This window comes from Talpa europaea (assembly GCF_964194135.1).
Source record: "Talpa europaea genome assembly, chromosome: 7".
Classification (NCBI taxonomy): domain Eukaryota; kingdom Metazoa; phylum Chordata; class Mammalia; order Eulipotyphla; family Talpidae; genus Talpa; species Talpa europaea.
The window spans coordinates 100445375-100587965 of NC_140074.1; the positions used below are offsets into that span (position 1 = coordinate 100445375).

The window sequence follows — 142591 nt, forward strand, 5'->3', positions numbered from 1 at the left end:
TCTAATTTCCAAACATTGTGAAAATTTTCAATTATCCTCTTGTTTTCTAGTTAATTCCACCGTGTTGAGGAGAATAAACTATATGATCTCAATCCTTTGAAACCTGTTGAAATTTGCTTTATGCAACAGCCTATGGTCGGTTTTGGCAAATGTTCTGTGTGACTTTGAAAAGAATGGATGTTCTGCATTTGTAGGGAGCAGAGTTCTGTAAAGATCAATGAGCTAGAGGCTGGTTTATCATGTTCAAATCTATAGCCCTGGGGGGGATTTCCTGCCTTTTCTCTCAGTTACCAAGATAAATATTTTACCCCCTCCCAAAATATTTTTATTGTTCCCAATATCTAATATCCACTTAGATTTACCTACACCTGTATCTTTTTTGGTGCCCTTTATTTCCTCCGGAGTTTCTGGACTTTTAACTGTTGTCCTCCTGTCTGCTGCTGGTGAATTCTCTTAGCTTCTCTGCAAATATTTGCAAATATCTTTACTAGATCTCTATTTTTTTTTTAAGGTTAATTTATTTATGCATATAAGAACCGCAGTACAGGCCAGAGGTACGTATGGGGTAGGGGGGCAGGGTGGGAGTGAGATTGTAACGGGGTGGTCCCCAGGAAAGGGGGAGGTTCCCTGCCCCACACACAAGGGAGGGTGGAGCTGAGCAGGAAGAGGAGAAGCTGAAGAAGAGACTAAGGAAGGAAGGAAGCAGGATGAAGCCAGGAGACCTGGAGGAGACACATGGAGCCTAGAGACACGTGAAGAAACTGCACTTGTCTTTTGGTCGTGGACTGGGTGACACAGATGTGGGTGAGACCCGTGGGGAGGTGACAATGGCAGCTTTTATCTTGATGTTGATTTTGCTCTTTTCCTTCCTGGCTTGTCCGGTTGTTTGTGACCCTTTTCTGTGGGTCCCCACTGGAAGATGCTTTAGACTTGTAGCAGGCTTTGGGGCCTTGCTCTGGGCCAATCCCATTTGGATGGACTTTTACCCACGAGGGGACGGGTAACTTTGGGTGCTTCATTTAGAAACTGGACTCTGCCTTACCTGTATTGTTTCCTAGTTTTATTAAAGTTCCTTCCCCTTAAAGTCTCCTATGTTTTCTGTTGATGCAGCGGATGGCAGAACCCATTTAGAATAGGCAGGTTTGCGGGGTTTGGGCTGACCCTCTCCCTGTCCTATAACAAGAGGATTCAACAGAGACAGAGTGGGAAGCAGAACAGGCAGACTGACTGAAATATGCTGCTGAGGGGAGCAGCGGGCCACACAGGAGAGGTCTGCTGCACCATGTGGGTAGCTCCCTAGCCAGGGATCAAACTTGTGCTGCAGTGGCTACCCATAGCTTCTTGGTGCTGAGACTTAACCCCTTGCACCACCAGAGAGGCCCCTCCATTTTTGATGGCTATTTTCTTTTTTTTTTTTTTTTTTTAAAGATTTTATTATTTATTTATACAAGCACTGGGTACAGTCAGAAGCGCGGGAGGGTGAGAGAATTCACCAGAGCCAGAGTGGGGAGCAGAGCAGGCAGAAGGACCAAAGTACACTGCTGAGGGGAGCAGCGGGCGGCAGGAGAGGTCTGCGCGCCATGTGGGACCCTCCTCCGGTGACCGGGAAGCAGCCGGGGATCGAACCGGCGCTGCAGAGGTGCGGGCAGCTTCGCAACCCAGTGTTCAACCGCTGCGCCACCGGGGAAGCCCTTTGATGGCTATTTTCACTGGACTAAAAATTCCATTTTGGCTTTCATTCATTCATTTACTCAGTGAATATTCAATGAGTGCCTGATAAGTGTGGAGTATGTACCAGGCAGAAGGTAAGGTGGTGGTTGCCAAAATAGAATGTCCTTGCTTTCCAGGAAAAGAGAAGCTTGTGCTCCACAGAGGGAATGGAGATGTAAATAAAGCTCTGAGGCTGGAAGCAACAGAGAAGACGCCCTGGAGTGCAGAGATCAAGAACTGGAAAGGCCAGTTTTCCCTGGACTAAAAGACCCTAGCAGCCTTGGGTGAGGAATAGTGCTTTCCCTGCCTCCTTATTGGAACAATCAGGCTTTAAGTGGACCTGGAAGGGTGGATGTGATGCAGAGTCAGAGAAGGGGCTGAAGCATGATGGGTTTTGAGCACTGAATTTATGAATAAGTGCCAGATCCTCACTGGATCCTATGCTAGTTTTCTTACATCATGTCTTCCATGCTGGGGAGGCAGGATTGAGTAGTGGTGAGAGACCAGGCTTAATTTGGGGCCAGCAGGCTTCAAGCCCGTCACTTACTCAGTGACGTGACTGTTGGGCCAGTCCCATTCACACAAGTCGGTTTCCTCGACTGGAAAGTCAGAATAGTATTCCCTAACACAGAACTGTTACAGGCACTGGGTCTGCAGCGCTGCAAATCTCCAGCAGCTGCTAGTTTTATGGTTAAGTTTTTGTCTTGAGAGAGTCAGAGAGGGTAAGTCACTTGCCCAAGACCACACAGCCAGGAGGAGGTGAGGAGGAACTTCAGGTCTCACATGATCTGTTTGATTTCCTATTCACAGATCCCATGTGGAACCTTCCCATTTCATAGATGGGGCACCAGGCCCAGAGAAGTGATTTGCGCAATATCTCCCATTTTGGGAGTTGCAGCACTATTCGGTCACTCATCATTTATTGAGTGCCTGCTTTGTGCCAGGGAGATTTGTGGATCCCTCACCAGACCCACATTCAATGGGGGAGACTGACACTACACATGATAAACAGGTAGATGCAATAATTTTGTTAGGGGGAAAAGGATGTCCTAAAGCTAATCCCATACAGGCTTTGTGAACTCCACCCCCCACTCCAGACCAAAGCCAAAAGATGCTGGGAACTCCAAATCGCTCCATGCGCCTCCTCCAGGTCTCCTTCTGGCTCCATCCTGCTCCTTCCTTCCTTAGTCTCTTCTGCAGCTTCTCCTCTCCCTGCTCAGCTCCACCCTCCCTTGGGTGGGGCAGGGAACCTCCCCCTTTCCTGGGGACCACCCTGTTGCACCATCACCACCAAAGGGACGGTGGCTGGGACCTGAGGGTGGGGTTAAGCAGCCCGGTTGGGATAAAACCAGACACTTCCAAACCAGACACGTGAGCTTTGGGGGGGCAGGGATCCCCCATTTTGGCTCTCCGCCAGCTCGCAGCATCTGGCCAGCTCTGAGAGTGCCTTTGGGTTTCCAGGTCGGCGGATCGGGTAGGACGCATTAAAGACTTTATTTCCCTATTTTCTCCCTGAGTTGTACATTTCCTTAATTCCCTTTCCCTTGTAAATAAACCTTTTATTAACCTTTTGTGTGTGCCTGTAGTGGAGTATTAATAAGTCCCTTTTAAGCGCGCGGGTGAGGACCCACAGCCAGGCAACCCGTTTTATATTGGGGTTGCCCCATAACAATTTGTTAGATGGTGCTGAGAACTGGAAGGAAAAAACGTTGGGAAGGAGATGGAGAATGTAAGGGAGAGGACACCTTGTTCAGCAGAGAAGCAAGCTGATACTCGATTTGAAGGAAATGAGGGTGGTTTTGTTGTAGGGCAGCCCCGATACAAAACGGGGTGCCTGACTGTGGTCCTCACCTGCGCGCTTAAAAGGATTTATCAATACTCTTCTGCAGGCACACACGAAAGGTTAGTAAAAGGTTTATTTACAAGGGAAGGGGAAATGAGGAAATGTACAGCTCAGGGAGCAAAGTGGGAGACAAAAGTTTTAAATGAGTCCTACCCGATCCGCTGATCAGGAATCCCAAATGGCACTCTGAGAGCTGGCTGCGAGCCAGGAGCAGTGAAGCCAGGAGGCGAGCAACAGAGTGAGAGACCCCAAGGCCCACATGTTTGGTTTTTATACCCAACCTGGCTGCTTAACTCCACCCTCATGTCCCAGCCACCTTCCCTTTGGTGGTGACGGGATTTGTCTTTCCCAATGTCTTGATGACTTTGGTCTGGAGTGGGGGTGGAGTCCACAAAGCCTGTATGGGATTAGCTCAGAACATCCTTTCCCCCTAACAGTTTCTGGGAGGACATCTGAGGGAACAGCATTCCAGGCAGAGAGGACACAGCCTGTTGCAAAGGCCCTGAGGTGAAGGTGTGCCTGGAGTGTTCCAGAACAGCAAGGCAGCTACCAGGAAGGTAGGGTTGTCCACACTGTGGACATCCAGGGGGACCCGGGGGGCCACTAGTACTAGTGTCCTTGCTGGTGTTTCTGGGGCTACCTGAGACTGGACAACCGGATTCACACCAGCCCACTGCTGAGTCCTTTTCCTAGTAACGAGATGTTACTGGGGAAAGAGCTCTTTCCTAAGGCCAGGGTGGAAGGGAGCACTGCTAGAGCCACTGCCCCAGCTGAACCTGCTTCTCCTGAACCTGCTGCTCTCTGGTTCCACAGGCCAGATGGGGGCTGTAATCTAGGAGGGGTGCACAGGCCACAGTGGTCTTTCCTCTCTTCCCTAGTTTAAAAGAATTGCCCATGCGCTTCAGTGCATTCTGCCCAGCATCAGCTGCTCCCTACCCCCTGGGGAGGCTGGAGAACCTCCAGCTGCCAATCCAGGCTCCTCACCCCATTCTCCCCCACCCCCAAAATGAACTTGGCAGGTCCCTAAGCTGTCACTCACAATCCTGAACCCTCGTGCTGGGCTGGGCCTAAACCCCACTGGTGTGGCTGTTATAGGGCAGCCCCGATATTGAACGGGTTGCCTGGCTGTGGGTCCTCACCCGCGCGCTTATAAGGGACTTATTAATACTCCACTACAGGTACACACAAAAGGTTAATAAAAGGTTTATTTACAAGGGAAAAGGAAATAAGGAAAATGTACAACTCAGGGAGAAAATAGGGAAATAAAGTCTTTAATGCGTCCTACCCGATCTGCCGACCTAGAAACCCAAAGTCACTCTCAGAGTTGGCGGGATGCTGCGAGCTGGCGGAGAGCCAAAATGGGGGATTTCCCCCCCAAAGCCCACGTGTCTGGCTTTTTTTATCCCAACCTGGCTGCTTAACCCCACCCTCAGGTCCCAGCCACCTTCCCTTTGGTGGTGATGGGATTTGGAATTCCCAGCGTCTTTGGCTTTGGCCTGGGGTGGGGGTGGAGTCCACAAAGCCTGTATGGAATTAGCTTTAGGACATCCAATTCCCCCTAACATGTCCATGATTGTAATCTTAGCAGTCGAGTCTCAGTGTGCATCATTGCCTCTACTTCTCACTATAGCCTCATTCAAGAGATATTATTAAGCCAATTTTATGAACAGGAAATAAATTCAGAGTAGGGAAGGTTTAGGTTTTACTTAAGTTACCCAATAAGCAAATGTCAATTATAGTAATAGAAGTCTCTTTTGAAGATTGCTGAGAGCCAGGCAGCCAGGTCCAGTGATATGGGGAGGGGGGCGGGGAGGAAAAAGAAGGCAAAGGAGAGATGAAGAAAAGACTTTTTAGCTTTGATCTCCTATAGTAAAGTTCAAACTCCAAATCAGAGGGGTCATTTGGAGATGTTTGCCTTGGAGCCTGCTGGGAGATGTTCCATTAAGAAAAGGCTTCCCATATCTGAGGAGCCATCAAAGGGCAAAGAGAGATAACCCTGAGGGTAGCTAGGAGCTCAATCTGTTAAAGTTTCTGGAAGGGTTACTTTGGGTGGGTATCATGAATAAACACCCCTGGTCTAACACTGGAGCAGGCTTTTTTTTTTTTTTTTTAAGATTTATTTATGCATACAAGAGCTGGGGCCAGGCCAGAGTAGGGGTAGGGGGGGGAGATGGGGTGGCGGTGAGAGGATCCACCAGAGACAGAGTGGGAAGAGAACAGGCAGACTGACTGAAATACACTGCTGAGGGGAGCAGCGGGTGAGACAGGAGAGGTGTGCCTGGCCATGTGGGTTGCTCCCTGGCCAGCCGGGGATCAAACTTGTGCTGCAGAGGCTGTGAATTGCTTCATAGTGTGGTGCTTAACCCCTTGTGCCACCAGGGAGGCCCTGGAGCAGGCTATCTTTATGGGTAGTGAATTTCCCATCATTTAAGGCATGTAAGCAGAAATGACTTTTCCATTTGCCAGGGATGCCAAAAAAGGGAATATTTCAGTGTGAAAAGTTGGCCTGTAGGATTTTTCCAGCAAGCTTTCGGATTTGGGAGTTTTCATAGGGCCAGGCAAAGGATTTCTGCCCCCAAATTTCTTCTGCAGAAGTTTTCGATCTCAACAACCCCATTCACAGTTGAAGCTGCAGTCTGGCTTCTATATGGCTAAGTGGTTTCTTTTCACAGAGGGAGATGGGCAGGGGGTGGATTAAGGGTGGAGGAATGGATTCTTCTATTTGCTTCACTTCTGCTGTGACCTCTGTTGTTTACCTTTCTTTGTTTCCAGATAAAGCAAAAACACAAAAATGCATTTTCTTGGTTCAATAAGACAACAGGATAGGGAAGTAGAGTGCCCAGTAGATTAGTAGAAAACTGGGGCTTCAGTGAAGTATACCTACTTCACCCGCGGGAGGGGGTTGCTCGCTAGAAGGCTTCCCCAGAAATAGCTTTGTGTGCAGCAGACCCTGCCTGAACACGCTGAGCAGGGGAGTTCTCTTGATCCAAGTGGTAATAGTGGTCATTGGACAACAGGCACCTATTGCATGCCCAGCCTCATTGGAGGCCAATGATTATTAAGCACTTTCCATGGGTTGGGTCCTGTGTGGTGACATCTGCCTGAATATATCTATTTCCCACCACCACCACCCCCTTTTCCTTTTTGAGGAAACTGAAAGTTACCTACAGTCCCAGAGCTAATGCATTGCTGCAAAACTCTCATTGGCCCTTCCTGTCTGGTTGGGCCTCTCGGTAATGCAGTCAGCTGGGGGTAGGCATGCATGCGCAGCTCAGTAAATGCTCAAGCCTGATAGGTGCTGAGGTCTGAGGGGGAGAAAAGTGGGTCACCTGGATCAGGAAGCAGCAGGAATTACAGCTCACCAGGTGATGGAGCAAATCTTGGAAACTCTGAGTCTGTTTCCCCACAGGAACCCAACCATCTAAAATTCCTTCTTTCCTCCGACTCTGTCCCCTTCACCACTACACTGTAGTTCACCAATCTTTGTTGAAGTACCCCTAACTCAGTCTCCTGGCCTTTGCACATGCCACTTTTTTTTTTTTTTTAAGATTTATTTATTTATGCATACAAGAACTGGGGTGTAAGCCAGAGGTGTTGGGGGTGAGAGGATTCACTAGAGTGAGGAGCAGAACAGGCAGATGTGCTGAAATAGACTGCCGAGGGGAGCAGCGGGTGAGGCAGGAGAGGTCTGCAGTGCCATGTGGGTCAGCTCCCTGGCCAGGCTGAGGATCAAACTCATGTTATAGTGGCTGGCAATAGCTTGATAGCACTGTCTTTAAGCCCTGCGCCACCAGGGAGGCCCGCCACTCTATTTCTTAGTCTGCCCCACCCCCACATTTTGCATGTCTGGCACCTTCTCACCAGCTTAGGCCTCCTTCAGGGGGTTTCCTTGAGCATTCCAAGGCAGTATCCTTTGTTATCATCTGACCTAGCCCCAGTTTTTCCTTCTTAGTACTCATACAAGTTATAAACCTTTGTCTCTTTTCTATTAGAAAACAGTGAGGGCAGGGACCCTTTATTGCTCAAAACAGCACACAGAAGAAATCTCCAAATAGTGAGTGAATGAGAATGAATGAAAGAGTGGAGGAGGTGTCTCCGGCTGAGCCAAAGAAGCTGTGGGGGCGGGGGCCCAGAGTCTGGAGGAGTAGCTTCGGCTGCAGACTACAGGTTGATTTCGGCCTGTACCGCCTCTGGGCAAAAGCAAATCTCAAAAAGGGGCGGAGGGCGGGGGATGTCCCGAGCCTAGGCCAAAGTCTAAGTCCGCAGGGGGCTGCGCGGGAAGCTACTTATACCTACGACCCGCGGCCGCCGACCTCTAGCCCCACACCGCCAGCCGTGACCGTCACGCCAGGTCAGTGGAGGGTTCTGTGCGGGAGCCCGGGTCCAAAGCTACCGGTCGGAGGGCTAAACTAAAGCGGCACTGCCGCGTGGCCGCCTCGGAACTGGCAGGCGCTGCCGCATACTACTCTGGGACTTGTAGTCCTGGACGCCTCGAGATGCAGTCTCGAGCTCCAAGGAAGAGGCGCTCCGCGGGCAGGGAAACTACATTTCCCAGAAGGCCAGGAGAAACTGGGGTCACCGGGAAAGCGCCCCGGCTGGTGGCGCTTCCCCAGAGCGATGGGGCCGGGCTGGGGGCTAGTAGCTGCCAGGAGCCCCCCGCGTGGTCCCTCTAGAAGCGGCCCCCCAGTTGCGAGGATCTGGGGCCCCAGGAGCAGAACCAATGAGCAGCTCGGTGACGGGGCCAGACTGCTGCGGAGGCCTCGGCAATATTGACTTTAGGAAGGTACTGACCGGCGCTGGGCTGCCAGGGTACCAGTAGAGGGAAGGGACCAGGGCAGCAAGCGCGCTCCCGGGCTCACAGGCGCCGCCTCCAACGCCTGGTGGGCGGGGCCATCCCGTTACCAGGCTACAGGGGCGGGGCGTGTGAGCCTCTGGGATGGTGTGAGTCCCAGATTGTGCTTGTGAGTATCAGAGGTTGTGTGGTCAGAGTTGCTCTGAGAGTCTGTGTCCGGAAGTCAGGGTGAATATGACCGGGCCGCGTGTGGCTGGGCGTGTGCGAGTGTGAAGGAGACTGAGCATGCGTGTTTGAGAGCGTGTGGGTGGCTGGAGCGCGTGCAAGTGTGGGAGCTGTGAGGGCCCTTGTGGTAGGTCCATGCCCACCAGGGAACGGTTTAAATCCTGAGCAAACTGCAGAACCTGGCCTCCTTCCTGGGTCAGATGGGTAGAAACAGTCCTATAAAGCACTGTACTCAGACGAATGGAATGGGGTGGATAGGATGGGCTCTGGTGGTGGGAGTCTGCCTTGCTGGTTGAGGCTGCTGCGGGTCTGCAAAGTCGAAGGCCAGACTGTTTTCCTTTTAGTGGCATTTCTCCACAGACTCCCAGTTCCATGATATTTTTCTCTCCTGCATTCATTCTTCTCTCAAAACTTCCTCTTAGAGTCTTCATTTACTTTTTTCCTCAGTTACACTTAATGGAACATTCTAGATCTTGTTCCACTTGAAGCAGCCTTTAATTCATCCGTTCCTTTCCTTTATTTCATCCATCAACACTGTTGATCTCTGTTGACATCCTGGTTATGGGGGACAGTTCAGGGGCGGTTCTCATTGAGCTTTCATTCTGGTGAGATAAATGATAAGCCTGGAACATTCTCTGAAGAAAATAAAGCCAGCAAGAGAGAAGTTGGTGGGGAGGTTGGGTTAAACTCCCTACAGCGAGTTCCCTATCTCTGCGGAGGTGACCTATGATCTGAGACCTGAATGATAGGCCAGGGGGCCAGTTGCTCTGGGTAGAGGAAGAGCAGGCTGAGGCCTTGAGCAAGGGAGTGTTTATTCAAATAACAAAGAGAAGGGAGATATCTGGCCCAGAGGGATTGCAGTACAGTTAAAGTGGGTGAGTGGGTTGCAGAAAGACTATTTCAGTTAACTTTTCCTCACAGTAAACAGTCAGATGGAGTGGTCGGTCATCAGAGTACAGCTCCTGCCTTTTCACTAAGGGACCACATCCTTGTTACCAGATCAGGGTAGAGCATCACCAGCCCCCAAGAGGGGACTCAGGAGGATAGTGTGCTTGGTGCAGTCCTTAGAATCCTAAACTCAGTGGCCACTAGAGAGTCTCTGGGACCATGTGGTCTGTGGAGGACCAGCAATTCACATTTTCTACAACAGGACACAGATGCAAAGGGCACTTGCCAAAGTAGGACTGTCGTCGCCATGGCCTGGCTTAGAGAGTAGGTGCTCCATGGAAGAGCACATGAACTTCACGTGGAAGGTGGGTTGCCAATAACTAGATATTGGGAAACCTTTTAAGCCAGAGGGCAGAATGCAAGGGAGCAGTGGGCCCAGCACCCCCCGCCCCCCAGCTGAAGGGTTAGGGCTCTGGCCTAAGGTGTCTGAAGCAAGGTGGAGACCTACAGGCCAAAGGTGAGAGGATCAGCCATGGGAAGGGGAAGCTTAGGGGAGTATGTTGGAAGCCCTTTTCTGCTCGCTCTTCCTTCCCTCCAGAGCCTGGTGGGGCTGTGCAGTTGGAGAGACCTGTGAGTGTTTCGGGGTCAGTATGACCTACTAGACCAACATTCAGTTTTTCCACTGCTGCCCTTGTGGGTACAGATAAGCTTCCTGATGTCAAGGGATTTCTCTTCAAGCAAAACAAAACAACATACAGCATTCTATATTTATCATAGGCAGTAGTTCTCCCTCCCTTAATCAGAATCTCTGGTTTGAAAGTCAGTCACCTGGTTGGAGTTTCCATGTTTCTCCCCGCCCCTTGGGCATCTGAGCTGCAGGTTTTGTGCTAACCTGGTGTCTCCCAGAGGGAGAGAATGTGTCCTATTCATAATTTTTAAATTTATTTTGATTTTTATGTTTGTTTATTTATCTTTAATTGAAATAATATTGGTTTACATTGTTTGTATTTTGGGAGTAGACCCCCCCCCATGTGTAATTACCATATGAGAGAGCAAGATAGGAACTGTCCTCTGCCTCTGTCACCTTGGGCAGTTACTTAAACTCCCCATCCCCGGTGTCTTCTGTCTCTACTGAGTGATTACATGGTGTTGTCCAACTTGTCTGTTAATAAGGTGAATTACCTAAGTGATTTGCTTGTCAGACCAGCCCTGCATTCCTGGATTCGATTTCCAATTATTTGTTTGAGAATTTTGGCAGCTCTGTTCTTGAGGAATATTGGTGTATAGTTTTTTTTTCTTGTAGTGTCCTCATCTGGTTTGGGTATACCGATGCTGCTGGTCACTTAATATGAGCTGGGAAGCAGCCCCTCCACTTGCGTATTCTGGAAGAGATTGTGTGGAATTGGTGGTATATTTTTCCCTTAAATATTTATTATTATTCACCTTTAGGGCCTGGCTGGAGCTTTCTTGTTTGGAAAGTGTTTAACTATGAGTTTAATTCTTTTGATAGATACAGGGCTATCTTGTCTTGCATGAATTTTGGTAACTTGTGTCTTTCCTGTTTCATCCGGTTGGAGTGTGTCCATAAGCTTGTTCTTTGTATTCTTTTATTAACCCCAAAATGTTGGTGAGGGGGGCCTCCCTGGTGGCGCAGGCGGTTGAGTGCAGCACTGTGAAGCTGTCCGCAGCCTCTGCAGTGCCGGTTCGATCCCCGCCGGCCTCAGAGCAACCCACATGGTGAGCACACCTCTCCTGCCTAGCCCGCTGCTCCCCTCAGCAGTGTGTTTCGTCGGGCTGCCTGCTCTGTTCCCCACTCTGTCTCTGGTGGATTCTCTCATCCCCCGCATCTCTGGCCTGTACCCCTGCTCTTGTATAAAAAAAAAAAATGTTGGTGAGGGCAGTGGGGAGACCCTCATGTATTCCTGGTGATGGTAATTTGTGGCTCTTCTCTTTTTCCTTTGGTCAATCTGTGCAGAAGTCTGTCAATTTTATTTTACTTTTTCCCAAAGAATGAGCTTTGAGTTTATTTTTTTCCCCCTTCTATTTTTCTGTTTTCAATTTGATAGACTTTTGCACTTGTATTTTTTTTCCTGCAGCTTGCTTTGGGTTGATTTTACTCCTTTTCCTCTAATTTCTAAAGGGCAAAGTTTATAGTACTGATTTGAGCCTTTTCTTCTTCACCAATAGAAGCTATGAATTCTCCTCTTAGCCCTGTAACCCACTGCATTTGCTGTAGTTTCATTGACATTCAGTTAAAAATATTTTAAGATTTTCCTTCAAACTTCCTCTTTGATCTTTGGACTATGTGCAAGTGTGTTCTTTAACATCTTTCAATTACTGATTTCTAGTTGTGTTCTGTTGTAGTTCAAGAACATACCTTCTGTGCTTTCTGACTTTTAAATTTAAGTTTTGTTTTACACTCAGGATGTGTTCTACCTTGGTGAATATTCCACATGCCCTTGAGAAGAACATGCCTCAGCTGTTATTTGCGTGGTGTTCAGGCAACCCTCCCCTGATTGATTTTCTCCCTACCTGCTCTGTCAGTTGTTGGGAGGGGAGTGAGGCGGTCTCCAACTATAACTGTGGATTTGTCAATTTTGCCTTTCAGTGCTGTCGGTTTGTGCTCCTGTTAGCCTCAATTTTTGAATCTGAAAAATGGGCTTGCCTCCCAGGGTTTGCTACATGGTAATAATAACTAGAATTTATCAAGCTTCCATAGGCGCAGGACACTGTGCTAAGGCCTGTTCTCTAATTATCTCACGCTCCGCCTGATCCTAAAGGAGGCGCCACTATCTCTCACGCCTCAGGGAGGGCTGGTCACTTGCTGGAGCTTCCTGAGGCATCAAGCTGCCAGCCTGTGACAGACCCTGTCCCAGCACTGTTCTCCTCCCTGCATCATTCAAACACTTTGCCAGGACTTTAAGCCCTGTAACTTCCCAGGGAAGGTTGGCTGGCTAATTGTCAATATTGCCTTCAACATGTAATGAATATTTAAATAAACATGCTCAGTAGCACCAATCTAGAGGGATCTGTCCTGGGCTTTTGATGGTAAATGTAAAGAAAAGGCTGAGGCTCGGTCATGCAAAGTGATGAGAGGAACCCAGCTAGGGTGTCTGTCCGCGAACCCTACTCCCAGGGAGGGAACCCACTAGCCCCATTATTAGGGAGCACAGAACCATAGAGCTTCTTTGCACATGACCCCGGAATACTTGTTGAATGAAGACTGAATGAATGAATATCTTCCCCCTTGCTGAACAGAGTTAATGGCTTTGAGTACTTGGAGCAACTGCTGGCCATTTCTTTTTATTGGGTTTAGAAACAAGTCAGTATTGTTCCAAGAGTCATTGCTGATCACTGTCTCATTGTGACATCCTAACAAACCACCTGCTTAAGATGGTTTCTGGGACTTGCTTGCCCTCAGATTCCAGTATCGGGACTACATTTCTTGGACCAGTGCCCTCTCTGGCTTTTCCTTTGGATGCTTGAGTTCCCAGTGGACCCTCCAGAAAGTGAGAGAGATGAGGTGGGTGGTCTGTGCGCACTAGTTATCATTAAGCAGAGGAAAGGGACAGAGCAACCTCACCCTCGAAGGGCCCTCTCGCCTTGTATTTTCACACCTGTTCTCTCCTCTGTTTGAAGTGTGATCCCCACTTCCCCAAAGGGAAACCCTTGGCTGAGGTAGGCCATGGGAGTTTCCTCACCTAGCCCAGATCAGGGCTTCGAAGCCCAGGGAATGTCTGATCTGGGTGTCCTTTGGCATAGATTATCAAAGAAGGTCTTCCACACTCCTAAGAGAGCATACACTTCTTCAGGAAGAAGACCGGCACATTCATTCCTGTGTCTTCCAGGTGTGGGACTCTAAACAAAAGTCACCCAGTAATGTCTGAATCAGCTGAATCTGGGTGCTTTCGGGCCTTCCAGGAGAGGCAGAGGGATTATGGTTCCCAGGCATATTTTGCAGTGATGGGGTCCGATGGAAGATCCTGTGCTCTCCGACCCCTCCCCGTCCTTTGCCCTCTGCCCTGTGTGTTGTGTGGAGCCCACTTGCAGTCCACGTGCCTTTGACTCCCTGGGCCCCTGCTGTTTATTTGGATGTCACAATGTGACCCTGGGTGCTGTTGACCTGACACATATCATCCTCCGAAATGCCCGCAAATCCCTCAGTGAAATTGCTATGAGCCTTTTTCTTACCAACCTTGGGGTTTCAGCAGCTGAGCCCATTCCTGGGTGCCCTGAGCAGAGTTACTCCTGGTCGAGGTAGGTAGAACCTTTCCTGTGTCAAATACCCAGAATTCTGTGGTCTGTGACTTTGAAGGGAGATTCTATTCTTTTTTTTTTTTTTTTTTAAGATTTATTTTATTAATTTATGTTTACAAGAACCAGGATGTAAGGACAGAGGTGGGGGGGGGGGCGGTGAGAGGGTTCACCAGAGACAGAGCGGGGAACAGAACAGGCAGATCTACTGCAATACACTGCTGAGGGGAGCAGCGGGCAAGTCAGGAGAGGTCTGCTGCGCCATGTGAGTAGCTCCCTGGCTGCAGTGGCTGCGGATGGCTTGATAGTGCTGAGACTTTAGCCTTGCACCACCAGGGAGGCCCAGAAGATTCCGTTCTTAGAATGACTGAAAGGCAGGACTCTGCTGCTTTAATCAGACTGGGGAGGAAAGGGGAGGAGTGAGGGTTGGGGGACTTACCTCTTAGTCCGAGTGGCCCACTGGTGTGCAGAGTGTCTGAGGGACCCCAGACCCTCCTGTACTGCTCATGTCTGACCCTTGTTTTTGGTTATTTTCTGCCAGTGCAGTGTCAGGCAGACCCATCCTTTCACACTGATTTTAGGAAGTGACAGCAATCAGGAAGGAACCTTTGTGTTTCTAGAGCTGGAAGCCAGGAGGGGCTCCCTTCTGCTGTCTGAAATGCCTCTGTGAGCCATTAGTCATTCTTCCCTGCTGAGTGGGGCCTTCTCCAAGCAACACAAATCCTCTGGAGAAGATGTTCACTCTCACTCTCAAGGTGACTGGATACTCCCCTCCTACCAGGACAGACTGACCCGAGGGCACAAGGACCTGGGGACTGTGAGGTTCTAGTACTGACCCATTCAGCCCTAATTGGGGGTCCAGGTAGCTGCCACTGCCTGCCAGCCTCAGCTTGTGTCTTTTCCACCTTAGCTGCCACAAAGATGAAAGAAGCATATTTCTTCTCATTTTTTGTCCCCGTCTCCTTGGGACGTTATCTTTGTCCCACTGGAGGCAGTGGTGGGGCTTCCAGGTGCTGACAGAAAGCTTCACATCTGTGGCTTTGTCTGGAATCCAGGCTTTGCTCTCAGCCAGTGATCTGGGGGTTTCTCCAGGCCTCAGACTTTTTCTCCTCTGCAAAGCAGAACAAAAGTGGTGAAAGGATGGCTTGAGACGAGGGATGTAAGTTTTAAATAAAAGCTCATTGCTCAGGTGCACTGACATTATGGCCATTCCTGCAGGGGTCTCAGCCCTGAGTCCTACTTCTGTGAATCTCAGACCCCCAGGGGTAGGGCCTCGTGGGTGGATGTTTAGTATCTGTTGAATGACACTGAGGTGAATCCTTAAAAATATCTTAATCATTTTCAGGGTAGTGTTCTCCCAAAGGCCTGGTGGGAAAATAGTAGGGGAGGCCTCTGCTAACTTTTCTTCCCTTAGCACCCAGTTGGAGTATTCTGACTTGTGCTCCTGGGTATCCAGGCTCCAACTGGGATGGGGAATATGTCCATCATCCTGGAAGATTCCTTGTTGTGCCCACAGCCGTTATCTGGGTGGTTGCACCTTCTCAGGCCTCCCCTCAACTATTTTCCAGACTCTTTCTTGCTCTGTGACCTATTTCTTGGTCTATTCTAGACCCTGCTTGTTGGGGTGTTTTTATCAGCAGGAGCAAGGCTTGCTGCCTTACTTACTGCACTGAAGGGCAGGAGGACAGGGAATAAAGAATAATGGCTTAGAAGAATGGTGACCTTGAACGAACTCTCCTTAAAAGGGAAAAGTTTGCCTAACAATAATATCCTCATCTGCAGAATTGCCATATAAACTCTCCAGGGAATTGCTGTACAAGTAAGCAAATCCATTGTACAAGTGAGCAAATAGTAAAAAATACATTTCAAGCTCTAGGCTTGCTGGCCCTAAGCTTCTCTATCTGATGACTCAGGCCCAGGGCTTGTAGGACCTTTTAGAGGTTGCTGCATGAGGCAGCTGGGTGGTGGGCATGCCTGGTTTATGGAGTAGGTGAATGGAGAGTGGTACCTGGGGGAGAGGTATGTGATGGAATTCAGGGGGCATCAGTACTTCTGGTACCTGCACGCCCTAGGGGCAGGGAGGCCTTGATCCTGGAGACTGACTAGCCTTGAATGGAGTCTATCCAGGGTTCTGAGAACCTTTCCGCCCAACCCCCTTCCTGGTCTGGCCATTGCCACCTCTTGCCAATACGTGTAAATGTTGCTTGATTTTTTTTCAGCCTAAATGGTGCCATTAAAGTAAATATTTGTGGGCTGTAAAGCTCAAAAGAGAACATGCCTGGTGTACAGAGGGAACTGCTGGCAGCTCCTGGCTACCTACCTGTAGAGTCCCCTGAGTGGCCACCTGGGGACTCCTGCCTCCAGTCCCAAGCTAAATTGGAGGGGTTTTGAGTTCTGGGAGCACAGGTTGCTCAGCTGGAGGGCCCCACAGAGATGTACCACTATCCCCTGCCTTTTACTGATGATGAAACAGGGATACTATTGACTCAGCAAATATTTACTCTTTCTACCTGGCAGGTGATACAAAGATGGAGAAAAAAAAAAAAAGGCCCCTACTTTGGAGGAATGGCTACAAGATAGGGACAAATAACTCAATAATTTTAGATCCTCTAACTGGGTCTTGAGGGTTGAGTAGGAGTTTGTGGGGATCAGGGTGGTACAAACGGATAAGAGGATATTTCAGAAATGTGCAGAAGCCATCATGAAAGGGTATAGTGTGTGGTGTTTGGTGTGGGTGATGAGGTGGGACAGGAAGGGTAGGTAGAGATAGCTAGCACTAAGAAGGTGTGAATCCATTCACCTGTCAGTGAGTGCAGATGGATGAGCCCTGTGTGGGTGAGGAAACCTAGGGTGCAGGAGGCAGCAGGAAGTAAAGTTCAGTAAGCAGGCTGGGGTTGGCTGGGGTCTGAGTATGCCATTCTGAAGGCAGTGGGGCATCTTGGGAGTTTTGAGCAGGGGAACAGATTGGACTTGATGTAGGGGTGGGGAGCAGTGGCCAGGCAAGAGGATCATAGGGTGTTGAATGGGGAGCAAGGAGAAGGGCAGGGATAAGTGAGGCCTTATAACTGGTGAAGGGTATGCCTTTTCCAGGGAGGAAGACACCCTACTTGTACTCACTGTGTGAGTGGCCCAGCGGGACCAGGCCTCTGGGTGATCTCAAACTAGCTTCCCTCCCTCCTACCTCTTCCCCCATTGTCAATGCCAATGGTTGCAGGAAGAGCTACTTAGTAAATGTTTCTGATCAAACAGAAGCTAGAATCATCCTCTGATTCAGTTCTAGGTTCTAGATTCAGCGGCAGAGCCCCGCGAGAATCCGGGTGCAGCTCACTCAGACTCCGTAGCTAAGGCCGTGGAGCCAACAATTACAAGCACTCACACATACACACGTACACACTTACATAAGTATTATTTTCCTGGCCATTCTTTACTGATCACCCTTTATCAGCGAGCCCGCGGCGCTCCGGCGAGGATCCGATACTTGATTTTTTTAATAAGTAAATTGAAGGAAACAAAAAGGAGAGAGATAGCTTATCCAAACAGTTTCTTCTTTACTCACCTTCTCTCAGGCGCAATTTTCTCTTCTTAAATTCTTAACTAAGCTCAAGCCCCACGTTGGGCGCCACCTGCCGCGGACCAGCACAGCGGTAGACTTGCAGGACTGTCTCAGGATTGAGAAACTGTGAGGATGCTCAAGGAATCGGCGCATAAATGACAGACAGACACACAAATGACAAACAGACACACTTCAAGAGTGAAGATCTGAATGTAATTTGCTCAAAATCATCATACACTTTTATACCTTTTTTAACAATAGATGATTTCATACAATTTAATTCTTTCTCAGCATAAAATACTTTGTAAGGCATAAGACATCTACTTCATTATTCATGTGCATGTGATCGCTGTTCCATGACATGGCACAGTAAACAATCTCCAGGTACTGAATCTACACAATCATTTTTGCCTACACCGAACAGCATTCTTTAAGCTAGCTTTTCTTGATTCGTATCCCAAAACCACAATGATCAAAAAGCATTAATATTTACCTACTGGCACCTCCTACTTTTAGTAATCACGAGCAATATGTTCTCTACGTAAGCATTTTGATTTTTATGGTGTTGTCTCATGTGAGAAGTATTATGATTATTATAAAACTACCATTGCCACACACTATTTTCTTTATCATGCATTTCCTGAAACTGATTGTACACATATAAGGAAAAAGCAAAGTAAGTGAAAAAGTAGTATGATTATAGACAGGTTGCTAGGTTGCTACTTATTCTGAAACAATGGCTATCTGACTAATGGTAAAACTGCTTTGTAGGTAATTCCACCAGGCTTGTTTGCAGGTGACGCTCTTAGCAGCCTTGTTTCCATCAAAGGAGGGGTTAATTACTGCAGGCTTGTTGCCTAAATTAGGCTTATAGGCATGTGGACCTTGTTTGATCTGAACGCCAAAGTTTATCATAATGAAGCCCCTCGGGGACTGCGCCTGTCTTAGGTCGTCAGGAGTCACAGACATGAGGCTGGCCAGTGCCTTCTTTAGTCTGCCCCCGATCTTACCCGTCATTGACTGTCCAGTCCAGCGCACAAGGGAAGGGGGTCTTACTCACTCTGATGTGTCTGAGTGAAAGCCTCCCTCTTTCCAGTAAGTTCACTGGCGTTCAGCGGCAGAGGCTGCCGCAAGATTCTAGAAGCTTTGGGGCTGAGGAACAGGTGTTTTCTCTAGGGTGGACAGCTTATTTGGAGGCCTGTTCTAGCTGTTTCCTCCTCCTGGTGTGCTCCCCAGGGAATGGCAACTTTTTGTCACAGCCCAAGGCTTTGTGAGATGCCTGCTGTGACTGAGACTGGGGTCTCCAGGGATACAATTTGGGAGGTGAAGGAAGCTGGAAGGCAGGGCGTGGGTTTGCATGCCTGCCAGGTGGCATTGCAGCACCCATGTGGTACCCAGAGACTGTGGCCAACCTGGGGCAGGGCCGTGTCTGGCTCTGCTCTTCCCACTGTCTGCTGATCAGTCTTTTGTCATTCATTTATTAACTCATTTGTGCGGTCACTCTTGCCCTCAGTCATTTCATTCATCTTGTTCACATGAGTTCACCTTTGCTTGCGTTGATGGTTCATTCATTCCTTTACTCAACTCAGTAAGTTTGGGCAGGGCTGGATTCCATTCCTTGCTATCTGCTTAGCTCTGCCTTGATCCCACAAGGGTGAAGATTTGCCCTTGAGAAGTATGGATTGACTGAGAGAGGAGGCCCATACATTTGAAGGACATGCCAGGCTACATCCTCTGTGCAATTGACTTTCCAGAATCCTCCATGCTTTTACTCAGCAGGGCTGTCTACGTGGCAGGCTAAGTTATGCCAGGAGAAGGTAGCCCGGTGAAGCAAGAGTTGCTTGCCTTCCAGGGTGGGTGACCTGTGGGGCAGGCCAGAACAGGGGCCTCTCCTCCCCAAACCCAAACATGGGAGACAGTCACTATTTTACAGTTTTACTATAAAATTGTTTATTTTTACAATTACTATTTTATAGTTGAGACTAATTTTTTAAATTTTGAATTGCATGTGGAGAGACACTGTAACATTTTCAATGCTTTAAGCCTCTAAAATTCTTTCTAAAAAGAAAAATAAGATACAAAGAATAATGCAGGGACTCAGTAAATACCACACAATATGTCAGTGATCTCTTATCTTTATTAAGGAAATCAATGTTGGAGTCTCTCATCCTGAGAAGGGGTCTCAATCACTATAGTTCTTTTTTTTTTAAATTTATTTATTTATGCATACAAGAGCTGGGGCACAGGCCAGAGACGTGGCAGGGGCGTGGGGGGTGAGAGGATTCACCAGATAGAGTGGGGAACAGAAAAGGCAGACTGACTGAAACACTGCTGAGGGGAGCAGTGGGTAAGACAGGAGAGGTCTGCTTCGTCATGTGGGTTGCTCCCTGGCTAGCCGGGGATCGAACTCGTGCTGCAGAGGCTGTGGTTTGCTCCATAATGCGGCGCCCAATCCCTTGCGCCACCAGGGAGGCCCTCAATCACTATAGTTCTGCCTCCAGGCATATTTGGCCACATCTGGAGACATTTTTGGTTGTCACAACAGGGGAGAGTGATTGGTATTGGGTGGATGGGGATGGAGGCCCAGGGAGCGTCTGATACCCTACACTGCCAGGATGCCTTTGCCCCAAGGATCACTGTGTTGGGGGAGAAACCCCCTCGAGATGCAACAAGTGTCTTGAAATTAGTATGAGATAAGTCAATCTTTTAAAAAGCACACACTGAAAGAATATTTAGTACTTTATAGTTCTGCTGTGTTTTTTTTTTTAAATAAAGATTTATTTATTTATGCATACAAGAACTGGGGTACAGACCAAAGGTGTGGGGTGTGAGAGGATTCACCAGAGACAGAGTGGGGTACAGAACAGCAGATGTACTGAAATACACTGCTGAGGGGAGCAGCGGGCCAGGCAGCAGAGGTCTGCTGCGCCATTTGTGTAGCTCCCTGGCTGGGGATCGAATTTGTGCTGCAGAGGCAGCTTCATAGGTTGCATCTTAACCCCTTGCGCCACTAGGGAGGCCCTATAGTTCTGATGGTTTTAAAAAACATTTATATGTGCTTCAAGAGTTCTGTAGCTTTGTTCATTTGACATGAACAAAGGGAAGCCTCTGTCTGCCCACCCATGCGTCCAGTCCAGACAGTGTCACCGCGAGGGCGCTGATGCTTTTGAGAACATTACATATTGGCCCACATAGATCTAGTTTATTTAATGTCTATAGTTTAGCTATTTTGGGGATAGGCTACATTTTATCTATTCTCTTGATGGACACCTAAAAAAGTTTCTAATCTTCATTGTAAATGCGGTGCTCTTTGCACGTGTGTTTCTCTGGGGTAGCTGCCTGGGAATGAACTTGCTGGCATGTGGGAGCACAGCTTTCCAGCTCACCCGCTCCCCACCCTCAAAACTGTCCATTGCTGAGCTTGGTGAGAAGAGACACATCACTTGCATTAGCATTTACCCGATTAGTATTGAGGTTGACTATCTCCCTTCTTGGCTGCCAGCTCCTTAGGCCTCTGAATACCTCTGCAGGGCCCGAATCACAGCACCCTGGTGATGCACATTGTAGTTGGGGTCACTTTCCCTTCAGGGTGCTGGCCACTCATTCTTGTCCAGGGTCCATGCACACTGCTTCTTTGCTGCTAGCCTGACTACTCTCCCCACACGACACAGCTGAGTGGGTTTTTGCGTTTCATCTTTGGTTTTATGAGATTACACTGTAGTAACCTTTGGAGGTGGATTTGCTTGAGCCTCCCAGTGTGTCCTGAGAGGGTAACTTTGTTTCCAGAGTTCTGGGGGCTTGTCATTCCTGGGCTCCCCATGTCCAGGCTGGGCGGGTATTGTGCTGGTCTGCTGATGTCCTGCTCTGTCTCTGCAGGCAGATCTCTGCGTTATGACCTGGCTGTTGGGCTACGTGGACCCCTTGGATCCCTGCTTTGTGGCTGCTGTCATTGCCATCACTTTTAATCCGTTCTTCTGGAATGTGGTAAGTGCCCTCACACTGATGCTGTGAATGCATGGATGGACAGATGGCTTCCCTCCCCGGTCCATCGCTGACCAGCATGGAATCATTCTGTCTACTTCCTCAGTGAGATCGGCACCCAGTTTTAGGGGACACTGACCAGGGAAGCCCTTCACCTTGGGGATCTCACATCTTGGTGTCAGCAGATGATCCTGGGCTGCTGCTGGGCTGGGCTGAGGCTGCCTCTGAGAGCCCGGCGAGCTCACGCACTGTCTTCAGGAGGTCGATTGTCTTGGCTTAGGAACTTTTGTCCCCCTCTGTTATGCCAATAATAAAGTTGTTTTCTTGTGAATCCCTACCCCCGCGATGTGCTCCATAAACATGATGATTTTCCCTAAATGGGGTTTCTTGCAAAAAGGTTTGCTCACTACAGAACTGTTATGTGCTGGGTAGCAGGAACAAGCCTGCAAGAAGTGAAAACAGGAGACAGGGCACCAGCTCATCTTTGGGTGCAGGCGTCTATGGTGCCAGGAGACCCTGGGAGGACAGATGGAGTGCTGGACTGGGGCGCTGGGCCCTCTGGGGATGTGGAGGGGGAAGGGCAGACCCTTTTGCTGCAGCCTTTCTCTGAGATACCCTCTCCTGCCGGGATTGTGGGAGAAGCTCTTTGGATTTCTGGTGATGTCTCTGGAGGATGGAGAGGGCAGCGTAGCACTCCTAAGGTTGCTTCCCAGGGCACCTGCGTAGTGGGCCAGCCAGCTGGTGCTCCCTGGGGCTCAGCCGTGTTCAGGTTTGCTGATGCAGAGCCAGGAACGCTCTGTGATCACCATCAAAGGGACCCTGAAGAATAATCCAATTTCAGTGTTAGCAACACACTGTTCCAGACTGTTTCCATCTCAGGTGACCCCTTGGTCCCAGGGACAGAACAGAACGTGTTCGTCGTCTGGTTTTCTCCATTAGTGGTGGGTGGGAGTGGGGCAGGGGGAGGCTGCTTATGAAGAGGTGAATGTGTTGTCCGTCCATCCTGTCCTGAACACACCTTTGGGTAGTCAGCGGGAGGGGACTTAGGTGGTAGGAGCACTGAGGAACAGACTGAGAGTTCGGTTTGTCCAAGGCCATTCTTCATGCCTCTTGGGGACCCTCACCATGCTCCCTGGAGGCTTGGTCCCGCTTTGCTTGGGGGATCCTGACCTGACACAGGCCTCCCCAGCTGGAGCTCATGGGACCTACAGTGCCCGACCCTCCCCTTCATGGTCTGCTGTCCCCTCACTTTCCTCTTTCCCTGCTGTGTGCCCTCTGCCCACTTTACCTGTTTGTTGTTTTTTAAAAATATTTATTTATTTATGCATACAAGAACTGGGGTGCAGGCCAGAGTTGCGGGGGGTGAGAGGATTCACCAGAGACAGAGTGGGGAGCAGAACAAGTGGATCTACTGAAATACACTGCTGAGGGGAGTAGTGGGTGAGAGAGGAGAGGTCTGCACCATGTGGGTCAGCTCCCTGGCCTGGGATCGAGCTGCAGTGGCTGCGGATAGCTTCATAGTGCTGAGACTTAACCCCTTGCACCACCAGGCAGGCCCCACTTCACATCTTTATACATGAGACAATGAGGGGTAAAGAGATAGGCTGCAAAATGGTGCCCTAACAGACATCCCTGGCCTAATTAGGTTAAGAACCTTGAGATGGGATGATTATCTTGGATTTTCAGGTGGGCCCTTAACTGCAGTCAGATGTGTCTTTATAAGAGGGAGGCAGCGGCAGGCATGAGGATGCCGCCCAGAACGCTAGTGATGTGGCGCTGGCCCAGGAAGGCCACGGCTGCAGGAAGAGGCAGCGGTGGATTCTGGAGGTGGAGTGACAGAGCTGTGACACTTGGATTTTGGTCCAGCAATAATGATTTCGGACTGTGGCTTCCAGAACTGTGAGAGAATACATTCCTGTTGCTGTAAACACCCAGCTCGGGGTACTTGCTGCAGCAGATGTGGGAAGCTGCACAGGGTGCTGATAAGGCTCTTGGTCCTGGTGAAGACTGGGCGGGCTCTGGAGCCAGCTCTCCCTGCAGCAGCCCTCACTCTTGAGTCCCAGGGCCTGGCATTGACCACCTGGCGGCTGAGGGCATGGAGCTCTCCCAGAGAGGGTGGCGGGCCGAGCATGCAAAGGTCCTGGGACACTTGGCGCTCAAGCCCCGTGGAAAGTGCGTTTTTGCATGTCTGTTTTGAAGACGCTTTGCCCCAGCATCATCCACAACAGCCTCGAGGTTAGGGTGACCGGGGAAGATTTGGGAAACAGGCAGCTTGCGTCTGTGTGTTGAGCATAAGGCTTTTTTTCTTCTGTCATACGTTTCTGATTTGTCTCATTTTTGAAAAAATTATCCACTGGAACAGTTTGTGGTCTTGAGGGGGAGAGAGAGAGTGCTCTTCAAAGGTTTTTCAGAATGAGAAAAGTTATGGAAACATGTTGTGGTTTCGTGACCTGAGAGAGCAGCACAACAGCCCTGGGAGGCAGGAGACTGGCCAGGGTGGGGCCTGCGCCCGAGCTCCCTGCCGACAGTGCCCACCGCCAGCATTGAGAGGTCATACCGGGAAAGCACTTAATGAACTCTGATTCAATCTGCATAATAGCTGATACTTGGCAGAATTTGCTATGCTCGGGCACTGCTGAACGCATTTTGTGTACTATTTCAGTTCCTCTTCACAGAAAAAGCTGTTATTATCCCTTTGGAAAACACACTCCAAGAGGTTCCTTACTTCTGGGTTATGCATGAGGACCCCTGGCACTGGGGTTCCTCAGCCCTGCTCCCCATGGAGCTGACATCCTGGCAAGGTGGCAATTGGTGAAGAAACAAATATACCCTTGGTTAGGGAAAAGCAGGGAGAGACAGGGAGGGCCGCTCAGGGCAGGGGTGACCTTTGAGGGAAATTTCAGGTGTGAGGGAGCCCCACTGGGTGTTCCCTCCACCTCCCCATTATCTGGAAAAGAGGAAACAGTGAATGCAGAAGTTCTAGACAAAAGTTGTGGGTCAGATTCAGGCCGGTGGGTGCCTGGCCTTCTGACTGCTCTAGGGCCTGCTTCTACCTCCGGAGGCTGTCATTTCTGGAAGTTTCACCACATTGACTGGAGTGGTCAGCCCACTTATTAGGGCAGCATTTAGATATTTGGGCACAGCCTCCCCACCAGCATCAAGGCCCCAAACCTCTCCTCTCCTGCTCACTCCCCGCAGCCTGTTCCCAAGGCCTCAAGGAGCTCTTTGTTGCTTAGTCCTAAGGACACTTTCCTCCCTTCCTGTATGTCTTTGGGAGGAGTTTAATGCTGTTGACCCTCTTTCCTTGAAATCTCACCCTCCCTGTGCTTCCATGCTGCTTTTCTGGCTCACTCTCCTCTGTTCCTTATCAACTCCTTTTCTGCTGCCTGTCATTCAGTCACTTGACAAATGCTCCTGGAGAACCCACTGTGTGCTACGGAATAAATGTGGGTAGTCTCTGTTGTTAGAGGTCACAAATAGATCTGCAATTAAAATCATAAAAAGGTGGGGTATCTCAATCTCTGGTCTAAAATCTTCACAGAGCACCAGGAGCTTGGGTACAGGTACTGTGGCCTCACCTGGGTGTGTGCTGCCATTACTGGGACCTTGTTGTTTGAGTCCTGCCCAAGATCTCCCGGTGTGCTTCTCCAAGAAGGGGCGACCCTGTTTCCTGTAACCAGAGTAAAGATCCAGGGGCCAGCCTTGACCCTTTTCTGCCCCCCCAACCCCCACCAAAGGCTCTACCCTCACAGTCCACCTGCTCAGTGTGGGGCTTTCACTATCACCTGGGGCAACAGAGCAGCCTCTGGCTAGGCTTCCCACCAGTCCTAGTCCTCCCTAACTGTCCATGTGCACTCCTCCCTTACACATCGTGAACACATGCCAGGGACTGGCCCCAACCCAGCGCCCTAGCACACTCAGCTGCTTAGAGGCACTCCATATCTGCTGGGGAAAGATGTGACCTCTTTCTCTGGTGCATGAAGCTCCTCTCTGCAGGGTGTGCTCTCCCCTGCACACTGTCACCTCCGGTCTCTGTCCTCCCCTGAGTGATGCATCTTACCCAGGGCTCCTCCACACAACCTGTTCCACTCCCTCCAGATGGTCATCCCCACTACTCATGAGTCCTCCTTTTTTTTTTTTTTAAAGATTTATTTATTTATTGATTGATTGATTTATACATACATTCATACAAGCACTGGGTACAGTCAGAAGTGCGGGAGGGTGAGAGAATTCACCAGAGCCAGAGCGGGGAGCAGAGCAGGCAGAAGGACCGAAGCACACTGCTGAGGGGAGCAGCGGGCGGCAGGGGAGGTCTGCGCACCATGTGGGACCCTCCTCCAGTGGCCGGGGAGCAGCTGGGGATCGAACCTGCACTGCAGAGGCTGCGGGCAGCTTCGCAACCCAGCGCTCAACCACTGCGCCACCGGGGAGGCCCGAGTCCTCCTTTTTGTCCCTCCTTTCAGCAGGGTGGCTGGACTTTGACGTGGATATTTGGGTGCTCATGCTGCCTGCAGAGTGTGTGACTGTATCTCTGGTTGGTCTCCACCCTCTAGGCTGTCAGTAGGACCCCTAAGTCCTCACAGTCTCAGATGTCCCTAGACATTGCCAGGGTCCCCTGAGGGGCTCAGTCACCCAGTTGGTCTGAGTGAGGCAGCCCTGGGTGCACTCTGTGCCTGTCCGTATGCTCCTCCAGCTTTACCTCTTGCCCCTCAGCCTCCCCTTCGCCTGAGAGTTCTGAGAGCTGAGTAGCACTGCTTTGCTCCTCCGTCCAGCCCTACATGAGCTAGCACTGTTCTGTGTTATAGAAGACAAAGCGCTGGCTTTGCCTCTTCCTGTTGCATCAGCATAGCCTGTGCAGATGGTGTTCAGTCCACCAGCAGTTGGGCTCTTACCCTCTTTTTGCTGTGGCTTCCAGTGGGCAGGCCCATTCCCACCTTGACATTTGCAAACTCACAATCCTGACTTTGCAAAGAAAAGGAATTGCAGGGAAGTGAAATGATATGACCTGCCCAGCTATTCCTGGCATCTCAGTGGAGATAAGATAGCTTGCAGCCCTACGCAGTTCCTCTCCAGGAACTCCCTCCCAGCCATGCGCTCGTGAGCCAACACCTTGTTGTTTTAAGAGTAGCCTTGAGCTTCTCATTAATCACAAAAGAAAATTGTTCACATGCTTTGGTGTCTTAACTGTTATTGAGGACAAATTGCTCGTCATGGATGTCAGAGCTGATGGAGATGTGTCAGCATGTTAGGGTGCCCCGACTTAACTGGGTTGGTTTATAGGCGGAGTGACGGTGTTGTTGTTAATCTTTCACTTTGGGACCCCTGGGAGAGTAAAAGGAGCACTATTAACAATCCTGCCAGGAGAGCGGGTATGAACGGGACTGTTTGGCAAGCTGGTGTTTTGGCATGGAGAGTGGGCTTCTGTGGTTGTTTGTGCTCTTCCCAACCTGGCTGGCCAGCCCAGCCTCCTCCCCCATGGCATCCCATCTATAGCAGGACACCAGCAACTGCCTATTGACATTGGGGTTTTCCTAGTTTAGATGACAGCCCCACATCCCTCAGACCTGGTTGGTCACCCTAGTCTTCAGGGTGGCTCACCCTCCCCCGAGGGCAAGTTTGGGAAGACTGTGCTGGGGGGTAGGGTGGGGATTCCTCAGGAGGGGGATGATTATCCTGCCCTGCCAAAGACTGTAGGCCTCTGGATGAGGGCCACCAGCTTGGGAGGGAGCCAGGGCGGCAGAACAGTAGGTGGCGCTGTGGGCAAGGCACTCCCATGGCCCCACGACAGAGGGGAGGGAAGCCTGTCCTGTCCTCTGTCTCTGCTGTCTCCTCAACTGACCAACACCTGTAGTGTGCTTTTGTGGTGCTGCCTCAGTTTCTGCTTTCAGATTCCCAGGTGGCTCATTTTGGGACACCTTGGGTTCTCCAGTGGTGCCAGGAAGCTGACCCCACCAATGTTGCAGCCTTGAAACAAGGGAACCAGCCCAACAATAGGGAGTCCTGGGTCGCATCATTGTGTTCATATCCCCATCAGGCCTTGGTTTCTCTGTGAGGTGAGGATACCCAACTAAGTTCCTGCCAACTCTGAAACACTAGGGAGGCCCTGTGCTGGGGTCCAGGCAAAGAGAGTGTGCCTTGCCCTCCCGGAACTAGCACTCAGACCAGTAGTTTAAGACTAGATAATGGACATGCAACCCGAAAACAGTAACACTGGCTACTGGAGAATATGTGCCGGTGATGAGAGAGAGGTCGGAGGCCTCTGGCTTGAGCACCCCACAGAGATTGCTAAGGCGATGTCTGGTGTCTTAGAGGAGGCGTGCGTCAGAAGGCCACAGAAAGGGGGATGTGTGTTTGAAGAAGGTGGAGCAGGCAGGCCTGGTCCCCTGAGGGAAGACCTTGAATGTTGGCCGACATTTCTCATGGTCAACTAGAGGCTGGAGGTGAGTGTTCATGTCTGAGCTTATATATAAGCATGCATTACAAGAGCATTGAGTGTGCACATGTTAGTATGAGTATGCAAGCATTCAAGTGTGGCATGAGAATGAGTGTGAATAATTTTGTGCCAGGGTGTGCAAGTGTGTATGTGAGTGTGTTCATGTGAGTGTGCAAGTATGCCTTAGACAGTCAGTGGAATTGGGACTGGGTGTGCACCAGGCTGTCTGAGACCCTCATCCCATCGGCTTAGAAATCTGGTTCCTAGGCTTGGCCATATACCCATTGGGCTCCGAGCCACTATTTCTTGAGCAGGAAGCATTGTCCTCTACCAGGGCACATCCTGCATTGTGGAAATGCTGAACTGGACTTACTGGTGTAGCCTGTGGCACAAGGATTTTCCTCTTAGCAAAGGCCACTCATCACACCTGAGTGAGACCTGGCCCGGAGGGCACAGGGACACCATGGCTCCTCCATTTTCCCTAAACCCCTGCCTGAGTTCCTACAGAACTAATGGCATGTCTGCCCTGGGCTCCATGGCTGTGGACATCAGCTGCTTGTCATCTGGGATCTATGTTCACTTCCTCCTGGCCTCTTATTGTGGTCTCAAATGCAAGATGTTCTGAGGCAGCTGCGGGCCTGGTCTTTTCTGTAGATGCACATTTTCAGCTGGAAGCAGCCTGTCCAAAGCCCTCCACACCCAGAACCATCTATCCCTGAATAGAGACCCAGTCTGAGTGGCCGGTTGCTCTGCAGGGCAGAACCCTGGCAGGGCACCATCCTGCCATCCACCAGGACTAACTTTAGAACCTCAGTGTCCCGGCAACATGGTAATATGTCTGTTTGGCATCTCGAACTGGGTCAGCTCACAGTGTTTGCCAGGAAGGCTGGAGTGACACAGTTGTGGACAAAGGAAGGAAGCAAAGAAAGCCTCTTCCAACACCGAGCCCAGGCTGAATCCTGACTCAGCTGGGCACTGTTCCATCAACTCATCCTTCCTCTCCAGTTTCAAATATTCTAGATGCAATTTGAGTTTTCTTAGAAAGCCCATGGAGTGGGGATATCTGAGCGCATCTTCCTGGGATGATTTCATTTAGGCATAGTGAGCACCTCAGATGCCACTAGCATGCATGGAACCAATGTGAAAGGCAGCCCCAACGGCAACTGGGCCAGTGGTTTGGTGTAAATCATCTCTCAGCATCTTTCTCTCACTGAGGGCGGTGGGTATTCTCAACAGATCAGGCCCTGTGGAGACTGAGGCCTTCAGGTAGAGGTTGTTCATGCCCTGACCTTCACCACAATCAGGGTGCATCTCTGACTTCTCCCCAAGCTCCAGCTGGTTGACCCTCCCCCATTCTGCACACAGTTTTCACTGGTGCCCCTATACCCATGCAGTTTGACTCCTCTTCCTAGAAGGACTGCCCGTGGCCTGGCTGTTCCCATTTCCTCCTTTCAGGACTTTGCTCATCCCATAGCCAGCCTTGCCTGAGCCCTGACCCTGAGCAGACACAACTGAGCATATCCTATGTCTCCCCAGCCCGCAATGCATTGCAGACCCACAGCTCTCTGATCTCCCTTAATTGTGAGCTTATGTTTTGTCCCCTCCAGTAGACTGAGAGCTGGAAGCTAAGGGTAACAATGTCAGGGCCTACCCCTCTATTTGAAGGCATCGACAAAAAGGTCCTTCATTCACAGTGGGTGAATCCTGAGGTGGCCCAGGAAGTGGTGGGCCAGGCAAACGGGTGCCTCTCTTTCCCCATCAGTGAAACAGTGGGCTGTGCTCCTGCTGACCCCACAAGGGCACTGGCAGGAATTAAGGAGATGCAGATGTGAGTGTTTCAATGGCCAGGAGCCTGCCTGGTAGTCTTGTTTGCTCTGCCTCCTTCCCAGCTCTCCTTGAGGCCACTTGAGATTCCATGGAAAGTTTCCAAGGTTTGGGATTTTGTCTCATTTCAGTGCTAACTTTGTGACCTGATCAGTTTCTTCACTTCCCTGGCTCTTGGTCCCCTCATCTGAGGTCTGCAGGAGAGTCTTTGCCCCGTGTTCCTCCTGCTGTGGTGGTGAGGCTGTCAGGGAGGGGATGGGTGAGAAAGGATTTGGAAGGAAGAAATGCCCTGTGTACTATTTGGCTGGAGGGAAAGAGCATCTGTGGGAGCTGTCTGGCTGCAGGGGCGTCCACAAGAGTTCTTGCATCAATGGAAACTCCCAGAGCCTTTCTCCCCCTAAGCTTTAGGCCAAGTGCTTTCAGTTAGTCTCAGAATCTCATGCCCAGAAAATTTCCATGGCCTGAGGATATACTTTGGAGAGTTTGGTAGCTAGTAACTCCTCCTCGTCTCTAGAATCAGGCAGGGAGAGACTGAGACTCAGGAGATGATGGATGTACACGTCTTGGCAACACTTCAGGGCCACATGCTGTCAGGAGGTGGTGTCAGGCCTCCAGTCGGGTGCTGCCACCGGGCCGTGTTCCGGCTCACTTGTTGCCCGTGGCAGCTCTGTTCATGCCACATTTGTCCCTGATTCTCACCTTCCTCGTTCCCCACCTTGGCACAGTGAGTCTCAGGAAGGGTTGGACGGGAGCTGGCCTCAGGCCTGACTGACCGATGTGGGGTTTTAGCTAGGTTCTGGGGTCCCATGACTCCCGTTGCCTTTCAGGGAAGGTCCCTGCTCGCACAGCTCCTGGGCCCGAGGTAACAGTTATGGTCATGTCTTCAAAAGAGGAGATGCTGATGTAGGCCTGGGGAGCCAGCCTCTTGAGGTTTTGGTGGCCAGGGAGTCTGGGTGGCTCTGGGGCTGCTAAGGTGTACGTTGTTGGGGGTGGGAGCTGAAGCCAGAGCTGAGTAGCCCAGCTCAGAGGTCCTGGTGGGGAGAAGGAGGAGAATCCGGGCTGCTTGATGGGAAATGGGCAATTTGGAGAAGGCCTGGGGGTTGGAACAGGGTGGGAGGAGTAGTCTGCAAAAATTCCCCAACTGTGGTTTCTGAAGTCAGATGTCTGATGCCAGCCCCTGCAAGTGGGTACAACGCCCTGGTCACTCTGCCTGTGAACACACCTTGGCTGTTTTGCTTAGCTGATCTTTGCGGAAAATGCTCATGAGTGCCAGCTAGATGTAGCCCTGCGGTATGCAGTGCCCCGTGGAGTCCACCCACTCTCCCTGCCTCTGTAGAGACTTCTAGACTGACCCCAGCTGCTGGTCTGACGTTGCCGCATCACAGCCCTCAGCCACAAAAGAGCACGCATAGCAAGTGTGAGCTTCTCCTGTCTTCAGTGACTGTGCTCACAGAGGGGCCTGTGGTGAGGATGGTAAGGGCCCCCCTCCCTGGGGTCCCCCTAACTGGAAGGGCGATCCTTTTTTCTCCTTCCCACCTCTGTCCATATAGTAGTGGGGTTGTCATGGCACCAAAGATAACAGGAGTAGAAATGATTCTTGAGCTTTGAAAGAAGTATGAGAGAGAGAGGTTACATGATGTGATTGATAATAGTAAATATATATTTGGTTCTTGGCACAGAGCTCCTAAAACCCTTGACATTTCTTAGGTGAAGAGAGCAATCAAACTATCTTTTGCTATGTTGATGAGGCAAGTTTTGGTAGGTCCCTAGGTCATCTAAGGCTGTGGGGTGGCTGGCTGCCAGGGGAAGCAACCCTGAGATTAGAGGGTTGTAACTTTTAGTCCCACCCCCCAACCCACCCTGGGGGAGGGGAGAGGAACCCCCGAAAGATTGGGTTCCAAGAGCTTCTGAGTTGGGTTGATGAATGTTAGGAGATTCAGAGGGAGTGGTGTCCCCAAGAGCATCCAGGCCTTTCCCTTTATAGAGTTAGATCCTTTATGAAACCCCAGTAACTTAGTAAGTAAACTGTGTCTCTGCATTCTGTGAGCTGCTCTGGCAAATTAATTGAACCCAAGGAGGTCCTGGTGGCTCTGATCTATGGCCTGTCTGTCAAAGTGCAAGTGACAACCTGCACTTGGGGGTGGTCTAGTGGGACTGCACCCTCAACATATGGGATCCTATGCAAATAACTCCAGGGGATAGTTTTGCTTGCTTGGTGATATTGCAAAAAGTGTATATATTGGAGGTCACTGTCACTGTTAATTTTATTTGCTCATGAAGTTTTAATTGCCTTTTTGGCCAATCCTCTTGGGCCTAAACTCACCCTCTGTCCTGAGGTGTCCCCTCCTCTCCCTTAAAAATTCTGGGACTTCTCCCTTTGTGTGCAGGCAGGCTTTGGTGTTCGGAAGCCCACCTGCTGGTACCAGTAATAAAATCCACCAATAGCACTCATGGGAGGGGAGTTCTCTTGCCTGGAAACCTCCCTATGTCGGAGAGTCTGTGCTCTCCTGTTGTGCCCTGCTCCATTTGCCCTACAAGGCTCTGTGGGCAGCGGCCCACCTGCATGTCACTTGTTGCCAACCTCTGAGTCCCAAGGGCCCCTCAGAGTTCTGTGCATTTACTGCAAGGCTGGGGGGAAGTGGGTTTCCTCTCAGGAGGTACCCCGGGAGCACAGAGGGCAGAGTTGTGCTGAGGACTGTTCCAGAGGGCCCCTGGGAGCCCTGGAGGAAGAGCTGCGTGGAGGAAGACAGCTTGGTCTCCCAGAACACTCGTCCAGGCTTCTGCCTGAGTTTTCTCCGTGGGACCATCTCTGTCACCTCTGGGGGGCCCCAGCATGCTGGGGCAGATGAGTGTTGTCCCCGTGTGGGGCAGGGAGTCCACCTCACTACCAATTCTGCCTGGTGGGATGGGGAGGACTCCCAAGTGAGCTCTTTCTCCCTGCAGGGTTGGGGACTGTATTGGCCCCTCCTGTGTGGCTGTGGCCTTCTGCTCCCCTCCCCATCCATTTTCTCCATTTGTTGCAGGACAGCTACTCAGTCCCAGCCGAACAGGCCTTTTACAAGGTGCCAGAGGTACAGGTACCTATTGGACTTTCTTTCCTCAGCACTGAAGAATGTTGGAGAACGGGCTGACTCTCCATTGTCTGTGCAGATTTGTCTACTTCTGTTCTGTCACGTAGGTGGGATCTTAGATAATGCTGCAGGCGAGGTGAATGGGTGGCCTACACGGATCGTCCAGCTGGTTGGGTGCAGTCTACTTTCAGCCCATCTCTCCCATCAACCTTTAAGGATGGACCAAGGGATTGTGGCCATCAGTGAAGAGGCAGCAGCCCTGAGTTAGGAGCAGAACATTCCATGGTGGTGATTGTCATGTGAGTGAACATTATTGTCATTCCACCCCGTGACTGCTGCTGCTGTGCTTTCATTATCCCCATGGCTGGCATGGTGCTAGGTTCACTATACAGGCTGAACTGAGTAGACTTTGATTTAGTAGACCCTGGGTGATCAATCCCAGATTTATGGAAGCAGCAGCTGTGGACCAGAGAGGTTGCTTGACCTACCTGGGTTACACAGCTGAGCAGAGTTGGGCCTGGCAGCTGGGGCTCCTGCTCCTGGGAGTTACCTCCCTCTGAAGGCCTGACCTGGTACAAACACAACTGTAAGTGGTAGTGTGGTCTGACTCAGATGGGGTGGAAAGCTGGGTCTCTGATTGTAGGTAGAAGCCCTCAGAGCACCTGTGGGGGATCTGGCCCCACAGCTCCCTTCCCCTGGAGCCTGGGGTGCTAGTGTACATCCTCCACTGACTTCTCCATAGCCTAACTTATTGGCTACTGCTCCCTGCGCCTGTGTCAATATTATGACTGCATGCGGACTTCCTGTGGGCAGGGCTGCACATGGGGCAGCATGATGCCGGTTACATGGAGGGAACACCTCTTCTGAAGACTGGGTAGATCCAGGTGTCCTCAAATCCATCAGCCTGCACAGGATGTCCCCCTGTCCCCCAAGTCCTCCTGAGGCACCTAGCATCTCCTGTTGAACCTTGCCAGATACACAGATAGCAGTCACTGTGTGGGTGGGAGGGCGGGGGGGGGTGTGTCTGTCAAACGACAGGTCTCAACCCCGACCTCTTGGGAACATCTGGCCAGGTCAGGCCATGTCTTTGCTGTGGTTGGCCAAGTGGGTCTTGGTGGACCTAGTGAGACCCCAGGTGAGTCAGAGGCTTTGTCCTCCTTGACATTCCAGCACCCAGGATCCAGAGGTACCCCCCCCCATCCAAGAAAGAAGCAGGTGGCAGGGACCCTCACAGTGTGCCTCAGCCCACTTACCACACTGACCAGCAGTGGGGGCAGGCCATTTTGTAAATCCTGAACATTGGTTTCCCTGTTAAACTGGAGGAGGTGGACAGCACAGCCACCTTCTCTGCCCCCACGTAGCCCAGCTGTTCACTGGCTCCGTGAGCTGTTTACTCACTCCTGTGAGTTTCCTGGACATTCCAACCATGACTCACCAGCAGCCCCAGATGCTCACCTACACCCAGGGCCCTATATTTTCAATGCCGCTCTGCTGCCTCCCTACCCTACATCCCGGCCCCACTGGCCTTTCGGGATCTCCAAGTACCTGCTGTTGCATAAAGGCGCAAAGACCCATTTCAAGCCGGGCACTGAACTGCTCCCTAGTTAAGATGGTTTCCTTCCCTCTCTACTTATGGCTGCATGGGCTCCGATCCCGGCCCTGCCTGCCCCAGGCGGGCTACTTAGCCTCTCAGAGCTTTAGTTTTCTCTTCCATGAAATAGTCCCTTTCCCCCTCGGGAAACCTTCAGGAAGGGCAGGGCTGACTTGAAGCCCCACTGGGTACCCTAGGATGCCACTGCTTCCCTAGCTCCTGGGCCTGAGGGACCTGCAGGTCCCAGACCTCTGCCTCTGCCTAGACTTGGGAGCATGCCTGTCATGCTCCCCAGATCCTGCAAGTTCACCACTAGCCCACCCCATTCGCAGGCTCTCCCACCACTTCAGGTCTTGATTGATTCAGCAAACATTTCTGGGGCACTTGCCCCATGCCAGGCATGGCTCTGGGAACTGAGAGGGGTAGAGGCAAATAGGAAGCCCACTTGGGAGCCTGCCGCGGGCCCGCAGTCAGCTGTGACCTACTAGAGCCTCCCTGTCACCACCTTTCATACCAGAATAAGCCAGGAAATGACTCTCGGTGGCCTCTGCTTCAGTGTTGCATCAGCAGCCCAACCTAATGCCTCTTTCATTTCTCCTTCCTGCTGTTCTTCCTCCTGTCCTTGTATAATGAAGCGCAGAACAAAGAAACCAAGGTTGCAGAGCCAGCGCCAGGCAGTGGGGCTCAGTGGGCAGTCAGAGGTTTGGCTCCATGCAGGGGAGGCCATGAAAGAACACGTGTGGCACTGGAGGTGTTTGATGAGTTCCGATGAGATCGGCTTCCCCTGGGGCAGGATAAAGTATGCTCCGGTGCCAGCCCCCAGCACATACCCCAGCCTCATGTCTGTTCCCAATTCCGCCTTCTCTCTCTTGATGTCACCTTCTTCTTGGAGAGATGGTGAGAGTACACTGTGGATTCCATTTCTGTTACCTACCAGCAAGTGACTTATGCCTCAGTTTCCTCCTCTGCAGTGGCACAGTGAGCGTCCCCGCTGTGGGGCCCTTGTAAAGATTCCATAGTTGGCTCCTGTGCAGGTTTTATGGTGGTGTCCATTAGTGAGCATGCAGACGTGGGCCTCTCTGGAGCCACATTCTGAGACGGCATAGACATGCACTCTCTACAAAGGCCGTTGATAGTTGCCCTCCTTTCACTTTTTGCTCTTGGTTCTTTTTAAAAAGCTGCTGAAATTGCACCAGTTGGTAGTAACACAATCCTGCAAAAGAAAGGGCCCACACAGCCTGTTTTCCTGGCTTGAACGTGGCGGTGGTGGGGGGCTAGCACCCCTGTCCTTGCTGGGAGAGCGAGTGCCAGAACATGTTCCTGCACATCAGCCACGCTCTCGGTGGTTGGGTTTTGTGTGTGCCTCTGGAGCCCAGGACAGTTGGTTCTAAAGAGGATGGGGAGGGCCTCCCCGGTGGCGCAGCGATTGAGCGCTGGGTTACGAAGCTGCCCGCGGCCTCTGCGGCGCCGGTTCGATCCCCGGCTGCTCCCCTGCCACCGGAGGAGGGTCCCACATGGCGTGCAGACCTCTCCTGCTGCCCGCTGCTCCCCTCAGCAGTGTACTTCGGTCCTTCTGCCTGCTCTGCTCCCCGCTCTGGCTCTGGTGAATTCTCTCACCCTCCCGCGCTTCTGACTGTACCCAGTGCATGTATAAACAAAACAAACAAACAAACCAGCAAACAAATAAATAAAGCATGCCTCTATTAAAAAAAAAAAATAAAGAGGATGGGGAGATGTGTAGACATGTGCATGTAATAGCTTTAAGTCCTTTCATTGAACGACTGAGACCCGATCTCACCCCATCACTGATGGCAGAGGTGAAGGGGTCCAGATCTTCTTAGGTTATCTACTTATATCAAAGGCCCAACACCTCTGCAAAGGCTGTGTTGTCAAGAGAAGGGCTGCTGTTGGCTCCCCAGATCCTGCAGCAAGGCCCCCTGAGCTTGGCCTCTGCCCACCTTGGAGGTTGCCGGTCAAGTGCACCCTCCATAGACGCCTCTGACCATCTAGTCTGGAGTAGCTTACAGCTTAGGCAGGTGTGTGCTGGGTGGGGGAGGGAGGAAACAACTCTCCTCATCCCATTACAGCTGGGCTGTAGTATCTTTCAAGATAGATAAGAGAAATAAAGGGGAACCAAGTGGAGTTACCCACAGAAGTTTCTAGATTTTGCAAGACTTCCCGAATAGATATATGAAGTGGAGGGAGTCGTGAGGCCTTGCTTTGCTGAGTTACTCCCGGTGAAGGAAGGCTCTGGAGGTGGTTCTTGTGGGAGGAAGCCACACCCAGTGATGGGATGAGCAGGAGCCAGGGTGCTTCCCTGCCTAGGAGCAGAATATAAGATGCTCCAGAGGGTGAGGGAGCCAGGGGCATGATTTCATTCGAAGGGTCTCTTGAAACAAAACCCAAATGGAGCTGGGTTTGTAGTGTGTGGGGTACACTAGTGCGCCTCTTTCTCCTACATGGGCTTCAACTGGAAACAGGGATACTTACAAGTGAGAAAACAGAGATACTTAAAGTTGGAACATTCCTGCAGCTAGACAGTGACCTCGGGGACTTCCCTACTCTGACTGCCAAGTGGTAGTTAGGCAGAGGGGAATTCAAGGGTGTTCCTTTCTGGGGGAGCAGTTAGAGCCCCGGCCCTGTTCTCTGGCCTCACATCTGAGCCGTAGCCTACATGGAGGTCAGCTGCTGGGGCCCAGAACCCTTGATCCCATGGTTACCCATCAGGTGCCTTCTTGCTTGAACAGGATCCTGCACACTTGTTTCTATGAAGAATGGGTTGAGATTGGGGTTTCTGGAAATGGTGAGTGGGGCTTGGGACCCTGCAGCCTCCCAATTGTGTGACCTTCAGTGAATCCCCAAGCTACAGAGGGACAGGCGGTCCTCAGCCCAGGAGGCCAGAGCAATGTGTTCAGAAGACTCTGTTCCCTGAGCGAGGATTTGACACCTGCAACGGTTAGCACTGACAGCCCTTCCCCGGGAGCTTACAAAGTCAGGTGTGAGATCCAGTGGTCTAATTTTAGACCTTGGGTCTCCATGTCAAAACAGCAGCAGGATAATTAAAAAGAAGAAAAAGAAAGAAGAGAGAAACTACAGGCTGTCCATGACCTTTGTTAATGCAAAGCTGGCACATTTCCAGTGGGGAAAAGGAGACATCACGGGCCGGATGCCGTTGCTCCATGTCTGCCTGCCTGTGGGGCCTTGGTGGCACCCCAGCAGCCCTTCCACATCTGGGCACCGTGGACCCTGGCTGCAATGAGCTGCCGAGCTTCCTCTCACATGGAGCAGTGCTTCACCTGCAGGCAGTGACCTCCCTTGTTTGGGTGAGAAGCCAAAACACACGTAGCGAGTAACCATCAGATGAGACAACTATTTATCTGGCACCTTCCGAGAGGAATTCATTTTACATCAGAGAATTTTCCAGTTTTCATCGAAACTTTAAATGCCCTAAGTTATTTTTGTTTCATCTTCTTTTTCAAGTGTGCATACGTTCTTTCTAAAGTCACATGTAGCCTCTCAGGAGCACAGACAGGCTAGTGGGACCCCATGGGGATGGCGTGGCCGCTAAGTTGTAGCCCCCCCCCCCCCCCCCCCCCCGTCACTGCTCTCAGTGCCCCAGACTCTACTCTTCCCAGGACTCTATTCCAGTCGGCTCTCACTGCCTTCAGTATGCCTGGCCCATCTCCCAGTTAAAGCCACGCAGCTTGCATTAGGAATGGCCCACCCCACACCAGCCCTTGCTTGGTATGGACAGGCAAGGGTGGAGGCTGATGCTATATAGTACCTCCTTCACATGGCGGGCCTTGAAGATCAATGATCAGTTTCTGCTTACCTGGGCCCCTGCTTGCCTGATGCAGCCATCTGCCCCATGTGCCTGGGGACAGGGTTAATTTGTCTCTGCAATTATTATGTTTAAGATCTAAATGTTAAAGTAGGTAATATATGTAGGCATGCCTTGGAGATATTGTGGGTTTGGTTGCAGAACACTGCAATAAAAGGATGTTTTTGTTTTCCCAGTGCATGTTAAAGGTATGTTTACACTACACTGTAGTCTATTAGGTACGCAATTGCACTGTGCCTAAAAAAAATTCATGCCTTAATTAAATGCGACACAGACACTAAGTGAACACATGCTATTGGAGAAAATGGCATTGACAGACTAGCTCAGTTCAGGGTTGTCATAAATGCAGTGTCTGTGAAACACAATCAAATGAAGCATGCCTGTAAGGTGCATGAGGAAATTCCAAACAGGCAGATAGCAAATAGATATCCCTGAACCCCTTCTCCTGCACCCCACTACCAGTTTCTGAGGGACCCCTCCTGAGATGCCGTTTTGCATGGAGGCTTATCTCTGCACAGGGACTCCAACATGGATGGCAGCCCCTGATGTCCTGCTTTGCCCTGATCAAAGCAGAGGAAGCTGATGCTAGAGCAAGAATAGGAAATTTAATGAACCTGCAGTTCCTACTGGCTGGACCCTGTTCTAATTAACCCTTTAAGCAGCTCTTGGGGGGTTTTGGAGAGGCCTCACTTTGGCAGCCACAGGTCTTTATTATTTTCAGTCGTGGCAGAGTATTCCATTTTATGGCTGCCCTGTCATTTATTCACTATTCTCTCAGAGGTAGACAGTTTGTTTCACTTTTGCTCTATAGACCGTGCTGAAGTAAAACCCTTAGATTGCTTCTTTGCACACTCAGGCATAGCTCGTATCTGTGCCTGGCCCTGAAACCGGTGTGGATGTGGCTGTGCTGGAGATGGGCAGGGAGGGGCGACCCCATGTCCCCAAGGAAGCTCTCCTGATGTGGCGTGCACATGTGGTCCTTGATCCTGAGAGCCCAGGAGTCCCTGATGCTGTCCTGCTGTGCATCTGCAAGTCAAAAGGAGCTCCTGCTTAGACTCAACTTGATCACCAGCAAGGGGAAGCTGTGCAAGATGGTCCCCAGGGAGCCTGCCCTGTGGTGGTGCTGGAAATAGGCAGAGACTGTGTTGTTCTGAAGAGTCCCTCCCTGTGGATGACAGAACCATAAGTGTCTCTGTCCTCAGGAGTCATGTAAGTGTTCTGGCAGGACTTGCCGAGCACAGAACACCACATTTTGAACCCAAAGTGTACTGAGCAAGGAGAGAGCGTCCTCATGCCTGTGTGCTGTCCCTTCGGGCTGTGTGCTGTCCCTTCGGCCTTTTCAGGACAGTCACACTACTCTGTGAAGGGGATTGGGTTTCATCAGGATGCTGCTTTTTTTCTGTTCCTCCCTGCAGGGGTTCTGTGCCTCCCTGCCTCCCAGTGGCCACCTCCCCGCCCAGCACACCCTCTTCACCTCAGCCTCTGGAAGGGTGTGGTACAGTGTGGCCATTTGTCCCTGCTGAGCACATGCCTCCCTCCCATCTGCTGGGCTGGAAAGTCCTCATCCCAGCAGAAAAACCCTAGTTTTTGCCCAAGGAATGGACAGATGGTCTTGGCTGTGGTTGTATCCAGTGGACTATTGGTACAGCAGGTGACAGCCTCAGCAGAGCTGGCCAGAGGTGCACAGGGGCTCCCTGTGCTGTCTTTACAACTTTTCTGGACATCTAAAAGTATTCCAGAAGAAAATATTTCAAATGCCATGGCTGCTTGTCACCGCTGAGGTTTGGTCCCACAGCCCAGTCAGTGAGCCTGCTGAGGAGCCCTGGTCTGGTCAGCCTGGTGTCCAGAGAGATGGCCCTGAGTTTGGGCCCATGTATATGACCCATGCTGCTTCTGCATCTTGTAGCCTAATGGGCTTCCCTCCTGTCTTCAAGGCCTGCCTCCACCTATTGCCTGCACGATTCAGGTGTGCATTTGGTCTCACATTTGGCTGGCTCTTCCCAGGGGCTGGACAGTGTTTTCAGGGCCACACCTGCAGAAGGCCTGGTGTACACAACTCAGCCAACTCTGAGTCTTCCATCTATGGACTGGAGGTCCTGACAGTAGCCCCCTTGTGGTGCTTGTGAGGCCCAGGGGAATTGAGAGCAGGTAGTGGTGGCTGAGTTGAATGAAACCACTTTCTGTGCCTTTATTTGGCTAAGCTGGTTTGTTGTGTTTCTGATTTGACCACATCTTCTTTTTTCTCAGCTCCTTTGTTCTGCCTTCTCCATCCCCCACATCCATTGTCCCTTGACATGGTGTTTGGAACTATCTGCCACAGCTCAGTCGCCAACTGTAGTGACTTGGTGAGCCTTTGTAGAGTTTCTGGCTTCTCTCCTGTAAGATACCTCATTTTACTGTACACCAAGCTGGAGAAACCCTTCTTCTCCCTTCTAGAACCCAGGCACTGGAGGTCCCAGGTTGTCCAGGCAAGCCTACTGCCCTGTGAGGAGGGCAGGAGACTGGGACAGGTGGGAAACATGTCTGTCTGGGTAGCTGAAGGACTTTTGCATGCCCTGCGTTTCTGCCCTGAGGGCCTTTCTGTGTTCTGTATAGCATCTCCATTTCTTCCCTTAGGCCTTGGTGTGAAAGTCACCCGGACAGAGGCCTTCTTAACACCCCCAACCCAAGTTATTCCTTCTTCCAGCATCTGTTCTTTGGCAGTCACATCTAGTCCATCCAACCCACCACTGAAGCCTCCTGAGGGCAGTGCCTGGCACTGGGCAGAGACCCCACCACTGCCCAAATAGCTGATGTGCAGTGCGATGCTTAAGCCTGGATTTGCTTGCAGTTGAGTCTGGCTGGTAGTAAATATTTCACTTGGCCTCGGCAGGTGTGAAATAGCATCACGGGGCTCCTTGTCTGCTGAATTACTTGCTGTTGAATTAATTATCCTGAGTCTCTGAATCGCTGCCTGCATTGACAGTGGAGCTGCTAATAGGGAACATTAGGTGCCCGAAGAAGAGCCATGCCTGCTGGAGAGCACACTCGGAGGCGAGAGTGGCTCTCTGCTCAGCCCTTGAGAGGTACGGGCTCCCTGAGCCTCTTCAGGCAAAGCCCTCCCCATCCTGCAGGTCACTTAGACTCATGCAGAGACTCAGTCCCCTGGCCACATCTCTTCTGTCCTTTAAAAGAAGAGGAAAGAAAACTAAGCCCAGTGGGCAGAGGCCTGGGTCAGCATGCGGCAAATGAAATAATCCCAACTTAGCTTTGCCGGCAGCTGTGAGGATAATGAGGCGCCTTCCTTGGCATGTAAGCTTGGCAATTATTGGGAACTAATTGTGGCCTGCCTCTAGGTTGTGAGCTCTGCTAGGCCACCAAGGGCCTACCCTGCCCCTTGGCCACAGGCCAGGTCAGCCCAGCCCCTGTAGTGGGAACCACTCCTCCCTCTTACACCCAAAGCATCCCCCCGCCCCATCCCCAACAGTGACACATGCAGCTGAGGACACCTCCTCTCCCCATGAGATCGTGGGACTCCCCTGGGACTGGGTGCAGGTTGGCTTCAGAGCATCTTGGCGCTGTGTCTGGGAGCTGGAGGCCTGGTGAACTGAACAGAAAGCGGGTGATGTGGCCGCTCTGCTGCCGCTCAGAGCCCTGTGAACACCATCTCCTTGTCTTGTTATTTTGTGTCCTTGGCAGAATTTGCAGATGTCAGAAGTGTTTGGGTTGCTTAAATCCTGTCATGTCCATGCTCCCCTGGCCTGACCACATGAGGCTGGACCAGCCTGAAGCCTGTGCCAGCAAGTGGAGCGTCTTGCTGTCCCTAGGACAGAGCCCGGGTCATTTGCATGTGTGCCTGGTAGACTGAGGGCTGGCTTGGGGGGTGGCAGTGGTGTCTGGCAGGTTCTTGCTCACACCTGGGCTGCGGCACACTCTTCTCTCCAATGCTGTCATTTTCTTTCTTCCCCAGTGAGTGATGGCTTCACCCAGGGGAGCCCAGATGTACAAGTGGCACTGGTTATGAGCACTTAGCACATCAGGATTCAGCAGTGCAGGACCCCAGGGAAGTGTGAAGAGGAACGAGGTGTGGCGCTCTCTCCTTGGTGTTCATAGGCCGCTGAGGAGGTGAGGTCGGGTCAGAAAACACCCATGGGCAGAAGGTACTAGGCACAGGCATGTGGCCCAGGGGCCTAGAGAGGGCAGAGCAAAGAGATGGGCCTGAGAGGAGTAGCTTTCTCAGGCAGAGGGGAACTTGTTTTTAGTTGACAAATTTCAAGAGTGCAAGAGAAGAAATCTCCCACAACCAATACCTACATTCCAGAACATTCTGCTGTATTTGCTGAAGTCATGAACACCATGACATTTTCCCTTTTGACCATTGTTGTAGCATCTCAAAAACTAAGGACACGTCCTACCTCAGCATACCTTCATCAGCACAAGAGAACATTCTGAGTGAAAGTTTAGAAACAGGCAAGAGTAAGATTTGTTCTGGAAAGGAATGACTGAATGAATCATTGGATATGTGTGCTACTCCTCTCCTACCCAGGAGGAACGGTCTAGGCCCTGCTATCAAATCTGTCTTGCCTGAGGAGAGGAGGCCAAGGCTCAGGACACCAAACAGATAGGACTGCCCATAGGCCCGTGGAACTGGCTCTGAGATTTGGCCCCTCCAGGGATGGCAGCCGTAAGAGGGTCTTCAGCATGGCCAAGATCAGGGTATGATGCCAGCGGGTAAAGGGGACAGCTCCTCAGGTGGCAAGAGAGTCAAGGAATATGCTGGAGACCCGAGGTTCACTGGGGGCAAACCAGGTGTGAGGTGAGCGGTGGGGTGCAGAGGTGGTGTGAGGCTCACGGCGGTGGTCTGTGTTTGGTCTTTCAAGGGTGACTAGCCGGGATAAGTGGGGTCCCTCAGAATGTTGTGAACAGCAGGCTCTCAAGGGCTGCACTGTGATGTTGCAGGCTGGACTCAATCCCTGGGGTCTCTGCCCCTCAGAGTCTGTGTGACTTCCCATGAGGGAGGCACTTCATTTTACACACAAGAGAATAGAGGCCAGAGAGGTTAAATGATTCACACAAAGCTGGAAAGCAGCTGCAAAGTGGAAGTCTGGCCTTGAACCCAGCACCTTTGTTTCTAACCACTCAACTCCAGGGACCATCCTCCTTCTAGATGGTTCTCCCCATTCACTAGGACCCACCACAACCTTGGTCTCCTCATGTGTAAAGGACAGGGATGTGGGTTATGTCCCATCAGCTCTGACATTCCGCAGCTCCCAGAACAGACAGCCGATGGGCCACTCCCCCGGCTTCTTCACGCAGGCATGGGTCCCAACAGCATCCCTCACTGGACAGGAACTTGATCCCGCATGAAGATGGGGCCCAGCACAGAAGCAGGTAGTCTGAGTCACACACTGACACCTCCTGTGAGTCCCTTAGATCCCTAAGGGAATCTAGAAATACATTTTGGGAAAGTCAAGGGAAATGACAGGATATGGCCATTCTTGACCTTTCCTAAGTGGGCCTGATCTGGTCCCAGGCCCTCATCAACTCAACAGGGCATTCCTACCCTAAAGGGCCACTCAGCTTCCTGACTGGCAAACAGTGGCCTGGCTGGCCTGCTTGTCCTCCTGTCCCTTGCCAGACCATACCCCAGTAAAATCTGACCTCTCCCGGCGTGTTAAGCAGTGTGTGCACACAGTATGTGCTCAGCCTTCCTGACTCCTACCCAGTGCTTCCCTCCAGCCTCCCTGGCCTCTAAGCCTTTCCCTTAAGCAGCCTTAAGGCTTCTGTTAATATAAGGCAGAGTTACTGAGACTCCTCAGAATGGGGAGCTCAATCTTTGTGCTCTTTCCTCTGTGCTGGCAAAGTTTCATGTTGTTACAAGTAAATGGGGGTCACTAGGGTCACCTCCAGCAAATCATGAGCATAGTTAAACTCAGAAGGTAAAAAAGGCATGAGCTAGATCTAGCCCTTGAAGGGACTTCTTGATAAGAAATGCTCTGAGATGAGGGACCTGGGCCTAAGGGGCATAGCCTGCCTTCAGCAACTGCATCAGAGGGCAGCCACATCTTGGGCAGAGCTTCCGGGGGTTATCCCTCCACTGCCGTGGGCACCCCAATGATACTCCATGGGGTGCATCACTTGGTCTGCCTCACTTGGCCTTAGCTCACACTCAGTGCCTGCCACCTCCAAGGCCCTGCTGAGGGGTCCCACAGGCAGTGGCTGTGAAACTACCTCAGAAATCCGAGAGATGACAGATGCCAGGAATTGGAGGGTATTGTGGTCAAAAGGTTCACACTCTCGTCCTTTGTGAACAATCCCACCAAAACATAGAGACACCCTGCTTTTTTTTTCTTTTTTTATATTTTATTTATTTATTTATACAAGAACCGGGGTACAGGCCAGATGCTCAGGAGGGTGAGAGGATTCACCAGAGACAGAGCGGGGAACAGAACAGGCAGACTGACTGAAATACACTGCTGAGGGGAGCAGCGGGCGGGACAGGAGAGGTCTGCTACGCCATGTGGGACCCTCGCCGGCCAGGATCCAACCGGCACTGCAGAGGCTATGGACAGCTTCACAGCGCTGCGCTCAACCATCTGTGCCACCGGGGGAGGCCCAAGACACCCTGCTTTTGACCTGTTGTGTCCTTGCTGTGGTTCAGCTTGCTCTCTAGAAGGACAGTGATCTCCCAAGAGATAGGCCTGGCCCAGCTCCTTGGCGCCCTGAGTGCATGAAAGCATTAGCTAGGTGGGTTATTGGAGGTGGCACTGGGGTGAGGCCAGAAGGTAATCTAGAGGCTGTGGAAAGGTGATTGAGCTCATCTGGGGTCACCTGAGCGGCCTTTCTCTGTCCCAAGCCAGGGTCCTGCTGGCTATGTCACACCAGTCCATGGAGACTTGGCCCCTTTTTCCTGGATTAACTGTGAGGGAGCTCAATTAGGCAAACCGCTTTCCTCAGCACAGCGCTTGCCTTAAAGAATAACAAGATTAACTTTGTCCTTCTGACTCAGGCACTTATATTCTAATATTCACTAATGGCTTCTTTGGCCCCAAAAGACCTTCTTGGAGCCAGCACAGGGCAGGTGGGTGTCTGGGGGCTGGACCCACGTGGTTGACCTTGGAGCCAGGACCAGCGGCCTGTTTCTCCTGGGCAGGGCCTCGTGAAGCCACTCTGCAGCTGTAGTTGACTGTCCTGCTGCTGTGATCTCGGGCAGGTTCCTTCCCCTCTCTAAATTTCAGATGGCTTGTCTGGGACATGGACTTGGAAATACTTACCCCTGGAGGCCTAGAGAAATGCTTGCTAGCTTCTGCTTTTTGCCTACCACAGCCTTGGGTCTAGGGCTGACTTCTCAAGCCCAGTGAGTGTCCTCTTTGGCAGATACTACTGCTGCCCTGCCTGCTGGAGCCGGGGACCAAGTCTGTAGGGATGTAAGCCCACCCACCCCTGGTGCTGCCACCTGACAGGCATCAGCCTGTCCTGGCTTGTCCAGCTCTGTGGGTGACAGTCACTGGCTGTACTGCAAGATACCATAGGTGCTCTGTGCGGGTCCCTGCTCCCTAGACAGTGGGCAGTCTGGGGATGTGGAGTTGAGGTTGGAAAGAGGGCTGGCACTGAGGGGTTCAGGACTGGGTCTCCCTTCTTCCCCCCTCAAGTGAGCCCCCGAGGCTCCCTGCCTGCACCACTAATGCCCTTTCTGGCCACAGGTCAGGTCTGGGTGTGTTGTTACCCCTTTCCTTTCTCTGCTTGCAAATCTCAGCTAGGATTCTCTTCCACAAAGGGGTCTCTGTCCTCTCAGCCCAGGCCTTTGCTTGCTGCCCACTTGTGCCACTGCTCTGCATTGCCTGACATTTAGGTATGTCCCTCCCCTACCCCTGGGCCTGGGCTGTGGGGGTGTGGTGGCCATCATCCCTGCCACCGACCTGGTCAGTCTTTCCTGCCACCCTCGTGGAGGATCCCCAGGCAGTGGGTGGGGATGGAGAATAGGCGCTCTGGCAGAGAGAAGGGGTGGAGTCCCTGGGCCGAGACCTCAGCCATCTCAGACCACTGAACGGACACTTGCCCAGCAGGCCTCAGGAGTAGTGCAAACACATGTGCTCACAAAACCCTGTGAGCTGCTGTCTGTAGGGCTTTATTAGTGGCAGAGTCCTGTGACAGTCAAGTGTCCCTGAGCCGGGCTTGGCTCCGCTAGCCTCGAAGTCCACCCCAGCATGGCTTCCTCCCGCACAGCCACAGAAGGAGCACATTGCCGATTCACGCCACTCCCTGTCCATGTGTGTGACATACTGGAAAAGCCAAAAAGGAGGGGACAGAAAGCAGGTCAGGGTGCCAGGGTCCAGCTATAAAGGATCGTGGCGATTTCTCAGGGTGGCAGAGGTGGCTTGCATGGCTATATGTTTTAAAACTCACAGGACTCTACACTAAAAACAAAACATTTCTATTGTGTGAGGATTTTTTACTACAATAAACCTGACCTAAATTTTTTTAAAGCCCCCCCTTATAAATTTTTTTTTTTTTTCAGAAAAAAAAAAAAAAGCTGGCTGATTGTACATGCTAAATACTATGATGAAATTGATGGGGTGTCCCACACTGGTCCCGCCTGTGATGCTTCTTATCGAAGCCAGCGTATCCAGACAACTCTCTGGCCATGTACTGCTTTCAAATTTCCTTTCTGAGGCCGGCTGAAGTCCATGTAAATATTGACCAAAGAATGCAGACCTGATTTTGCTCTATATTTGGTAATATTTGAAGAGCCACACTCTCCTTGGCTATTTTTCCAGTGGTTTTTGTACAGGTAGACCTTGTTTTATTTAAAATAAATAAAAAGTGAATCCTAAAAAGCTGAGCAAAAATCAAACAGTATCAGCACGGTAGGAAAGTCCACACATGCAGATGAATCTCAGAGCAAATCTTTTGATAAAGCAATTACCTCTCCCTTTCCTTTTAGGGTTCCTTGTTAGTAAAATTTAAAAATAGATATTTGGTCCACTTAAGTGATGACTGTGGCATTGAGATATGTAACATGCTTGGGACTCTCAGGCCATGTTGTAATAACCCTCCTAGGAGAAGCCATATAGCAAATGGAGTGAGTGACAGAGTTCTAGGCCTTTCTCATGGTGAACTTTCTGGCTTCCTGTGAAGGTGGGGACAGATGGTGTGTCTATAAGCACCCCTCCTCTAACAGCGCGGGACCCCAGCTCTGCACTGGTCCCCTCTCAGACAGGGAGACAGGAGGTTACTCGCAATGGGTCTTGCAGCCTAGCCAACTCCTGCCGAGGGCACTGTCTCTTTCCAGACCCTCTTGAGATGGCAGGTTGGGTACCAGGACAAGGTCCCATCCAAGTCATAGGTATGTGACCACCTCCTGAGTCAACAAAATATTCCCTGGCCCCTGGAAGGCTGGGTGGCAGGAGGGACCTGAACCAGGCCTTGCCCACATCCCAAATTCCCTTCCAAAGTTCAGTGGAGGTGAATCCCTCATGCAGGACCAGGATTTGAACCCAGGTGGTCAGGCCTGCCCACCCGACCTGGTCCAGGGCTGGGGCCCAGCAGAAGTCTTGTCTGCCTCCCTCACGGGCAGAGCCTGTAGGAGCTGAGAGTAACCCGGGCTCCCTTTCTCTTTCTCCTGCTCCATCTTATCTTTCCTTCCACTCTGCCCTTATTTGGAACCTGTGAGGGGAGAGGGGGCCACAAAGGTGGCATTTGGGTTTGTCTTTCAAGCTGCCCCTCTTCTCTCCTGAGAGGGCCCCACACTCCAGCAGTCAGAGTCCACTGCAAGATTTGGGTGGCTTTGTGCTGCCTGAGTGCAGATGCTGCTGAGGCCCTCTTGAGGGGGCATCTTAATGGGGCATGAGAAGCCCAGAAGGTTCCTGGGCAGGGAGAGGGTGGTGTGAACTCCAGGCAGAGAGGAGGATGCTGGGTATTTCAGGCCACTCCACACTGGTATCGTAGCCCGACTCACACCCTGTGGGTCCACATACTCCCTGTGTGTCCTCATCATGTCCTCTGAAGCAGGCATCCAGCTGCACGCCCCCAGGGGGTTGTTGGGAGACTTAAGCCCTGTGTCAGCATTAGCTGCCATCCTGAGAGCCAGGGTTGTTTTTCCTCCAGAGCCTTCACTCCACAGATGAGGAGATTGTGTTCTAGAGGCCACGGTCGGTCACATGGAAACAGAGTGACAGAATTACTGGAACCACAGTCACCCCAGTTATTCAGCAGACACTATCCACAGAAACCCAGGAAAGGGTGTGACCCTCAGATAAGGACCTGAGTCCCACGGTTCAATTAATCCATTTTTTTCTTTTCATGAATCATGCTTTTCACTATGTATCTAAGGAATCATTGCATAACTCAAGGTCAGTAAGATTTTCTAACATGTTTTCCTCTAAGAGTTTTATAGCTCCAAGTTTTATGTTTAGATCTTGCAATATAATCCATTTTGAGTTCGTTTTGGTTTGGGTTATAGATTGAAGTTCACTTTTTGGCAGATGATGTCCAGTGCCATTTGTTGAAAAAACCCACCGGATTGCCTTTGCACTTTTTCACAGTCAGTTGTCCTTACATATGTGGTTTATTTCTAGACTTAGTTCTCTCTATATTAGTACCACGTGGTCCTGATGACTGCTGCTTTATAAAACAGCTGACGATCTGGTTGTGCAAGCCCAAATTTGTTGGTTTGTTTGTTTTTTCAGAGTTTGGGCTGTCTAAGTCTTTTGCATTTCTATATGCATTAAGAGAATCAGTTTGTCAATTTACCAAGTAACAAAGAAACTTTGTTGGGATTTTGTTTGTGTTCAATCTGTAGACCAGTCAGGGGAGAAATGACATCTTAATCATTCTTTCAAGGAATATATCTCTTTCCTAAGCTATCAAATTTACTGGAATAAACTTGTTTGTGTACTTTGTTTATGTATCCCTTTAACATCAACAAAATCTGTAGGAATATCATCTCTTTCATTCTTAATGTCTTTTCCCCCTTGATTAGTATGGGTAAGAAGTTTTATTCATATTCTCAGGCAGGGAACCATCTCTTGGTTTCGCTGATTTTTCACTTTTGTTTATCTGCTTTCTGTTGATTTCTACCCTAAACTTTCTTTTAATTACATGGATTTTATTTTCCCCTTCTTTTATCTAGTTTTTTTTTTTAAGATCTATTTTTATTTATTTATGCATTCAAGAGCTGGGGTATAGGCCAGAGGTGCAGGGGGTAAGAGGACTCACCAGAGACAGAGTGGGGAGCAGAACAGGCAGATCTACTGAAATACACTGCTGAGGGGAGCAGTGGGCGAGACAGGAGAGGTCTGCTGCGCCATGTGGGTTAGCTGCCTGGCTGGGGATTGAACTGGTGCTGCTTATAGTTTCATTGTGCTGAGACTTAATCCCTTGCGCCACCAGGGAGGCCCCCTTAATTTTTGGAGTTTTAGCTATTGCTAAACACAGTTCCAGTCAACATTACAAAACAAAAAGCATTCATAAATGTCTGGCATCTGTCCCTCCCCACACTTGTAGGTGACGGATTGTTTTTTTTTTTTTTTTTTTTAAGATTTTATTTATTATTGTGTAAAAGACTTGGGGTATAGGCCAGAGGTGCGGGAGGGGTTGTGGGTGAGAGGATTCACCAGAGACAGAGTGGGGAGCAGAACAGGAAGATTGACTGAAATACACTGCTGAGGGGAGCAGCGGATGAGTCAGTAGAGGTCTACAGCACCATGTGGGTAGCTCCTTGGCCAGGGATGGAACTCAGGCCATTGAGGTGGGCTGTAGTGGTGATAACCCTGAGACTTAACCCCTAGGCCACCAGGAAAGCCTGACAGTTTTAATTAGTTCCTGGTTTAACCTTCTGTGGTTTCTTTCTAAAAACACGTTAATACCCACTTTTTGCATGACAACAGGGCACATATGCCCCTGCATCTGCCTTTTTACCCATTCTCAAGCTCATCCCATGGAGCAGGTAGAAATCTCCCTCCTTTGCTCCCTGAGGGGCCCTTCTCTAGGGTGGGACTGTCTGCAGCTGATAGACCCCTGGTGGGCGCCATTGTTATGGGCCCTGTTAGAATACTGCCTTCACTCCTGTGCATCCAAACTGTTCTAGGTAGTGTGGGAGCCAGAATGTGAACCCATCTTGTCTACCTGTGAGACTTACCTGTCTACCTGGGCCCTGTCTCCCGCCCTGTGTCTGGTGACACTGAGAATATGCCTGCCTACCCCATCTTCTCTCCTTGCTCTATGGCCATTGACATGGGGTGGATCAAAGCAGCATGGAGAAGCAGGAGACCTTGAACCTCACTATGGCACCACCCCCCAGATGTGACATGAGGTCATGCCACTGTGTGGAGTGCCCGGCAGGGGAGTGACCTCATCATCCAGAAGGAAGGAGAGGGGCTATATCAGTGGTCCTTACTTTGGATCTGTGGGTCCCTTTGAAAAGCTTATGGCGGGCCTCGCTGCTGGCGCAGGGGGTTAAGATGCAACCTGTGAGGCTACCCACAGCCACTGCAGCACGAGTTCAATTCCTTGGCCTGCCAGGGAGCAACCCATATGGTGCAGCAGACCTCTCCTGACTCGCCCGTTGTTCCCCTCAGCAGTGTATTTCAGTCAGTCTGCCTGTTCTGTTCCCCACTGTGTCTCTGGTGATCCTCTCACCCCCACACCTCTGGTCTGTACCCCAGTTCTTGTATGCATAAAAAATAAATCTTAAAAAAAAAAAATCTGGGCCTCCCCTGGTGGCGCAGCGGTTGAGCGCTGGGCTGCAAAGCTGCCCACAGCCTCTACAGTGCCAGTTCGATCCCCGGCTACCAGCGAGGGTCCCACATGGTGCGACAGACCTCTCCCGCTGTGCCCCCTGCTCCCCTCAACAGTGTATTTTGTCAGTCTGTTCTGTTCCCCACTCTGGCTCTGATTAATTCTTTAACCCTCCCGCGCTTCTGACTGTACCCAGTGCTTGTATAAATAAATAAATAAATAAATAAATAAATAAATAAATAAATAAATAAATCTTTAAAAAAAAAAATAGCTTATGGCAACTCTGGCTTTTCCTCACAAAAGTTACTTGGCCCTCTGCATCAGTGTGGGATGGTCATGAACCATGTAACATGCCCAGTCCCCAGGTTGAGGGCCTGTGCTGAGATTGTGTGGGCCTGACTTGGCCGAGGAATTCAGAACTCCTGTAGCTGCAGCTGGGCCCTGAGTGGACTTGGAGTAGCACATGGAGAGGGAGGGAGGCAGCGTTGGGTGAGCATCAGGCGCTGGCCAGGGAGGGGAGGAACTGACAGCTGAGCGGCCTGGCGTCCAGTATGAGCCAGGGTCTGTCTTCCCTCCCGGGATGCTGCTTCGCAATAGACTTTCTTCATGTGCTTCGCTGTGCCCTGTCGGCCAGCAGCCAGACCATTATGCCTCTCAACTTCCACCTATAAAAACAACTCCCACTAGATAAAAACAACCATGGCCACACCACCTAAATGTCTGTGGAGCTCAACATGCTCCATGCATCTTCTGTGTGGCGACTCCTCACAGCTACTCTCCGAGATAGTGCAGATTCTCCTCCCAGTTGTACCACATATGTGTATAGTATTAGCCCCATTTTATGCATCAGGAAGCTGAGAGAAAGGGGAAAAATAATCCACCTAAAGACCCACAATAGTCTCATTGTCCAGATTTTTCACAGCAAACCGTATGCCTGGCGTTTAAGGTGAAAGCTCTGAATATTGAATTTTGGATCAAATATTTTTAAAATGCTGTGCAGTTGATCAAAGCACATCTTGGGCTGCCAGTTATGAATCTGTGAGAGTCCAAGGATGCAGCCCCTAGGCATGCCAAGAGTAGAGCCAGGAAAGAGCCAGAAAGAGGTGTAGGCCTCATCAAAAACTGCAGGGGCTCACCTCCGAGGACAGACGGCAGGACTGCCCCCCTCGAAGGACAGCACCATCTGTGTGGCCCCTTCCTGTATCTTCGGGACCCAGAAGTGATAAGACGGCAGTGCCTGCTCTTGGGCCAGGCTTCCAGGGAGAGCTGGGCATTCTCCACCACCCCAGAGGAGGCTGGAGCAGATGTATTTATCCCTGCACCCTGGGAGGTGGATGGGCCTAGTGTAGGGGAGGGTTGGGTGAGTTCCCTCCATGTTGGGATTATGGAAATCTAGAAGAGAAGCAAATCCAGGAGCACTTGACAGCATAGCTACCGTCATTCCGCCTCCAACCGTGCCCTGTAGCCCCGAGTGCACGCAGTCCTCAGGTCGGCGATGTGCGTCATCCCACACCCGCTCTGGCGGCTAGCCCCTGGAGGTCACCCTCAGCTGCCTGCTTCCGGCCTCATAATAGGATGAAGTGTGCAGCTGGGCACCCGAAGCCGGGAAGGTGAGCTGCCAGGCAGGGAGGGATATTAACCTCAGATCCAGCGGGGCCACTGGCTGCTGATTTATTGATTGTCTAGAAATAACAGCCTGATCTGGTACCGGCCAACCAGCGGGCAGGTAGTAGTTAGTCACTTGTCTGCTTTTCCTCTCCCTTTCCCGTACAGTCTGGTTTTGGGCCTTGCTGCCTTTGTTACTAGATTGCTCTGAAAGTGCACTTGTCTCCCTGCTGTGTTCCCTGGGCAGCTGTGGGCGGGCTGTCTGGGAGGCTGAGGGTGGCAGAATGGTCCCAGAAGGGCCGTGGTGGAAAGACATCTCACTGGCCATAGCACAGCAGCGGCCATGCCGGGAGTCCGGAGACCCCAGCCCAGGCTTGTTAGTTAGAGAATGGGCTTCCCTCCTGGCCACCCCAGGAGGGAAGTGTGCTTTGACTGTAGAAGCAGGGGGTTTAGGGGGAGGCACGTGTACTCTGGGCTGGGGTTCTTGGATGCCTACATAGGCCTCGTAAAAGTGGGAAAGACTCCCCTTTGCAGGGGGGACCAGGACTCTTGGAGTACCATGTGGGGAGACTCCCAGGGCTGTCCCTAGAATTCAGAAGAGACTGGATTTTTAAAATTCAGGTTTTTTGAGGTGCAATATAAATGTAACAAAGTGCACATATTTTAAGTGTACAGTTCCATGAATCTTGACAAATGCATCTGCCCCTGTAGCTACCATCCAGATCAAGAACAGGGCGCTTCCTTCCCTAGCACACCCTCTCCTGCCCCTCCTATGCTGTCTCTCCTCCCCGACACAGCCCTGGCCCTTCAGACCCTAGCTCTGACTGTGTCTGTGTAGATGGGCTCTGCCTGTTTTGGAGCTTCATGTGAGTAGAATCAGACAGAAGGCACTCTTCGATGTCTGCATAACGTGGGTGGTGACTGTCCCTTTGCACAGGGTGTAGCATCTGTGGTGTCCATGGCCCACCCAGGCATACCTGACAGCAGGTGGTGGTTTCTAACAGACTTCAACACTGTTTGAAAGCATGATCCCTTCAACCAGTAAAAACAATATCCGTGGCCTTAAAGCTATATTTTAAGCACACTAGGAACAAGGCATGACAAAGGTGGCTGGATCGAGAAACAGCTGGGCTAATGAGGAAGGTGGAAAGAGAGTCTCCAGGGACAGAAGGATCACTGGGTCAGGAGCCTTTGTTCTGCTTCCTTTCTGACTGTGACCCACCAATCAGTTCTAAGGCTTTCTCAAATGCCAGAGGGGCTAAATCGCCTCACCCCAGGCTTGTTTTGAGGATTCAGTAAGCTCAAGTGAAAGCACTTGAAATTGTGAAATGCCAAATACTGTAGTCATTGTGATTCTTATTGTTACTGTCTAGAAATCTCTGGGTTTTCAGACAGTGTTGACCCCTGTGTTCCCCTAGCCTCCCTTTGCTAGGTTTCATGTTTGACCCCATGCTGTGTCCTCTGGGTAAGGCTCGTTTCTGTCTTTTCTGATGGGCAGTTCTTCTGGAAGGGCCTCTCTTTACCTGTTGGTGTGGCTGCTTGGAGGGTGACTGTGTCTTCTTCATGGGTGTTCTCCAGAAGGAACCCTGTGCAGACCACACATCATGTACTGAAGTCTGACAACCCCAGGAACCTTCCCAATCTAGTGCAGACATGCCTGGCCACATGGCCACACTGCTCCCAGGGCAGCGGTGGGCACACAGACAGAACCTTAACTCTGCATTGCCCTGGTAGATGCTGTGCACCCTGAGGGCAGATATGGCAGTGATCTCTACTTCAGAATATTAGGCACACTCAGCCAGATGCCATACATACACCCTAGCCCTTGGAGGTCGGGGGGTTTGAGAGGAGATTGGGTTGAATGCTACAGGCAAGACAGAGTAGTCCAACAACTTAAAAAGCTCTTGTCCATCAAAGGACATTGTGAGAAAAGTGAAAAGACAACTGACAGAATGGGAGAAATTATTTGTAAATCATCAATCTGATAAAGACCTTGTACCCAGAGTATATAAAGAGCTCATACAACTCAACAACAAAAAGACAGTCCAATAAAAAATGTGCAAAAGACCTGTGCAGACTTCTCTCCAAAGAAGATAAAAAAAAACCAGCAACTGGCGTGGGAAGAGGGAAATTCAAATCAAAGCCACCCTGACCTGCCACTTAACCCCCATCAGAATGGCCAGTCTTTATTTTTTTTTAAGATTTATTTATTTATTTATACAAGAACCGGGGTACCGGCCAGATGTGCGGGAGGGTGAGAGGATTCACCAGAGACAGAGCGGGGACCAGAACAGGCAGACTGACGAAATACACTGCTGAGGGGAGCAGTGGGCGAGACAGAAGAGGTCTGCCACGCCATATGGGACCCTCGCCGACCGGCCGGGATCAAACCGGCGCTGCAGAGGCTGCAGACAACTTCACAGCACTGCGCTCAACAACCTGCGCCACCAGGGGAGACCCAGATCAGTCTTTAAAAAGGGAAAACAACAAGTGTTGATGAGGACGTGGAAGGGCTGGAGCGCTTATACACTGCTACAAGGATGTGAAATGGGGCAGCCACCATGGAAAAGTCTGGCAGTTCTTCAAAAAGGTAATGCATGACCTAGCACTTCCACTCCTAGATATGCACCCAAGAGAAACGGAGACGGGTCTACACAAACACTCGCACGTTACAGCATTATCCATAATAGTCCAATGGTGGGAACAATCCAAATGGCCAACTGCTGAATGAGTAAACAGAATAGAGTGTTTTCCTACAGTGGGATGTTATCAGTCATAAAAAGGAATGAAGTACTGACACGTGCTACACTGTGGATGAACCTTAAAAGGAACCAGTCAAAGGTCACACTGTATGATTCTGTTTATAAGAAACTTCCAGAAGAGGCAAATCCATGGAGTAGATTAGTGAGTGGTTGCCAGGGGCTGGGAGGAGGCTGGAGAGTGATGCTAATGGTATGGGGTTTCTATGTGGGATGATGGAAATGTTCTGAAATTAGACCATGGTGACATTTGCACAACTAAAAACCACTTTGAATTTCATCTCCAAAAAGTTACTTAAGAACATGAAGTAACCATGAGGAGTTTGAGTCAGAGGCCCCAGGCCCTTTGTGCCACTGGGTGTTGGGACCCCCTGGTGCTTTCACAGCACCAACACCAGCCTGCCTGCCTCTCTTCAGCCCTTTGGGCACACCCCTTCCTCTTTCTGAGCTGGGATGGAGCTTCCCACGGGGTCAACAGAGGCCGTCTGCCCAGAGCCGGACAAAGGGCTTGTTTACCTTCCAGGAGAACTGGTGCCAACAGCAGAGTTGTGATTGAGGGGAAGGCCCAGATGCCACCTGACTCACCTCTCCTTCCTGTAAACTTCAGCCTGTACCCCTCCATCCCCAGCCTGTTACTGCCCTAAGCCACGAGAACAGGCTTGGAGACATCTCTGCCTTAGGGGAGAGTCAGAGAGTCGGTGGCCTGGGGCCAAATCATTGGTGGACCTGGAGCTGCTAATCACTCTAAACAGCAACTGATTAATTGCTGGGAAAGGCAGGTCCATTTGGGAAGTCAGTTGGGGTTGCAGACAAGATCATTGCTGAGGCCATAATAGAGACAGTGGTCCTTCTAGCCTGTGGGATTTATAGCCGTCCCAGAACTGCAGCATGACGGACAGGAGTGGGCCTGCGAGCCCTCCATTCATAGGCCTGTATCCATTTATAAGGCTGTGTATGAGTGGAGTTGGCCAGACTCCCATTCATCTCCTCTGCTGTGTCCCCAGCTGCCTACTTGCCTTTCCAGCCCCTCTTCCCCCCATCTCTCCTCCCACCCTGCTCAGTCTCCAGTGTGTTTCTGTGGAGACCAGCAGAGGCTGGAGGGGCATTTGTTAGAGCTGTCTGTTCACTTTGCTCCACTGTTGGTGTTGGTGGTTGATTCTAGATGTAATTAGCTTAAAAAAATAATATTCTGTGACTAAAAATGAAAAGCTCAAAAGTCTGTGCCTTGGGGAACCCTAGGGCAGCCGAGTCTGGGTGAGGATTCAGATAACCTCTTCCTGGCTTGCCAGTGGCTGCCCTGTGAGTGCCCTCAGGGTGCAGTTGGGCTCTGGGCCCAGGCTGCAGGGTCGCCCTCCTCCTTTGTGTTGGAATGTGTATGATGGGGCTCTAGACCAGGAGGAAGGTCCTGAAGTTCATCAGGGTCCTGCTGCTCCTTCTTGATGCACTTGGGATATGTTTGGTTGAAAGACTGTTTCCAGAAGGAACTTGTCTGTCCCGATAGAACTGAGAATGTTTGGAAATCCCTGCGGTGCTAGACATAGAGCTGTTCCCGTGTGGAATTCCTTCTACTCAGAATTGAGGGCTTCAGAGTCTTGGACACAGACTTGGACCTTGGATACCTGCTCCCCCACCTCCTCCTTTGCCCTGGATTCTTCCCAACAAACTTCTGACGTTTCCTCCTCCTCTCTTTCCCACTGTTTAGGTTGCAAGATGGGAACACAAAACTCGCAAGATGAGCAAGGCCTTTGGATCCCCTTACCTGGCTTGCTATGCCCTTGGTGGTGCCATTTTGCTGTTGAACATTCTGCGTTCGCATTGGTAAGTCCTCCAGACCCATATCCACAGCACCTGAGGTGGAGGGATAGCCACTGCAGGCAGTGTTGGGGTCCATTAAGATGTGGGGCACGTTGTATCCAAACACATAGGGCACTGTGCATTTCAGGGCTCCTGTCACGGCAAGCTACCCCTCACTCCTCTGGGCAATGAGCTTCTGTCAGCAGAGGAGTCCTAGTGACTTGGGAAGGGGTCAGTGCCTGTGTCTTGGGCACAGGGGAGTGCATGAGGCTGGGTGGTCCTCAGGCTCACATCCCCACACCCAATGTATGGAGGGAGCCATGCAGGAACCTCAGACACAGGCTGGTGTCAGCAAGCTGCTCGTCCACCTTGGGGCTTGGGAAATGTTACCTTCCATCGAAGAAAGCCCAGGTCAGCCATACTTGTTCTAGAAGCACCACCCTCAGGATCCTGGAGTGATCTCTGCTGCCCAGACCCAAGGGAGGTGAGAGAAGGAGGGTGAGAGAAGGAGGGTGAGGACTTGAGGAGGAGAGTGGGGTCCAGTCCCCAGACATGGCTGTCCCTGAGCTTTGTCTCACCACCTCAGTTCTGTGAGCGGGCAGCACACCAGCTCCACTGAATGTAACCCATGCAGTGCTTTTAAAAATGACAGCTGGCACCCGAGTCTCCTCATCTCTCTTTTGGACCAATGAGGAGCTCGGGTGGCCCACACCTGCATGTGGGAGCCACCCTTGGGGGGCCGGTGGCAGCTGCTCCTTTGGCACTGCCCTCCCCATGGCCTACATCATGCCTGAGTCCTATCTCTGGCATGTGGGACGTGGCCAGGGTGGGCATGGGTGGTGACTTGGCCCTCATACTCATACCCTGAGGATAGCTTGCCCAGCTTTCCACTCTGAGTCAGGACCCTTGCTACCCACCCTTGCCACCTTCCCACCATCAAGACAGTGTGATTAAGAGGTACCTGCCCAAGCCAGCCCTCCCTACTGGATGGATCTTTGCTGGAGCTTTGCTTCTTGGCCCTTCAGGCTGCTGTTCTCTCCTTCCTCCTCTCCAGACCAGGGTGGATGTCTCAGGTCCTTGGCCCTGACCATGGGGTGGGGGCCCGTGGCAGCTGCCCTGATTGAATGACATGAAGACACTTCTCCCGAGAGCCCTTGTGCACTACACACGGGGGCAAGGGGCTTGGCTCACGGCCTTGCTGTCTCAAGTCCCTTAGCACAGCTGAGGAAAGTGAGCCTTGGCAGGAAGCAATGATTTGGGATTTGTTTAAAGTTTTAGAACTCAGAGAGCCTGATGTGGGCAGGGGATTAGCCAGCATCAGACTGGGCAGAGGCTAGGGGAAAAAAGATTTACTCCATTCATAGTGCTGGTGCGCACCGCCCGGGGCTGAGCTATTGGGAGCAGGAAGTCTAGACTATGTGAAATGCTCCTCGTTCTTACAGTGGAGGGGGATTCCAGGCTGCTGTCAGCAGGGGGTCACTCAGTAGCCCATCTGAGCCTAAAACTGGGTGGAGAGACCCAGGTGCCCCCACTGCAGGTGGGAGTCTGCTTCTCCACAAGCCCTGTTCTAGTTTACCTCCTAGAGTCCCCCCAGGAGTGAGTGGAAAGGGCAGAAGGCTGGAGAGATCTCACCCCTCAACCCTGATGGAGCTGGGATCACTAGCACCTGCACACAGTCAGGAAAGGACTCAAGCTGCACAGCCCTCAGCCCATTTTTAGGCCAGGCCAGGTGTCCACAAGTGGCAGCTGGTGCCCCAAGTCATGGCCACTGCCAAGCATCAGGTGTGGGCTCCTATCCAGGGTCTCCCATAGTCACAATGTTCCTTTAAGGCTGGGTATTGGAGCCCATTTTCATTGTGTGGTGGAGCCAGGGGGCTAGCTGCATCTCAGCACCGACTCCTAACTCTCCTGCGGGTCCAGTGTCTGCCCGCTCCCTTGGCCGGCTACCTCGGAGGGATCCTTGACTGTTTCCTCCCAGCTCAGTCCAGCAGCGCAGCCTGGATCCATACCTGGAATCCACCCGTGGATCTACTCTGCAATCTATACCTGGGACCACCCCTTTCTCCTCCTCTCCCTGGACCCCTAGCAGTGTTCACACGCTGCACGGCACTCGGGGACCACGGAAGGAGCGTACAAGAGGGGGAGTGGGAAAGCGGGAGCAGTGACTCATATCCCAAACCTGAGGGCCTTTCTCAGTGTTCTTTCAAAACAGTTATTAGAAGGGTCCCGTTTTGCAAAATCAAAAATAAATGAAAATACTACAGGTTGTTAGTCATTAAAACTAGATTTGTTCCCCAAGAACAAAGACAAAATTGAGAGGTCTAAAAGTTAGACCTCCAGAGTCTAAAAGTTAGACTTTTACTAACGCCCCCACCTTAGCTTCCCATTTCAGGAAGAGTGACACCTAGATTCCTTACTTACCTTCAAGGGCCATTTCGGCCCCATCATCTCCCCCGGCCCCATGGCAGGCCCTCCGCCCAGACCCCTTCCCACCCTTCTTGGGCTTCTCCTTGTGTGATGGTTCTGCGTCCATAATGCCTCCTAGAGCGCCCTCCCTGACTACAGCACGCACAGAGGTGGGGCGACCAGCAGAGCCCTTAACACCAGGCTCATCCTGCTGTTGCTCCTAACTCGAGACCCACCTTCCTCAGACTGTGACCCGCAGGAGAGTTGGATCATGTCTGTTCTGCTGGCCAGCTTATCCCCGGAGCTGGAGGCCCTGCCTGGCTCGGGGGCCATCAGGGAGCACTCAGGCTAAATGCAGAGTGGAAGGAGCCTGCCCTGGGAATGTGGGAGCCCCATTCGAACCCAGCTGACCCCTGATAGAAGGAGGTCATCAGATGACTGGGAGGCTCTACTGGTCTCTGTAAACACTGGCCAGTGCTCCAGAGCGTAAACAAATCCCTGGCTTCTCCCCCACCTCTTCCTCCTGCCAGGTTCTCCTTGGGGGCAGTGGCCACATGGGGCGCTGTGCCTGTCCTGCCCACCGTGGTCTCCTAGTATTAGTGTTCCTAGTTGACCAGCCCAGGAGGGCACATGCTGTAGCCCTGACTTCTGGTTCACATGACAGGCAGGTACCCCTCCTCAAGGAGCTTCGGCACCCCGCCCCTATAAGAGGATGCAGATTGGATGGGGCAGGGTGCGCCCCTTGCTGCTGCTCAGGGGGTGAGCTGCCCTGGAAGTCCTCCAGCCCAGCGGCACCCTCTCCTTGGCTGAAACAGTTTACAGATTTAAACCGATCCCCTTGGAGAGAAGAGTACTGGGGAGGGGTGGCATGGGGAAGCGACATGAATGCCCTCCCTCTCTCTGCCTGTTTGTCCCCCTCCCCTGGGACCTTCCTTATCTGTTTCTTGATGCCCTTTGGGAAACGGTCCTTGGCACGGGGAGGGGGCTGTTGTGGAGCCACGTGGGGACACACCATTCTCCTAGCCCGTTGCTTCCAGCCCCTGTCACTGACCTGCAGCCAGGGGTGCCCCTGCCTAGATCCCTGCTCCAGTTTCTGACTGGCATGTGACCTGGGCCAAAGAGGACCCCTATGAAATGGGGCGGGGGCTGCACACAGCCCCAGTAAACCTTCAGTGACCCAGCCTGGGTGGGACTTAAAGCTGGGGTAGGGTCAGGGTTGGGGTGGGGTGGCAGCTGGGAGGATGGGTTGATAAGGCAGTGGGGTCAGACAGCATCTGTGATGTCGTAAGAAAGAGGGATGTGTTCCAAGGGTTTCCTAGCAGAGGTGTGAATTAATCAACCAAATCAACCTAGCTTTCCTGACCAGCCTCATGCCAGCACTGTCCTGCCTTCACTTTGGGTTCCCACCTCAAGAAGGGGTCCCTGACTGGGGGTGCCAAATGCAGAGAGAAGTGAGTCCTGTGTGGCCTTGAGAACTGAGGGGTGGGGTGGGAAGAGGATGTCCCCTCCAAAGCAGGAGCAGCCCGGCAGCTGGCCTCCAGGACAGGCCCTTTGTGCGAGCACCCTGGTCTGCCAGGTTAGCTGCTGAACACATTTAGGGTGTGTATGCTGCCTCCTCTTTAAGTAGGGTCTGTTGCACAATTACTGTCTTAAAACTCAGCTGGTGGAGAGACCAAAACAGCCTCCTCCTTTGTTTCCCAGCCCCCAGCCCCTGAGCCCAATTAGTTACTCTTCAGCTTAATGAGCTTTTCCTTGTTTCCTCCCATGAGCCGTGGCCCACAGGGCTGGCAGACATGCAGCCCTGTCCTGAGTACCTGAGCGAGCGAGTGAGTGAGGGAACAAATGAGTGGCTGGTTGGACTCCCATAGCCCCTTTCTCTCTGGGGCATTCAAAGGGCCAGATAGTAAATACTTTGACTCTGGGTCACATGGTCTCTACAACTGTCAGAGGCATTCAAACTTTCTCGACATGCTAACCTCTTCAGGATCCAGAACCTGCCACTTTTTTCCTTCAAATACTGTATTGTTTTGGGTCTGTACAAGTCTGAGTTCTTGGTTTCCTTAGTTCAAAATGAGAAAAACCTTGTTTCTCGAGTATTTGCTAGTCTAGATTCCCTACTGGTTCCTAGCAGCTGGGAGCCTGGTGTTGGAGTCCTGCTCTGCAGATGGGCTGACCCCAGGCAGGCAGCCGTGTCCAGGCCAGAGACCCAGAGGGGCAAGGGGACGACCAGCTGGGCCTTCTTTTTTGGGTCAAGCAGACCCTCTTGCGGCCCTGACTGGGGCCTCTGCCAGCCCTGAGCAGAGGCAGATGGCTTTGGGCAAGTCCCCTTCCCTTCCATTCTGCTTCCCAACTGGGCATTGGATGAGTCCAGGGGGCCACAAACTGCCTCGAATGCCAAACTGGGCCAGTTTCCTGCTGTTTTGTGGCCTGGGAGCTTAGAACGGTTTTACTTGGATTCCTTTTTTAGTTGTGATAAAATATATCTAATGTGAAGTTGACCCTTTTAGCCACTTTTAAGCCTACAGTTCATGGGCAGGAGGCACAGTCACTTTGTTGTACAACTATCACCACTTCCATCTCCAGGACGTTTCCTCTTCCCAACCTGCACCCAGTAAGCACTGGCTCCCCACCTCCCCCTCCACCCTGGCACCACCTTTCCACTTCCTGTCTTTGTGAATTTGACTGCTGTAGGGAGCTCATACATGTGGAGCCATCAGCGTTGGTCCTTCTGTGACTGGCTCATTTCACTGAGCTTCCTCAAGCTTTATCCATGTCTGAACCCGTGTCAGAATCCCTTCCTTTTCAAATCCTGCCGTTTGCTCCAGCATGGGTGAATCTGAGGGCATTATGCTAAGTGGAATCCAAAAAAACCCAAATTGATAGAACTAGTGGGCTGGGTTTGTCAAGGGCAGAGGGTGGGAGAAATGGGTGAAAGGGTACAAAGCTCCATTGCTAACAGGAGAGCGCCCTGGGGAGGATTGCGGTGTGGTGACTGCAGTTACACTGCTCTGTTGTGTCCTTGAAAGCGGCCTAGAGAACAGATCGTTACCTATCTGACCAGTTTCTCCCCCCTTTCTCTCTCTCTCTCTCTCTCTCTCTCTCTCTCTCACACACACACACACACACAACATCTACGTGAGTGGCACGGGTGTTCACTAACTCATTATGGGAATCTTTTCATGATACAAACATCATCATGTTCTATGGTGGCGACTCTGGATGGCTCCTGGGCAGGGGCTGGTCCCTGGGAAGGCTTGGAGGGTTCAGCCCCAGCCCCTATTCCTCAAGAAGGGAGAGATCTGAGAGTGGGGTTAACGATCGATCCTGCCTTCACAGTGAAGCCTCCATTGAGTCCCACAAGTACAGGAGTCAGAGAACTTCTGGTGAATGGAGGCATGAGGACAGTGGCACCCCAGAGAGGGTGTTCAGACTCGGCACCCTTCCTGCCCTGCCCTGCCCTGTGCACCTTTCCATCTGGATGGTCATCAGTGTCCTTTATCATGAGCTTATACAATAAAGTGGTCCACTGCAGTGTTGCCCTGAGTTCTGTGAGCCACTCCAGCGAATCAGGCGAACCTCCCATCCATAGCTGGTTGGTCAGAAGCACAGGTGGGCTTTGCCTGCCTTCCCAGGGGGGGAGAGAGAGAGAGAGAGAGAGAGAGAGAGAGAGAGAGAGAGAGAGAGAGAGAGAGAGAGTGAGTATGTGTAGATAGTGGAGGGGCAGTCTTGTGGCACTGAACCCTAAACCTGTGGGATCTGACACTGTCTCTAGGTGGATAGTGTTAGAATTGAGTTGAATTGTAAGACACCCAGGTGGTGTCTGGGGAATCGCTTGGTGTGGGAGAAAAACCTCCACACATTTGGTACCCAGAAGTGTCAGGCGTAAGTGTGCATAAAGGAGACACACAGGGAAGAAACACACAGCATTCTTCACAAAAGGGAAGGACTGGGTTTTTCTCTACACAGGAAGAGAAAACCATTTTCTTTTACAGCCTTAAATTGCCACAATATGTGTCCATTATTCTCAATAAAAATGGTGAAAAAATAAAAGCAATTTGGGTTTGAAAAAAAGAATTCCCTTCCTTTTAAAGATTGAATGATATTCCATTATGCAAATATCAAATTTTGGTTTTCCTTTCATCCATCTGTGGACATTGGAGTGTTTTCATCTTATTGTGAAGAATGCTGCTGGGAATGTGGGTGTATCTGCATGAAGCCCTGCTTTTGATTCTCTGGGTGACTACCCAGAAGTGGAATTGCTGGGTCCTGGGGGAGTCTAGTTTCATTTCCACAATGGCTGCACCATTTTGCATTCCCACCAGCAACACATAAGCCTTCCAACTGTTCCACATCCTTGATAACCCTCATTCACTTGGAGTTTTTTTGGCAATAACCATCCTAATGGTGTGAAGTGGTAGCTTATTGTGGTTTCGACTTGTATTTTCCTGATTAGTGATAGGAGCATCTTTTCGTGTGCTTATTGGCCATTGGCATATCTCCCTTGGAGAGATTTCTATACGAGTCTTTTGCCCATTTTTAAAATCAGGCTGTTTGTTTGCTGCTGTTAAGTTGTATACATGGCTAGATTTTAAATGATTATATAAATATCTATTTAACATCCTAGGATTTGCCTCTGAGCTTACAAAGCTGGAAGTATTTATTGTCTGGCCTTTTGAGAAAAAAGTTTGTTGGCCTCTGGACTAGTTGAGGACTGGTTGCATCTAGCTGAATCAAATCCATAATTTATGATTGTCTGTCTCAGGTGTTGGCAAACTTCTGTAAAGGGCCAGATAGTAAATATTTTTGACTCTGGGTCACAAGGTCTCTGCAACTGTTAGACTCTGGCCGATACGGCCTGTAAACCCACAGGCTTGTCTGGATTCTGATAAAACTATAAAGACAGGCAGAAGGCCCGATTCAATCACCGACCATAGTTTGCCAGCCCATGAAAGGAAGGCCCCCTAGATGCCTAGGGTAACTGCGTACACCCGGTCGATGACATTTGGAAAGCTGGGAGGAAGGATGGGTGGGTGGGAGCGGCCCGGGGGTGGTAGTGATCAGCCTCAGCTCTGTTCCTGACATGTAGGCGACCTTGAGCAGATCATTCAGCCTTCCCGAGCCTTGATTCTCTGTCTGAATGAAGTACAAGTCCCTGGCCCACTCTCAGGAGGGTTCAGGAGCAGGTGTGTCAACGATCCCTGGCTGAGCAGCTCCTCAGAGTGTGGGGCCTGGGATGAGCAGACTCGGCCGTCCTGAGGATCATACCTCACAGGTGCTCACAGCTGGAGCTGGGTTGATGTGGGGAGGAGTTCTGGGGGCCAGCTTAGCTGACCTGGGGGTGAGGGAAGACTGTGCCTGCTGTAGGAGACAGTGGGGCAGGTTAGGGGTCTCCAAAAAGAGAGGGCTCCTCAGAGGTGAGGCTGGGGAGCACTACTGTGTGTGGCGTGTGGAGTGTGGGTGTGGGGGAGGTTTTACAGAGGGTGGGTAGGGCGGTGACAGTCAGGATGCCATGCTGGGCAGGTCCCTGTGGCTGCCCTCTGCGAGCCAGGGAGAGCGGGTGAAGGGAGGATGCTGTGCCTGGATCGGGCAACTTCTACATACACAGGACGCCAAGCTGGAGAGTCCCTGGCCCCTTGTCCCTGTCAGGGGTCCCTCCTTCCTTCAACCCCCCAGCCTAGCACTGTGGTCCCTCAGAGACGATAGGGACAGTCTGACTACAGCCCCAATATAGAGAATTCTCTGGTTTGTTCTTATGTCCTGGCCCTTTGGGGGTCCTGGGGAGGCAGTCCCCCCACTCAGTTCTCATGGACAGTAGCACCTGGCTCTTCCTCTCACCACATGTCTCCGTGTCTGTGTGGACCTGCCTAGTGCCTGCCTTCTGGCCATGTCTTTTCTCTGGGTTGAATTTGCCCCCTCAGGAAATTTCTGGAAAGAGAGAAGGGACATGCACAGACAGGACTGTGCAGGGTGCTGTTTCCTCCTCCTTGGTCCTTCAGCCATTTGTCCTTCCCTCTGCCATGTGGTCTCTTTCCTCTCCACTGGGGGCGTTGGCAGGAGCTGTGAGAAACCTGTCCAGGCCGGTTCCAGCCTGAAGCCTCCTGCCCCCAGGCTTTCCCTAGCACCCTTTCCACCCATCAAGCCATTTGATTCCTAGAGGTTTGTTTGTGGTAAAATATACATAAAATTTATTATTTTATCATTTTATAGTATATGTTTCAGTGGCAGTTAGTATATTCAGTGTTATGCATCCACACCCAGAACTTTTTCACCTCAAACAAAAATCCCTTGCCTGTTAAGCAGTCACCCCATCTCACCTACACCCTCCCGTACTTTCTGTGCCCGTGGACTTGCCTATCTGGGCATTTCCATGGTGCCTGTTCTTGTGTCCGCGGGAGTCACAAGCTTGGTAAGAATGGTGACGGCAGCGGGGAGCACCTGCTGAATGGAGCCCTGAGAAGCCCCAGCTGGGCAGTCCCTGCTGCACCCCATTGTCCCTCTGGAACTGCTCACAGGATGTGGCGGGACAGGGCTGGTGGCTGAGTGGCTGCATGAGGAGTGAACCGGGGCAGACGGGCACAGGTCATCGCACAGAAGGGCAGTCAGATGGGGCAGGAGGAGGTGTGGGCACTGGCAGTGCGATGTCCTGTGACAGGTGCGGGCACTGGATGCGGGGGGATCACTTCCCTGTGCCTGTAGGTCAGACCTTCCACCCCCCAACAGGCGGACTCCACACAGCAAGCTTGCCTTCTGCAGGGTAGCAGGGGTCCTCTGACTCCTGAAAGGCCCACCAGGGTAATCTTTTCAGTGAGCTCAGAGTACACTGACTGGGGGCTTAACGTCTGTGACAAGCTGGCTGTATCCCATCAGGGAGTGACCTCCCGGGGTTCACAGCCTACACTCAAGGGGAGGGATTCTGCAGGAGGTGCAGGGTGGGTTGGACTTAACTGTGTAGGCTGTGGGAGCTGCTGGGGACTTAGAGGTGAGATCTGGAAGGAGTGGAGTCTGGGGCAGGAGGCAGGTGGAAGCCAAGGCTGAGCTGAGGAGCAGCCAGAGATCCATGCAAATAGATTTGGAACCCTCAGATGGCCAGGGCCCAAGCCCTGGATCTGTAGCTGGAGGGGAAAAATACATCTCCCCGGGACTGGCCCCTCAACCACAAAAGTCCTGGAGGAGACTGGTTATCAGCCTAGAATTCATAGAAGGGCCCCCCAAAGATAGTTGGCCCCTGCGTTCCATTGTTTTCAGGCTTGGATGGGTGCATCTGCTGGTCCTGGCAATGCCCCCCTCTCCCCCAGCAGGTCTGATTCCTTATTTGTAAGACATGACAGACCCTCTCGCCTGTGCTGGGTTTTGGAAACACTTTTAAACAGTGCTGTGTCCATCAAATGCACAGCTTTAGTACAGAATCATAGCCCCAAATGCCAGTCCCCAGATCATGTTTTGGGAAGTTACACAGATGGACATTTTTGCTTGATATTAGTTATATGTTTATTTTAATGGGTATTAGAGAAAAAACTATGAATCAATCAGATGCCAACTTCCATAGATAATATTGCTTGGTGGGTTGGAGTAGGAGGAGCAGGGAAATCTAGGCCTGGGAGAAAGGAGAAGATGACGAGAATAACATTCGTTCACCTCGACAACTTTGGGAGATGACCCTGGAAGGGCTGAACTTTGACAGAGGTTTGTCATTGGCAGATAGAAAAGAGAAACGAACTGTCTTGGGGTTGCAGGTGCTGAGTGTGGCTGAGCAGGTGCCTGGTCAAGCACATACGTCTGACGCCCCACTCCCTACCTCCAGCCCAGGTTCCGGGATTTCAGGGGAACAGAGTGAGGACAGCCTCAAGTCATGCTGATGACCGAAAACCCAATCCTAGTTTTAAAAATAGAAGCTGAGACCAATGAATGAGTCTCTCTGCACTCACCCGGTGTGAGTATTTCCAAAGGAAATGGCCTATTCATTCTCTTAAGGAGCAAGGCCCGCAGAGCCTCTCGTCTCTCTGTCAATTTTCCATGTGGAATGGACTGTGCTTTCCTGGCTTAATAGAGGAGCTGGAACACCACAGATCACCTCCTCAGGGCCGGGCACATCATTCCCGTAAGCCTGCCCCTTTTGGACCCTGAGTATGTGAGGCTCTGGGCACCAGGGGAGGCCAGACCTGTTCTCTGCTCAGAGATACCCTGATTTCTTGGGGGGTGCACACAGATGTGCTAGGGGCAGGGGCTGGTGAGGGGCTTCCTCTAGACCCTCTCCTCCCTCCCACTGGTGAGGGAATGGAAGAGGAGCCACAGGTGGGCTGAGGTTCCCTGGGTCAAATCTGGGGCAGCCCCATGCCCCGCTGGGCCTGCTTCCCCTCATCACTGGCCCTAGGCCCGCCCTTGGCCAGAAGTCTCCATCTGCTTCCAACCAGATGGCTTTTCCTTCAGAGCCATCCCCCAGGGAAGCTGCTTCAGTGTAGCACGTCAGAGCGGGAAGGCTCCCTTTTCATCTGCACCCCTGCTGCGTACACAGCGGTCAGGCAGTTTGCCTGCTGTTTGGCTGATGAAAAATGAATTCTGGCGGAGGAACCTGAGACGGCCCAGCTCAAGCATGAGACCCAGGCCACACAGTGGGCCCGCGCCAGGTTCTCTGAAGCCCCGTGTCTGGGCTGTGCTGGGCTCCCCCAGCCCTGCAGCCCTGATGTTACAGTAACCCAACTGGTGTCCCCACTGCTTTTCTGAAGCAGCGACTTTCCAACCACATTAAGTACATTGTGAACTCTTTCCACAGGCTCCTTTCCCCTGTCCTGGACTCTGCCCACTGGGCTGTGCCTCTTTCTAAAAGCTTCTTTGTGCGTGTTCCCTTCCCCCTGGTGATTTTTTTCCCCATCAGATCTCTGCTTAAACCTCTCATGGTCTTCTGGACCCACCTCACTTGCCTGTCCACAGCACTGGTCTTCACGTGGGTCACTCTGGTGTCTGTCCTTCCCGCTGCCCACAGCCTCATGTCAGAGCCTGTGGGTCCCTGTTATCAGTGTGCACAGCGACAGCAGCAGCTCCCTGCAGGGAGACGGGAGAAATTAACCTCGCTGTCACACAGAGGAGGAAACTGGGACCCAAGGCATCCAGATCTGTCTGAAATCCAACCCAGCTCTTCTGCCAGGAACCCTCTGATGGGCTGCCCCCCGGAGAAATCTAGGCAGATGGGTAGGCTAGGCTACTGGCGGCCACGGGCTGGCCAGAGGATGTCCATTAGGTCTCCCTGCCCTAGGCTTGGGGCTGGAGGTCAGCGGAGCTAAATGGGCAGGCAGCGCCTAGGGCTGGGAAGTAGGAGGGGGTGTCACCGCAGCTCTTGAGAGCACAGAGTTCTGACTACACCCCCCCACACACACACTGCTATACATTTCATGATGCAGGGGAGCCAGGGGGCCAGTGCAGATGGGGGAGCTGTGATGGGCTCCATCCTCTCCATGCAGGCAAGAGAGGTGAGGTGGGCACCGAGGCTGCCTACCCCATGGCCCTGCTCAAGGGCACACAGGGTAGAAGGTGTGCCTGGTTCATAGGGTTGCCCGTTTACCTGAAAGTCAGGTGAAGGTGTGGAGGGGCAGAGCAGGGTGTGGTGATCTGGCACAAACACCAGTGTGTGTGACCCTGGGCCACTCAATCCCAGTGGCTTGACCTGGAACTGCAGAGTGACCCTGAGCTGGGCAGAGAGGGCTATGATAGGGCAGTGGTGGGTGGAGAGGTTGCTGTGTGGGAAGCGTGACCAGCGGCCAGGTGTGCCGCTACTGATAGGTCATCATGCAGGCCTGTGTGCCCTGTTTGCTGTTTGTTCACAGGCCTCCCCACCACCTCCTTCCTGCCTGTCCCCCTTTCTCTACTCTGGAGAGAAAGGAAGAGGGTTGAAGCGCTGCTTTCTCTCTATTTGATGAATATTCACTAAATTTCATTCTGCCTGAAGTACCAGGTACTAGAAAGATCGAGGAGAGAAGCAACCTCTGTCCTGAGAGCTGAAAGTAGTTGAAGCAAAGAGTTCTGGGAGATGATTTTTAGTTCGACATAAGGATTGTTCTACAACAACCTGAATTTACCAATGGAATGAATGAAAGAATGAGTGAATGATGAATTTGTTCTGCTTGAAAGAGCCTGACAAATAGGTACTTTATGATGGGTGGATGGATGGATGGATGGATGGATGGATGGATGGATGGATGGGCAGATGGATGGGTGGGGGTGGGTGGGTGGGTGTATGAGTGGGTAGACAGTAAGATGCCCTCTAGCTGGTGCCTGGTACAGAGTGAGGGCAAGCAGTTGTCCCAAGGGAGGAGATCTCCATGTCGCTTCTGATGCTGTGACGGAGAAGGCATGTGGAGAGAGCTGTGACATGTGCATGCACTTCCCGTGCGGGTATCCCTCCCATTAGCACCTGCCCTCTCCTAATGAGGCAGTCCCTGCACCCTGCATTACCGCGAGCCCAGGTGCTTTGCCCTACCTGCACAGACCTTCCAGTGTTGTCTTCAGGATCCCATTGGAGAACCTGACCTCCAAACTCACTGGAGTAGTCACACCCTTTTGGTCAACCCTCCTGCCTTTTGACAAGGCTTTCAGTGGCCTGGTGTGCTACTCGAGGGCCACCTGAGGGATGGGTGTGGGGGAGCAGACGGGCCACTCCCCACACCCATGATCTCTGTCTCCTGTCTCCCCTGCAGCTTTACGGAGGCCATGCTAAGCCAGCCCAAGATGGAGAGCCTGGATAATCCCATAGCCTACGGTGTGGGGCTGGTGCTGCTGGGCATGGGCAGTGTGTTTGTGCTCTCCAGCTTCTTTGCACTGGGCTTCACTGGGACCTTCCTAGGTAAGACCCCGAGGGTCAAGGGCCTTGCGTAGAACCCCTTGGGTCCAGGGGAGGAGCGGGACTATGTGGCTGGCCGACCTGCCATCCATGTAGGGCCTGGCACCTACCGCACCAGGCTCAGCTCATCCAAGGCTGGCTCGGGAAGCTGGCTCTCACATCTCATCTAGCGGCCTGATGGCCAGGCCAGGTGGCACCTTGCTCCACTGTGTTGGGCCACAAGTGGAGCTGGCCCAGATCTGGGGTGGGGGATGCTGTCCTCCTCTGCATTCCCCATTGTCTGCAGCTCTGGTGTTTTCTGGCTGGGAGCCCAGTGTTGGCCTAGCCCAGTGTCCTTGTGATATCCATCATATCCAGCAACTCGGAAGCCCAGGGAGAAAAGCAGCTGGGGGAGGCTGCAAGGTCAGGGGCACCCTTGGGTACAGCTGCTACCTGCAGAGGGAGCCCCTCCCAGCAAACAGGCAACACTGGGAGGTGTCCAGAGGTGCCTGGCCCTCTGATGGCTGACTCAGGGGCTCTCAGTCCTCCTTCCTCTCAGCCCCAGCCATCTGTGGGACTTGCCTCAGTTTCCTCCAGTGCCCAGGGTGGTCTCCAGCAACCACTCAGCTTACCTGGAATCTCTACCACATTTGGGGGCAGATGAGATCCACGCAGGAGCAGTTGCCCTGTGAAGTGCTCACAGCAGTGGGTTTAGAGCAGGTGGTTGAGGGCAAAGTGCTCAGATAGGAGCTGTGGGGAATCTGGTGCTAAAGGAGGGGCAGGTGGGAACTGGGAAGAGAGGATGTCAGGCGCTCCTAGGTCCGCTAGTGGGAATGGGTCAGTGGGAAGGAAGGCAGATTAGCTGGCAGATTGGCTGGTGAGCAGGGGCCCAGTAGGAGCAGGGCTGGAGGCAGGCCGGGCTTGCCCACGCTGTTCCTGAAGGCCTTGCAGGGGCCTGAGGCTTCACTGCCAGGTTGGTGAGAGCCATAGAGGGGTTTGGAGAGTCTTCTCCCAACATGAGAAGGTTGGTGCCGAGACCAGAGGCCTAGGAAGGATTGGAGATCACAGTATGGACCTTGCAAAGCTGGAGGCAAGGGCCACAAGCAGGTAGAGGGAGCTTTGCAGCCCTATTTGGGCCCTCTGGAGACCAAGGGTGAGCTGCCCTACAGCGTGCAGCCTCTGTGAGCAGAGTTTAGGAAATTGCGGAGGGTCTGGGAGGGGTGGAGTGGTGGGATGGTCAGGATCTGGACCATGTGGGGAGACTCCTGCAGGACAGGTCAGGGGGAAAGGAGGAAGGAAAGGAGCCCGAGATACCAGCCACTACAGCGCCCCTCCCCCTCCCCCCCGCCCCGAAGAAATGGCCTAGAACCGAGTGGGCCACGCCGGGTTGTGCATCTAGGGCACAGCAGCCACTTCCCTGCCATGAGTCAGCCCCAAAGCTGTATCTGTGCCACCCCATTTTCTGCCTCCTGGGAAGAAAGCTTTCCAGTGCGTCCTCCCCTCCCCGCAACTCCTCAGGGGCCTGTACCCCTTGTTCCCAAAGTTGCCCTATTTCTGCCTGCAATGAAGCTCCAAGAGATTTCTGGGGAGAGAAGACTGGGATGAAATGGCGACACTCTTTCCTAAGCAGTTCTGGGGGCGCATGGTGAGAGCTGAGGTTCCTGGGCCTTCCTACACTTCTTAGTGCGACTTCAGTGGGTGACAGAGGAGGGGGTGACCAGCCTTTCTGGGATCCGTCTGATGGCCACTCCACTGTGACCAGCACCTTTGGGATGGCTTGGAGTGGAAAAGTAGTAACACCAAGGCTGCCTTCCTGTGTGGCAGCCCCCTTGTTTTCTCTACCAAGGCCACATACCAGGTGAGAAGGGAAGAGGTGGGGCAAAAATAGTAGCAGGCAGGACCTTTTTTAGATAGTGGAGTTGGGAAGAGCCCCTATAGGCAGCCAGGGGAGAAGTGACAAAGGAGGGAAGGCACTCGCTGTACAGAATATAGGGAAAAGCATCCCAAACAGAGGGAACAGCATGTGCAAAGGCACAGAGGAGAGGAGCAGATGGTGAGAAGGGGGTGAGGCTCTGGGCTTTAGCCACTAGGGCCCGCTGGGTGCCTCCGACTCAGTAATCTTCCTCCCTGACCCCTGAAGGCCTGGAGCCTCCTGAAAGACAGGCCTCACCATACCCCAGGGCCCCCCTCAGTCATGGTATGACCAGGATGTGACCTTCTCATACTGCCCCACCTTGTTCACAGGTGATTACTTCGGAATCCTCAAGGAGGCAAGAGTGACCACGTTTCCATTCAATATCCTAGACAACCCCATGTACTGGGGCAGCACGGCCAATTACCTGGGCTGGGCCATCATGTGAGTAGTGGCCTTCCTGGCCCATCCTCCCTACATCCTGGAAGGCAGCCAGCCTCCCTGTCATTCAGGAGCCCAAAGGCATCAGTCAGGCTCCATTCCTCAGGAGTTTCTTATCTGTAGAAACAAACAAAATCCTAGAACAGGGTTGGCAGACTTTCCCGTCAGGAGCCTAAGGAACTAGGCTTGGCGGCCACAGGCAAGGTGCTGCCCCCATAGCTTGAAAACTTCATTAAGAGGTAAAGGTGGCAAAGGGTATGTGCTAGTGTCACTTCACTGATAAACACAGAAATTTGAATTTCATATAATATCCATGTGTCACAAAGTATTATTCCTTTTATTCTTTTTGGACCATGTAAAAATGTAAAAACCATTCTTGATCAATGAACTGTGGGTTGCTGGCTTGTGCTAGGACACTGGGGCCTGAAGTCCATGAACGATGGACTAGTCCCACACAGGGAGAGGGCAGAAGGGGTGGTCTGGGGCTCGGAGTAGTCCCCAAAGCTTCACATCCCATCAGGGGAGCTTCCCACTCAGAGATCCTCATCCTGCAGAGGGAAGGATCCCCAGGGTCTGGGAGGGAATGGGCCCAGGACTGACTGCTATCTGCGACCACTGTCTGTGGGCACCTACTGTGACCCCCAGGGCACAGGCCTCACCTTCCTTCCTGCCATTCAGAGGTCCAGGAGGACCTCTTTGTCCAAGAGGCTGGCATAGGGGGCTCTTCAGCTCTGGGCTTCATGCCACACACCCCGCCCAGCAATTTCCCCTTTTATCTATTTTCTGTGTTAGGGCTACCTCCATAGAAGCCTTCTTTTATAGAAAGTACTCTGCTATAATTTTTTTTTTTAGGATTTATTTATGTATGCATACAAAAGCTGGGGTACAGGCCAGAGGTGCGGGGGGTGAGAGAACTCACCAGAGACAGAGTGGGGAACAGAACAGGCAGACTAACTGAAACCTACTGCTGAGGGGAGCAGCGGGTGAGACAGGAGAGGTCTGTCTCGCCATGTGGGTTTCTCCCTGGCCCGGGATCAAACTCGTGCTGCAGACGCTGTGGGTTGCTTCATAGTGTAGTGCTTAACCCCTTGCGCCACCAGGGAGGCCCTGTTTTTAAGATTTGGAAACCATCTGCCTAAAACATTACAGGGGCTCCCAGAGGCCAGAAAGTTTATAGGACCCAAAGGAATGATTCCCAAATGGTGGATTATCAGCCCAAGGTGTTCCCTCCCACTGCCCACCCTAGGAGGCAGCCCTGCAGCAGAGGAGGAGCTAGGAAGGGACTTCTGTGTCTGAAGGATCCTCCCTAGTCTGGCTCCACTTCCAGACCAGACAGTCCCAGACCACCTGCCTTCCAGCTTGGCTCCTTCACCTGGTTTTGGGCTCCCGAGGGCCAGGCTCTGCACCTCTGGCATCACCCATGCCACAGATGAGCCCACTCAGGTCCTCCCTGCAACCTTTCAGTTGCCCAAATGCTATGCTCTCCCCACCTCCAACTTACCAGCCCAGAATCACCCCACTCCCACCCCCAGTAAGTCCTTCCAAACTCAACGGCCCCCCTCTCCCCCGACTGCTTTCCCACGGTGTCTCCTTTGTGCCCCAGCAGTGCCTGGCACTGGGCGTGAGAGCTCACCCCTACCTCAGGCAGGGCTCTCAGGAAGATGTGAGGGACTCTCTGGAGACCCAGGTGCCCACGGTCCCCTGAGGAGGACATCAGCCTCGTGGTGACGAGGAAAGGGCCTCTGGCTGAGAGCTCGTTAGCGATGAGCCATTACCCTGGCTGTAAGACGCTGACCCAGCAGGGCTGCTCCCGGCCTTCTACAGTCCATCTGTCTCCTGCTTAGGGCCCCACGGGAGGGGCTTCCTGGTGCCCAGGCAACCAGGTGTGTGGGAGCCCTGGCGGCCCCAGGGTCGGGGATTCCTGGGCACATGGCTGGGAGCAGGGCAGCAGGGCCTCCTGCTCTCTCCAAGCTTCCACCCTCTCAGCCCTCTAGCTTGAGTGAGAGGCCCCCGCCATGTGCGGCGGGGCTTGGTGACTAACCCCACCACCACTCTGGCTCAGGGCCAGGCTGGGATCCAGCATGTGGGTTGCTCTGGTACTCAGTTTCTTATCTGCAGAGTGGGACGATCACCTTTCCTTCTATCTTGTTAGCAAGATTGAAAGTGGGCAGTTTCAGCGGATATAAAGGAAGAGGGGAGCCTGTTTGGTTCACGCTTTGGGGCCATTGCCCAGACCTGACCCAGGGGCCATATGGCCTCTGAGGCTCCTGGTTACTTGGCTCCCCGGGGTGCCAGGCTCATGGACAGGGAGGCTCTGCCTGTTCTAGATAACCACACTAGGGCTATGGAGCAAAGCTCCAGGAGGGAAGGTTTCATTTCTGCACCAGAAAGTGCTCCATATGGCCTTGGCCTGTCCACATGGCAGTGGCGAGGGACAGGGGCTCCATTCTGCCCTCCAGGGTGATTTGATTTTTTTTTAATTTTTTTTTTATAGAGGCATGTTTTTTATTTATTTATTATTTATTTGTTTGTTTTTTGTTTATACATGCACTGGGTACAGTCAGAAGCGCGGGAGGGTGAGAGAATTCACCAGAGCCAGAGCGGGGAGCAGAGCAGGCAGAAGGACCGAAGTACACTGCTAAGGGGAGCAGCGGGCGGCAGGAGAGGTCTGCGTGCCATGTGGGACCCTCCTCCGGTGGTCGGGGAGCAGCCGGGGATCGAACCGGCGCCGCAGAGGCCACGGGCAGCTTTGCAACCCAGCGCTCAACCGCTGCGCCACCGGGGAGGCCCCCTCCAGGGTGATTTGAATGGAGCCCACAGACCGGGGGTTGGTGAGCCTTCATGAAGTACACTTGGCTCCCTCCCGGAGCTCCCAGGTGGACAAACAGTGTGAGGTCCTGGGAGAGGGGTGGGCAAGGTTCACACGTGTTCCTGAGACCCTGGCCTAGGGCTCCTGAGGAGGTGGTGTTGCAGCCTCTCCTTCCTGGCTGATCTGGACATAGCAGCCCAGCACCTGTGGAGCCTCTGGATCAGCGATAACTACGGAAAAGATGGGGAACACTTTCACGACTTCCCAGACTCCTCCATATGGCAGTCACTTGCAGAGAGTCTACAGGATGCTTCCACCTGGCTTTGGGGTCCTGCACCCATTTGTAGAAAATGGCCTGAGAACACTGTCATCGGCAGGCGGGGGTAGCGTTTCTCCCCAGGAACATCTTCCTATACAGAAAAGAACACACCTGGCCACCTGGACAGTTCTGAGGGGCCAGTCACTCCTTCCTTTCCTGGTCCACTTCTGTGTCCTGAGCCCCAGCTCAGGGCTGGAGACACGAGACAGTGAGCATAGGCCCACGGGGTCTGGGGTAGGGCTGGGGGGAACATGCAAGCCAGCCTGGACAAGCAGGTGGCTAGGTGATCAGTGGGTGGGGATCCAGATGGTGGAGGCCCTGGTTTGAGCAAGAAGTCAGACCCAGGAAGGGGGCTGCCAGGCACAGCTCACTGGGTCACAGGACCCCAGGGTGGCAGGGAGAGGCCAGCACTGGGCCCATAGACTGATCACACATCTCTCCCACAGGAACGCCAGCCCTGCAGGCCTGCTGCTGACCATGGTGGTGGCCCTCATCTATGTGATCGCCCTCCTGTATGAGGAGTGAGTAGGCGCCATTTCGGGCTGGGAACCAGGGCTGTTGTCTGGTGTAAGGGTGGCTACTAAGCTGGCCCTGTTTCTTCCCTAAGGGCCTGTCCTGTGATCAGGGCAGCTTGGGCCGGCTGCCTGTCACTAGGCCACACCAGGTCACTGGTCAGAGCAGCAGACGGGAGGTTTAGTGTGGGCTCAGTAGAAACTGGGGCCATGATAAGGCAGCTCCAGTCTCCTGTTCCCATGGGCACCCTCACTCCCTCCCTGCTCCGAGCAGCAAGACTTGGGGTGGTCACACTTCCCAGGGCCAGCTGATCGGAGCCTCTTTCCTTGCCCCCACAGGCCCTTTACTGCGGAGATCTACCGGCAAAAAGCCTCTCAGACCCACAAGAGAAGCTGATGGGGCGCTCGTCCACTTTGCTAGGGCCTGCTGCCCCCCAGCCTACCCCGAGTGCCAAGCCCTGCGAGGGGAGAACGGCGCCCGGCCCTGCTTGGTGCTCGCCCAGTGAGGGCTGCTCCAGTGCCTTGGATACCGCTGCCTTGGGGTCCCTGGACATGCTGCTGTGTGGCCTCTGAGCCCCCTCTTCCCACCATGTCTTGATGCACCAATAAAGGCACCCTGACTCCAGCACCCCCTCCATGTCTCTGTCCATTCACATGGGGAAGGCATGGGTGGAGACATGGGGACATGTTCCCCCGGAGGCCTCCGAGGCCAGACCGCCAGACCGCCCCTTGGCGGTCACTACTGTCCGTGCATTGAGGGAAGAGACTTGCCGAGTTGTTTGGGTCTCCTGTGCCGCCTACCTCACCCCTGCCCCAGGACTTCCTTCCTCTTCCTCTTCCCTTCAGGGAGCCCATCCAGCCTCAGGGTGGGGGTGTCATCATGATGCCCAGTGGCCAGACACACGTGCCACCCTGTGTGCCAAGGAGCTTCCAGTTCCTGTGAGCTTCTGTCCAGGGAAAGTGGTCAGATAGTGAAAAACATTAAGCCAGAAAATTTAAAAGTGACTTGGAAGTACCTGGTGGGGCTGGGAGTCCATGTTAGTTAGCCATGTGGTCAGGGGAGCCATCTCTTGAGAAGGTGACATTTGAGCGGAGCCCCATGTGATGAGAGGGAGCAAACTGGAGGAAGAGCACTCCAAGCAGAGGGAATGGCAGGTGCAAAGGCCTGAGGTGCAAACAAGCTGGGTGCCCCAAACAGCAGGCTGTATAGTAGGCTCTATGGGACTGAGCTCACAACAGGTGTCAGCCACAAGGCACCTGGCCCCTGAGGCCGGCCAAGCGGTTGAGCTGGGTTGGGGCCCTATAGAGCACCAACCCTGCTGCAGAAAGCCGGACTGTGACACTCATGTTGCTCCAAACCCCAGGCCACTAGGTCATTCCCAGATCTCAGGATTATTAGGAAATCACAAATGCACAGGCTGGCTTGCATGTTCCCCCCACCACCTTACCTTGTGCCAGCACTGCCCCCCTCTTTGCCTCTGAGGGGCCTGTTTCTGGATGGAAATGTGCCTGCTCTGAAAACTGGCATGGAACAGGCCATGGGGAGGCGCTGGGGCCAGGAAAGCATGAGGGGCTACCTTGCTTCACCCAATCTGATGAGCTATGCTCAAACTGACTAGAAGGAAAGGGCCTGTGGACCACAGATACCAGGCTTACCCCGACTCTGATGACCTGTCTGGCCATGTCTTGGGGCTCCCATGCATACAGCTCTGTTAGAAGCAGAAAAGACAGGGGCTTTTGGCATCTGGGTGGGCTTCCTAGATGGAATCAGAGGGCCTGGACCCAGCACTCAAGTCCCTTCCACACTCCTGGGGCACACCCTTTGTCTCTGGTTACCCATGACATTTCTTTCCTAATCCCGCCTGGACCTCATGTCACCACCACATGTTCTGCTCGTTGGCTGGCCCCTCCTGGCCCAGCCTTACTGGAGCAGGCCCCAGCCCTCCAAGGGCACAGGATTGGCCTTTCTCCTGTTCAAGTTGGGGGTAAGCCCAGACTCCACCTGTGCACACAGTGCCCAGAGTCTCAGTGTCCTTTGTTATAAAATGCCTGTCATAAGCATATCTGCCTTGTGTATACACAGCAGGCATTCAGGCAGTGCTGGCTGGGCTCCCCTCCTTACCTATGGGGTTCCTCAAACTCTTTGGTATCTGGAATAGAGAGTCTGTCTCAGGACTTGAGTGTCCCTGAGAAGCTTCTAGTCTGATCTTACCCAGAGCTTCGTTATCTGCATCTTCTCGCATACCTCCAGGAACAGGGAACTCACTCCTCCACATGCACCTCTGTGAACACAGCCTTTGAGGACATGCTATCCCCTCCATGACCGGAGCTGTCCCTTTTTTTTTTTTTTTTTTTAATGCAGGTTGTGTTTTTTAAAAAGATTTATTTACTTATGCATACAAGAACTCGGGTACAGGCCAGAGGTGCGGGGAGTGAGAGGACTCGCCAGAGACGGAGTGGGGAACAGAACAGGCGGATTGACTGAAATACACCAATGAGGGGAGCAGTGGGTGAGACAGGAGAGGTCTGCTGTTCCATGTGGGTCAGCTCCCTGGCTGGGGATCGAACTCTTGCTGCAGTGGCTGCTGATAGCTTCACAGTGCTGAGACTTAACCCCTTGTGCCACCAGGGAGGCCCTGGGAGGGAAGTTTTTAATGGCTTTCTGGTTTCTCCCAAATTAGACACAGCCAAAGTAAAGCAGCACAGACAGTCCAAGCATGGACTGGCCTTGAGGTGCAATGGCTCTTTCATGAGCTCCAGAGTGGTAGCCTATTTCCTGGCATTTAAGCAGCCTTGGCCCACTCCTGGTTACTGATCAACCTGCTCCTGGTTTGCTCCTGCAGCCCCCGCCCTTAGCTCTGCAGCCTCATGGGTCATTTACTATTGTTGTTGTTCCCTCCAGGACCTGCCCCCTAAACCAGTTGCACTTTCTCATTCACAGTCACAAAACCGGAACCCCCATCTTCCAGAAGAACCCAAGGCTGGGAGAGGGCAGGAGCTGTGCTGTCAGCCCAGACCCCCGCTGTAGCTGAGCCCCTGCTCCTCCAACTATAAAATAGGAAGGAGGGCCCAAGGGACCCCAGAGGCACAAAACGCTGGTCTAGGCCTGACCTAGGCAGGGCAGAGTCTCCTAGCGTCTCCAGCTCACAGACCAGAAGAGCATGGGACAGCCCTGAAAAGCGCAGCTTTGAAAACCTCAGCCTCTCTGGTGTGGAGAAAGGCGCGGGGGGGCCGAGGGGGGCGATTCCACTCTTGCTCGGTTCCAGCCTGGGGTCCCAAGGCGGGAGTCCTGTACTCTCCAGGCCCCAAACTTGCAGCTTCGCCAGCACCCCCAGCCCGGCCCGCCAGGCTCCGGCCCCGCTCCGCCGCGGCCCGGGCCCTCTGCCGCCCTCTGACGGCGGGAGCGCGCGGCGCCGGCTCCGGCGCTGAGGCCGCCGCCGGGAAGCGCGCACAGGAAAAGGGGGCGGGGGCCGGGCCCGGGGGGCTCTGCTGAGTACAGCGCGAGATGGGGGGAGCAAAGCCGCGGCCCCGTGTCTGGCCTCTGCAAGCGCCTGCTATTGCGCTGCCGCTATTACGGGATTACTGCTGTGATGCTCTGGGGGAAACTGAGGCCCAAGGAAAACGAGCGGGCATGCGGATGTGTCGCGGGCGGGCGTCTGTGCCCCAAGCCGCAGGGGGCGGCGGCGCAGCCAGAAGCCACTGAGGCCCCTGAGCGGAACAGCGGGGGCTCCGCGCCCCTAGCGCCAGCCGGACCCGGGCTTGGTTTTCTTGCGGCGCCCAGGGCGCAGCGCCGGCCGCAGCCCGCCGAGGTCGCGGGGGGCGGGTGAGGGCGGGCGGGGAGGTGGGGGCCGCGGGGCGTGACGCACCGACTGGGAGGGCGCGGGGCGGGGCGGCCCGGCGGGCAGCATATAAGGGCCGCCGCTGGGCGCCCGGAGCCAGAGCGAGCGACTTTGTCCAAGAGTCTGAGCCGAGCTTGAGCCGGAGCCAGCGCCCGCGCCAAGCCCCAGCCGCAGCCCGAGCCGCAGTCGGAGTCCGAGCAGAGCCGCTCGGCCTCTCCGCCCCGCGCCCCGGCCGCCCTCCGCGCTTCTCTCGGCCCGGACCCGCCCCCGCGGCCCCTGCGCCCAATGAAACTGGCCGCGATGATCAAGAAGATGTGCCCGAGCGACTCGGAGCTGAGTATCCCGGCCAAGAACTGCTACCGTATGGTCATCCTCGGCTCGTCCAAGGTGGGCAAGACCGCCATCGTGTCGCGCTTCCTCACGGGCCGCTTCGAGGACGCCTACACGCCCACCATCGAGGACTTCCACCGCAAGTTCTACTCCATCCGCGGCGAGGTCTACCAGCTGGACATCCTCGACACGTCCGGCAACCACCCCTTCCCCGCCATGCGGCGCCTCTCCATCCTCACAGGTGAGCGCGGGGCCCGGGGCAGGGCCGCGGGCGGTGGGAGGGCGCTGCGCCCGCGGGAGGTGCGGGGCCCCCTGCTCCAGGGGCGCCGGGCAGGGCCGGGGCCGGCGGGGCTGGCCGCCTGTCCCGCCGCCGCGCGCCGCTTTGCGCGCGGCAAGGTCACCGCGCCCCGCGTGGGAAGCCCCAAAGTCAGCCCAACTTAAGGGGTCCCTTGGGGCAGCCCTCCTCACTTGCTTCTTCCCCCCTCTGCCCCCGCAGGAGACGTTTTCATCCTGGTGTTCAGCCTGGACAACCGCGACTCTTTCGAGGAGGTCCAGAGGCTCAAACAGCAGATCCTCGACACCAAGTCCTGCCTCAAGAACAAAACCAAGGAGAACGTGGACGTGCCGCTGGTCATCTGCGGCAACAAGGGTGACCGGGACTTCTACCGGGAGGTGGAGCAGCGCGAGATCGAGCAGCTGGTGGGTGACGACCCCCAGCGCTGCGCCTACTTCGAGATCTCCGCCAAGAAGAACAGCAGCCTCGACCAGATGTTCCGCGCGCTCTTCGCGATGGCCAAGTTGCCCAGCGAGATGAGCCCGGACCTGCACCGCAAGGTGTCCGTGCAGTACTGCGACGTGCTGCACAAGAAGGCGCTGCGGAACAAGAAGCTGCTGCGGGCCGGCAGCGGCGGCGCGGGCGAGGCGGGCGACGCCTTCGGCATCGTGGCGCCCTTTGCGCGGAGGCCCAGCGTGCACAGCGACCTCATGTACATCCGCGAGAAGGCCAGCGGCGGCGGCCAGGCCAAGGACAAGGAGCGCTGCGTCATCAGTTAGGAGCCCCTCGGCCCTCGCGCCAGCGGCAGAACCTAAGGAGGACCTTTTTGTTTAAAAGCCAAGTCTGATGTCCCGGCCAGCCCCGTGCGCCCCGGCCGCGTGCGCTCGCGGACCCGGGTCTTCCCTCCCCGAGACCCGGGCCCTGCACACTGGGGAGGCGCAAACTAACGGGGACAGTCATCTGCGTTGGAAGGAAAGAGAACTGGCTAAGATCGGGACTCACCCCACCTCTGATTCCCCGTTCCCGCCAGGCACCCCCACTGTTTAGGGGACACCGACCCACCGCTGGGTGAATTTGTCTTGTTCACAAAGACCCAAGAATGGGGGCGGGTGGGGTGGTGGTAGAAGTTAGTCAGCCACTGTTAGACTTCAGGAGACCTCAGTTCTGCTGGAAGGGCAGGACAAACAGGGCATTACCTTGTCTGTGATTCCGGGTTGTCATGACAGCTGGGAAAGCCTCTGCCCTCTGGAAACTAAGGGGGTGCGGGTCAAATCATATTCAAGTGACTTGTTTACATGTGTGTGTGAAATTGCACAAAGAAAAAACATAAAACTTGCACTTTAATAGTAGTTCTGGTGTCATCATGGACATGAACAAAATCTTACCCAGGTGTTTATACTGTGTGTGTCTTTAAACTTATTGTTATTGTTCTTTTTATATAAAATAAAATAATTTAAAATGAAAAACTATGTTTCCTTTACTTTTAGAAAAGGCTGGAGGGGAAAGGGTGAGAAGGGAGGGTGTGGGGTTTCTACTTCTGTGGAAATAGAACTCACCTTTGCCAGGACTGGAAGATAATCCTCACATTCTGAAAACAGCTTCTTCAGCCCTCCTGGGAGAAAATGCTCAAAAAAAAAAAAAAAAAAAAAAAAAAAAAAAAAAAGGCTCCCATTGACTGGGCTGGGGCCCTTCTTTTTAGGGAAGGATTCCTGAGAAAGGCCAAAATCAAGACTCAGGGCTCCCTGAGAGAATCATCTTTCTAGTCATTTCCCTGCTTAGTTTTCCTTCACTTTGGCCACAAAGGGCCCTGGAAGTGTACCCCAGTCATTTTGTTGCTATACTCGGAGAAGGCTCACGGGCAACCAACAAAAAGATCATCAATCTGAAACTCTCAGTTGGTTTGAGATGTCAGTCTGCTTTCACTGATAAGGAAATGTGGTCAAGAGACTGCTGCAGTGCCCGGCTGGCGCAGGACTCCGCCCACCACACTCCAGGGTGTGCCAGTGGCCTCCGCAGATAGTCAAGATCCCCCACCTCCTGCACCTCTCCAATTCTAGGATGTGCCCACTGTCCGGTGGAGTCCAGTTCTCTTCTCTGCCTTGCTGTCCCCTCTCAATAGTTGAGGGCACCCCACCCAACTCGAGACCCAGGTCTCTGCCACTCGTCTCTGTGCTAGCTCAGGACAAGCGACACCAGTCACAACTCAAATTCTTCACCCATGAAATACCAAGAACATGGGGTCACTGTAAGGATAAGTGTGATATTTGAAAACCTTTTAGCACCAGAGCCCACCGCTCAGTAATCCAAATAATCGGAGGCGTCAAGAAGGTACCCAGTCCTATAAGGGATACTCAAAATTGTCCCAGGGTGGGATTTCAATCCTGTTCTAATGGGGTGGGTCCCACCAGGACTCAGTTTACCTCTGCAGAGAATGGTCCAGGGGGCAAATCAGACAGATGACCCACCAGGCCAACTGCACCCTAGGGGCTGAAGCCACTCCCCAAATCAGAAGTTACTGATTTTACATTGGCTTTGCTGAGTGTGTGCATGAGTGTGCCCGAGTGTGTGCACACACACACGCACGCACATCGGGAGGGAGGAAGGTGCAGAGCCCAAGTTCTCACAATTTGTTCTGTTTCCAAGCAAAGTGAACATTTTCCTCTCAACTATCCCCAAAGAGGCATCTTACAATGAACTGTTTAGTTAAAAAACCATGATGTTCCGTGAGCAGAGTTTAATTCTTTTAATTATAGTCAAATTAATTATAGTCAAAAAGCGTCACAGACACTGGACTATAGGAAAGTTTCCCTCTCTCTGCCCCGTTTCAGCCTTTCATAAAGACCCCGTGGTCTTCTATTTCTATGTACTCTCAGAGCCTTAAAACTGGCCCTCACACTATGCTAGAAATTTCAAGAAAATAAACAATTCAGCTAAATAATAGTCCCAAGGGAGAACTGGTCTAGTAGCTAACAACCTACTAAAATTCAGCCTTCTCTGCCAAAGACACTGACACCTGATATCCCCCTTCACACGTCCCTGAGCTCCAACCTGCATCTTCTGACAGGTAGCTGCAGGTAGACAGGAACAGAACCTCGGCTAAAAACACCCTCAACCAATATTCCTGCCAACGAGGCCAGTCGGCAGGCATCTGTTAAGCCCCTGAACTGGTGAGCACAGATTATGTGCTCATTTCTAGATCTCAACAATATTCAGTTACTTCTCACCTCATCCTTAAGAGGCAAGGTGGAGAGCTGCTCTTCCCTCAGCCTGATAGTCAAAGGCCGAGCACATTAATAAAACACTTCACCTGGAAGAAATGGGGGTGTTTACAAACATTTATAAACAGAATTTGGGTGTATAATGTCCAGGTGTAGCTCATCCTGCCTCTACACAACTGACTCACCTGTCGTACCTGGCCAAGGGATGGTCACAACTGTCAGAGCTTTCTTTCTCTGAACAAAAGGCACACCATGAACCCCTCTGCTGCAGAGTTAGTCAATGCTCACAGGAGGCTCCGATGAGAAGGGCAGAGCAAGGATTATTTTTTATTTTTATTTATTTTTTTTAAGATTTATTTATACAGGAACTGGGGTACAGGTCAGAGGCATGGGAGGGTTATTTGAGTTGTGTGAAGTATTTGCAAACTTCTGACTACTTCACTTTCCCACTCATCAAGACTGTAAATGTGTGAAAAGACCAGTTGCATGAATCTGTACCAATATCCCAAACAATGAAATACATGGAGAGTAAGGTAGAATATGTTTTTCCTTCATACTTAGGACCAGAGAGGATCCACCAGAAACAGACTAGGGAACAGAACAGGCAGACTGACTGAAACACACTGCTGAGGGGAGCAGCGGGCGAGACAGGAGAGGTCTGCTGTGCCATGTGGGTTTCTCCATGGCCGGCGGGGAAACGAACCCGCGCTGCAGAGGCTGCGGTCAGCCTCACAGTGCAGCAGTCTACGCGCTGGCCACCGGGGAAGCCAGGGATTATTTTTCAAACCAGGGTAACAGTCTGAAATGTCAGAAGCAGCAAAGTCTGCTTTTTTGGAAACTTGTCTGAGCTTACCCTCAGCACCAGGGGGGAGCATTATGGGGTCTTTGCGGTTTGGTCATCCTCAGGCATTAAATGGCTAAACAAGCTGACTGAAAGTGACAGGAGACAAGGAGCAAGAGCTAAAAGTAACAAGTACATGTAGGTGGCGGAGAACCTGGAGAGAGGCCACCCCCTCCCTGGCAGGGCATCAAGCTGACACCCCCACAGACATAGTTACATTCACTGACTCAAACATAAAAGGAATTAAACTGTGGGGGGGAGAAAGGGGCCTCCACCACCCTGTAGTTATCAATACCACGTTTATTCTCTCAAGGCCTTTTCTTTTACCATTTTAAATCCACGCCATATGAATGCAGGCCTAATTTATCCAGTGAATTCTATGCAAATGTTTCATGACACTGCTGTTAACAGGAACAATATGTACCTGGTACACACTGATCATACCCAGGGGGAGGGAGGGGAGAGCAGGCAGGAAGCAAAGGGGAGCCGCCTCCTTTCCTACTGTGCTCTTCAGAGCTGTCAGTGGAGCCTGAATACACAGCAGATGGCCCCCTCCCCAGAGGTAGGGGAAGAGTGCTCCCCCCACTCCCCAGCCTTCAGGAACATTCTCACTTCCACCAGCAGGCACTCAAGTTATTATGCATCTAGACATATGGATACATACAAGGAAGCACCAATGAAGCATGCCAAGTTCGAATGCTGGCTCCTTGCACAGTCAATGCCAAGTTCAACTAAGGAAGCAGTACAACAGCCCCACTCAACCACAAAGTTTAGAGTTGGGAGTTCAGAGAGTCACACTCAGTGTGGTGGGGAGAGAATAAGGCCATTGGCTCTCCTGTGTCTTTCTCAGGCACTCCTGGAAGCCAGCCTCACTCTACTCCTTGGGGATCTCAAACATGCAGAGGCTCTTGTACTTTTGCAGAAGTTCATTCTTGGTCCTGACTTGCTCTCGGAGGCTGTGCAGCTGTTGCTGCTGCTGTTCAGGGCTCAAGTGGATGCCGGGCATGGTGCTGATGACTTTGCGCATCTCCTGGAACTTAGTTTTGAGGGCATTCAGGTCCTGGTGGATGTCTGGGCTGTCCTTGTCCATGCTGCAAGGGGCAGAGGGCAGGCATTAGCATTTGCAGTTTAGACCCAGGAGATGCCTGGCTTTCTTCCGCTACATCCTACAGAACATGCTGTCTTCCTACATTATCTTTTAGAACACTTTGTTTTCTATCTGTTCTCTTACTAGGCTGTGTGTCCCCAGAGGACAGGGACCCGTTCTTTCTTACATGGGTAGGCAGGTGACAGCTGCTCAGTGAAAGTGCCCCTGAGTCTGGTAGTGCCTGTGCAGCCCCTCCCAGAGGAAGCTCGTAAAATCGGATGCTGAAACTCTGTATTAGCTCAGAGGCAGGGACTATGTGCTTTGTTCACAGCTGTATCCCTAGGCCCCAGCCCAGCCAACAGGGGACTTGGGGGCACTCAGATAACATTTATTGAAAGAATGAATGCTCTGCAAGTAATAAATGTCTGTTGAATGAATGAATGCACCATTACCAATATCAGATGACAAATGCCAAGCTAAATTTGCTGAAATATTATATTTCTTTTCATTTGAGCCACTGCCAGGTCAAACACAAGACCTTACCAGCTAGCAAGAGCTAATTTTAGCTGAGTTTTAATGCTTGAACTGTTAACAGAAAAACTAATTTCCACAGACCTATTCATAAATTTTATATTAGTTACAAGCTTTTGGAAATTTTTCGGCAGGTAGGAGTTCTCGCCTACCACAGTCCTGTAAACTCCTTGCCTTCGGGTCAAACTCATTTTAAAGGCTCAGTCATTTCCCATCTCACAGCTGTTATTAGCTGCCCAGAGACCCATGGTCCCCTGTCACTGCTAAATTTAAAGCAAAACAAGAACAGGAACCTTTACCCAAGATCAAAGAAACAGCCTGACAGTTGCTCCTGTGCTTTTCTAAAAGCTAGTAAGGGGGTGAGCTTCTGAAAACAAGCAACTGAGACCAAAAACCTAGAAGTTAAATGATCAGGTTGTTCTGAAAGTCAATCATTGAGGCTTAAGAGGGGAAAACTGTCAATGATGGTATTTTTTTTTAAAAAACATTCATCCTTGGTGGGAAATTTCAACCCAGATGGTTTCAATTCATGTTTATAATCCATCATTTCTCTGATTACATAGACAGAAGATCCATTTTTCCTTGCAATTCACTGGCTCTGGCTCATGCCTGGCAAAGGAGATAGCTTCCAGGGCCTGTTCACTATCAAAAGCTCTAATACCAAGGAAAGACACGGAAGAGCAATCATTTATTCTAGGGAATAAACAGTGAGCCAAATATTTCTTAGTGTCATTTGATGCCCTCAATTTAGATATATAATTGATGTTTTACCTTATCCCAGTTTCTAGGGAGTACGTGGTATCCATGAGAACTGCAAACTACTTGTAAGGAAGCAAACAGTGAACATCTCTTATTTTAGTTTTTTAGATCTCAGATGAGATCAACAATTCTGGATAGAAACCATTGGACTTTTGAAATCATTATACTTGATGGCATATATGTTAACACAATGTTACAAATTTAAGTCTCAAGGAAGTTTTAAAATTAAAATATATTTTTAAGAAAACTAGTTCACACCCCATAAGTCTGAAAGAACACATTTAGGCAAAATTATATAAAATAAAAAATATGAAAAGAAGTTATGATAATTCAGTTCTGGAAGCAAACATAACCTGGCCTAAAAGAAGATTTAATTCTGGAAGTAAGAAGTGGGCCATGTTTAAGATGCTCATTTCTGAAAACCCCCAAATCTCAAGGGCTGTCCACTCTCCTGGTGAGCTTTTTGGTCAAGGAGACAGTCTTCTGATAATAAAGAAGGAGCTACATGAAAAGCCTGCCTGGAGGGGAGCTAAGCTGAAAGGGGGCCATGCAGCCCACAGTGAGGTCTACTCCACAAGCTTCCCAGCCTGCCCTAGTTGGTGGAGGTAAATAACGTGGGCCTCCTGGAGTGAGGAAAGCACTTTATTCAGGATATAGCTGCAAGAAAGTGGGAACCTGCTAGGCCAAGATGACTGTGAAATATTCAATCCAAAAGAAAAGAGACAGGCCTGAATATTGAGCGAATCCAAGCAGAAAGCTCCAAATGGGAGACTGCTTTGTGTCCAATGTTAGTCATCAACCAACTTTAGACAGAAAAAAGAGACAGACAGAATAGACCAGGTCTAGAAGCATGAAAAACAGTACAAAAAGAGCAAGGTGCAGACACTTTGGTCCTGTCTATCACAGTTTTAAAGATGGACAAAAATACTTCTGCTCTGCTCGATGGACAGACCATGTCCTGCCGGTCTTTTGAAGTGTGCACATCCCAGGCGATGCTCAGCATGGCTGCCGCACAGACCTCCTGCATTTGTGTCACCAGACTCCCCAAAACATCACAGGTTTAGATGGGTGAGCATAAGAAGGACGCTTACCATCACAGCTAATTACACACGGCTTAATCTGTGGTAGCGATGCTTTAGGACTGCCAACAGATGAAATACAGAGCAAAAATGTGTCCACTGTTAATTTGGAAGCACAAGGAACCCACTAGTACACTGAAGCCCACCTTCATCCAAACCCAAGTCACTTCTTTGACCTCTTGGTGGCACCTGGTTCCCCATTTCTTTCTCCTCAAAATTTCTCTCCCTCTCAGACTCTCCCCCCACTGTCTAGTTGGGCCAGTCCTTGCCTGCTCCTCCCCGCTCTACAACCTGGCTGGTTGCCATATGTCTAAAATAGTGAGTTGTATTTCTTTTCCTGTGATAGTAATAGGTGCTAGAGGGAAAAAACTTAAAAATGACTGACACCCAAGACTTAGAAAAGGAAAGTCCCTCAATCCCATGCCGCAAAGATAACCTCTACTAACGTGGTAGATGGTGTTTTGTGTAGCTTCAAGGTATACATCAAGGCGTACACCTACGGGTTATTTGTTTTGACGAAAACATGTGCACACTGCACACGTGGTGCCAATTCTTGCTTTTTTTTTCACTTACCGGTGCACCTAGGATGTCTTTCCTTGTCAAATCGCATACCGTGACAAGCTAGTCACTGATGGCTGTATTTGGGTATTTGCAATTTATCACTTGCAGTCAGAATGGCAATAAACATGCTGAACCTGTAGCTGTATGTGATGGTGCAAGTACTGTGATAAGGAAATATGCCAGAAGTGGTATTTCTGGGTTAAAGGTTATATATTAAATTTTCGGCTGATTACCAAAATGTCCCCCAAATAGGTTGTATCTGGAAAACATCAGCTATTACCTATCTATCTCCTTTTGCATCTCTCTGCTTTAGTTCTGCCAGCACCTATGGGAAGAAACACCTATGGGAGAAGGGTTTTGAACCTCATGGCTTTGCTTTTATCTGCTCATAGGGTTAAAAGTGAAAAATACTCCTTTTTAGGGAGGAGTAACAAAAGGTTCTGCTGCTAAAAGAAGTTTGGTTAAAAAAAAAAAAACAACAAAAACCACTGTTCCATAAAATAGCCCAGAATGTGTTCATCTGCTCCCGCCTCTTCAGCTACAAGAACTCCCTGGCCCAGCCCACCTTCCTGAATTTCAGCTTCTTCTCCACTAGTTACCAAGTATTTTCTCCCTGGAGTCTGGGGAGACTTGCAAAAATCCCAAGAAGATTCACTGCCTCCACAGCACACGCCATCTCTGCTGGAGGGCACCCCCGCACATGCGCTGGCATGTGGCCCAATGTTCGCCCAGCTACCAGTTCTGTGAACTCCACCTCCTACCTCTCTCAAGTCCAGCCCTGCCTCCTCCCACTGTCGCCAATTTCCTGCAGACCAGGGTCTTCTCCTCCTAAACCCACTGCCTATGTACAGTACCAAAATTGAAGTCTGAGCCCCAAACCTTTGATGGTTCTTTCTACTTCCAGATAACACCTGCCAGGCAAGTTCACACTGTGAAGGCCAGCAGGTCCACCCAGAAGCAGCCTCTGACCTTTCTAGGCTCAATGTCCCACTCTTCCCAACCAGGGCCTGCCTCTGTGAGGCCTGTGTCCCAGCAGGTGCCCTGTGAGTTACACTGAATGAACAGAGATGAAGTGGCAGAGGAGTCAACAGGTTTGTAAGCAAGAATTCCTCCAAATAGTGTAGGTGTTCCCTATCTGGACACACACCCTCTTCACTGGGCTGTGGCTGAGGGGAGGAAAGTGAATGGCAGAGAGGGCTGCAGTAAAACAAGGGCAGTCAGTCCTGTGGAGGCATGTGTCCATTTTCTGAACTTCTTTGCTGCTGCCGCTTCCTACACTACCCAAAGGAGGCCTCAGCTGGTGTGGAATGCCAGTCAGATTAAAATAGGCACTTGTGTAGGGAGAAGCAGGTCAGTAACACCCTGTTATACCATGAAAGTGGTTCTGCCAGGATTCTGAGGTCTTACTGACCTGACCCAACAAGACTTGTTTTAAGTGCTATGGGCACAGCGTGACAATGCAGTGTGCTCATTGCTTGAGCTCCAGCTGCAGAATCAAAGATGATTCTCTTCTACCTACCCAGCAACTAAAAAATTTAATTAAAAAATGTTCAAGTACCATGTTGACAGAATACTTTTTTACTAGGAGAGCCAAACCATTGGACAAGACAGTGACAACAGCTATTTAGAATTTCTAGACTGGAACACTTAGTTCCAGACTAAGATTAGATGCACAAGTTTGGAGGGAAAAAAAAAATTATAACTTTTCTTGGTCCAACAGGTTTCATTTCATCCCTCCTTTATTATATAGGTACTTCTCAAGGAGTTGAGGTTTATAACATATCTTTTAGGCATAAAAAATTAATTTTTCTTTTCCCTTTTTTAATTCTTAAAAAAAAAAAACATAAATGTGTACTTTTAAATCATTCATTCAACAGAAAGGCACTAGGAGGGGTGAAAGTGGTAAGGGCTCGGTGAGGCTTTTCTGACACCAGGCGGGGAGCACCCCAGCCAGGAGGATGGCAGGAGCTAGGAGCTCTCCAAGTGGAGGAGGGAGCCTCTAAGCAACATAGCAACTCTCAGGCAAAGAAGGGCAGGCAGCCATCCTGCAGAGGCACCCAGAGCGTGCACAGTGGGAGGCCCTGGAATCAGGATGACGTGCTCTAGGCTCTGTGCTGCCAGTCCAGGCAGGCATCTGAACATGGTCTGCAGAGATTCCTGAAGGGAGGCCTGAAAGTTTTGGCTCAATGTGGGAAGAACAGGGAGCCCTGGAGATCTTGAGTAGAGAAAAATTAAACTGATAATATGCACAAGATGAATTAGAGAAAGGAATATAAAGCAAAGTGCTAATTAAGGAGTGATTACAAGGTCCCAAAATGAGGTTAGAAGACCTGAACAATGAATGGTACCAACAGGATAGGAAGTAAGGGAGCAGATTAAAGACTAAACGTCCATGAACTAAAGCACCATGCATCTCGGATGGGCCACTAGGAATTGCACTAGGAAAGGTGAAGATGCTAAGGGTAAACAGTGCCAAGGAAAAGTGAGGAATGACAAGTCTTAAAAGATATTTAAATGTACCATGAAGATTTAAGAACTAAAGCAGTTTCGTACTGGAGAGAATAGAAAACCCAGAAGTAGAGCAGAAAACATATGGGGATTCAGTGTATGATAAGGGCTGCAACTCAAGCAGGGAAAACAATGAATATTCAGTAACAGCAGTGGGAAGACAAACTATCTGGGGGAAAAGCTGCCTCCCCTCAACTCTTTTCATCAAAATAAGATCCAGAAGCATCAAAGAATTGAAAGTAAAAATGAAAGCATAAAAGTCACAGGAAAAAGGGATCAATAGCTATTATTTTATTAGAGAGGAAAGGGCTTTCTAAAGAAAACTCAGATGCCATGAATAAAAAGCTTAATAAATATGCCTACATAAGATGAAATGCTTCTGAATAACAAAACAAAATCCAAACAAACAAAAACAAGAACAAAATCAAAAGAAAAGCAAAAATTTGAGGGAAATATTTACCAATATACTTGACAAAGGTCCACCTGACTTACTACACAAAGAGCTCAGAAAAAGAATAACCTAATAGAAAAGGGGGACACTTCATAGAAAAATTGATATAAACTTGCATATAAAAATGCTTTATTGATATACAAAAGCCACAAATCACCACTGGATGTTTATAAAGATGATTCAACAAAGCCAGATACTTACAAAAATCAGCAGACACTAATAAACAAAGTAAGCTCCCTGAGTTGGTGGGGGGAAGGTATAAGGAGTGGTAGATGGGGGAGAAAAACACTACTGGACACTTTCTTGTGTCAGGCATTATGTTAAGGTCTGGGCACATGTGGCAATTACAATAAAATTCCTGTCCTTGAAGAGTTCACATTCTAGTCAGGGGAGACAATAAAAATATCAATAACCACTACCAAATTGTCACATCAAGAATTCAAATAAACACAAGGAGAAATTTTTTAAAAGACACAAATTGAAATAATCTATCCTTTCTGACCTATATGATTAGTTCAAGTGAAAAAGTTTAATAGTGATGGGTTTTTAAAAGTTTAATAGTGATGGGTTCCACAGGAGTGTGGAAAACAGCCACCAATACACTGCTGGTAGAAGGACAAATTTATAGACCTTCAGAATTTGCTAATAGATCAAAATTTTAAATTTACATATGACATTGCTAGAAATTTACTCTGTAGAGACTCTCAAGAGTTTACAAAATGGCATTTATTAAGAGGTTCACTGTAGAGCTGACGGCAATAGTCAAATACCAGAAACAGTGAAAGTGGCCTTGAGCAGGGAACTGTTTAAACAGGTGATAGCATATTCATAAAACGGAATATTGCACAGCTTGAAACAAGGGAAGGAACTGAGAGGTTTACTTTCCATTTTATATCTATGGGTACTCTCTGAATATATTTATGGTCAGACATGCCAGAGAAGTTACCTCTATTTTTCTTGGTTGCCAGTCTAAAAGTCAGATGCAAAAAGACAGGGGGGCTGGGGGGGGGCAGTATCCAATATTCAGTTTTTAAATTTTCTCTTTAACCCTACTTCCAGTATGGTTCACCTCTTCTACATCCTGTAATGTGCTTGGTTTTGCCCAGCCAAAATACACTCTGGCTTATTCTTTTCCATGACAAAATGAAAGGAGAGTCACCACTCTGCTTGAAATGGTGGGAGAGGACTACAGGATGCTTCTTAAGTAGATTTTTTAACAATTCCCCTGTTCTTAGTTCTCCTTCAGCCTCTATTTCTAGAGATCCTTGGTACTGGAAATTCCTGAGATTTGGAGGAAGTCATGATAAAAGACAGCTGCTTCTTGGGGCTGGAAGGTGGATTAGCTCTTGGCCATCACTTTGTGATAGTTACTTCCTCTCCTATTTTGTTTTGTTGTTGGTTTTTGTTTGTTTGCTTGTTTTATGCTTTAAAAAATATCTTTACTTCTTACTAGGAAAGTGTCAACATGAGGTTTTATCCACTGACTTCAGAGCCCAAATTCTTGATAGAGTACCCTCCCTTCCCATCTAAATTTAAGGCCAGCTCTACCAGCTACCCAGTTGCTCTATTAGAGTGAAGGACTGCAATCTCTAGGGTCCAAGAACTGTCTCTGAGAATGTGTTTGTTTTCATTTTTCTATACTTTCATTATAGCCAGTATAAGTATATTGGACAACCCCTTTATAATCCTGCACCACCCCAGGACTGCAGGATCTACACTTGTGTTTTCAATCTCACTGCTGCTAAGAAGTGCTACTGGCTGATCACAAGTGAAGGAAAACAGCACAGAGTCAGCGTTACCCTATAAACAGTAAATTCACACTAAATGAGGTCAGGGTCTAATGTGAGAACAGAGACTTTGTATTTGTTTGAAAGTGGTGGAAGCATCACATTAATCCACATCAGGTGAATCTAGTCCAGCTAGACTCCAAAGAGTTGGGCCACTAACAATACTTTCATGTTGTGAGCAGCAATCCCATTTCTGCAAAACATTCAAGAGTACATTCATGTTCACCTGAATATTATTGCAATAATTTTGTTTTAGTTAACTTTGTTTTGGGCTTTTAGTCACTGAATAAGACTAGGGATTGACACCTAGTATCTTGGTGCTGAAAATAACATAACAGTAAAAATAATTTAGGCAAATATGGGGATGAAGGAGACTTTGTATGTGTGGGATTCCTTTACAGGTCAAAAGCATACAATCACCTCCATTGATATTAAGTTACAACAAAGGTTTACTGAGTAACTTCTGTTCTTTGTTTCCCTTCATCTTTCCCTTCATCATCTCTCCAATTATTGTGAATTATGGGTTATTCCCGTTGTCCTTTTTTTCCTTCTAATTTATGAACAAAGTGGGGGTGAAAAGTTGGTCCCACAGCACTGTAGTGTGCTACACAAAATATGGATCATCTGCTGGAAGTGTTGAAAAAAGGAAAAGAATACTAGGGCTCATAGAAGTTTAACTCACTTTGGATCACAGGGATGCAAACTCGAGTAGTTCGACAGCATTTAGTCTCTAAACTGGTTTCATTTTTAAAGAGTATCTCCTAACTCTTATAAAGTCAGCATACTCTCGGGGCTCAATCCCTTTGAAGAACTCATAGAACGACTTGGTGAGGTCTTGGTAAAGGTCTCTTCCTTTTCTGGGACTGTTACCCTATCTCTACAGTGGGGGCGTACCCAAAGCAAGCCTTTTGCAGCTCTGAAACAGTGTGACGAGAAACGGGAGTGTCGTGACTGATCCTCTCCTGGGCCCTTACCATTTGATGATGTTGTGAACTAAAGGTAAGAAGGAGTAGTTCTCCTCCTCCTTTACGCCAGCCGGTGACTGCGGCCTCGGAGCGGGCGACTGCTGTGGGTGAGATGCGGCGATCGGAGGCGGTGGCTGCGGAGGCTGCAGCGGCTTCGTCTCGGACAGCGGAGGCTCGGTCGGCGGCGGTAAAGCATCATCGGCCTGTCGTCCCGCGGCCACCCCGGCAGTGGCCATGGCACTCGGCACTCCACCAGTCTGGAAAAGAGACCTGAGAGCTCAGCCCGCCGAAAGTGTCGCGGATCCCTTACGTCACCACAGCGCGCCCGCCGGGAGACGCTAAAAGAAGGTTGTGAGCATGCGCACTAGGACGCGGGGCGGGGCCTAGGCACTGGACCGGTGGGAGGCTGTTACTAGGCAACGCGCGGTTGGTGGGGTCAATGGAGGGAGCCTGAATTTGGTTTTGAGTCATGATAGCTAAATTATTACATGGTCAGAAATGGGAGATTTACTTCAGAAATAACGTCTTTTGCCCACTCACGTGACGAAGAGTGGTCAAAAGCAACTCATACAGGAAGCTTTGAGATAAATAAGGCCCAGCATAGCCCAGCCTTCGGGAAGACCTCTAGGAGAACAACTTGAACTATGCGAAGAGTAGACAACACTTGTGACGCTGAGACCTACGGGCGTGGAGAATCCAGAGAGCTGAAGGATCTATAGTTCCTACACCATGGGAAGCCTCCTGGAGGAGAAGCAGCAAACCCTGACTGAGCCAGTGGTGTGAGACCCAGTGCTCTCCCTAAAGACACAGCGGCTAAAGGAATTGCGTCCTTCAAAGTTCTGCATGCCTGGATAGAGAGTTCATAACTCAATATTTAGTATGCATTTTCCTGATGATAGATGCTATGCTAAATATTTGCATGGAGTGGGGAGGCTGTTCTAATTTCAATACAAGGCAGAAGGGATTAGTGACAGGGATAAATATAATACCCTAAAGGAAACTCACTGGTGTTGAGCTGTTGACCAGTTCTTTCAGCCCCTAGGCTCCACTTTCCTCACCGATAAAATATGCTGTTATTCAGGTTCATTGCATAGCCTCAGACATGGCTGACTTTCAAAGATCTCTGTTGCATTAGGACCCCACTAAGATCCTAGACCAAAAAGAGGAGACTTCTGGTGAGTTTGTGGTTATGTTCCTCAAAACAAATAAGATATTGGAGCTGGATGATAAATTCCTCGGCAGCGCAGAACCTCATCCTAATCTCCAATAGTGAGTGAAAAAAGACATGAGCTAGGAAAGCCCCATCCTCTTCTACCATAAGTGCCAACTACTATGAGCTTTAAAGAAAGTCAAGGAAGTCCTCTTTCAGGTAGCAAGATGAACAATAGCTCATAAGAACATGGTGGCCAGGGCCTCCCCGGTGGCGCAGCGGTTGAGCGCTGGGTTGTGAAGCTGCCTGCAGCCTCTGCAGTGCTGGTTCGATCCCTGCCCACCGGGTGAGGGTCCCACATGGCGCGCAGACCTCTCCTGCCGCCCACTGCTCCCCTCAGCAGTGTACTTCGTCAGTCTGCCTGCTCTGCTCTCCGCTCTGACTCTGGTGAATTCTCTCACCCTCCCACGCTTCTGACTGTACCCAGTGCTTGTATAAATAAATAAATAAATCTTTAAAAAAAAATAAAAAAAGAACATGGTGGCCAATCCCAAGGAAAGCAGGAATGCTAATAGTTTCAGATGCATTAGGATGTGAGTATGGTGGCATATCCTAGGACTACAAGACCATAGTGAAAAGTAGATGTTGAAGGGTGTGTCAAAGAGGTGCTTTAGTAATGGCCATCAACTCAGCTTTCTATAACAAGAGCTGTTAAACAAGAGCTGTCCAGAGCACCTTAGAGGGAGATCAAAGAGAAGGAGAGGGTTTTTTCCCGGCTAACCAGGAGTCTCTCCTAAGTGAAGAGTTCAAGAGTCCTGAAGGACAAATGCCTATTGGGATAGGATCAGATGTGCTTGAAGAGACTGTATATCCTTGGGGTCATCTGGAGCAAATAATGATGGTTTAATAGCAATAATAATGATAATAATAGTTATTCCAACTATTGTGGAATAAAAATGGGTACAAGAGAGCTAGTCACAATTATTACCTTATTTTTTTAAAAATTCTTTTTTTTTAGATTTATTTTTATTTATTTATGCATACAAGAGCTGGGGTACAGGCCAGAGGTGTGGGAGGTGAGAGGATTCACCAGAGAGAATGGGGAACAGAACAGGCAGACTGACCGAAGCACACTGCTGAGGGGAGCAGCGGGCGAGACAGGAGAGGTCTGCCTCACCATGTGGGTTTCTCCCTGGCCGGCCAGGGATCGAACTTGTGCTGCAGAGGCTGCAGATTGCTTCATAGTGTAGTGCTTAACCCCTTGTGCCACCAGGGAGACCCCTATTACCTTATTTAATCCACAAAAGAGCTCTAGAAGTTAGAGTCCTCACTTAAAGATACATAGTTTCTTGTAAGAACCAGGAATCCTAACCACTGGGCCACCAGGAAAGAGTAGATAGTTTCTTGTAAACTGCAACTTTAAGTGTAATGAAACCAATTTCATCATAGGCTACTTGATATAAACAAGAGTTAATTTTCTAAGACAAATTTCTGGTACCCAACCACCACCTAAGTCTAAATTAATACCCAAAACACTTCTAATATTACACATTAAGTTGTATTCATTCATTCTTTTTTTTTTTTAAAGATTTATTTATTTATTTATACAAGCACTGGGTACAGTCAGAAGCGCGGGAGGGTGAGAGAATTCACCAGAGCCAGAGCAGGGAGCAGAGCAGGCAGAAGGACCGAAGTACACTGCTGAGGGGAGCAGAGGGCGGCAGGAGAGGTCTGCGCGCCATGTGGGACCCTCCTCCGGTGCCCAGGGAGCAGCCGGGGATTGAACCGGCGCTGCAGAGGCTGCAGGCAGCATCGCAACCCAGCGCCCAACCGCTGTGCCACCGGGGAGGCCCTCATTCATTTTCTTTTTTTTAAAGATTGATTTATTTATGTAAGCACTGGGGTACAGGCCAGATGTGCGGGAGGGTGAGAGGATTCACCAGAGACAGAATGGGAAACAGAACAGGCAGATTGACGAAATACGCTGCTGAGCGGAGCAGCTGGTGAGATAGGAGAGGTCTGCTCGCCATGTGGGTTGCTCCGCGGCTGGCGGGGATCGAACCGGCACTGCAGAGGCTGCGGACAGCTTCACAGCACTGCGTTCAACCCCCTGCATCACCAGGGAGGCCATCGTTCTTTCATTTTCCAACAATTCTGGGTCACTAGTGAACACAAGGTAGGCACCAACTCTGGGAGGGACACCTTTCCTTCGCAGGGCACACTCACACATCCCCACACTTAGACTGGGACAACTGAGACACACCAATGACCTGAGTATGCATGTCTTTGGGATCTGTGAGGAGACCAGAGGACCCAGAGAAAGCTGGTGCAGACACGAGGAGGGCATGCAGACTCTACACAGATGTTAAAACAATGTAGAACAAGATGTTTTTGGAGGACATGCTGTATCTCTTATTTTATAGGAGAGGATACTGAGGCTTACAAGGATTAAATACTAGCCTGGGGTCACACAGCTTATGATCTTAACCAACACATAGGAGATCTTATTCCCTACCAGTTCTGTAACTTTATGATTCCAAATGTTAAAGTGATTTTTTATTCAGAATTTGAAAATCCAATTTTCATCAATATCTCCCTGGGGATTGTATGTCATCTTTTCCCTCCCAGTGTGCTTTATAATGTAATTACAAGCCCCAACTATATTACTGGCAGAATAATGAGAATGTCTCTTTTTAAAAAAGAACAATTCAAATGGAAAATGTAGGACGCATGAACGAGGTAGGGTGCATTGACAATTTGCCCTAAAAATAAATGAAATTAGTGACAAAGAGTAAGGTTGACTTCATAACATTGCAAATGGATGACAGAAAAATACAGCCTATACTGGTTCCATCAAAAGCTAAAGTTGGGGGGAAAAAAGCCTAAAATTGCCACAACCATGTCTGTTCATAACTGCTCCGTTGAAAGTCAAAGTAAACAGATGCTCTATACTGTATACTGCTAGAGACATCGCCAAGTTATCTGGTCGCTGTTTCTCATAGAGCTTGCCCCGTCAAGTTGGGGTTACACTGCCTGGCTGCCCCTGAGCCAGCCTGCTGACTTCATCCCAACATACCCTCCTTGAAGTTGTGTGATGGTTGCCAAATGTTGGATGGGGCACCTCACCTTGTGCAGCGTTGTAACCTCCCAGGAGGACTGCATGGATTATTACATGTAGATCACTTAGAAAAGTATTTGTCATCAGTAAATAGTGGTTCTTATTACTCAGATTTAGGGCCTCACCAATTAATCAAACCCAGACAGTTAAATAAGCTAGATCATAGCTCTCCCATAGAAATATACCATGAGCCACAAATGCAAGCTATATATGTTGTTATCAATTTCCTAGCGGTTATATTAAAAGAAATAGGCAAAATTAATTTTAATATATTTTATTTAACCCAGTATAACAAAATTACTTCAACATGTAATACTACAATTTATCAGAGATATTTTATTGTTTTTTATACTGTCTTTGAAATCAAGTCTGTATTTTACCATTGTAGCACATCTCAAATCAAAAAGCCACATTTCAAGTTCTCAGTAGCCAAATGTGGCAGCAGCTACAGACTGAATGATGCAACCCAAGAGATTAATACATGTCAACACAGACACAGCTCACAATCACAATCATAGAGGGAAAAAGAAGTTACACACAGGAAATAGAATGTGTTCCTATTGTAATTATGTGAATGTTTGAAACATGAAAAATAATAGTGTGCAGCATCTATAGATATAAGACATATATGTAAAAGTATTTTTTTTAAAGAACTGAAAGGAATAGCTCATATTCATGGGATAGGTAATGGGAGAATAACTTGGATTTGAGATGTGCTGCAAGGGAAAAATACAGACATAATTTCAAAGACAGTATGAAAAACAATAAAATGCCTCATTGATAATTTGTAGTATTATATGCTGAAATAATTTTTGTTATATTGGGTTAAATAAAGCATAATAATACACTGGAATTTTCTGTGTAGTGTTGTACTTCTTTTATATATTATAAGCAAACTTGAAGCATACAGGAAAAATATAGGCAACTATCAGATCTAGGAGCGGATACGTGGAAGGTTGTTCCTTTAGAATCCCAGCTCTGCTACTTTCTGTATATGTGACATTGGACAAGTCATTTAACTTTGGACTTCAGTTTCCTCATATGAAAAATGAAATTATAGGGCCTCCCCTGGTGGCGCAGAGGTTGAGTACTGGGCTGCCAAGTTGCCTGCAGCCTCTGCAGCGCCGGTTCGATCCCCAGCTGCCCGCGAGGATCCCACATGGCGCACAGACCTCTCCTGCCATGCCCGCTGTGCCCCTCAGCAGTGTACTTTGTCAATCTGCCAGTTCTGCTCCCCACTCTGGCTCTGGTGAGTTCTCTCACCCTCCCGTGCTTCTGACTGTATCCAGTGCTTGTATAAATAAATAAATCAATCTTGGGAAAAAAAAAGAAAAAATGAAATTATAATAGTACCTACCTAACAGGGCTGCTGCAAGGATTGTAAAAATTAATGTATGTAAAGGACTTGAAGCTGTGTCTGGCACATAGCAAACACTGTTTTAAGTTTCAGGTCCTACAGTTATCATTTTTTAAATTTCTAAAAAAAGAGGGAGAGAAAAAAATCCTCATGATTATTCCTTGTGAAGCAAACCTTTACTACAAGAACAAATACTAAAACCAGGGTGCAGCCAAGAAGTGAACTTTCAGATGCTCTAAGTGCATCTACGCCACAAACACCTGTGAATATGTGTGTGACACATTTCTGCCTCGTGAAGTCCAAAAATAGTGACTGCTCTGTCATACAAACACCGTGGGTATTGTTAAGCTGATCATGTCATTGAATGATCAGGGACTTTTTCATCAAAGTCACATTCTTACATATGATTCATCCTTTTCTTTCATTACCTGGAGGCTATGGCTGGCTGAAAAAGCTACATGATACTTTGATTTTTGTGAATTAAAAAAAAGGGAGGGGGGCAGCAATCATTATTCAAGCCAAACATAGAACAACATATACCAGGAATCAGCTCACTCAAGTCAGGAATCATTGCTTAAACCCCAGACAAAGCCTTTTCTCCTATCTCCCCTGTGGATTGCCTCTCTTTTCACACTGATCTTGATTTTTTGTTGTGTTTCTTTCATCCATCCTCTCCTTCCTCTAGGATACTCCATTATGCCCAATCCTCAGTGGACTTTAGTGATTTCCTTTCTCAGAAGCACTCTTGGGGAAGGGAGAGGGGCCATATTCTGCCATACAAATTCAACTACATTTCTTCCAGACTCAATACATTCCAGGAACTAGTTTTTGTCTAAAATGCTTCACTGTTTGTTTGTTTTTTTTTTAATAGATTTTTATTTATTTATTTATACAAGCACTGGGTACAGTCAGAAGCGCGGGAGGGTGAGAGAATTCACCAGAGCCAGAGCGGGGAACAGAGCAGGAAGACCGAAGTACACTGCTGAGGGGAGCAGCGGGCAGCAGGAGAGGTCTGCGCGCCATGTGGGGGCCGGGGAGCAGCCGGGGATCAAACTGGCGCTGCAGAGGCTGCGGGCAGCTTTGCAACCCAGCGCTCAACCGCTGCGCCACCGGGGAGGCCCTCACTGTTGTTTTGATACCATATTCTTTCTGATCTCTTTACTTATTTTTCAATGATAGGTTAGCTAAGTTTTTTTTTTTTTTTTTTTTTTTTGGTCTGCCATCTATTGTCCAAAAAAGTCAACTTAACTCTTAACTCCCTCTGTTCATCCTTTAGAATAAAATATCCTTCTCATGATGAGTGTTTTAGCTTTCTCACTCTTCATTCTGTTTCCCCTGCTCCCTCTTCTTTGTAGAAGCTACTTTGTTTTCCTTGTTAGACTTACTGCAAATCACTTGACTCTTGACAGTGAATTCCAGGTGTAAAATTGTTGTGAAAAATCAGTATGTAACTGGAGCTGTGGGGTCAGGGAAGCACCGCCCCGAGTGTCACAGGGCCCGAGCTCATCTGGTCCTGGGCCATTCAGACTCTGTGGAGTGAAGGAACTAGTCTGTAACCATGAACATTGGGAACATCCACAACTATAGAAGCCACCAAGTTCCACGCTGAAAAAGGCCAGACTCACTGAGAGCACATCCCGTTGCCCTTCATTCGTAACACATCTTAGAAGTAGTTCTGGCCTGAAGAGGGATCCAATACTTCTATTATGGAAACAAGCATGTAAACCAATATTAACTCAATAAAAATATTGTTTTAAGACTTACAAAAAAAAAAGTAATAGAAGTGTTGTTCTGCACGCTATGAACATTTCCTGGTAATTCTTTGGCTCAAACTGTGTGATGCTAAGAGCTGTCAGGAAATCCTCTGGTCTGTGCACACACCATGTTTTGGGCACCAGCTTTGCGCCAAGACCGTGCTGGGATTCGATAGGCAGAGGGGTAAAGGGAGCGCCCCAGCCAAACAACAGTGGGATGGGCTTGTCAGTCAAAATTGGAGAATCATGTGTGTCTCCTGATACACCTTGTTTTGTAGGCAAGGAAGCAGGGGCTGGGGAAGCTGAATGAATGACTTAAGATTGTGCAACCAGTTGATGAAACTACTGGAGCATGGAAACAGGGATAAGTGTGACGCTGATATTAAAAAGAAATCAGGAACCAAATTGGACAGGAGACTTTCAGGGATAAGGAGGTATCTAGCTTACTTCCAGCATCTTAACAGAAAATACTGATTGTTATTGTCCTTATTGCTTTGGAAAAATTCCGGGCTGGCCTTAGAAAAAGGGCTTATATGTGTGGTGTGGACACAAGGGTTCTGGGCCTCTGACAAGCCATTGCTGGTTTGTGTAAGTCTTAATTTTTCAGGTGACCTCAGTGACAGTTGGCAAGGGACATTGATTATATAACAGCCTGACTAGGGATTGCTGCAATCACAAGCAGCGAAGAAAGTGTGGGAAGAACCACCTTAGTCTAGGGAACAGGGGAGCTTCCTGCATGTGAAGTTCATGGGCATCTTTGAAAACTACTTGGCAGTCAAGCTTATGAAAAAAATCAGCATCTAAGTGCTCCTTGGATGTAGGAATTTTCACCTGGTCAGTCCTGGGACTGTGCTGGAGTCAAGCTAATTTCCAGGGTGAAAGCTAGGTTTTCTTGTAGAGTGAATCAGTAGGGAAAAAGAAGGTGGAACGTGAACTTCTGAGAAAGTGAACTTCTGAGGGAGAGGAGGCCAGAATCAGTGATCATCAACAACATGGCAGCCCCTCCCTCATTGTGGTGCTCAGGTGTGGAGAGCACTGCCTGGACACTCATCCCTAAGGGACAGACCTGGAGAGAGGCTTGAGCCTACCCCAGCCAGATGTCAGTTCTGTGACCTTGAATGTGTCATTCAATTGCCTTGTACTTGGGCATTTCTGTGTAAAATTTCCTCCCGGGCATCCAGGAATGGGAGACAAATATGCCCTGCGTCAAGCTCAGTGCCTGCAGCTGGGTGCGACAGAAGGAACGGAGTGAAGAGGTGTGACTCCTGCCCATTTCTTCAAGCAGTTTCCTGCTCCCCTTCTGTCTGTGGTTCACACATCTCAGGAGATGTCCACTAATTAGCCAGCAGTGCCAGAAAAGAAAATCAGAAATCTTCACCAGCAGAAGTCACATTTTTGTGTCTCCCCTGCATTTGTTGCATTTGGCTACTGCTGGCTCTCACACACAACCAGACTCACAGTGTCATCGTCAATGTGACACTGCTCTAGTGATGCAGGAGGCAGCTAGGAACCTCTACTGACTGAAGCCCCATCCTAGGCGAAGCCATGTATTGGTACTGTGAGGATTTGGGGGCTCAATGGGGTTACATTTGTCTCAGGAAGCTGTTAATCCTGCTGGGAAAACAAAGCACTACATGAGTGATTGACAGGTTTCTCTGGCATTAGCTAAGAAGTAGTTTCCCCAGTGGAGATATTTGCTTAGCTTCCATCCGTTTATCTCACCGGCAGATGCCATGAGCCGGGTCTGAGTGATGTGGGTCCTGCCGGGAGCCCCAGCACGGCTTCCTCTTCATCCTGACACGGCCTTAGTGAGAAGACAGCAAAGAAGACAACTGCAGGCTCTCATCTAAGGATAACGAGAGCCAACGCAGATGGCAGGATGCAACAGAAACAAATCTGGGCCCTGGCACAGCTCTATTTGAGAAGCTCAAAGCACATGAAGGACAAAATAAAATCCCCCAACAGCTAAAGCTGAATCCAAACTGGTTCAGCCACCTCCCACCCAGCTAAACTTCTAAAATGCAAATCAAATGCAAACGAGGAAACGTATACCTGAAGTAAATTATTTCCTGATGGTGAAGAAATCTAACAAAAACTAGTACAACCTGAGAGGGTAAAACATCCTTCGAGATGCCATGCCTTCCCTCCCCAAACCTGTGCTGGACACACTTCACAGAAAGGCTTCTTCCATTTTAAAAACCTGTCATTTGTCTGAAACGGTATTTGGCACCTTGCCTGGCGGGTGATGTGGTCCAGCGTTGGTGCACCCAGCTACCATTCCCGAGGCGCCTGCCCGGTGTGGCATTAATGAGTTGGAGATCTTGCAGTGAGGATGGGGTAGGGTTTGAGCAGGTGAGGGAGGGATTGAAGTAATTATAATGCAATGTGGAAAACCTTACCCAAAAAATTGTGGGAGAGGTGAAATTCCACCCATTGCCTATCCATTATCCCTCCAGCCTCCACCCCAGCCCCAGGAGATGAAATGTGGTGGAGCTGAATTAGTCATCATATTTTCTCCCTTGGTCAGTGATGGGTGGAGGTGACCCTGTGACCCGGTTCTGCCCAGTGCTTTATCAGCAGGAAACTTTAAATGGCACATCCATAAAAACTTTCATTCTCCTATGGAAAGGGATAACTAAGCAGATTGGCGCTGCTACTTTCTCCCCTCTTTCTTGATGTAATGTGGATGTGACACCTGGAGATGAGCAGCCATATTAAGGCCTTGAGGCCACAGCATACAATAATGACTGTAAATAGACAAAGAACTCGAGTCTCTGACAGCATCATTTAACAGTCACATTGGCCAATCTCTAGGCTGCTTCTTAGGTGGGAAAAAGAGGTTATTCTGTTACTAGCCCCTAAATGCACCCTTAATGCTAATTTACTTCAATACCTCTTTTAGCTTACAAAAAATTAATTATTTAAAAATGTATTAACAAAAATATATGCAATGGATGGGTTTTTGTAAAGCAATTAAAGGAAAATAAAAATTTGCCTCCAATACCTAGAGATAGCCACACTTAACATTTTGTTATCTATCATTGCTAACATCTTAAGGGTATATATGTTACTTTTAAAATAACCTTGGAATTATTTTTTTTTAAACTTTTATTTATTTATGCATACATGAACTGGGGTACAGGCCAGAGGTGTGGGGGGTTGAGAGGATTCACCAGAGACAGAGTGGGGAACAGAACAGGCAGATTGACTGAAATACACTGCTGAGGGGAGCAGCGGGTTAGACAGGAGAGGTCTGCTGTGCCATGTGGTTATCTCTGCAGCTGGCCAGCGATCAATGGAACCCGAGCTGCAGAGGCTGCAGACAGTTTCACAACACTGCGCTCAACCCCCTGCACCACCAGGGAGGCCCGAAATTATCATTTTGTAATCTGCCTAACTTTTCCTCTTAACAACTTCCTATGAATTACTTCCCGAGTAAGCTAACACATATTTACTACAGGTTTTTCGATAAAAGGACACATGAAAAAAAAAACCAACTAAACAAAATAGAAAAAACAGCTGTTTTCTACAAAAGGGCAATAATAACTACAATTGTTTGTTAGACCAGGCACCCTAAGAACCTCACAGGATTTCGGAAATCATTAGTGATGGTGGTGACCATTTTTTGAAATGAAGCCATTTTCACTTTCTCTGGAGTTTTTATTTTTACCTGTCCTGGAATCTCATTTTGGTCTCCTAAACTTTTTTTTTTAAAGATTTATTTTATTTATGCATCCAAGAACTGGGGTACAGGCCAGAAGTGTGTTGGGGAGTGGTGAGAAGATTCACCAGAGATAGAGTGGGGAGCAGAACAGGCAGATCTACTGAGATACACTGCTGAGGGGAGCAGCAGGTGAGACAGGAGAGGTCTGCTGCTCCATATGGGTCAGCTCCCTGGCCAGGGATCAAACTTGGCTTCAGTGGCTGCTGATAGCTTCATTGTGCTGAGACTTAACCCCTTGCGCCACAAGGAGGCCCCCACCCCCACCCCCTCTTAAACTTAAAAAAGAAAGGGAAAATTGTTTATTAATGATTCCCTGACATCTCTTTCTGCCAAAGGGCAAAGGTGTTAGATCTCAAAAATATCAACATCTCTATATTACTCCCATATGTACAACTGTGTCCTGCACACGTCTCTGTCAGAATCCTTGTGGGTTTGCAAACCTGGGAGCAGTTCCTCTGTACTGTTGGTTGGCTGGCTGTGGGGGGGTTGGGAGACCCAAGGGCATAGGGGTGTGGAGGGTAGGGGATTTGGGGACTGGGGAGGGCAAGTGTGTAAAGAAGGCAACGCCCTTTGGCAATCTGCCAACTGGTGTTTCCACTGAGTATTGAACAGATTGTCCTTGCTTTCACATCCTTTACCATTGCTTCATCGAAACCAAACAATGCAGGCAATGTAGCATTACCTTAGAAAGTCATTGGAAGGAGAGGCAACACCTCCTCCCTCTGCCCTGCCTGGCTGCAACTCCATGTGTGTTTACTCCACTGGCCCTGGGCACCTACACGATGCCGCAGTTTGCAAGCAGCAAAACACAAGCCTTCCTTTGTAGGTTCAGCAAGTGCCTGACGACTTGGGAAGGACTTTGAAGGGCATCTCGTCACACCTCCATCCATGGTACAAAGCAGAAGTGTAAACACAGCTGAGTGAGTTTATAGTCTAAATACACAGCCATACACAAGAAAGGGAAAATAAGAAATTACATTCAAGGCCAGGGTTATTTTTGTCTGGAATTAAAAACACAAGTTACTGGAATTCCTAAATAGGGCACCAAGAGTTTGGTTATCAGGGTTAGCAGATAAAACTCTTACGTTCTAGGGCCTCCCTGGTGGCACAAGGGATTAAGCACCACGCTATGAAGCAATCCGCAGCCTCTGCAGCACAAGTTCGATCCCCAGCCTTCCAGGGAGAAATCCACATGGTGCAGCAGACCTCTCCAGTCTCGCCTGCTGCTCCCCTCAGCAGTGTGTTTCAGTCAATCTGCCTGTTCTGTTCCCCGCTCTGTCTCTGGTGGATCCTCTCACCTCCCACACCTCTGGCCTGTACCCCAGCTCTTGTATGCATAAATAAATAAATCTTTAAAAAATAAAACTCTTTAAGTTCTGAAATGTGAAAATATGGTACAGCAGGGAGAGAGATTTTAGTATGGGCAATGGTGAGTTCTGGAGAAAAATAACTGCAACTCTAGCAAAGAATGCTAACTGGCCTATCTATATAATAGGAATCTGACAAATCGTCCCCGTGTGTCATTAGATGCTGGCACGCAGCAGGAAACACCATGAAGTTCCTGCTGTCACTGAGCTGTTATGCTAAGCCAAAGACACACTCTATTTGGCTCCCATAATTAAGAAAAAAGAACCACCATTTAAAAACTTGCAGACTTAACTAAAAGTCTCCCAGCTTCTCTTCAAAGGTCTTAAGTGGTCAACACTAGTCCTCTGACCACAGGCCAGAACTAGGAAGCGGCTGCTCACACAACTCGGTTCCTGGCCATGCACATATGTCCACTGCCTGCTGCTTCATTCACGTGCCCCAAGGATGTGGGGTTCATGCCCCCTGGGGGCATCCTAATGAAGTTTGGGCTGTTTCTAGGGCCTACCAGAGCAAGGTGTACCTGCACGTCACATCCCAGCCACCAGTCCATAAGTTTGGGGACATGAGCACTGAAGGTGGGCTCAGCTGAATGTGTTGAGCCAGATGGGGTGGAAATAGCAAGCTAAGTTGGAGAGATTCAGTGACATTGGAAACGTCCCTTAGACTCTTCCCTTAGACTCAGGATCCATGTTTTGAGAAAGTCCCTTGTTGCTGGTTCTCATATTGTACAAGATGCCCTCGATGATAACTTGCAGGATATAAAGTGGATACCAGCACTAGCATTGAGAATTCAAGATGGTGCGTATATACAGAAAACCTGTTTTATCTGGTCCCCTTCATAAATGTGAAAGATGCACAGCATCTTGGGGAGCTCAGTGGCAGCTGTCCTCTGTAGCTGGCTGACCGTGCGAGGTGCTGCCATGAAACGGGGCTCCCTGGTACTGGGGGGTGAGTACCAGGGTAAGGCAGCCCTTCCCCTTCAGAGGCAAGCAGTGAGGCTAGAGTGGCTAGAGCGGTCATAGTGATGATGACCAAGGGAGCTTGGAATTCCAGCAACCGAGAGGGAGGAAAGTCATGTGGGTGTTACTTGACTTATATAACGCATAAATAGGAATAAACTGGTGGGCAGAGGGTTGAAGCCAGCCACTGCAGTAGGGAACAGCAATCCCTCACTGATTTTCAGAGCTGAATCTTTCACAACCTCAGAGCCTATGGAAGGAAGGCAAGGCCAGATGCCCTTGAGGGGAGATTTTGCAAGGATCTGCGAGAACAAACAATTATCCAATCCTCCCCTAAATGGATGTGTGCTATTTACCAGGGTCACATGCAAAGGGAAATACCCAGGTTTTTCCCTGTTGGATACAACTATGACTGACACCAGTAATCCTAAGGAACCCAGACACTGTCAGATCCTCTGGGTAGACTGGCAGCTTAGGGGAGTTATGTTGTAATTCTGGCCCATCTCACGGATCCAATGCCCTCATGTTTATTTTCCTGTTCCTGGAGATGTAATTGGGAGAGATAAACTTAGAAACGAGTAGGATTCAGATTGCCCGCAGTTCACAGTCACTCTCTGCCTTGCCTATGTCAATCTCTCTCTCTCTCTCTCTCATACTATAGTCTCCAAGGATCTTGATCACATTGAAATTCCATAGACCCTCATGCAGCATGCTGATGATTTCAGGTCCAGGGACCCTGTGTGCCCTAGTCAGACATGTCCAGCCCATGGGGTAGGAGAGAGAGACCCCTGAGGATTCAGGGCTCTAATACATTGATGACGGTTTTAGGGACCCAATGGCTTGTGGCATTCCAGGACATCCTCATTTAAAGTAAAAGAGAAGTTGGCGCACCTTGGGCTTCCAGTCACTGGGAAAGAGACTTGGTGGGCCTCTGGTTTGGGAAGCAGGATACAGCAGATCCTTGACCTGTCATCCACTCACCATCATTTCGTTGTAACATCAATGAGGGAAAAATCCCTACTCCTGTGCTGCTCTCTGTGTGGCATCTGCCTGTTCTTCCCCCGTCTCCTGCTCTCCAATTTCCTCCCACACACCAAAGATGTGCATGTTAGGTTCACGGGCATGTCTCCCAGCTGGGAGAGTATGTGAGTGCACCCTGTGAAGGATGGTGTCTCATCCAAGGTCGGGGCCCACCTTGCACCCTAACCTGCTGGGGTAGGCTCTGGATATCCTCAAACTTGAGTTAGGATAAACAGGTTAGAAAATGAGCGGCTGGCTGGCTGAATTAATAGAAATGATTGTTTCATATTAGAAATGTTTCCAGTCTTTAACTAGAAGTTTGGCAATATTTTTTGTCACCAGAAATCTACAGGAACTTAAATCTAGTATGTCAATTGGTCTAGGGTAAAATCGGTTTCGTTGTACATTGCTTCACTTCAAGTTGCAGTTTCCAAGATCAATGGACAATGTTAAGTGAGGACTTACTTGGGAATACTGCTCCATGTTGGGGTTAACTGGAAAAGTACTAGTTTCATGAAGCCCATGAGCAAGAACAGGCACTACAGAAGAACAGGTTGTGTGGGCAGCTACTCTTGCCTCTTAGGCTGTGTAAAAACCCTGATCTGAGAGTTCCAGGGACAGTGTGGTAGGTGAGGCTGCTGTGTGGAGTCTCCAGAAAGCACAGGGGAGTGAGAGCACCTGGGGACCCCCGAAAACAGGTGCTCCCCAGTAGATCACTGCTCCTGTGTGTCCTGGGCCTGGCTTCACCCCTGCAGCATTAAGTGATGCTGTGTCTAGAGAGGACCTTCATGAGCAGACTAAGCCCAGGTGAGTGCAGAAACAGTTCATCAAATTTTCTCAAAATAGTACATTCAGGTTTGGGGTTGAGGGGCTTAGTCCTATGTCATCCTCCTGGTTGTACTAACCCCTCTCCCCCAATACCCATCTATAGCCCCTGGTGGAGCAGGGGAGTTCTTTGTGACCAGTGGACAGAAGAACCACCCTAGCTATCATTCCCAGGTCGGTCTGTGCCCTGTGTTTGTGCTGACCCAATACAGGCTGCCACTCACCAGAGCCCCAGTCAGCAGTGACTTTGCAGGACAGTGGAAAGGGATGTCCTTCTAGTGGGTAGAATTTGGTGCAGTCCGCCCAGTTATCTTCAGAAGTATCCTGAGATGTGGAAATACATGGATTCCTAAGCAATGGCAAATGGCTTGCCTGGTTGAGCAGGGGCTTGACTACAGGGTTGTCAAATGTAGCAAATAAAATTAAAATTTTCAGATAAACAACTAATTTTTCAGAATGTGTGTCCCAAATATTACAAAGAATATGATAGGTAGATGGATGGATGGATAACAGACTACTTTACTCTAAAAAAGATGAAATCCTGCCATTTGCAGCAACATGGATGGAACTAGAGAGGATTATGTTTAGCGAAAAAAGAGGGAAAGACAAATACTATATGTCACATGTGGTAGACAATGACACAAACGAAAACAAACTCTTAGATTACAAGAACAAAATGTTGGTTCCCAGAGGGGAGAAGGAAGGAGGTGGGTAAATTGGGTAAAGGGGGTTGTTGTTTGGTGATGGATGGAAACTAGACTTTTGGTGACAATTACAATATAGAATTTACAGATGTAGACCTGTGAGTCTGTACACTTAAAGCCTACGTAATGTAATTTCAATTTAAAAAATAATGAAACACTAAAAGAAATGTGGTTTAACTGAATGGAGAGGAAATTCTTTATACCTAATCTACTCCAAGAGATGACACAGGAGGAAAATTTTTTTCTAATTTTTAAAGGACTTGGGTAAATTCCTCACTTTCTCTGACAGTGATTAATGTTCAACCCATAAACTCTGTCCTGTACCTAGTGGCCTAGCACAGACTCGAACACAGTGGGGGCTTGATTAGTGCCCAGTGAGTAAATGTCCTTAGATCCTCACACCTGATACTGTCCCTTTGTAGGGAATCCTCCCACAATATTGCTTATTTTAACCTCAAGCTACCACATACATAAATACAGAAAAGTGCATGAGACACATGGGTGTGACTTGACACAATGCCACACAGCAAACACCTAGATCAGAACTTGACAGCAACCTGAAAGCCACGCTATGCTCTTGTGGGCACTCCCCTCTCTGGGCATGGCCACTCTCCTGACTTCTGACATCAGTCAGTTTTCTCTGCTTGTGATCTTTAAATAAATGAAATCAACAGCAGGGCCTCCTCTACTGCCTTCTTTTGCTCAACGTTTTGTTTGCAAGATTAATCCATATGGCAGTAAGCAGTTGTAATTCATTCATTTTTTTAAAATCCTTATTCAGTATGGTGCTCCGTGTTTGTACTCATTGAAACTTCATCAGTCATTCATAAGACCTGAAACCATAAAATATATAGAAGGAAATATAGGCGAAACACTACGTGATTTGCACATCAAAGACTTCTTTACAGACACATCACCCAAAGCAGTGATAGTGAAGGCAAAGATAAACAGCTGGGACACATCAAATTAAAGAGCTTCTGCACAGCAAAAGAGACAATAACAAAAACAAAGAGAAACCCCACCAACTGGGAGAACATTTTTGCACCCAACACTAATGATAAAGGACTGATCACAAAAATCTGCAAAGAGCTGATGAGACTCAACAACAACAAAGAAAATAATCCAGTCAAAAAATGGGCAGAAGAGCTAAAAAGAAACTTCTCTGAAGAGGAAATGCAAATGGCCAACAGGCATATGAAAAAATGTTCAACATCACTTGTCATCAGGGAAATGCAAATCAAAACTACCATGAGATACCATCTTACACCAGTGAGAATGGCACATATTAAAAAAACTAGCAACAACAAATGTTGGCGAGGGTGTGGAGAAAAAGGAACTCTTCTGCACTGTTGGTGGGAGTGCAAACTGGTCCAACCACTGTGGAAAGCTGTGTGGAGATTTCTGGACCTACTAAACATAGAGCTTCCATATGATCCAGCAATTCCACTCCTAGGTATTTACCCAAAGGACACAGAAACATCAATTTCAAACAACACCTGCACCCCTATGTTTATAGCAGCACTGTTTACAATAGCTAAGCTTTGGAAACAACCCAAATGCCCAAAAATAGATGACTGGATCAAGAAGATGTGGTACATATATACCATGGAATATTACTCAGCATTCAAAAAAGATAAACACATGCAATTTGCAGCAACATGGATGGCGCTGGAAGGGATTATGCTCAGCGAAATAAGCCAAAAAGAAAAAGAAAAATACCGGATGGTCTCACTCATAGCAGGAATCTAGAAAACTTAAATAAGGGACCAGGAAAATGAATAACTATAAGAAAGTGAAAATCAAAATCAACAAAAAACTATGAACCAGAGACACTTTTAGGGGGGTGGGGGCGGGAGGGGAGGGATTGGGGTCAGAATGGGGGGGCTGCAATTGTATGGGGAATATAACAATAAAATTTATAAAAAAAAAAAAAGAAACTTCATCAGTCATTAAGTATAAAAATTCCTTTCTTTTTCTATTTTTTACAGCCTCCACCAAACCACCTGTGCCCATGTCCCATCTGCCTGTAGTTAATGAAATTCATTCATTTTCATTGATGTAAAAGAAACTTTTTTGTGACTATCCCTCTATTTAACTGCCCTACTGTGGAGGAGCTTTTAGGTCTGTTACTGATAGTGTAACAGGGTGGTCCCCAGGAAAGGGGGAGGTTCCAGGTTTCCTACCCCACCCAAGGGAGGGTGGAGCTGAGCAGGGAGAAGAAGAAGCTGCAGAAGAGACTGGAAAGGAAGGAAGCAGGATAGAGAGCCAGAAGGCGCATGGAGGAGGCACATGGAGCAGACCGACACATGAAGAAACTACTCTTGCCTTTTGGTCCTGAAACAGATGTGGGTGAGATACCCGTGGGGAGGTGACAATGGCAGCTTTTACCTTGATTTTGATTTTGCTCTTTTCCTTCCAGACTTGTCTGGTTGTTTCTGATCCTTTTAAGTGCGTCCCCACTGAAAGGTGCTTTGGACTTGGGGCAGGTTTTCGGGCCTTGCTCTGGGCCAATCCTGCTTACGTGGACTTTTACCCATGAGGGGATGGGTAACTTTGGGTGCTTGATTTAGAAGCTGTATTCTTTGCCTTTCCTGTATTGTTTACTAATTGTATTAAAATTCCTTCCCACTAAAATCTCATTTATTTTGTGTTCATGTGGCGGATGGCAGAACCTATTTAGAGCAGGCAGGTTTGTGGGGCCTGCATTGCCCCCTCCCTGCCCTGTAACAGTAGTGTTCTTACAACATTCCTATCTGTGACCTTTTGTAGGCCTGGAATGTGGTCATTGGACCGCAGGTTTGTGTGTGTTCGGTTTTATTAGATGCTGCCAGAGGGCTTGCAAACTGATTGTTCCAATTTACACTTATCAGCAGCATGAGAGATGCAATTGCTTCACATCCCTGCCAGCACTTGATATTGCCTATATTTTCACTTGAACCATTTGAGGGTATGATTTTGTGTCATCTTCTACAATGTTTTAGAAGACGGTTGGGGCAGATAACGGGAGGAGGTGTTAAGGCAGTTTGACGTTTCCAGACATGGCTGTCCCAATTTCTCTCCTTCCCCCTACCTACCACGGTTTCCTTATTGTACCTTGGTCTCAGGAGATGGGGTCTGTTTCTCTCCCTTGGATCTGAGTGGGCTTGAGGTTATGGCCTGAGTAACACTGTATCTTCTGAGGCTGTCATAAAAGGTGACAGAGGGGCCTCCCTGGTGGCACAGCGGTTGAGTGCTGGGTTGCGAAGCGGCCCGCAACCTCTGCAGCGCCGGTTCAATCCCCGGTTGCTCTCCGGCCACCAGAGGAGGGTCCCACATGGCGCGCAGACCTCTCCTGCGGCCCGCTGCTCCCCTCAGCAGTGTGCTTCGGTCCTTCTGCCTGCTCTGCTCCCAGCTCTGGCTCTGGTGAATCCTCTCACCCTCCCATGCTTCTGACTGTGCCCAGTGCTTGTATAAAATAAATAAATAAAAATAAATCTTAAAAAAAAAAAGGTGACAGCCCCAGAAGAAGTCCTTCACGCATATAGTCAAATTACCTTTGACAAGGATGACAAAACCACGCCATGCAAAAGGACAATCTCTTCAGCAAATGGTGCAGAGAAAATTGGAAATCTACATGCAAAAGAATGTGTACTACTTTACATTATACACAAAAATTAACTCCAAATTGATTAAAGACCTAAACATAAGATCTAGAACTAAAAAACTCCTAGAAAAAAGCATAGAGGAAAAGTTTCATGACTTTGGATTTGATGATGATTTCTTGGATATGATGCAAAAACACAGGGAACATGGACCAATAGGACTACATCAAACTTAAAAACTTTTGTGCATCAGAGGACACAGTAACAGAAGGAAAGCAATCTACAAAATGGTAGGAAATACTCACAAGTCAATTATGTGAACAAGGGGTTGATATCCAGAATATATGAAGAACTCCTACAACTCAACAACAAAAAATAAAATAACCTGATTTCAGAATGGGCAAAGGACTTGCATAGACTTTTCTCTTAGATGATAAATATATAACCAACAAGCACATGTTGGTGCTCAACATCTCAAATCATCAGAGAAATGCAAATCAGAACATGTACCAGGTGACTACTATTAAAAAAAATTGGTCCCAGAATTCAGGCAGTGGACCTTGATTTCTGAAAAAAAAACTGCTGAGTAGCCTGCAGTGGCTGGCTGGGTGGAAGGGCCCTACTGCAGCTCCCTGGCCTCAGCCAGGCTGCTTGTGGAGCCTCAGGTGGTTCAGAGGCTGCTCCCAGTCTGCATTCCCACACCAGGAAGTGGGGAGATTGGTTTAAGTGCACTTGACATTACTGGTGATTGACTGTATGCAAGGGAGTAGTTAACATAACCCTATTTCATGAGAGAGGGAAAGGCCTCACAGTGTAAATTCAGTCAACATAATTATAAAGAGTCATTTAAAGTAGAGATCTTGACAACTGTTTGATGATAGGAACTTGGTGGAAATTGACAGTCTTCCAGCTTTGCAGGTGAAAGGTAGATGCTTGAAGCTTGAGCTGTTAGCTAAATATTACCTAGGAGCACAAAGGTGACCTAAGAATTTCCTTGGCGAGGAATTTGAAAACTTGATCTTCAAAGGAGTTTCATGGGTCATTTAGCCTTTCCAGGAGCCTGCGGACCACTAATTATTGCCTTTGGATAGTCCATAAATATACGTTTAAAATGGTGGGACTATGAGTTAACATTTTAGTGAGGGAGAGGATGTGGAGAAATCGGAACGCTTGTACACTGTTGCTGGGATTGTGAAATGAGGCAGCCATGGTGGAAAACAGTAAGTAGTTTCCTCAAACATTAAAATAGAATTACCATATAATCCAGCATGTCATTTTAGTGATTAATTTGTTCATGCTTTTCCTAATGGACTTGATTCATTGATGAGTTTCACTTGGGCTCAGTAGATGGCTGTAAGACTGGACATAACCAAAATTCTGTGAATTGGTGACTAGGTAAAGAATGGACTGCTTGTGGACACAATTCTCTCTGAAACTGGAGTGTATCTCAGAAGCAGCTAGAAAACCCATTAGGGAGAGCTGGCTATGGGGGGCTCTTCTCCCTCCATATAAACTCCCATCATGTATCTCTGAATATCAGTCTCTTCCTTAGTAAGAGGATGGAATTGCACTAGATTTCTGGCCATACATAGCCAAGTCTCTGTCTGGCAGAGGAGTTAAAAGGGACAGTAAACTGCAAGGTTATAAATATTCAACCCCCAAAATAGTTATTTGGTGGTAGGAGTATGGGCACTCTTTATTTTTCTAAAGTTCTTTATTGTTGTATGGTTTTTCAGAAAGATATGTGTGGGTGCCTCCCCTGGTGATGCAGGCGGTTGAGTGCAGCGCTGTGAAACTGTCCATAGCCTGTGCAGCATGGGTTCCATCCCAGCTGGCGAGATACCCACATGGCACATCAGACCTCTCCTTTCTCACCCGCTGCTCCCGCCAGCAGTGTATTTCAGTCAGTCTGCCTGTTCTGTTCCCCACTCTGTCTCTGGGGAATCCTCTCCCCTCCCTGCACATCTGGTCTGTACCCTGGTTCTTGTATTTATGAATAAATAAATCTTAAAAAAAAAAAAAAGATATGTGTGGTGGTGTTGTATTTTAACCACCAGAGGTGCACTGTGGCATTTTTTCTTCCGAACTGGGTAAGCCGGACTTAACAGTCTGAGGAATGCTGAGGTGGGGAACGATGCATGGCTGATCTTCTGCAGCCCAGCTGTGGGTTCTGTTTTGCTATCCTGTTTCTGGAGCTTCATCAAGCTGCTCTTTGCCAGGAAAACAGAAGTTCTGGGCACTGGGCTATGGCAGAACTAACTGAACAGAAAAGTTCATTCTGGTCTTGTTTACCAGTTTCGTTTTGTTTGTTTATTTGTTTTTTTTAAAAGATTATTTATGCACACAAGAGCTGGGGTACAGGCCAGAGGTGTGGGGGGTAAGAGGACTCAGCAGAGACAGAGTGGGGAACAGAACAGGCAGACAGACTGAAATACACTGTTGAGGGGAGCAGCGGGCGAGACAGGAGAGGTCTGCTGCGCCATGTGGGTTTCTCCCTGGCCAGCCGGGGATCGAACTCATGCTTCAGAAGCTGTAGTTTGCTTCATAGTGCGGTGCTTAACTCCTTGCGCCACCAGGGAGGCCCTGTTTATTTGGGTTTTTTTACTTGTCTTGTCCTTGTCACAGAACAGCCAGTTCAGGTTTTGAGTTGAGATTCTTTGAGTGGATATTAGTATCAAACCCCTACTATGGCCTGTTGTGGTCCTATGTGTGAGATGAAGGAGTAGGCATCTCTTTCTAACATCTGGTTATAGAAATAAAGGACAGTAATGTGGGTTTTTTTCTGCACCATCATCCCTGTGTCCCCTTGTCCATTTCCCTTCCCGCCCTTATCTCCAGAGCCCTCAAGATGTTTATTAGTGTCCACTAGCTTTTCAATGTGTTTTACGTTATTGAAGTGCCTGCTATGTAAATGGCCAGTGTTTTTTTTCATTCTGACTTATTTTGTTGCATGTAATTCTTCCAAATTCTCTTAATTTTGTTGAAAATGGTAGTATTCCATCCTTTCTTGTGGCTGTGTAGTACTCCACGGTGCATATGTACCACATCTTGATCCAATTGTTCATAGATGAACTTTTAGGCTGCTTCCATGGCCTAGCTCCTGTGAACAGTACTTCTTTGAACATTGTGGAACATATGGGTTTTTTTAATTGATGGTTTCATATTCTGTGGATATATGTCCATGAGTGGGATTGTCAGGTCATCAGGTATTTCCATTTTTAATTTAAGTTATCATTTACCAGTCTTTTACCAGGTCCAGAAGCACACTACAAGCAATCAGCAAATGCAGCCTCTTTACTGCCCTCCTCAGACTTCTCTTAAGCCATGATACAAGAGATAAATGGGGGGTAGCAGAAAGCCATTCTGATATCTGGGTCCAGAAGTATTTGCTTGAATCCTCCAGCTGCTTCTCAATGCAAGGTCTTGGCCAAATACTCACAGATCCCAAAGTCAGACTGACTAGCTTCAAATCTCACCCAGACAACTTATTAGTCCCCTGACCTGAGTATATATGTAAGCTTCATTTCCTCATGAGTAAACCTAAGATAGTAAGAAACATCAACCTCAGAGGGTTTGTGAAGATAAACACAACTAATCCATAAAAGGGGCTTACCAATGTGCCTGGCACATGGTGCTCAGTGAGCGTTATCAGTGGTGATGGTGATGAAGATGATGGGAATAATGATGAAAGTGATGGTGATGATGGGGATGATGGTGATAGTGATGGTGATGATGATGGTGGTAATGATGATGATGGTGATGATGATGATGGGGATGATGGTAGTGATGGTGATGGGGATGATGGTGGTGATGGTGATGATGGGGATGATGGTGATAGTGATGGGGATGGGGATGATGGTGGTGATGATGGTGATGGGGATGATGGTGGTGATGGTGATGGGGAAGATGGTGGTGATGATGATGGGGATGATGGTGGTGATGGTGATGGGGATGATGGTGGTGATGGTGATGGGGATGATGGTGGTGATGGTTGTTTTGTGTTAGTCTCAGCCTAGCAACAGCGATGCTCTCAACTAAGAAAACTTGAAGCATTCACCTAGGCCCATATTCTTTTTGGCAAACCTCCTCAGCCACTTCCAGCAGAGCCAACATTGTGGTCGGTTGTTGTGGTCCTTATTACGATCGCAAGACACACAACCATCTGTGAACTTTCATTGTTATAGGTCCTGGGGGGTACACAGCATGCCTGGGTCCACACATCAAGGTGATGGTGAGAGAGAGAGGGTGCATAGAACTGGGTTCTGCCTTTATTAGGGTCAAGGGGGGGATGCTCAGTGTTGTATGGTTTCACTATTTATAGGTAAATATAAAACATTAGAGCAAGAACTAGGGCATGGGAAGGGAAAAGCAAGGTCACTCGAGTGATTAGTTATCTGGGTCACTCAGAGCTTTTTAAAGGGGTACTTCATGGGTGGGGCAGCCAGCTCTTTATCTAGTTGTATAGCTGGTAGCTGTGCCACACAGATGGCGATGTGTTTATTGCAGATGAATGTGTTTGAAATAGCGGCCTCAGCAATCAAAAGCTTAATGCCAGGCACTTACACTACAATCAAAGAAGCTTATTGTCAGGCACTTATATTTCAGTGATGGTGGTGATTTATTATTAACCCCTTTGGGCCTACATTACAGCAGGAGAAGGAGGGGGCTGTGACTAACCAGTCTCTGCCACCCATTCCAGGCATCTTCTATGAAATCTTTGATTATCCATAGAATGAATCCAAAGATCTCAGCAGCAGGACAGGAGGTCCCCCTCCTGCGGCCTGAATTTGGGTTTGGAAGCTCACTGGGGCCAGAGGGCAAGCAGTCCACATCTGATTTCTTAATGGTGTGTGGTCATAGAACTGTGTTGCTGTCTCCGTTGGGCGTATCCAGAGATGTACAGAACAGCGACCCAGGAAGCCCCCCATTTCTCTAGAGAAAAAGTGGATCGTCTCTGTTCATTCCCCACCTCTCTGTCAGTTAGCAGGTTGATCCCAGAAGGCTTAAATCCCATCTGCTTTAGAGAAGGTGCTTTACAAGTTTTTACCCACTCCCCAAAGGTGAGGCCTGTCCCTGGAACCATCTGCACAACAACACCCTGCACTGGTCTGACTTTATCCCTCAGAGCTCGTGGGGGTGACAAGAGGCTGCATCTCGACAGGCTGATCCACTCCAGCCACATGACGTTTGCTGGGCATTGCCCTCCCTGGCGCTGTTCTGGGAATGTGACATGAATTCACTGCTCTGTCCTCATTTTCCATTTCCGGCCTTGTTGATGACTCGCATCTCACTGAAAAGGAAGAGAGGCACAGCTTCATGGAGCTGCACTCAGTCACGGAAGTGGTGCTGCTGGGGAGAAAAGACCCCTGGGACCCAGTGTGAGTGGCTCCTAGCGCAGCCCCGGCTGCTCCCCAGAGAGTAGGCTGTGTGGAGGAGGATGCAGCAAAGTGGCAAGTCACTGACATTCCCGTTCTCAGAAGCAGAAACTTCCCCAACACTTTTGACATCCTGGATTCATTACAGGAAGCCTGTCACTGTCATTTAAAGTCCTCTTCTTCTCTGCCTTGCTTCTCCCACACAAGTCTCAAGATGCTTGTGTTGACAGGATTAGGCCCCTGGTAACAACATGAGAGAGAATGTGCAGTCTCTGCTTTTGGAGGGAGCTTTCTTTTTTAAAGCCCAAAGCATCCCAATTTGGATGGAGATTTGTCCTCTTCAGGCTCAGTCCAACTGCCTCCTGATCTGAGTAGCAAGTCCAAGCAGAAAGTCTGGGGAATGGGGGCCTCCCTGGTGGCGCAGTGGTTGAGCGCTGGGTTGCGAAGCTGCCCACAGCCTCTGCAGCGCCTGTTCGATCCCCGGCTGCTCCCCAGCTGCCGGAGGAGGGTCCCACGTGGCGCGCAGACCTCTCCTGCCGCCCGCTGCTCCCCTCAGCAGTGTGGGAAGTCCTAGCCTCAGAGCCATTTCACCTGGCAGGAGCCATTCCACCCTTGCAAAAAGACCTTGCAGTGTCCTTTCTTTGTGCGGTGGCCAGCCAGGGTTCTGGACAGGGAAGGCTGACTTGGTCCTCCCCAGTAGCCAGAAGAGCAAGGTTAAGCCTCAGAGCTGAGCCAGGTCATGACAGAACTACTGCTGCTGGGACAGGTGACCACTGCGGAAGGCCCAGGAGTGGACTTGACACCTTTAGAAGGACAGAGCAAAGCTAAACCACATGGAGAAGGCAGGGGAGGAGACAAGGAGATTGATAAAACAGGAACAGCCCACCCTGACCCTCTCCAAAGGACAACCACTGTGGCCTCCACAACCGCAGGCCCCTCTTACAGTTCTGGCTGTGTTTTTAACACCCAGTTACTGTTGTTGACACCTTATACCTTACAAATAGTTATTTGACTATTGCAAGTTAGTTGTTCCTCCTATTAATCTGTAAGCTCCTGAGCATCAAAGAATCAACACTCCCTGTTCCAAGTACTTAGGGACTCCAGGTACTTTAAGTACTTAGGTACTGTTCCAGGTACTCAGGTATACCAGGTACTGTTCCAGATTCTTGGGGTACCACTTCAGGTACTGCTCCAGGTAATTAGGTGCTCTAGGTACTGAATCAGGTACTCCAGGTACTACTTCAGGTACTCCTCCACAACATCTCCATTTCTCAAGATAATACTCAATGCATTCATCAGTTTGTTACCAATCACTTTTCTCCATTGCTCCTCAAACCAAACTCCCAGTCATTCAATCAATTTCCTTGTGTCTCTACTACACACCCAATACCATTCCAGGCACGGGGCACTGCAGCTGTGAACAAACCCCCTGTCGGGAGAGGAGTAACAACGGACTCAAATATACAAGACAGTGTCAGGCAGGAACAAGAGCTACAAGGGAGGTGGGGCAGATCGTGGCAAGGGTCCATTAGACCCATGTCCCCAGGAGGTGACATTTGTGCTTCCACGTGAATGTTGAGAAGATAGAGAGGAAAGAAGACAGGGATGAGAGAGCCAGGGGGCTGGGGGGGGATGCTGAGGGGCAGCTCCCCAAGCTCTCAGGCCCGAAAGAGATCATGGTGGGGTGCGGTTGCAAGGTATGGAGCATGAACTACACCGGCACAGGAGGTTTCTGGCCTGCTTCACCTCCACAGAGGACGTGCACACACACCACACCTTCACCTGCTCCTCACAGCTGTGGGAGGTAGGTGGGTTAGACAAATGAGATTCAAGAATTGACAAAGTCCACGTTTATCTCAAAATAAGCCCTCATAACCTTCTGTCTGTATAGAAAAAATGAGGACAATTCTTTCTAAAGATTTTCTTCACTCTGAAAATTTTCATGAAATTAGTGTTTTTCTGTAATTAGGACAGTTGCAACTGAATGACACAGTATTGACTATTGTCTGTTTCCCTGCTTAACAATAGACTATTCGATTTGAACGAGGCCCATTTGTCTTGGCCCAAATGTCAAGATTTATGTTAAATTGGATTTCTGAACTGCCTTAATGTGTGCCATTTGGGCAGAAGAAGCAGCCAATGCAAACAGGCCTCCCGAGCCCCATCCAACCTGACCCAGTTAGGCAAAAGAGGGCCAATTACACACTCAACCCAGGGAACATGGAGCGGGCACCCAGCGTGCAGCATGTGGAGCAACCATGCTCCTGGAACCTGCATCCACAAAAGGAAAATTCCAATTGAGAAAGGGAGAAGCTGAATTGTGCACCCCATGGTGGGGACAGACACCCACCATCAGGCCCTGAGCCTGGCTTTGTTCTCCAGGTTTCAGATTCCCTCGGGGAATGGTAGTGTGAATTTTTTCTACCAATTCAGCTGCTTGGCTGAACTGTGACTGTGGGCTTCAGACCCAATCAAACAGCACTGATTATCTTGGAAGCCAGAGGATGAGCCCAGGTCAGGAGCAGGCTTGCTGCAAGTCTCCACATGCAGGCAGGAGAATCTGACAAAACAGAAAGGGGGTGGGGGCAGCTGAGCTTGACTAGGAAACATGGTGTTAAATAATAACAACTGCCAGATTCTGAGAGTATGGTGTGCGGGCCTAAATGAGTTTCTTTTACATATATCACCTAATTTAATCTCTTAAAAACTTACATTCCACACCAAATTGCATCTCCTATAACATGCTATTATGTTGGAACAGAGGAAGGAGGAAAAAGAGTCTCAGGAAGGTTTGATCTTTGTGAGACTTTAAAAGGGGACGAGAAAGACAATTAAAAACAAAAACACATGGGCCTCCTGGTGGTGGCGCAGGGGGTTGAGCGCAGCGCTGTGAAGCTGTCCGCAGCCTCTGCAGCACAGGTTCAATTCCTGCCAGCCAGGGAGAGTCCCACATGGCGCTGCAGACCTCTCCTGTCTCGCCCACTGCTCCCTTCAGCAGTGCTTTCTATCTGTCTGCCTGTTCTGCTCCCCACTCTGTCTCTGATGAATCCTCTCACCCTCGCACATCTCTGGCCTGTACCCCAACTATTGTATAAATAAAAAAATAAATCTTTAAAAACAAAACAAAAACACAACTTCAAATGTTGAAATTATCCAGTTGAGGTCTGATTCCCAGCTGCACCCTTGGGGCAGAGCTGCCTCATTGTCTCTGGATACCTGTGTGTTCTTTTGCAGCAGGAGAACCACAAGCTTTACCTACATACATGGTCCTTCAGAACAAAGACTTCATTTTCCCAACCTCTCCCTCTCTGCCAGGTGAAGCAACTGACTAAAGCTGTGACCAATGGGATGTAAGCTGATGTAATATATATAATTTTCAGATGTACCCTTAGAAGCATACAATATGAGCTTCCTCCCTTTTCTCCTTTTTTCTGCCTGGAATGGCTCCAGGAGCTATCTCAGACCATGAAGAAAAACAAAGCATTGTGCTCCAATAGTTCTTTGGGGTTTTATTCCCTTTTATTCACAGCTGAACCTCATCTTAACTAATATAATCCTTCTTACTAACTGTAATTTTGGGCAACTAGCTCAAACTTTGAGTCTTTTTTCCTCAGCTTATGAGATGGGACTGATTATAAAACCTGCTTCATGTGGTCACACACGCTGGCAGCTTTCACACTGGAGCCTATACCACAATAACCTGGAAGGCATTAAAACCCAGGGTGCTGAGCCCCACCTACAGAGCTTCTGATTCAGTGGGAACTCAAAAATTTGCAATTCTAGCAAGTTCTCAGCTGCAGATGCTGTTGGTCAGACATGACACCTGGAGAAGTGCAGCCCTGAATGGGGGCCCCGCCCCACACCGAGGAGGCTCTGGGCAGGGGCCCTTGGTGCTAGACCACATATGTGGTCTCAGCACCTGTCAAACACACTGCCGGTGACCTCTCACCTCTGCTGCTCTCGGGCCTCCAGAGTATCAACCCCTGGTTTCTGGAGAAGGACCTCTGTGTGGAGCCTGGCTCTGGGCCCGTCCTCCACCTGCAGGGAAACCGCCCCCACTCCAGTGAGTCACAGGCAGCCACTGCTTGGGGCACAGGCAGCATCACTACTTTCTGACCTTCCCTTTTGCCACTGCATGTCCTTCCAGCAGCAGCACTACCTTCCCGGCCCCCCCTTCTCTCCATATGTGGTCCTGCTATTTGCAGCGGCAAGTGGGTGGGGATGACTCCCCGGCCTGGTGCTGCCAGATGGTGAGCAGGACTGGATTTGCTCCAGACATGTGCACCTGCAGTCAGAAATGTCATCCCACACTTGGGAGTCTCTTGTGAGGTAGAGAGGGCTAGGGTGTCATTTCTTCAATGTCCACATTAGCACCCTCCGCTTATCTGAGAGGAGGCCCCCTGACCCTCAGGATGGGCTCCCTTCTCCCGCAAGCTCTCCAGGAGAGGACTGCTCCTTGTCTCAGGGAGCCTGGGTGCCTGCCGACATCATGCACCTGTGCCTGGAACAGTGTAGGCATCAGCAATGGCCTGGCCCACTTCCTCGAAGCCCCTCCAGCATCCTTAGGGAGTTGGTATTAACTATTAAACCACTGCACCGCGTGAGGCCAAATGAGGACTGTCGAGATGCACACATGTCACTGAACTGGTGGCTAAGAGGGAAGGCTCTGTCCAAATCCCTGCTCTGCAACTCCCTAGTTGTGTGATCTTGGGAGTGGTTGAACTGCTCTAAGCCTGTTTCCTCCTCAGTAAACTGACGGTTATAATAGTGTGTATAAACTGCATCAATCAAGGTACTTGTTGGAAGCAACATAAACCATCTCGCTAATTAAAGCAGAAAACACATATCTTAACAATATATTGACATACTCCTTGGGCATCAAATGGTGAGCACAGAGTATTCAAGCAGCACATTCATCCATCACAGCCCCAAACTGGTAACGTCAAGTGCCCATCTACAACAGAGCCCACTGTGGTATATACACCCCACACAGCAAGGAAAACAAGAAACCTCAGGGACATCCAGCAGCATGGATGAATCTTACCAATGTGCTGTGGAGAGGAAAGAAGCCAGATATAAAAAGAGAACATTCTGTATGCTTCCATTTATATAAAACTCAAAACACGCCTAGCTTAGAAATCCATCAACGATCATATTTGGGAGGAAGAGAAACAGGGAAACCTGCAGAACACAGGTGAATTCTGGTTACTAGGGCATAGTGTCTTGTCCAAATTCATAGAGATCTGTGTGTGCACTTAGAATCTGTGAACTGGGCCTCCCTGGTGGCGCAAGGGGTTAAGCACCACACTATGAAGCAATCCGCAGCCTCTGCAGCACCAGTTTGATCGCCAGCCAGGGAGCAACACACATAGCACAGCAGACCTTTCCTGTCTCACCTGCTGCTCCTCTCAGCAGTGATTTCAGTCAGTCTGCCTGTTCTGTTCCCCGTTCTGTCTCTGGTGAATCCTCTCACCCCCGGCGTCTCTGGCCTGTACCCCAGCTTTTGTATGCATAAATAAATAAATAGTAAAAAAAAAAAAAAAGAATCTGTGAACTGTGAACTTTGTGAGTATGTGATGCCCAGATAAAAAGCTAAATCTGATAATTAGAAAAAAAGGGATTTTGTTGTTCACAGAAGCTCTGAGAATGTCAGCAAGAAGCTGGGCCCGAGGACCACACAGACCAGAACAATGGCAGGGGTCTTCTGAAGAGGTGCGTTCAAATCCTACCTCTGCTAGTACTTGTTCTGGGAGCCTGAACAAGCTGCTGGACCTCTCAGAGTCCATGTTGTCAGCTCACACCACCATCACCATGCACACTGAAAACTGCCCAGGAGTTCAGGTCCCAAGTGGAGGAATGCATCCTGGGTGGTCCCACTCTTTGGCATCACAGGCCCCAACTCAGAGACCAGAGTGAGCATGTCTGCTTTGCCGTCTGTAGGGTAAAGAAAATGTCAGGCTTTTCTGCCCTCCCGCCATCAGGATAGATGATGGATCCTTGTCCTGAATGCATGCCTGATGGCGGGCACCTGGAATAGGGTGTGGGCATAGGTAGATGGGATTCAGCTGAGCTAAGACTGTGCTTTTAAGGGCGTCGTCACGGGGACGCCTGGAGAAGCTGAGAAAGAAGCCGATGAGAGAAGCAAAGAAGCAGAAGCAGAGAACGCCAGGGAGCCCAGATAGAGTGAGGACTTGCTGGGGGCTGGGAGACCTGCCAGCCTCCCGGCCCCCCAGCACCCCTGCCTGCCATATGCCTGGTGAACCCCAATAAAAGACCTGCAAAAAACCATTGAGGACTCTGACTCCTCCCTTACCCGGTCTGCATGGGATCAGAAAACCTGCACTGGTCCAGTTCTGCCCTTTAACCGGCCCTGGGGACAGGCCCACACCCTGGCTGCATGGGGACTAAGAGCAAGGTCGCCCTCAGGGCTCCCACAGGTGGGCACTACCCAACAAGGTGGGTGACTTCCCGGGTGCCTCCAGGTTCTGGTTTACTGATTTGAGGAAAGGCTGAAACATTGCTGTTGTTATTTTTAAGCTCCTCAAATGATTCCAAGTTGAGTCAGTGCTGAGAACTACTTCCCTGAATCTTATCTTTGAATCCTGAATACTTTTTAAAGTGAAACAATAAATTTACCCAACAGCTTCAGGCTTTCTGTCTGCTCAAACCCAGTAGTAGCCTAACTTGCTTTAAATTAGCCTAAGATATGGTCATCTAAGCTTTACAAAACTCAGCTCTTCTCAGATCATTTGCGAAGGACTCATTAAAGTCTGTTTTTGGTGGTACATAAGTGGTTAAAATATGACACTGTTTTGCTGTGTCATACGACTTTAAATTCCAAACAAGACAGAGTTAGTAAGAAATAAAGTAGCTCTGTTTAGGAGCATGAAGCAGCTGTTCTGCTGGCTTTGAAGGTCTGCTGATCAGCTGGCCACCCAAGACCAGGTGCCTACGCTCTCAACTGTACTTGGGTTTCACAGAGTGTTAAAAAGAAACAAGGAAATGAGGGGGAAAGTCAGCTAATTCTGGGAACAAAGCTAAGATTGCCATATCTGGGCATTGGCCTGGTTGTTGGTTCTTCCTCGAGTCCCTTTTGGCATCTTTTCTCTCTGCATCAGAGAAAAAAGTCACCTGTATCTGTTTCCTAGGGCTGCCTTGAGACACTACCATGAACCGGCGGCTTACATCAGGCTGCACAAATGTATTCCCTTGCAGTGCTGGAGGTCAGAAATGTGAAATCAACAAATCAGCAGGGCTGCCTTCCTCCTAAAAGCACTAGGAGAAGATCCTGCCTCTTCCAGCTTCTAGTGGCTCCCAATATTCCTTGGCCAATGGCTGCATCAACCTAGTCTCTGCCTTTGTCGCCACATGGCTTGTCCCCTGTGCATCTGTCCCCTCTTCTGTCTCTGACAAGGACACTGTCACTGGGACATTCCACAGTGACTCAACTCAAGCTCCTTTGCTACATTTGCAGAAAGACCCTGTTTCCTAATAAGGCCACCTTCACCAGTTCTGGCAGGTGACATATCTTTTAGTGGGGAACACAGTTAGGTCCACTGCACTATCTTTGTTGTAAATGCCCTTATATTGAATCTAGATTGGTTTAAGCTCTTGAATCCAAAAGTTTTCTTTGAGCTCTGGATTCCAGATTTGGCAGAATATAAACTTCTGAATGGTATTGCTGAGAGATGGCCTCCACTGAGCCAGGGCCACAATTCTCAAATTCCAATGCCCTGCTTCAGAACGGTGAAAGTGCAAGGAAGGGAGTGGGCATTTAAAATACAGATAACAGTGGAATAGATATGGGGTGGGCTTGATAGTTTGCATTTCTCCCAGACACCCAGTGCTGCCCAGGCTGGCCCAGGACCAACATGTTGAGTGGCAAGTATCCAGTGAGTGTGAGAAACACCTGGGCCCACCCCCAGCAATTCTGACAGGAGGTCCACTCCCTCCAGGTGACAGTGATGCTGGGTGATCACATTCTGAGAGCCTGGTCCAGCAACCCCTTCAAGCTCCAGATCAGGCCAGGAGGCCAGGACTGAGCCCTGCCCACAGAACACCCAGTCTACTCCCGGCTGGAAGCATTCCTAACCTCCTGCTCTGCCTAGGAATTCCAGCAGAACCACTGATCTTTCAGGAAAAGTCCATGCTCTCTTCCCATCCTTTGACCCTGCTCTCCCTTCCCTTCTGATTGGGGAGACCAAGCAGCCTTGCCAGCGGCCTCCTCAGCACTGTCCATGCCTCCATCCACCAGCCTGGGTTGCAGCAAGAAGGCCAGCACAGGGAGAACTGGGCAGAGTATCCTAAGTGGGTATCTTGAGTGGCTCCTGTGAAATTTGCACTTTCCTTGGCATATGAGAGCCCTCCCAGGTGCAAATGCAAGGTCTGCTGTCTCACGGATGGCGCAGAGGGACCAGGCAGGAGCTATAGACAGCGGACATGGACCAGCAAGCCTGGAGGCCAATAGACAAGGCTGGAAATAGAGCAGACACCTAAAAACTGCACCGTTTGTCTTTTTTTTTTTTTAAATTATAGGAAATACATTCCTGCTTAGCATTTTTTTTTTTAAGATTTATTTATTTAGGGCCTCCCCGGTGGCGCAGCGGTTGAGCGCTGGGTTGCGAAACTGCGCACGGCCTCTGCGGCGCCGGTTCGATCCCTGGCTGCTCCCCGGCCACCGGAGGAGGGTCCCACATGGCGTGCAGACCTCTCCTGCCGCCCGCTGCTCCCCTCAGCAGTGTACTTCGGTCCTTCTGCCTGCTCTGCTCCCCGCTCTGGCTCTGGTGAATTCCCTCACCCTCCCGCGCTTCTGACTGTACCCAGTGCATGTATAAACAAAAACAAACAAACCAGCAAACAAATAAATAAAGCATGCCTCTATTAAAAAAAAAAAAAGATTTATTTATTTATTTATACAAGCACTGGGTACAGTCAGAAGCACAGGAGGGTGAGAGAATTCACCAGAGCCAGAGCGGGGAGCAGAGCAGGCAGAATGACAAGGTACACTGTTGAGGGGAGCAGCCGGAGGCAGGAGAGGTCTGCGGCCATGTGGGACCCTCACCCCGTGGCCGGGGATCGAACCGGCGCTGCAGAGGCTGCGGGCAGCTTCGCAACCCAGCGCTCAACCGCTGCGCCACCGGGGAGGCTTCGAGATTGCTCAGCAGCTGTGAGAAGGAAATGATTTACTATCTTGAAAGAGCCGAGCGTCCCATCTAATGGGACCCAGACAGTGTCTGGCTGTCTATCAGCTTAGTCTGATGTGAAGCGGAACGGTGGGCTGATAGCATCTGCAAACAACCGCAAATTTCTTTAGAAGAAAGTCATACCCCATAGAGGATACATTTATTCGTGACGCCAGTTTGTGGTTCGCTGGCCCCTGTTTTGACTTTCCTCGCAGTTCTGTTTACACTGAGTTCACTGCTAGCCGGAAGTGCCTGGCCCGTGTGACGATGTCGACAATGACCTTTCCAGGAATGTTTCCAAGCCTGGCCTCTCTGGCTGGCTTCCAATCCTTTTCTCTGCTCCCCACCACCCTGCACCCCCCAATAAGGAAGTGGCTATTTTAGGCAAGGGGAAATGAAGTGGTAGGATTGTCCCCAAAGGCAGCTGCACCTGAATTGGGTTGAAGGCGCTTTGCCAGCACTTTCCCTTCCACTGTCCTCACCCTGGACAATGGTCCAGTCTGTCCGTCCATTCTTTAGTGTTTTGTGGGCAAAAGGGGGCAAAAGGAAAGTGAAGCAGCAAGGAAATTGGTGATCAGTGTTCTTCAATATCAGGCAAGGCTGACTCAGTGGGTGATAGTCACAGAGAGGGTATTAATTCCTTCTCTGAAATTGATTACTTCTGAAAGTGATGTGCTTGTCGAAGGTCACCGAGGAGAGACAGGATGAAGGGATTCTTTCATCCCTGCTGTGAGGAGTATAAGAAATTGATTGTGATCTTGAGGAGCCTAAAAGCCCTCTGAGAGACAGGGTGGAGTCTGAGGGTAACAGTGAGCTTGGAGGTTGCGCTGGTGGGCGAGCTCTGATGCGCTTCCCCAGAGTCTCCCTCCAAAGCCTTTCCTTTGGGAAAGCACCTTGCCCTGGCCTGGGCCCTGCACAGGGTCTTTGGGGGCTAACACTCAAAGGACGTAGCAGGAAACTGAGAGGATCCCAGAGACATGGCCAGAGCCCAGACCTGGGTTTTCTGTGACTTGCAGCTTTCTGGCTAGTACGCTCAGCAAGTGCTAAATTGTGTGGCATTTCTCTCAGTTATGGAGTTCAACGCTGGGAGAGAAGGGAGATGGGCAACTTGGGAAAGTTTCCCAAAATTTACCATCCATCAAGAATGTCTCGATCATCAGGGGGAGGAAAGGACGCAAGTGACCCCATGGGATCAGAAATGTGCCCTACAAGAGTCTTGATGCTGACTGAGGGTGTATAGAAGAGTGATGGAGGCTGGGAGCAGGCCTGGAAAGCCGAGCAGAGGAATGGGGTGGGTGATGCTGCAGCCAGGGGCCCGTGTGGTGCACACGGTGGGGTTCAAAATCAGGGGCTCTGGCTGTGTCACCAGTCATGTGCAAGAGTGTGCTGCAGTAGCATGGCGCACGCCATGGCTGCTCTCAAGGATACACAGGTGTCTGGCAGGTCCACGAGGGCATCTTTCCTGTTCACATCTCGACTCCACCACATCTAGTGCAGGAGGGGCAAGTCCAAGAGTGAACATAAACTTTTACATCTGCAAACTCACAGTGTTGAGAATATAGCAGCAGCCCTGTGACATCAGCTTGATTGCACTCGTGAAATTTACATTTTCTAACAAGCTTTAAGGTGGTCATTGAAAAGTGTTTTGAAAGTGACCCAAATGACTCTGTGCCCATGGAATGAGGAAGAGACATAACATGGCTGGCTCGGTTGTCTCCTGCTGTGTGACAAATTTCCCTGGAACTTAGTGGCTGAGCATTTATTATCTCACAGTTTCCTTAGGTCAGGATTCTAGGAGAGGTTGAGCTGGGCAGTTCTGGTTTGGGGACTCTCAGGAGGTTGCATTAGGGTGTCAATCTGGGATGCATCATCAGAAGGCATAGAGCCTGGGCCTAGAGCCACTTCCAAGTTGGCTCATGTTGGCCAAGCCTGTGCTGGCCTTGGGGGAAGGTCTCAGTCCTCCTAGAGCTGGCCACCCCAGAGAAGGATCCAAGGAATGCAAGGTGGAAGCCATGAAGTCCTTTATGATCTAGCCTTAGAAGTCATTTCTATGATATCTTATTGGCAACCTGGTCTGTCCCACCGAGTGGGGAGGTGACTTCCAGGACATGAATATCAGTTAGGAGACAAACTGCCTTGTGGTCGACCTCCCCTCCTCCATCCCTATCCTAGGAAAGCACCTAGCTCTGCTCACTGGTTAGCCACTTCTCACTTTTTTTTTTTTTTAAGACTTTCAAATTTATTTATTTATTTGTTTGTTTGTTTATAAGTTTTATTTATTTATTTAATTTATTTATACAAGCACTGGGCACAGTCAGAAGCGCGAGAGGGTGAGAGAATTCACCAGAACCAGAGCGGGGAGCAGAGCAGGCAGAAGGACCGAAGTACACTGCTGAGGGGAGCAGCGGGCGGCAGGAGAGGTCTGCGGGCCATGTGGGACCCTCCTCCGGCGGCCGGGGAGCAGCCAGGGACTGAACCGGCGATGCAGAGGCTACGGGCAGCTTCGCAACCCAGCGCTCAACCGCTGCGCCACCAGGGAGGCCCCACTTCTCACTTTTGAATGCAAGGAGCAGGCTGATTCTTCTAAGTGTGGCAAATTGGCCATTTTATTTATTTTTTAAGATTTATTTATTTATGCATACAAGAGCTGGGGTGCAGGCCAGAGGTGTGGGGGGGGGGGTGAGAGGATTCACCAGAGACAGAGCCAGGAACAGAACCGGCAGACTGACGAAATACACTGCTGAGGGGAGCAGCAGGGGAGACAGGAGAGGTCTGCCGCGTCATGTGGGACCCTCGCCTGCTGGCCAGGATTGAACCCGCGCTACAGAGGTTGCGGACAGTTTCACAGTGCGGCGCTCAACCGCCTGCACCACCAGGGAGGCCCGGGAAGCTCTTTCTTAATCTGAGATAATATGCTGAGGGTTTGCTGTGTTTGCGTGAAGTTACCGGAAAATAAGGAGAGAAAAGATTTGAGCACCTGGATCCAGCTATGACTGAAGCTAGAAAGGTCTATCCTGGTTCTCTCCAGTTATGTGAGACAACAAATCCCCCATTCTTGGAGTTTTGCCTCTTTTCTTTTGCTTAAGTTCACTTGATGTACAATTCTAAGCACACCATGGATTTTGTAGCCATAGATTTCTCTTCTTTTTTAGCCTTAGCTGGACCAATGGGCCATACGCAGCTCTCAACCTATAAAAAACAACCTATAAAAGCCCTTCTTCCACCGCCTGAAGAAAGAAACTAGCAAAAATATAGAAGGAACAAACAGACCTGAAAGTCAAATCAAATGGTTTTGGTTTGTGCCAAATATCCTAGCATGAAGCTGATCTTGCCCAGAATGGTTTTCTCATATCCCAGCTTTCCACAGCTCTGGGAAGGAAAACACTGTGTTTTCTGCTTTCATAGCCAGCTTCTGCCTGGGCATTTACAAATAAACATTTGAAAATGGTTTCTTAAGTGGACTAAAACGCACGAAGCTTGTTCTTTTAATCCAGCCAGTGTTGAATGAGTCCTAACTACGCTCCAGGCATCCAGCCAAGCTTCACCTGCAATAGTACCAGCCACAGAGGGAGGTTTCTATTAATATCCTTGTTTTACAGGCAAAACTGAGGTCCCAAGAGTTGGCGACTTTTCCAATGTCACAGGCTGCTGGAGGTGGGGCCTTGATCTTAACACCAGCACGTTTTACTCCACTTTCTTCACTCTGAACCACAGACAAATACACTCACGCACACACACTCACGCACCCACTGGCTCACACACTCATTCTTCCCGCTCATTGCCCTGGTGGTCTGCACTGGCCAAGGGCTTAAGACCAAAACACCATGTTTTCTCTGTGTTATTAGCCATTATCACCTCTAACAAGGCCAAGCAACATTTCCCAACAAAGCCTGGGGTGGAATTTGCAAAACTGAGGTGCCCGGTGCCTGACCTGGTATTTCACAGGCCAGTTGTGCATGTCTAATTGTGTTTTCTATGTCAAAAGGGCGGTCCATGCTCGTCAGAAGCTTTTTAGGGCCCTAGCCAAGGGGTTGTTTGTGATTTCAGGGTTGAGTGAGGAAAGTGCAGGGTGAAATTTCCACTCTAAATGGGTCTCCTGCAGAGGATGAAGCAAGTGCTCAACTCAGCAGCCATCTCCCTCCCCCTATTTTGTTTGTTTCCCCCGAGCTTCTGTTTATTTTGCTTCTGCAGACAGAAATCATAGAGAATATATGGCTACCAGTGGGCACGGGGAGTAGAATTTTTCTGATCTTTCCGGATGCAGAGCAAGTCAGGTCAGTCCCTTTGGAGATGGGGAGGGACAGGACCGAGCCAAAGCCAAGGAGCCCTTCACTTCAGGTGACCTAGTGATGCACCAACAAGCTGCAGCATGTATCAAGCACCTGGCGTGAGACATGTGTGCACTCCTATTACAACACCTTAAACTCAGGTTCCCCAAATTCCCACCGGCGAGCCGATGGCATTAGAGGAAATCTTAGCACTTTGATTGCAATTAGGACATCCTACCAGCAGAAAGGCCAGTGCACTTTGGACAAGATTGAAGTAGCAAAACTTTCACCTTCTATCCAACTAAATGTCAACAGGATCAGTCTTTTTTTCCAGCCAGTTTGGTATATCAAATACCCTATGTAATTCAGTGCCCCAAAAATGAGGCATTTACAGGTTACCTGGCTAATTTTTAAAAATCAATTTAATTTTGATGGTGGTAAAAATTTATAAGTAACTTAAAATTTACCATTTCAACCACTTCTGATGCCTGTAGTTCAATAGCATTAAGTACATTCACATTGTTATACAACCATTACCACCATCCATTTCCAATTTCTCATTTCAAACAACTGAAACTCTGTCCCCATTATATAACTCTTCATTCCTGTCACCCCAGCCCCTGGCAAGCACCCTTCTACTTCCTGTCTATAGAATCACCACTCTAGGTATGTTATGTGATTATAATCATGCAGCATTTGTCCTTTTGTGACTGGCATATTTCACTTAACACAGTGTTCTCACAATTTATCCATGTGGCAGTTTGTGTCAGAATGTCCTTCCTTTTCAAAGCTGTGTAGTATTCCACAATGTGGATGGACACATTTTGTTTATCCATTCAACAGTCAATGGACAAAGGTTGCGTCCACCCTTTGGCTATCGTGAACAAAATGACTGTGGACATGGGTGTACACATATCTGCTCATGACCCTCTTTCAATTTGGGGGTATATTTCTAGAGGGATTACTAGATCATGTGGTAATTCTATTTTTATCTTTGAATAAACTACCACACTACCTCCAGCTAAATTTAACATCAATTCAGCAAATATTTATTGAGTATCTGCTTGTTGCCACATGAGAAGCAGGGACCTCTAAGGGCCCACAAAGTAGACAGAGAAAATTGCAGTTATGTAGGAAAATAAAGGCTTATAAAAACTGGCCTCCCTGTCTACTGTAACTGTAATAAAAGCCAGGCCCCACAGGACCCCACAGGACCAGTCTTTGCCGATAGCCTCATGTAAAAATGAGCAGCAACCACTGGAAATGATTTCAGAAGGAATCCCTGTGTTAATGTGGCCTGCTGCCACGGATCTGATCATGAGGGAGGCAGGAGGGGGCGGCAGCTTTGCATGATGCTGGGCACACTGTTGACTGGCCCTAAGCTGTGGCAGGTTCTGTCTTAACCACTCTACATACCTTCACTTACAAGTGTGGCAGGATCCAGAAGAGAGGAATGGCCTGGAAACTTGCCTGAAATGGACCAACCAGGTTTTCTCCCCTCCACATCCAGGAGAGCAGTTTTCTAGACCCTGGATCAAGACCGGAGTGGGACTTGGGTCCATGCAAAAAGTTCCTTAAATGAGCCAGAGGCCAGAAATTGCCTGGGTGTTGGCTAGCCCTCTGAGATGTGAGAGAGGCACGGTCGTACCAGATATTAAGTGAGCTTCAAGGAGAGATTACTGACTGCTTAACCTAACTCCTGGTTATCCAGACCCCAAACCACACACCCCCACCCCCCTCACTCTCTGACTCACACACACACCAGTATCAGCAGCAACAAGCATGCGTGGCCTTGGCTGGTAGGGACTCATTCATCATGATGCACCTCAGGCCTCACTAAAACCTCGAGACATGCCCTCTGCAGCATCAAAGAAAACTAAATGCCCTCTGGTTTGTTTTTAGTGCTCACTGTATTTTATTATATGTTAACATTTTTAATTTGGGCCACCTATAATGTGGCATATAAGCCGCTGATAACCCATTTACCCAGTGCCCCATCTTCTGATTCTCTTGAGTGAAGGGGGAGGGTGTGAAACCAAAGAAGTTCAGAGAACAACAGCCAAATGGGTAATGAGCTGCCAGTGTGGGACCCATCCATCCAAATCTTCATTTCCTTATTTTTCCAATGGCATCATTTGCAGCTGAGACCCAGACACAGAGGCAAGCCACAGCGCCAGCTCCCTCTTCCACTACCTCCAAGAGGGAAGCACTATTTGATGTGGGACAGGCTTGTTAACAGCTGTAGCTTGGAGATTGAGATGGTAATTTCACCACTAGAGCAGGTGACGGCGCAGGGGAGGCTGGTGTCCAACTCTTCCGGCCTGGAAGCTGCCTCAGGTCCAGCCCCTGAAAATTGACTCACTCACATGAGTGGAGACTCTGGTGCCTCTCAGCAGCAGTAAGCGCCTGGCCTCTCCTGTCCTCAGGCACAGTGCTGATGACACAGGCAGCACTTTGCCGGCTGACTTTCCTTTTCTCCAAGTAAGTCAGACAGGGTGACTCATTCTCTGTGACCCAGGTTAATCCAAATACACACAGGCATCCTAGGATCCTGAGGGCTGGGGGAGTAGCGCAAGAAAGGGGACTGGGAGGGAGCGTGGGAGAGGGGTTTGATTCCCACAGTCACAGTCACAGAAAAAGAACTCTGGGCCCCTGGAGGTCAGAGCAGAAGGGGGGCACCTAGGGTTGTGTCATTCTCACACATAGAACCCAGAAGACTTCCCAGGATGGTTTTCGAATCAGAATTGCTGTCTGCTATAACCAGAGTGGCGAGTGAGCCCTGACTGTGAGTGAGCCCTAATAGATGCTGTGCTTGGCATTGTGGAGGACATGGAGGTGCTTGGGAAAGGATGGTCCCTCAGCAAGCCCATAGTTTGTTAAAGGATATAAAATTAATAGAGCCCCAAAATCATTATCTAAATGTAACATACACCATGGTGCCATTTTGAAGTGTTTTTCCCTTCCTACTGCTAGAACCCTGATCATACTCAGGGATGAACTAGAGGTCTCTGGATTTCAGAGAAGGTAGTCCCCATCTTGGGATGGGCATGTTACCCAGTTCTGCCCTATGGGAATGTGACAGAGTGTTTCCGGGAAAGACTTGCTGTGGCTATCCTTGCCTCTTGGTTTTGAGGGCAGCAGGTGGGCAAAGAAATGACTGGAGCCACAGCAGCCATCATGCCATCAAGAGGCAACAATCTTAAAGATCAATAGACAACACAATGAATGTGATGGGGTAAAAGAAGAAAGGATTTGCTTGGGTCTTAAAGACGCCATTTAGTAGCTGGATCAATGCTTACAGTCGCCAGTCTTCTAGTTCCTCAATGTGTAGGGAAAATAACCTCCACATGTTAGGAGGTAATTTTTAGATGGGTTTTCTGTTACCCAAAAACTCTCCTGACTGGTTCATGTGGGATGCTAGGGGAATAGGAGGAAAGAGAAACTAATTTTCAATTGAATAAATTAGGGAAAAGAGATTGAGAGATATGCAATTTAGTTCTAAATATGATTTGTATATGGAGGCTGGAGAAAAGGCATACTGAAGGGAAGGGTCACCTATGCAATGACAATAATAATGTCACTTAATTTGTGTATACTATGGCCCAGGCAGTGTCCTGAGGACTCTCCACATGTATTACCTCATTAAATCCTCACAGCAAACCAATAAGTAGTTATTATTATTATGTGCAGTTTGCAGAGAGAAAGTAGCTTCAGAGAATTTAGTAATTTTCCTCTAAGTGAAAGAGGCAAGAGTCAAACACCAACCTGTTAACTCCAAATTTGTTTTTAGCACTCACATTTATCTCAATCTGAGAACATTTCCCAGACAAAGTGATAATCTAACCCCAAAGCTGAGGGATAAATAGGGTTGGACAGGCAAAATTCTGGGGACAAGGAGGGCAGAAGTGGGAGGAATTTGTGGCAGAGGGTGGGACAGCAGGTGGGCAAAGAGAAAGCACTGGAAACACTATAAACACGTGGTCATTCACTATAGCACTGATTGCAAGAGTAGAAGATTGACCATAACCAATGGGTAATCAACAGGAGACTGGTCAGGCACCTTGCTCCAAATAATGGTGATGTCAGAACACATTGATGAGGAAAGCTCTCCAGCGCACAGTCAGCAGGAAAGGCACGGTGCAGAACTGTGCATTTTATGCTACTTTTCTTTTTTAAAAAGAGTTATTTAATTATTCATACAAGAACTGGGGTGTAGGCCAGAGGTGTGGGGGTGAGAGGACAGAGCGTAGGGAGCAGAACAGGCAGATCTACTGAAATACACTGCTGAGGGGAGCAGCGGGGGAGACACTGCTGTGCCATGAGGGTAGCTCCCTGGCCAGCTGGGGCTCAAACTCGTGCTATAGTGGCTGGCAGTAGCTTCATAGCACTGAGACTTAACCCCTGTGCCAGCAGGGAGGCCCCTTATGCTTTTCATGTAAAGCCCCTTTACTTTTCATGTAAAAAAGATGAAGAAGAAGGAGTGTCTGTATTTGCTCCCAAGTGAATCTAAACTCTGGAAGAAGAAACAAAAAAATGGAAACCGTGATTACCTATGCATAGAGGACAGGGAGAAGGGAAAATAGTGACTGCGTAGCACCTGGTTTTGAAATAAAAGAGAGAGAAAGCACAGGCAGCAGTTGGAACTGCCCTGAAGTCTTGTCAGGGGGGCTGGAAGTAAGAAGTGGGGCTGGGTAGAAGGAGGAGACAAAGACAGAGGTGAGACATCTGTCAGGTGGCACCTGAGAAAGAACTTGAGTTTTAGTCTATGGATAAAACAGGTGGGGAGCCTGGATTTGATTTGATTTTTTTCACTTCTTACTAAGGCATATTTCAAATAGGCAGAAAAATAAAGAGTCGTAAATGATCCTCCATGGGCCCTTCATTGAACTTCCACAGTTACTCACAAATGGTCACTCTTGTTTCACTTACACTCTTGTTTCACTTACACCCACTCATCCCTCCACTGCCCTCAAAAACCTGAATTACTTCAAGCAAATTCCAAATAGCACATCATTTCATCTGCGAATCTTTCAGGGTGTGTCTCTATAAGAACTCTGTTTAATCATAGCACAAAACCATCAGCACAACCAAAACACTTCTAGCAAGTCCTTGATATTGTCAAGCACTGAGCCAATATTTCCATTTTTAGGATTGCCTCATAAGTGAATGTTCTCCAGTTGGTTTGTTCCATTCAGGTCAACTCAGGATCCAGACAGGCTTTGTGTGGTAGCTCGCTCAGCCGTCCTCTGACGCCTCTCTTCACCCCTCGTTCTCTGTGTTTCCCTAATGCTTTCCTTTTTTTCTTAAAGATTTATTTATTTATGTATACAAGAACTGGGGTACAGGCCAAGGCTCAGGGGGTGAGAGGATTCACCAGACACAGAGCAGGGAGCAGAACAGGCAGATTGACTGAAATACACTGCAGAGGGAAGCAGCGGGTGAGACAGGAGAGGTCTGCTGCGTCATGTCGGTAGCTCCTTGGCCAGCTGGGGATCAGACTCATGCTGCGGTGGCTGCAGATAGCTTCACAGTGCTGTGCTTAACCCTCTGCGCCACCAGGGAGGCCCCCCCTTATGCTTTCTTTACTGCAGAAGTCAGGCACTTTGACCTGCATCTCACCACACGCATGCATATGGGGGCCTTTTCTCCCCTGCTCTCAGTAAACTGGGCGCCCCAGAGGTGTCACTGGATCCAAGATCACATTTCATTTTTCTCTTTTGCAAGACAGTTCTCTAAACAGTGCTGGGCACCTCCTCTGCATTCCACCAAAGGCGACACTGTCTGGCTGTCTCTGCATGGTACTGAAATCAGCCTGAGCTTTAGTGGGTAGCCAACGCCAAAGTTTTAGGCAGAGCAGATGCAGGAGCAGATCTGCATTTTGGAAGGTCCTCTGTACTGAAGTCTGGAGAACTGATTCAACCTCATCCTCAGGATTTGGGGGAAAAAGGAGGGAGAGATTTCTAGTTCTGGCCTGAGGCAGTAGCTGTGGGGTAAAGAGAAGTGGAGGATTTGTGATATCAGAAACAAATGCAATTGATTTCATTTGGCCAGTGGCCAGTTGAGCAAAGGAGGGAGGGTGATGACTTTAGCAGAAGGGTGGCCTCCAGCCCCATTTTGAGGTCCCTGTGATGGAAAATGTGAGGAAGATGAGGGTATAGGGGCAGAGAGGAAATTTTCCCTCCCCCTCTGAGATGGTCTCAGGTTGGTTGAGCAATCAAATTAACATCAGACAGAATATTAGGGGAAAAGAACAAATTTAATTATATATGTATGGACAATTCACATGGATGTAGAGTCTAAAAAGAATGAGGCAGGTTGGGCCTCCCCGGTGGCACAGCGGTTGAGCGCTGGGTTGCGAAGCTGCCCGCGGCCTCTGCTGCGCCGGTTCGATCCCCGGCTGCTCCCCGGCCACCGGAGGAGGATCCCACATGGTGCGCAGACCTCTCCTGCCGCCCGCTGCTCCCCTCAGCAGTGTACTTCGGTCCTTCTGCCTGCTCTGCTCCCCACTCTGGCTCTGGTGAATTCTCTCACCCTCCCGCGCTTCTGACTGTACCCAGTGCATGTATAAACAAAGCAAACAAACAAATATAATAAATAAATAAATAAACATGCCTCTAAAAAAAAAAAAAAAAAAGAATGAGGCAGGTTGAGGATGTGCACATATTCTGAGCTATGGAATGGGGATACAGGGCTACAAGGAGGGAGGAGGGGGACCCTCATGATGAGGAGAGGGTGACTCATAGGCTGAGACCAGATGCTCTGTAATTACACGTTGGCTGAGCCATATAGATAGGTTTCTCCAATAGAAAAATTATTTCTGGTAAAATTCTGTCTGGTAAAATCTTAAGTCTGGGTAATAGCCCCAGTTTTCATTCTGCTAGGTAGTTAAGGGAATGCTGAAAGTTTCTCTTGAAACTACAAGGTCTCCACTGACCTTAGCTGGAAATAATCCATAATCCAAAGTGACATGTGTCAGGGTGGCCTGTTCTGAACAACTTGAGGAGACCTAGCCTTCGAGGCTTGAGAGGCAGAGGGTCAGTTTTCCTTTGGTGAAATTCAAGGTCCTGAGATAAACTCAAGAGGGGCATTTTGTGGCAGTTGAGTAGCCAGAACTGACCTCGGGAAAGAGGCCAAGGACGGAGTGGGAATTCCATCGCCACCAGCAACTTATGCAGCCCCAGGAGCAAGTGAGATCATTCAGGGGGCCAGGGAAGCAAAAGAGAAGGGCCAATGTTTATCAGCCGCCCTATAAACTCACCATGTTGGGCTGTTGACTGATGACGAGTGTGGCAGGCTTGGCTGGGAGACATGCCTCCTCTTACCCTGCATAGCCTGGGCCATGCTTGTGGTAGCCTCAGGGGTCCAGGACAGTGGGGAACCCACAAGCCTGCTGAGGATGAGCACGCTCTCTCTTCTGTTGTCTCCTGTGTGTCACAAGACAAGCAGAAGCAGAGGCGGGGAGGCAGGCTCCACCTTTTGATGGAAGGAATTGCAAAATCATAATCATTCGAACATTGTAACACAGCAGCAGGTGAAGAATTAGGGCCAATTTTCAGGGTCATTCTTTACACTGCTTACAAGCTTCCCTTTAAATTAAGGATATGGCAGAAAGAATAAAGAATCAGTAAATGAACGTGCAGATCCCCTGACCAGGAGTCAGTTTCTGGGTCCGTCTCCAGTCTCTTGGAGCTTTGAGCTACCAGGTGGGAAGTCCAGCTACTTACTAGAAAGACCACCTTCAGTCACTTCCCACGGCCACAAGGCATGTGAGGGAAGCATTCCTAGAACCTGAGAGCCCATCAGTAGTAAGTTAAGTTCTCCTGAGTGACCCCCAGTCAAAAGCAGATACAACAGGACTACCCCATGGAGTCCTACACAATTTCTGCCTCACAAAATTCTGAATTAATCAAATCACAACTGTTTGATGCCACTGCCTTGGGGATACAATACCTGCCTGGATCAGGAATTAAATCAGGCTTGTCCTAGTTCAAGATGTAAGACTGGCAAGGACCTGACTCCCCAAAGCTGAGAGGTTCAGCTTGAGAGCAAGAGAGATACTGTCAAAGCTCCCCAAAGGGAGCTTTGCAACTGCTGCATCTTTGGAAAATGAGAACACAGTGGTGGTGCTGGAACTAACTCTCAATGGCCAGTCTCTAGCCCCAGCACCCCCCCACCCTCCCACCTCAACCCTGGGAGTATATCTGAGCCTCCTGTTGACGTGTGTGGCACCAGGCCTCTGAGAGAACAAGCACTTCTAACACCAACCACCACCCTGTCCAGCAGCCTGCTTCTTTTTGCCCAAATTAGATCAGCCTGTGGCGCACATTGCAATAAAACTCCATGGGTTTCCTGCCTACCAAAAAATGCAGTTTTCTGCCCAGGACTTATTATTCCAGCCTTTCCCAGAGACATCATCAATAGCATGAGTGGCTCTCACAGAGCCGAGAGTGAAGGTGAGGAGGCGGCAGGGTTGTGCCCGCAGTGACTAATTATTGGCTTTTCGTCCTTGTTCCTTCGTGGCCAAATTGCATCGGTAGTTCATAACTCATTTGCTTTATAGTCAAAGAAAATGCAAACACAGAGCGCTAGAAGTGTGCTATGACTCAGATGGCCTGTTCTCCCAGCAGGTCTGCCTGGAGCTTTGTCTAAGTCATTCGGCAGAAGTGCCAAAGGCGACCACCCTGTGTTGTGGTTTGTGGCACATGCTTGCAAAGCAGCCATGCTCTCTCTCTTCTCTGCCTCCCCGTGACCAGCGCTGTCTTTATTTTAACTAGAGCTCTGTTTTGAAAGCGAACTCTCCCACTAAGGCTCCCCTAGGAACCTTGGCCACAGATGTGGATCCAGCTGCAGGTGTGTTGAGTTTGTTCAGCAAGATGTTTAAAGGGCCTTCCCTGGGGCGCAGGCCATTGAGCGCTGCCCTGTGAAGCTGCCCGCAGCCTCTGCAGCACGGGTTCGATCCCGGCCAGCCAGCGAGGGTCCCACATGACGCGGCAGACCTCTCTTATCTCGCCCGCTGCTCCCCTCAGCAGTGTACTTCGGTCTTTCTGCCTGCTCTGCTCCCCGCTCTGGCTCTGGTGAATTCTCTCACCCTCCCGTGCTTCTGACTGTACCCAGTGCATGTATAAACAGAACAAACAAACAAACAAACAAACAAGCAAACAAATAAATAAAACATGCCTCTATTTAAAAAAATCCAATTAAAAAAAGATGTTTAAAAACAAAAAAACAAGTCAACATTGAATTAACCGGATTTCAGTTAAAAACAGGGCAGGCACTAATGGCTACCTGGCAGACACTGATGGTTTCCTGCCCAATGTCTGTTTCCCCTGCTTCTTTGTTATGAATCCTGATTGTAGACAGGGCAGTGAGTTGCCTGCCTAAAAGACTGTATTTCTCAGCCTCCCTTGTGTCAAAGTGAAACCATGTGGCTCATTAGATGGCTAATGAGCCAATAGGTGGCTAGAAGTGGGGGCTGGCCCCTTTTACACTTCTTTTTGCTGTCTGGAATAAGGGTGAGCAGCTGGCGCCCCAGTAGCCATCTTGAATTGCAAGTTGACCTTGAGAAGTGAGGTGCCTGATGGTGCAGGAGAAAGAAAAGGTGCCTGAGTTTCCCTGGCAACTCTAACAAGCTCTGTCTGCCTTCTGAATTCCTTTCCATAAGTAAAAAATAAACTTTTTCTTACTGAAGGTACTGTCATTGTGGGCTTTCTGTTACAGGTAACTAACCTAAACCCAAGGTGCCACTTCTTTTGAAAAATAAAAATATCTAATAATCTGGAAATAGACTATTTCTTTTTAACTGCTTTGTTGAGAGACAATTCACAGACCATACATAAAAACCCACCTGCTTATGGTATATCCACTTACGGTGCATCCATTATCACTA

General features: G+C 49.7%; 3 protein-coding genes across 5 annotated transcripts; 2 read left to right on the forward strand and 1 right to left on the reverse strand.

The window, feature by feature from the left end:
* Positions 1-21141: 21141 nt before the first annotated feature.
* On the forward strand, positions 21142-76706 carry PEMT (phosphatidylethanolamine N-methyltransferase; the record flags this gene model as incomplete). Of its 2 annotated transcripts, XM_084236173.1 has the most annotated exons (6): positions 21142-21249; positions 56790-56905; positions 69976-70121; positions 72342-72453; positions 76025-76099; positions 76430-76706. In XM_084236173.1, 6 exons carry the CDS (start codon positions 21157-21159, stop codon positions 76485-76487), a joined length of 600 nt encoding a protein of 199 aa, XP_084092299.1. In that variant the 3' UTR covers positions 76488-76706. The 2 variants fall into 2 exon arrangements, with proteins under 2 accessions (XP_084092299.1, XP_084092300.1); XM_084236174.1 differs by lacking the exons at positions 69976-70121; positions 72342-72453 and having other exon boundaries at positions 21157-21249.
* Positions 76707-80123: 3417 nt separating this feature from the next.
* Positions 80124-81312, forward strand: RASD1 (ras related dexamethasone induced 1; the record flags this gene model as incomplete). 2 transcript variants are annotated; one of them, XM_084236454.1, is made up of 2 exons in its annotated part: positions 80124-80500; positions 80756-81312. In XM_084236454.1, the coding sequence occupies exons 1-2, from the start codon at positions 80215-80217 to the stop codon at positions 81310-81312; spliced, it is 843 nt and encodes a 280-aa protein (XP_084092580.1). In that variant the 5' UTR covers positions 80124-80214. The 2 variants fall into 2 exon arrangements, with proteins under 2 accessions (XP_084092580.1, XP_084092581.1); XM_084236455.1 differs by having other exon boundaries at positions 80830-80912.
* A 4122-nt stretch (positions 81313-85434) lies between these two features.
* MED9 (mediator complex subunit 9) lies at positions 85435-94556 on the reverse strand (the record flags this gene model as incomplete). Its single annotated transcript, XM_084238517.1, has 2 exons — positions 85435-85683; positions 94330-94556. The coding sequence occupies 2 exons, from the start codon at positions 94554-94556 to the stop codon at positions 85467-85469; spliced, it is 444 nt and encodes a 147-aa protein (XP_084094643.1). The 3' UTR covers positions 85435-85466.
* Between the last annotated feature and the right edge of the window lie 48035 nt (positions 94557-142591).